This window comes from Arachis hypogaea, chromosome 14 (genome assembly GCF_003086295.3).
Source record: "Arachis hypogaea cultivar Tifrunner chromosome 14, arahy.Tifrunner.gnm2.J5K5, whole genome shotgun sequence".
Lineage (NCBI taxonomy): Eukaryota > Viridiplantae > Streptophyta > Magnoliopsida > Fabales > Fabaceae > Arachis > Arachis hypogaea.
In genome coordinates this window covers 28,031,057-28,169,273 of record NC_092049.1, presented here as the reverse complement: position 1 = coordinate 28,169,273, position 138,217 = coordinate 28,031,057, and the positions used below count along the sequence as shown (strand labels likewise).

The 138,217-nt window shown below is 36.5% G+C and overlaps 2 protein-coding genes and 2 non-coding genes across 5 annotated transcripts; 2 read left to right on the top strand and 2 right to left on the bottom strand.

Annotated features, from left to right (window-relative positions):
• Positions 1-57,666: 57,666 nt before the first annotated feature.
• Positions 57,667-57,769, top strand: LOC112746465 (small nucleolar RNA R71). The gene has a single exon (XR_003174347.1). It is a non-coding gene; the product is annotated as a small nucleolar RNA R71 (small nucleolar RNA).
• A 25,921-nt stretch (positions 57,770-83,690) lies between these two features.
• Positions 83,691-84,439, bottom strand: LOC112741875 (dirigent protein 22). Its single transcript, XM_025791042.3, has one exon. The coding sequence runs from the start codon at positions 84,371-84,373 to the stop codon at positions 83,771-83,773; it is 603 nt and encodes a 200-aa protein (XP_025646827.1). The 5' UTR covers positions 84,374-84,439; the 3' UTR covers positions 83,691-83,770.
• Positions 84,440-102,795: 18,356 nt separating this feature from the next.
• LOC112741874 (pentatricopeptide repeat-containing protein At5g67570, chloroplastic) lies at positions 102,796-109,902 on the bottom strand. Of its 2 annotated transcripts, XM_029292062.2 has the most exons (11): positions 109,185-109,902; positions 107,612-107,986; positions 107,275-107,516; positions 106,986-107,177; positions 106,479-106,560; positions 106,200-106,388; positions 105,995-106,108; positions 104,892-104,985; positions 104,652-104,809; positions 104,117-104,560; positions 102,796-103,870 (listed from the first exon to the last, which is right to left on the bottom strand). In XM_029292062.2, exons 2-11 carry the CDS (start codon positions 107,975-107,977, stop codon positions 103,097-103,099), a joined length of 2,655 nt encoding a protein of 884 aa, XP_029147895.1. In that variant the 5' UTR covers positions 107,978-107,986; positions 109,185-109,902; the 3' UTR covers positions 102,796-103,096. The 2 variants fall into 2 exon arrangements, with proteins under 2 accessions (XP_029147895.1, XP_072070103.1); XM_072214002.1 differs by lacking the exon at positions 109,185-109,902 and having other exon boundaries at positions 107,612-108,123.
• An 18,507-nt stretch (positions 109,903-128,409) lies between these two features.
• LOC112746297 (small nucleolar RNA R71) lies at positions 128,410-128,517 on the top strand. Its single transcript, XR_003174188.1, has one exon. It is a non-coding gene; the product is annotated as a small nucleolar RNA R71 (small nucleolar RNA).
• The last annotated feature ends 9,700 nt before the right edge of the window (positions 128,518-138,217 follow it).

Genomic DNA, 138,217 nt, shown 5'->3' with positions numbered 1-138,217 from the left:
CTTTGAAACCAATTTTGGAAACTTCTTGTCTTTTTATCTCGTGACTAGCCACGAGACTTTTTCTTTTGTCTCGTCCCTAGCCACGAGACTTTTCTTTTTGTCTCGTCTCTTGACACGAGATATTTTTGGTTTTTGCTCCTGTGCAGTAAAAATAGAAATGGAGTAGAGAAGAGAGAAAATTATACCCAAATATATCCTGGTTTAGCTGTTAAGTGCAGTGCAGCCTACATCCAGTCTCCATCACAAATATGATAGAATTTCACTATAATCTTCCTGATTACAATCTGTAAAGTGCTAACCCAACTTACAAGGGGATTCCCACAGAATCATGAAACACAACATAGATGAACAAAGGAACTCCAAGGACATCTACGGCTTTTTCTTTTAATTTTGTACTCTCTGTCTTTTTCCGCTCTATGGCTTTTTCATACAAACCCCACTGTTTTCCTTTTCCAATGAGACTCAAGACATGACAAAATTAAACAAAAAATTACAAAACAGAATACAATGAAGGAGAAGAGAAATCTGTTAGCTCAGGTAGCTCTGAGAACTCTGTGCCTTGCACTCTCACACTTTCTCCTTGCTTCAAACAGTGGCTGTTCTCTCTTTTTATAGAAGAGGGAAGCTTCCACTTTTGAAGCCAAAAACCAAGCTAACTTCTTCTTCTCCAAGAACAAAACCGGTTCAGCCAGAGAGAGAGAAGAGATAATCCATGCAATAACCAACATGCAATTACCTCTAGTCCTTTCTTGGTCATCACTCTTCATCAATCCGAGCTCTCCATCCTTGGCTTGCTCTCCAAGATGGATTTCTGGCCCTTGATGCTTCATGATGATGATGACTTCTTCTGCTCCACTTTTGCTTCCTTCCTCACGCAGCCACCCTAGCTACCTTCTGTGATGAGTGAACTCAAAAGTGGTGACAAGCCATCTCCTCCAAGATCTTCTTTCCTACTGGCCGAATCTCCTTAATCATTTTTGGTATGGAGAGGCTGAGATCTCATCACCATATCTTACCATTCATGGTTGCAGATCTTAGCCACTACATTTTTTATGTTTTCTTGCCATCATTGAGATAGTCTTGTAGCTTGCCTTTTCTTCTTTTTGATAGTTCAAAGTCTCCATGGTTTGCTGTGTAAGGACCAAAGAGAAGGAAAGAGATGAGAGAGAAAGAGATATGAAGAAAAGCAATCAAGTGAGTTTGAGTAAATTAATTAATGTGAGTTGCTTTTACTTCCCTTAGGTGGAGTAGCATGTAGCTTTGCTAATCACCATCAAATCAATTTGTCAATTTCTCTCTCATAGTTCCCATGCAATAAATGATAATTGAATGAATTTGAAATCCATCACATGGTTAGTGTTGAGATCCGTTGGAAGGCATAGGCAAATATCAACATTTACTTTCCTGATGAAATATTTTCGGATCAAGCATTGGAGTATCCAACCAAGATTTTGAGTTGGGCTAGTGATAGTGTGAATTGAATCTAGCCCATTCAAAATATTTCAGCCACACTTCTTTGATTATTTATATCAAAGCTAATGATAAGATCAATTGGGCTTAATTCATCAATTCTGGCCCAACTAACACAACCATTATTTTAGCCATATAAATTCAATTCCAAGGCTGAGTATATGAATTGGGTTGGCTAATATTTTTCGGCCCAACACTAAAATTCTGCATTGCAAAAATATTTAAATCAATATATGAAAATTAAAATTAATAACATTAATAATGTTTGATCATCACTAATTTAGAAATAGAGTTTTCCAAACTCATCAATCTCCCCCTTGATGACAAACATTATTAAAATTAAAATGGAAAGAAATTTAAAAATTAGAGTATAGAGTACTCCCTTTGAAGATTTGTTTTTCTCCCCCTTTCAAATTGTCACAAGGCTCCCCCTTAATATATGCCATTCTAATCAAGGGAAGCACTAACCTGTAACAGTTTTAATCAAGCTTCAAGTAACAATGTTATTTAGCATATTCATTACATGATGCTAAATGCTTGATTTATGAGCAGATTTGAATTGATAATCAAAACTTATTTGTTATCATAAATTGATTTTCTACTCAAACTTTACACACCAAATGAGTACAAAGAAAAATGATGTTCAAAAGATTTTTAAATATTTTCCAGCCAAGATATCAGAGCAATATTATTGTGGTAAGGAAAATATTTTTGAAACACACATGATCACATCAAATATGGCAGCTGTTATATTTTACACAGTTTAAAGGAACTGCCAAAAAAATAAATAAGTTATTAAGTCAGCATGTTTACCAAGATGAATCATAAAATTCTTATTTCAAAAGAGGCATGCATATAACTCAACAACTAGGCATTCATCAAAACAAATGCATTCCTAAACATCATAAACTAAATGCATTTCCAGCAGCAGTAATCACAGTGAAACAAATCAAATATTATCAACATGCATCAAATATTATCAATCATGTATTCTTTTAACAAGGGTGATCATGAATTTTCAAAGAAAAATTTCATCCCTGTTCATCCCCTGTTTTTCATTTCAATTTTTAGCACTTTCTCCCCCTTTTGTCATCAAAGGGGCACCTGTAAGAAGATTTTAACATGGAAACATAATATGAAAAATATAACCCAAAAGTGTCTACAAAGTATCACAGAGTTATTGTTCCAACAGAAACAAGCCAAAACAAAGTACCAAATTGAGCCTAAGTGTGCCAATATCAAACAGTAAACATAAGTTTAATCATCAGAGAGATTAAAGTCAGATCCCTCGGCCCCTGCTTCACTACCCACTTCATCATCTAGGCTTTCTAGCATTAGACCGACCCTTTCTTGGCATTTCTTCCAGACCGACTCATTTTCATATGCAAGTTTGCGTGCAGACTTATGAAATTGAACCATGAGATCGGACATGTTTGAGAATTCTGTGAGAATGTCTCTGAGGGAATCGGTCGCCTTTGAGGATTCTGGCCGGCATTCAAAATCATCATCCGAAGCCATAGATTTCTTTCCCTTTTTAACAGCGCCGCCTCCTTTGATCATAGAGACTTTATTTTCTACATCCTCATTTGTTAAATCTACCTTAAAGTACTCAAAGATGCATGTGAGAAACATTCCATAAGATAAATTAGCCTTTTTTGTACTCTTTACAGACTCCCACATATGTCTAATCATGAGATAACTAAATGAAATAGAAGATGAAGTAACGAGAGCTATGAGACAATCAGATACGGTTACCCTATTATGAGAGCTACTCTGTGGGGGTAAGAATGTGAGTTATGATGCGGTGCAGTAGTGAGTTGGTTGGTCCAAGAGCCTTGTAAGTAGGAACGGTGCCGTCTAGTCCAGACAGATTTTCACAAATTTGATGAAGAACTTGCTTGTATGCGACCCCAACGTGCGCATCCCATTTGTCAGTCATATAAACCCTCGGCACTTCATCAGTGTAACCAAGGGCAGAGCCAATGGTCTCAGCATTCAGAGTAATATGCACACGCTTCACGTAGGAGTGAAGACTACCATCAATCAATCTCAGATTCGCATAAAACTGTCTTACCAACCCTGGGTAAACCATTTTGTGAATGAGGAGCAATGGAGACCATTTGAGATTGTCAAACAGAGGATGTAAATCAATCCCTTTGGAAGCCAGAGAATCAAGATTCACCAAGTATGAGGGACACAGATGCCGCTTTTCCAAAACCTCTTTGTGGAATTCATAGAATGCACATGTAGAAAACCTTGAAGGATCAAAATGTGAATGTGACTTATGAATTTTGTTCTTGAAATCCATTGATCCAAGGTTTGTGGGTTCCCGGGTCTCATGAAGCACGAAACCTTTGGTTTTCTGAGAGCTTTTTCCAGACGCATGAGGGGTGGACTTCTTCGGTGGTGATGGAGGAGGTGATGTATGAGATTCCTCTTCCTCTTCCTCCATGCTTGGTTCCTTGTTCTTGTCATTTTTTCTCCTTTCAGAAGATTTCTGGGCTATAACTTTGCGCCTCATGGATTCGGTTTTCTTGGTGGGAGGTGAAGGAGAAGATGAAGAAGTGGAGTGAATGTGTATGTGTGTATGTGTTTGGGGAGTGGAAGGCTTTTGAGAGAGACGAATTCTTTCACTCTTCCTTGGTGCTGTTTTCTTTTTCATTATGAGAAAGATGAATGGTGATGGAAGTTGGAGAGCAAGAGGTGGCCGAATGGTGAGGTGAGTGGAGGGAGGTTAGAGGGACATTAAATGCTGATTGGAAAGAGATAGTGGAGGGAGTTATTAACCATTAAGGGCGCGATTATTAACCAGGGAAGTTTAAAAAAAAAAAAAAACTGAAAAGGAGTTTCCTTGAATCAAGGGATTAGTTGGAAGGAAAGATTTGATTTGACAACATGCTTCTTTTAATAAGATTTGATAAGACAACCAAGAGATTTTGTGATTTTATTTTTCAAAAAAAATGAGGAACTAACAAAACTGTCATGGTGGGGTCAAAGATATTTGGTAGGGCCCATGAAAATTGAATTCTGCGTTGCCTCCCCCTTGATTACAGCCCTTCCATCATGCTCTCATTTTTATCTCGTCCAAACCTACGAGACAAAACTGAACAGAATCAAATATTCACAAGTTATCAATAGAACTTAAATCAAACATTCCCAAACTTTTTCTCAAGGTGCAGAATCTGTCTTCACAGAGGGGTTTTGTAAAAATATCAGCAATTTGGTCTTCAGATTTTACAAATTGAATATCAATAGTACCCTTTTGCACATGCTCTCTAATAAAATGATATTTTATCTCAATGTGCTTGGTTCTTGAGTGCAGAACAGGATTTTTTAAAATGTTTATAGCACTCATATTATCACAAAATAAGGGTATACTATTGATCTTTAATTTGTAATCTTCCAATTGCGTTTTTAACCAAATTAATTGAGAGCAACATGCAGATGCGGAAATGTATTCTGCTTCAGCCGTGGATAAAGCCACTGTGGCTTGCTTCTTGCTTGACCACATGTTGAGTGAGCTTCCAAGGAAGCAACACATGCCGGATGTACTCCGTCTATCCACTCTATCTCCCGCATAATCTGCATCACAAAACCCTACTGCACAAAAGTCATCAGATTTAGGATACCATAATCCAAAATTTCAAGTTCCCTTAATGTATCTAAGGATGCATTTAACAGCCGTAAGATGGGATTCTTTTGGGTGAGATTGAAACCTTAAGCATACACCCACACTTTGGAAATATCCGGTCTAGAGGAGGTAAGGTACATAAGCGAACCTATCATTCATCTATACCTTGTTTCATCCACATCTTGGCCATCATCATCCTTTTCAAGTTTTGTGTTAGGGTGCATTGGTATACCCATTGGTTTGGAATTTTCTAGGCCAAACTTTTGATAAGTTCTTTCGCATACTTTCCTTGGTGAATAAAAGTACCACTAGGAGTTTGTTTGATTTGGAGGCCAAGGAAGAAAGTTAGCTCTCCCATTAAACTCATCTCAAACTCACTAGTCATAAGTTTTCCAAACTCTTCACACAAGGATACATTGGCCGATCCAAATACAATGTCATCAACATAAACTTGAACAAGAAGTATATCATCATTAGATGCTTTAATAAATAAAGTAGTATCGGTGGTACCCCTTTGAAATTGATTTTCCAACAAGAAAGCACTAAGCCTTTCATACCAAGCTCTTGGAGCTTGTCTAAGACCATAAAGAGCCTTAGATAGTTTGAAGACATGATTTGGAAAATCTTTATGTTCAAAACCGGGGGGTTGAGCCACATACACTTCTCTATCAATAAAGCCATTAAGGAAAGCACATTTAACATCCATTTGAAATATTTTGAAACCTTTATGGGCAGAATAGGCAAAGAGCAACCTAATTGCTTCCATTCTAGCTACTAGAGCAAAAGACTCATCAAAATCTATACCCTCTTCTTGATCGTAACCTTGGGCCACTAATCTAGCCTTGTTACGAATAACTTGTCCATCCTCACCAAGTTTATTTTTAAACATCCACTTAGTACCTGTAACTTTCTTACCATCCAGATGAGGTACTAGTGTCCAAACCTCATTCTTGTCAAATTGAGCAAGCTCTTCTTGCATTGCTTTGACCCAAGATGGATCTTCAAGAGCTTGTTTGACATTGTTGGGCTCCATTTGAGATAAGAGGGCAAAATTGCTTGGTTCGGATTGCCTTTTGGTGGAGGATCTTGTTGTTACTCCTTGAGATGGATCACCAATTATGAAGTCATGAGGATAACCCCTCATAGACTTCCATTCTCTAGGCTTCCTAAGTGGTGTTGAGCTTTGATGAGTTTCTGGTGGTCTCACTGTTTCAGTTTCTCATGTCTGCTCAAGAGATAAAATGGAAATGTCTCCTCCAATTTGACGAGACAAAACTGGACTGACAGATTCTTCATTTTGAGCAGATTTGAGATTTTCTTTACTTGTTCCAGCCTCTTCACCATCTGAATCATTATCTATCACAACACCGGGAATTGAATTAGAATCACAAAAAGTAACATGTATGGATTCCTCTATGGTTTTATGCTCTTTAAGATAAACTCTATAAGCCTTGCTTGTGGTGGAATATCCAACAAACATTCCTTCATAGGATTTTGGATCAAACTTTCCAAAGTTTTCTTTATTGTTAAGTACAAATCATTTGCATCCAAAAACATGAAAGTACTTAATATTTGGAGGGGTTCCTTTCCATAGCTCATAAGGAGTTTTCTTCAATCCTTTTCTAATGATTGTCCTATTCAAAATGTAACAAGCTGTATTCACAGCTTCAGCCCATAAAAATTTAGGAATCTCATTCTCACAAAGCATAATCCTAGTCATCTCTTGAAGGCTTCTATTCCTTCTCTCAACCACCCCATTTTGTTGGGGAGTTCTAGGGCATGAAAAGTTATGAGAAATTCCTAAGTCATCACAGAATTTTTCAAAATCTTGGTTTTTGAATTCTCTTCCGTGATCACTTCTTAAATGGGCAATTTTTAAATCCTTTTCATTTTGAATTTTCTTGCAAAGAGTGGAAAAGGCATGGAAAGCATCATTTTTATGAGCAAGAAAAAGTACCCAACCAAATCTAGAGTAATCATCCACCACCACAAGTCCATAGTGTTTACCTCCTAAGCTTTGAGTTCTTGTTGGTCCAAAAAGATCAATATGTAACATTTTTAATGGCCTTTTGGTTGAGATTCCATCTTTAGGTTTAAAAGAGGATTTTACTTGTTTGCCAATTGGCAAGCATCACAAGTAAGATCCTTATCAAATTTGATATTTAGAATTCCTCTAACCAGATTTTTCTTAACAAGCTTAGAAATTTGGTACATGCTTGCATGACCCAACTTTCTATACCATAGCCATTTTTCAGATTCAAGAGATGTAAAGCATGTCACATTTTGTTCTTTTAGGTCCTCAAGAGTCAATCCATACATATTATTGCATCTTTTAGCTTCAAATAAAACATCCCCAGTTTTCTCACAAACAACTAAACAAACAAACTTCCTAAAAATAACCTCAAAGCCTAAATCACACAATTGACTAACACTAAGTAAATTATGTTTCAAACCATGTACAAGAAGAACATCATTTATACAGGATGAAAAATTTTTACCAACTATCCCAACAGCCACTATTTTTCCTTTTGCATCATCACCAAAAGTGACAAGTCCTCCATCATATTCATCGAGCTTTATGAAGAAGGTTGTCTTTCCGGTCATATGCCTAGAGCATCCGCTATCCATATACCACATATTTTCTTTCCGTTTGGATGCTAGGCACACCTATAAAGCAAGTTTAAGTGACCTTAGGTATCCAAATTTTCTTGGATCCTTTCACGTTAAACCATCTCTTATGTCCTAAGCCATTATAATCAAAAACAACTTTACAAACTTTATCACCAATAATTCTTTCACCAAAAAAATATTGAATAGGAAAGTGTCCATTTCGATTGCATAGTCTACAAAATCTTGAAGTTGCTGTTTTGTTAAAGTAGGTGGGGTCTTGAAATCTTGTATCATTGGAAGATGAAGCAAAGTTTCCAAAATGAGATTTTTCAGCAGATTTATAAAACCCCAGCCCAGCCTTATCATAAAGAGGTTTCTGACTAGCCAAGATTTGATTCAGATTTTCAGAACTTTGAGTGAACTTGGCTAAGTCTTCCTTAAGTCTTTTAACCTCTTTAAGCAACTCTTCATTTCTTTTAAAACAATCTACATATGCAAGAACGGAATGATCACTTTCACAGCTCTTAATTTGGGCTTTTAACTGCTTATTTTCTTCAACAAGATCACAAGCAGTTTCGGCCTCCCTTACTTTTTCCTTAAGAAAACTGTTTTCAGCTTTAAGAATGGTGATTTGTTGTTCAAGTTCTTGATTTTCTAGCAGGAAACATCTTATTTTTTCAGAAAGGTGGTCTATCATAAGATGAAGATCTTCAGTGTTAGGGTTATGAAAGATTACCTTATCTATGTGATCTGCCATGAGATAAGGTTGTGACTTGGTCTCAGATTCCTCATCATCATCATCCGAGTCATTTTTCAAATCTTCCCATGAAGCCATCAGTCCCTTCTTTTTTCCTCTTTTTGGCTTCTCTTCCTTCTTTAACTTGGGACAATCAGATTTTAAATGCCCCATTTTCTTGCAGTTGTAACAAGTTACTTTGCTAAGGTTTTTCTTCATTTTCCTTGAGCTGTTGCCTTTGCCTTTGAGCTTCACCATTTTCCTGAATTTTTTTGCAAACAACACAAATTCATTTTCAGATGAGTTATCAATGGATTCATCATCCAGAGGGTTAGTGACAGAAGAAAAAGCTATTCCTTTCTTTTTTGAATCTTTTTTCAAGTAGGTATTTTCAAAAGCGAGTAAATTTCTTCTCAAATCATCATAAGTCATAGAGTCAAGACCACTACTCTCAGAGATAATTAAAGCTTTAGTTTCCCACTCTTTTGTGAGACATCTCAACACTCTTCTCACTAGCACAGATTCAGGATACTTGATTCTCATAGCATCCAAGCCAACAATAATGGTGTTGAAGCATTCAAACATCTCATCAATGGATTCTCCTTCCTTTATTGCAAACATTTCGTACTCTCTGTTCAACATATCAATCCTGGTCTTTTTCACAATGGTTGTTCCTTCATGAGTGACTAGGAATTTATCCCAGATTTCCTTTGCTATTGTGCAACGTGATACCCGTCGGTACTCGTCAAAGCTGATAGCACATTTGAGCAGATTGATGGCCTTGGCATTAAGCTCCACCTTTTTTCTATCTTCATCCGTCTAACTTGCTTCTGGTTTAAGAGAGACAACTCCTTCGGCACTTGTAACAGTTGGATATTGAGGGCCTTTCAGGATGATCTTCCAAAGTCTGTAATCCACTGCTTGTACAAATATCTTCATCCTCTCCTTCCAATAGGTATAGTTTTTTCCATTGAAAAGAGGAGGTCTGTTGCTTGATTGTCCTTCGGTCAGATTGTAGGACACCACATTTGAGCCACTATTTTCTGCCATGAGGATCTTTACTCCAAGCTGCAAAGCTTGATCTCTTTGAGACCAAGCTCTGATACCAATTGATGGTTATCAGTGGCTAAGAGAAGGGGGGATTGAATCTTAGCCCCATTTTTGCTTGATAATACTTGCTGACCTTTGAAACCAATTTTGGAAACTTCTTGTCTTTTTATCTCGTGACTAGCCACGAGACTTTTCTTTTTGTCTCATCTCTTGACACGAGATATTTTTGGTTTTTGCTCCTGTGCAGTAGAAATAGAAATGGAGTAGAGAAGAGAGAAAATTACACCCAGATATATCCTGGTTCAGCTGCTAAGTGCAGTTCAGCCTACATCCAGTCTCCATCACAAATATGATGGAATTTCACTATAATCTTCCTGATTACAATCTGTAAAGTGCTAACCCAAATTACAAGGGGATTCCCACAGAATCATGAAACACAACATAGATGAACAAAGGAACTCCAAGGACATCTATGGCTTTTTCTTTTAATTTTGCACTCTCTGCCTTTTTCCGCTCTATGGCTTTTTCATACAAACCTCACTGTTTGCCTTTTTCCATGAGACTCAAGACATGACAAAATTAAACAGAAAATTACAAAACAGAATACAATGAAGGAGAAGAGAAATCTGTTAGCTCAGGTAGCTCTGAGAACTCTATGCCTTGCACTCTCACACTTTCTCCTTGCTTCAAACAGTGGCTGTTCTCTCTTTTTATAGAAGAGGGAAGCTTCCACTTTTGAAGCCAAAAACCAAGCCAACTTCTTCTTCTCCAAGAACAAAACCGGTTTGGCCAGAGAGAGAGAAGATATAATCCATGCAATAACCAACATGCAATTACCTCTAGTCCTTTCTTGGTCATCACTCTTCATCAATCCGAGCTCTCCATCCTTGGCTTGCTCTCCAAGATGGATTTCTGGCCCTTGATGCTTCATGATGATGATGACTTCTTTTGCTCCACTTTTGCTTCCTTCCTCACGCAGCCACCCTAGCTACCTTCTGTGATGAGTGAACTCAAAAGTGGTGACAAGCCATCTCCTCCAAGATCTTCTTTCCTACTGGCCGAATCTCCTTAACCATTTTTGGTATGGAGAGGCTGAGATCTCATCACCATATTTTACCATTCATGGTTGCAGATCTTAGCCACTACATTTTTTATGTTTTCTTGCCATCATTGAGATGGTCTTGTAGCTTGCCTTCCCTTCTTTTTGATAGCTCAAAGTCTCCATGGTTTGCTGTGTAAGGACCGAAGAGAAGGAAAGAGATGAGAGAGAAAGAGATATGAAGAAAAGCAATCAAGTGAGTTTGAGTAAATTAATTAATGTGAGTTGCTTTTACTTCCCTTAGGTGGAGTAGCGTGTAGCTTTGCTAATCACCATCAAATCAATTTGTCAATTTCTCTCTCATAGTTCCCATGCAATAAATGATAATTGAATGAATTTAAAATCCATCACATGGTTGTGTTGAGATCCGTTGGAAGGCATAGGCAAATATCAATATTTGCTTTCCTGATGAAATATTTTCGGATCAAGCATTGGAGTATCCAACCAATATTTTGAGTTGGGCTAGTGATAGTGTGAATTGAATCTGGCCCATTCAAAATATTTCAGCCACACTTCTTTGATTATTTATATCAAAGCTAATGATAAGATCAATTGGGCTTAATTCATCAATTCTGGCCCAACTAACACAACCATTATTTTAGCCATATAAATTCAATTCCAAGGCTGAGTATATGAATTGGGCTGGCTAATATTTTTCGGCCCAACACTAAAATTCTACATTGCAAAAATATTTAAATCAATATATGAAAATTATAATTAATCACATTAATAATGTTTAATCATCACTAATTTAGAAATAGAGTTTTCCAAACTCATCAACTATAGCGGCTAAAATGTGGAAAGAATAAAGGTAAGAATTACTACTTTATATTTTCCAAAATCCAAATTATTGGAATTCAAGAAAAAATATATTAAGCTAATAAAATGAAAGAAGAAAATCTTCACACAACTTATGAACTGCATTCTTGTAATACTTACTAAATCCAATGCTATGAGTAGATCAAATGTAATTTAGATTCTACCATTCTAGCATGTATTCTAGCATGTGTAAGAAGATTAACCTGATCAAAATCTTGAAGCTGTTTTACAGCCTTAGCAATTTCTTCCTAGTTTTTCTCGTTTCACTTTTTCTTTCTTTCTTTCTGCCAGTGAACATTTATTAAGAAGAAAAGTGAAATTAGATCCATTTACCAAGAGTAAGAAACCAGAAAGAAGACTCAATATTTTTCAAGATTGTGATTCTACCTTCAAACGAGAAGTCAATTTTTCTGTAAAAAGCTCATAAAGAAATTTGTAACTAATATGCCATTCGCCAAAAGGATTTTTCCATGAAGTATTGATGATCAAAGATGCCCCTATTCAACATTTTTTCATCGAACTCTAACATCAGACAAAAGCTTAATAATTGAACAATTTAAGTTCATTGACTAACAAGAAAAAAGAGAAAGCATGAAAAAAAAGGTTATGCAAAAAAAAAAAAAAATTGCATGCAAGCACACAAAATTATAAAGAGGGAAAATAGAATGGAGAAAGAAAGAACGCAGACAATTTGGAGGAGGGAAACTTAAAGGGCTTCTTGTTATAGCAAAGAATAAAGAATCAAAATAATGCAGCATCTATGATTGAGACTTGAAAGAGTGGAACTAATAATTTTGAGAGAGTAAGAAGGAAAGAATGAATAAAAGAGAGAGGAATGAATACTATTGATATAATCTTCACATAAACTTACACTGATTTATATATACATGACAAGATAGGGTCATACAGTTAATACAAAATGGAATGTACTTAATTTTGTTATTTGTACAACAAACTTGTCGGTTACTTTATTTACTCCTGTACCTTTTCACGACTTCACTCAATGAAGAGTATAACTATAAGAGAATCACCTTACATTTTCTTTTTTATCAAAAGTCAATCAACTAAAAGATTAATGCATTGAAATTGATTGTAGTACCAAAATTTACATTTTTCCTTTTTGAATTCACTTTTTTATATATAAACTAACATTCAGATTTATCAAATCAAGAAAAAATAAATCGAAGTTCATTGTGGTTTAGAGAATTTTAGATGCACATTAATGGTAATGCATTAATGCTCGTTCACCTAGTCATCCTTTAATCTAATTCAAGACTTTATTCAAATCACTTGAATCAAAACTTTAATTGCACATAGGAATCATACAAGAGTCATTCCACTCCCGAATTACTGTTAATAAGAAAGAAAAGAACCGGTGATCACATATCAAATTTAGTAATAGCAGTATGGAAATATCGGTTCTCAACAAATACAATTACAACAGATCCTTGTTCCACTAAGTAAGTTGGCTAATTCAATTTTCAAACAGTCTAAAATATATCAACAAACAAGTAAAATAGAAGAAATAAATTGAAGAAGCATTGGAGGAAAACTTAAAGGACTTCTTGTTATATGCCAAAATCTGTAAACATGCAGATCGAATAATTGAACAAACTTGCACTATCATACGAAACTGTAACAAATAACACCAGAACATACAAGTATACCAGAACATGCACACCAAAATACATTTTAAAACTGGAAAACTAGATCCCACAGATCCAGTAGCTGAAAATTAGATTGCCACCAAAACAACTTTACATTGTTACTAGTATGTAAAATTCATCAAGACAATAGGAAAAAGAAGCAGAGCAATAGTAATGCAAGCTTAGTAGTGGATTATAGCATGGCTCATGAAGTACATAGCACGGAAAGCCAAATTAAGACAAGATTAATCATGTAAAAATATGTTTTTGTCAGATTTAAGCCAAATTAAGCATGTAAAAATATGTCACAAGCTTAAACTCTTTATTGAGACAAATCATCAAACATGTTATTTTCATGCAACATAATCACAGAGAGCGTATAAGAAATCAAGCAAAATAAAAAATAACTAATTAAATTAGCAGTCTATTGCAGGAAATTAGTGTAATATGATGTAGAAAGCATAAAAAGAACCCAAACCTTAATGAGAGATTCAAAGAGAATTCGCAGAGAGAAGTAATGCAAACATGAACTCGAAGAAGAGAAGGAAACCAGTCTTTCATTTAGGGTAACGGTGGCACCGGCGTAGCTCCGATGGCGGTGGCGTTGGTGAAGCCTCTACTGATTTGGGAAAAAACTCAAACCTTAATATGAGATTCGAAGAAAATTCACAGAGAAAAGCAGTGCGAACATGAATCAGAGAAGAGAAGGAGACGAATCTTCTGTTTAGAGTAACGGTGGTACCGATGCCGGTTCCGATGGCGGTGGCGTTGGTGAAGCTCACTGATTTGGGGAAAAAACTGCTCTGCTAAGGTTTCGTTCTTCAGAGAAAAATGAAGAAGAAGGTGAAACATAGTATTAAATAATAGGGGGTAATTTAGTCTTTTTGTTTTATTATTTACATTCCATTCCCATTGGAATGAAACATAACTAGGGGGAGATGGGAATTGAATTAGTGGTAATTCAATTCCAAGGAATAAAAGTTACCTTGGAATATTTTTTTTCAACTTTAAACCACACATAGGAATTTCATATTCCCATCTTAAAATTCCGGGGAATATTCTATAATTCCCCCAACCACACACACCCTATGTGTGTTTGCATTGCATTGCAATCTGTGTTGAAGAATTGATGAGTGAAAAGTGAAGTTTACGGATACCGGCAAGTGTACCGAATTGTTTAAGTAATACCACGGACACAGTGTGGATATTGTTCCTACGAGAATTAATAGATTGAGCACGTAAATATCAAATTAAAATATTAATTAGATCAATAAAATTTGAAGTTGTTGAGTGCTAAAATCTTGAAGACTTGCTGGAAAAGTAAAAGCTTGAGGAAACTTGAAACTAGGGTTTTGAATTGCTTGACGCAGCACGTGTGATTGTTGGAGGAAAATATATATGAGGTAGAAGTAAAAGGTTTTGGGGATGCTTAAGCCTTTAGAATAATTAAACTTTGTTTTCTCTGTTCAAGCAAGCAAGGATCGTTCGCGAAGAATCTTAATTAACCGATTTTCAATTCCTTGACTCCTCGGTTTCTCCTCAATTAATCAAAGAGGTTAAGTGCAAAAACCGATTCAATTCCTCATAAGATTCAAGAGTAATCCTCAGGTCAGATTATATGTCATGTATCCAAGCTAGTCCTGTCTAATTAAATCTTATGCGGAAACAATTTTCGAAAATCGTTTTAATCCAAATTATATGTCACGTATTCAAAACTAGGACAATAAAAAATAATGTGCTGTGTTGCACGCTTTAAAAACGCTATGTCTAGTCCATTTAGAAAGCCATGTGAAAGAGTTTTCAAGCATAATTCGGATATAAGCTTTGTCGAGTCAGTAAACGAATTCAAAATGGGATTAGCACACCTTCCGGCACTACTAATCCTTTAAGGATGAAGAACGAAATACTCAATCATAAACGGATCAATGCAAGCTTTAAAATAGAAAGAAACTTAGATTAATATTTCATAGAAAACAAAAACAGAGCCCCTAACCCTTTGGCAAGGAATTAGTGACTCATGGAGAATGAAAAAATTCAAAGATGAAATGTCTGTCGCAGAAGCCAGGTGCCTTCCTATGTGAATGTAATTCACTTATCATACCTAGATTTTCCTAATTCAAATTCAAATCCTAATCTTATTTTAATCAGAAGGTTAAAATACTAAATTGGTCCCCTACGATTAGGGTAAATCCTATTTTAGTCCCCAATATTTAAAGTGTCCTATTTACATCCAAAATAGTTTTGATTATCCTCAATCAAGTCCTTCCATTAAGTTATAGTGAAATTGGTAACGGCGTGTCAGACGTGGGCGTTTGAAAGGGTAGGGGTTAATAGACGTGTAAGCGTTCCCGCGTTGAGACAAAACACATACTCTAACACCGACTCTTCTTCTTCTTCTTCTTATGAAGCAAAAAACGAAAAAAGACCCACAAACCCTACCTGTCATCATTCAAGGGTTGCCATTCAAATGTAGAGAGGTGGCATTATTGTTCACTAATATTCAAGTTCCACCCTAGCAGTTAGTTTGAAATTCTTCATCTCTTAAAGAAGATCGTGTCAGGTATTCATTTATCGAATCTCCTCTACCCTTTTGGTTTTCATCTTTTGAGGCTATTGTGATAGTTGTCGAACAGGGTTATTTAGCAGAGAACATCACTACGATGTGGTATAAGTCTCCAAAAGAAAAAACAAAGGAAGGATTGAGGATGCTTCACATAGACAAGGATACAATGGAGATAGCCAAAATTGGACTGAGGGACAACATAGTGGAGCTTTTTGTTGTTCACAAAGATGGTACTACTACTAGAAAAGCCTGTACCATTGAAGAAGTTCAAGAGATAGATGGTGGTGAGGTTGGTGCACCCATTGTGAAGATTGTTGAGTCTGGTCCAATTGTGGTGCATAAAGCCCAATCATCTGAACATGCCAAGGTGGGTAAGAAGCCCAAAGTTGTGAGGGAAGCCCAAAGTTTTGGAAGACTTTAAAGAGTGTGGGGACATGTTCTATGTTGGAGGAGGATTGTATATCTGCAGAAAGGTCAAATTCTTCAGGTGATGATGAATCTGAGGATGATGACTATCAGCCAAAGAGTGATGATGCAGATAGTGATAAACAGTGGAGTAAATTCAGCTCTAAAGATAGTGCAATGGAAGTAGCATTTAATGACAGTGATGATAATTGAAATGGTGATGGGGTTTTGTTTGATGTTGATATCACAATTATGAAGGATTCTCAAAAGATGAAAGAGAGTGTTACAGCTAAGAGAGTGGAAGGAGAATTCAGTGCCAGTTATACTAAAGGAAAGGAGAAAATAGTGGCTGGTGGACTAAGGGATGAAGATGATGGATATGACAGTGAGGAATTATGGGATATTCCTGTTGATTCACTCGAAAACTGTCTCTCAACAATTTTCTACCGGCAAGTGCACCGGGTTGTCGTCAAGTAAAAACTCACTGTAGAGTGAGTTCGAATCCCACAGGGATTGGTTGGTTGATCAATGTTAATTGGAGAATTGTTCTAGTTGAGCGAAATCATAATTGACTTGAGATTGCTGAAAGTAAAATTGGCGAGAAACTTAAATTGCAAGAAACTAAATGACAGAAATTAAATTGCGGAAAATTAAATAACAGAAGCTTAAATTCCAAGAAATTAAATGGGAATGGGGATTAAGCATGAAATTAAAGAAGCTGAATATAAAAGACTGGGTAAGATCAGAGTAGGGATTCATTGGATTTTAGGAGATATTGAATTCTCCGGATCAAATCATTTTCACCTCTTCCTCAATCAATGCATTCATTGACATTGCTTGGCAATCTTAGATGATTGGATCCCAATGTCTTGGCTCACCAATCTCTCTAAGCATGAACAATTGTCCAATGTCTTGATTTAATTGCTCATGGGAAGAGTTGAAATTCGGTCACTGATTATACCATACAAATTCATAGATCAAAGTATTGGTAGGATTAAATGTCACAATATCCATCCAACTCCCAATCTAATCCAATGTGAGAAAGCAATTCTAGCATGAATTCTTCATCCCTCTCTCAAGGATCCGAAGAATTCCAATTATGGATAGCTTCTCTGTCAAGACAACTATCCAATTGAATTAAGATCGAAAGTTTTCTAACAAAAATCAAGAGAAAAGAAAGAAGAAGAAGATGAAAACTACTATTGATCCATTGAATTACAATAGAGCTCCCTAACCCAATGAAAAGGGGTTTAGTTGTTCATAGCTCTCAAAATAAAAAATAAAATTGAAAGATACATTAAAAATGGCAGAGTGTTCTCGCTAAAAAAAAGTTGTAAAAAAAGGTCCCTCTAACTTAAATTCTAAGCTATTTATACACTTTCTTCCATTGATCTTCAATCTCTGAATTGGGATTTTGGCCTTGATGGAATTGGGTTGAAGTTGCTCCAATTGGTTTCTCTTGCTGTTGAGAAGAGATCTGTTTGAATTGAGAAAGTTCTGGTGCTCAAGTTGGAGTCAATGTTTGATGGCCAACATTGACTCAAACGCCTTTCTTAAAAACCAGATACACTTGCTGTCATTGGTTTTTGACTCAACGTTGGAGTGCCAACGTTCTTCTACCCACGCATACGCGTGCCTTGCGCGTATGCGCCTTTGGGGTCAGAATGCGCATCCACGCATGCGCGTGCTGCACGCGTGCGCGTGGATGCAAAAATCCCATTTTCCAGTTTTAAAAGCATTTAGAAGACGTTGGCCTTAGCGTTGTACTGGCAACGTTCCCTCCAACGTTGGCCTATCCACGCGGACGCGTGCTGTATGCGTGCACGTGGATTCTCAAAAGTCAAGCCTGCGCGTATGCGCCATAGAGCGTGCGCGTCGTTGTGCATTTTCAAATTCAAAATTTTGAGATCACAATCGCGCACGTTGGCCACCAACGTTGGAGGCAGCGTTTGGGGTCCAACGTTACCCATCCACGCGTACGCATCAACTACGCGTGCGCGTGGATTGCCAGAATTTCCAATCCATGCGTACGCATACAGCACGCGTGTACGTCGCTACAGATTTTCAAAATCTCCAGAAAGCTCATTTATTCACAACGTTGGGGGTAACGTTGGATTGCCAACGTTCCCTCCAATGTGGGCACCAGCAGATTATGCAGAATCTTGCTCTGCTTCCTTCTCAACGTTTGAGGCAATGTTGGTGGTCCAATACATGCATCAAAGCTTTGATAAAATCATGAGAATTCTCATCAACCAATACATGCATCAAAGCTTTGATAAAGTCATGAGAATTCTCATCATTCTTAGCACACAAGTAATTATAGCATAATTCTCATGAAATTGCATCAAATTAACTATGGTTAGATGAATCTAGGCATACATAAATTTCTAACCCAATTTCTTACTTATATCTCAAGAAAGTGCATAAAACCTATTAAAAACAAAGCAAAAGGCTAGTGAAACTAGCCTAAGATGCCCTGACATTACAACACTAAACTTAAATCTTGCTTGTCCCTAAGCAAGCACTAAATTATTGAGAAGAAAGAATGAAACAAAAAGTGATGTTCATATCAGCAAGTCATTATTAGTAGTTCATGGGGTTTTATGCAGAAAATGTTGCAGCTCACTTTTTATTGATCCATAGGAATAGAATGTCTCCTTCAAGCATCAACTAACATACTGCTGTGACCTCTTATTATTCACTCATCCTTGGTAATTTCTTTTCTTTATTTTCTTTTTCTGTAAACTTATTCTTTGATTCTAGCAGCTGAATGTCATGTGTTGTAGCAGCTTCTTAGCTTATTTGTACTCAACACATTTTCACTACAGACACTTGGCTCACAATTCTTCTTACGACATTGGTGCCCAGCACCTCTTTGGGTTACTAAATGCCTTGTAACTAGGTTGCTCTTGATAGTAGACTTTTGGTTCATAATCCCGAGTTAGTTAACCCAAGTTACCAAGTATTAAAGCACTCCATAGAACCTAATCATCCAAGTAGATCCTAGTACAAAGACACCACAGGCATATGTCCTAAGGTCCAAGCTATTGGTGTCTAGCCTTATTGATGAGCGGATAATTTATACGCTTTTTGGCATTGTTTTTAGTATGTTTTTAGTATATTTTAGTTAGTTTCTATTATATTTTTATTAGTTTTTAAATAAAAATCACATTTCTGGACTTTACTATGAGTTTGTGTGTTTTTCTGTGATTTAAGGTATTTTTTGGCTGAAATTAAGGGACCTGAGCAAAAATTTGATTCAGAGGCTGAAAAAGGACTGCAGATGTTATTGGATTCTGACCTCCCTGCACTCGAAGTGGATTTTCTGGAGCTACAGAAGCCCAATTGGCACGCTCTCAATCACGTTGAAAATTAGACATTTTGGGCTTTCCAGCAATATGTAATAGACTATACTTTGTCTTAGATTTGAAGGCCCAAACTGGCGTTCCAATTCAGCAAAAAAATTTTGGCATCAAAACGCCAGAACTGGCATGAAAGCTTGAGTTAAACGCCCAAACTGGCACAAAAGCTAGCGTTTAACTCCAAGAAAAGTCTCTACACGTGAAAGCTTCAACGCTCAGCCCAAGCACACACCAAGTGGGCCCGGAAGAAGATTTCTGCATTAATTACCTATTTCTGTAAACCCTAGGCTACTAGTTTTCTATAAATAGGACCTTTTTCTAGACTTTTACATATACTTTTGATCTGGGAATACTTTCATAGACCTTTTTCATCTTTGGGAGGCTGGCCATTCGGCCATGCCTAGACCCTTTTGTTCTTATGTATTTTCAACGGTGGAGTTTCTACACACCATAGATTAAGGTGTGGAGCTCTGTTGTTCATCATGAATTAATGCAAAGTACTACTGTTTTTCTATTCAATTCACACCTACTTCTTCTCTAAGATATACACTCGTTCTTCAACTTGATGAATTTGATGATCCGTGACACTCATCATCATTCTCACCTATGAACGCGTGCCTGACAACCACTGCCGTTCTACATGCAAACAAGCTTGAATGTGTATCTCTTGGGTTTCTAATCTAAGATTAAAACCTTCGTGGTATAGGCTAGAATTATTGGCGGCCATTCCTGAGATCTGAAAAGCCTAAACCTTGTCTGTGGTATTCCGAGTAGGATCTGGAAAGGGATGACTGTGATGAGTTTCAAACTCGCGAGTGTTGGGCATAGTGACAGACGCAAAAGGATCAATGGATCCTATTCCAACATGATCGAGAACCGACAAATGATTAGCCGTGCGGTGACAGCGCATTTGGACCATTTTCACTGAGAGGACAAGAAGTAGCCATTGACAACAGTGATGCCCAACATAAAGCTTGCCATGGAAAGAAGTATGAATGATTGGATGAAGGCAATAGGAAAGCAGAAGTTTAGGAGGAACAAAGCATCTTCATATGCTTATCTGAAATTCTCACCAATGAATTACGTAAGTATCTCTATCCTATTTTATGTTTTATTCATCTTTTAATTATCAATCCTCCATAACCATTTGAATCCACCTAACTGAGATTTACAAGATGACCATAGCTTGCCTCAAGCCGACAATCTCCGTGGGATCGACCCTTACTCACGTAAGGTTTATTACTTGGACGACCCAGTACACTTGCTGGTTAGTTGTGCGGAGTTGTGATAAAGAGTTGAGATTACAATTGTGCGTACCAAGTTTTTGGCACCATTGATGATCACAATTTCGTGCACCAAGTTTTTGGCGCCGTTGCCAGGGATTGTTCGAGTTTGGACAACTGACGGTTCATCTTGTTGCTTAGATTAGGTAATGTTATTTTATGTTTAAGCTTTTTACTTTTTATTTTCAAAAAAATTTTCAAAAATACAAAAAAAATTTTATTCTGTTCTTCAGAGTTTTTAAGAATGAATTCTAGAGTTTCATGATGATTTGTTGAAGTCTGGCTGGTTGTGAAACCATGTCTAAACTTTTGGACCGAGGTTTCAACTTATCATCACAAGAGCTTATTGATTTCCATCAACTTTGCTATTGAAAGTAATGATCTGCTAAAGCTTGGCTGGCCATTGGCCATGTCTAGTGTTTTGGACCGAAGCTTTCACTGAAAGCTTAGCTGGCTAGTAAGCCATGTCTAATTCCTGGACCGGAGCTTTAGACTAACATTGCATGATTCCTGGAATTCTTATTAAAGAATTTTGAAATCTTTATTTTCTTTTCCAAATAATTTTCAAAAAATTACAAAAAATTTATAAAATCATAAAAATAAAAAATATTTTATGCTTCTTGTTTGAGTCTAGTGTCTAATTTTAAGTTTGGTGTCAATTGCATGCATTGTTGATTTAATCTTAGTTTTCCATGATTAGTTGCATTTTGATTATTTCTCATCATTAAAAAAAATTCAAAAAATTTTCAAAATTATGTCTTCTCAAGTCAATAATACAGAGAATTGAAGATTCAGAACATGCAGCAGAGGAATTACACAGAAAAAGCTGGGCGTTCAAAACGCCCATTGAAGAAGGAAAACTGGCGTTTAAACACCAGCCAGGGTACCTGGCTGGACGTTAAATGCCCAAAAGGGTAGTATTTTGGGCGTTAAACGCCAGAATGGATACCATTCTGGGCGTTTAACGCCAGGATGGCACAAGAGGTAAGATTTTGTTTTTAATTCAAATCTTTTGCAAATTTTCATAATTTTTCAAAATCAAATCTTTTTCAAATCATATCTTTTCAATCATATCTTTTCAAAATCAATCTCTTTCCATTTTATTTCTTTTTCAAAGATCCTTGCTACAATTAATGATCTAATTCAAAATTTTCAAGTTGTTACTTGCCTATTATGAAAGGATCACATTTTAAATTCTAGAATCATATCTTTTAAATTTCTTGTTAGTCAAGTAATCAACTTTAATTTTAAAACTTTCTTTTTTTAAATTTGATTCTCAATCACATCTTCTCAATCATATCTTCTCAATCACAGCTTTTTCAAAATAATTTTCAATCATATCTTTTTGATTTCTAATTTCAAAATCTTTTTCAAAAAATCACTTAACTACTTTCTCAATTCTAATTTTTGAAAATCATCAATCAATTTTTCAAATTTCTTTTAATTATTTCAAAATCTTTTTAATTTATTTTCAAAAATTCTTCTCCTCTTCTCACATCTTTCTATTTAAGGACTAACACTCCTCTACTATCAGCAATTCGGACTCTCTCTCTATAAGTTCAAATTCTCCACTCTCTACCTCCTCCTTCTATTATTTTTTTCCTCTGACATCTCAAGGAATCTCTATACTGTAACATAGAGAATTCCATACTTTCTTGTTCTCTTCTCTTTTATATGAGTAGGAGCAAGGACAAAGGCATTCTTGTTGAGGCTGATCCTGAACCTGAAAAGACATTGAAGAGAAAGCTAAGAGAAGCTAAAGTACAACTCTCTGTAGAGGACCTAACAGAAATTTTCAAACAAGAAGAAGCCATGGCAGCCGAAAATAACAATAATGCTAACAATGTAAGGAAGGTGCTTGGTGACTTTACTGCACCTACTCCTGACTTCTATGGGAGAAGCATCTCTATCCCTGCCATTGGAGCAAACAACTTTGAGCTGAAGCCTCAATTAGTTTCTCTAATGCAACAGAATTGCAAGTTTCATGGACTTCCATTGGAAGATCCTCATCAGTTCTTAGCTGAATTCTTGCAAATCTGTGACACTGTCAAGGCCAATGGGGTTGATCCTGAGGTCTACAGACTTATGCTCTTCCCTTTTGATGTAAGAGACAGAGCTAGAATATGGTTGGATTCACAACCTAAGGAAAGCCTGAACTCTTGGGAAAAGCTAGTCAATGCCTTCTTGGCAAAGTTCTTTCCACCTCAAAAATTGAGTAAGCTTAGAGTGGAAGTCCAAACCTTCAGATAGAAGGAAGGTGAATCCCTCTATGAAGCTTGGGAAAGATACAAGCAATTGATCAGAAGGTGTCCTTCTGACATGCTTTCAGGATGGAGCATCATAGGTATCTTCTATGATGGTCTGTCTGAACTGTCCAAGATGTCATTAGACAGCTCTGCTGAAGGATCTCTTCATCTGAAGAAGACACCTGCAGAAGCTCAGGAACTCATTGAAATGGTTGCAAATAACCAATTCATGTACACTTCTGAAAGGAATCCAGTGAATAATGGGACAAATCAGAAGAAAGGAGTTCTTGAGATTGATACTCTGAATGCCATATTGGCTCAGAATAAAATATTGACTCAGCAAGTCAATATGATTTCTCAGAGTCTGTCTGGAATACAAGCAGCAACAGGCAGTACCAAAGAAGCTTCATCTGAAGAAGAAGCTTATGATCCTGAGAATCCAGCAATGGAAAAGGTGAATTATATGGGAGAACCCTATGGAAACACCTATAATCCTTCATGGAGAAATCATCCAAATCTCTCATGGAAGGACCAACAGAGGCCTCAACAAGGCTTCAACAAAAGTAATGGTGGAAGAAATAGGTTTAGCAATAGCAAGCCTTTTCCATCATCTTCTCAGCAACAGACAGAGAATTCTAAGCAGAGCCAATCTGACTTAGCAACCATAGTCTCTGATCTAATTAAAACTACTCAAAGTTTCATGACTAAAACAAGGTCCTCCATTAGAAATTTAGAGGCACAAGTGGGTCAGCTGAGTAAGAAAATTACTAAACTCCCTCCTAGTACTCTCCCAAGTAATACAGAAGAGAATCCAAAAAGAAAGTGCAAGGCCATCAACATTACCCACTCGCCCGAACTTGGAGAGGAGGAAGAGGCAGTGATTTCCACTAAGGAAGACCTCAATGGACGTCCACTGGCCTCCAAGGAGTTCCCTAATGAGGAACCATGGGAATCTGAGGCTCATACAGAGACCATAGAGGTTCCATTGAATTTACTTCTGCCATTCATGAGCTCTGATGAGTATTCTTCCTCTGAAGAGGATGAAGATGTTACTGAAGAGCAAGTTGCTAAGTACCTTGGAGCAATTATGAAGTTAAATGCCAAGTTATTTGGTAATGAGACTTGGGAGGATGAATCCCCTTGCTCACCAAAGAACTGGATGACTTGACTAGGCAGAGATTACCTCAAAAGAGACAGGATTCTGGAAAGTTCTCAATACATTGTACCATAGGCACCATGACCTTTGAGAAGGCTCTGTGTGACCTAGGGTCAAGCATAAACCTCATGCCTCTCTCTGTAATGGAGAAGCTAGGGATCCTTGAGGTACAAGCTGCAAGAATCTCACTAGAGATGGTAGACAATTCAAGGAAACAGGCTTATGGACTTGTAGAGGATGTCTTGGTAAAGGTTGAAGACCACTACATCCCTGCTGATTTCATAATCCTAGACACAGGAAAGTGTATGGATGAATCCATCATCCTTGGAAGACCCTTTCTAGCCATAGCAAAAGCTGTGATTGATGTTGACAGAGGAGAATTGGTCCTTCAAGTGAATGAGGACTCCCTTGTGTTTAAGGCTCAATGATATCCCTCTGTAGTCATGGAGATGAAGCATGAAAAGCTTCTCTTAATGCAGAGTCAAATAGAGCCCCCACATTCAAACTCTAAGTTTAGTGTTGGGAGGCCATCATCATGCTCTGAGTATTTGTAAGGCTCCAGGAGAGCCCACTGTCAAGCTATTGACATTAAAGACGCGCTTGTTGGGAGGCAACCCAATTTTTATCTATGCTAAATTTCTATTTTCTATTGTTATTTTATATTTTCTGTAGGTTGATGATCATGTGAAGTCACAAAAATAACTGAAAAAGCAAAAACAGAATGAAAAACAGTATTAAAAATAGCACACCTTGGAGGAGAAGCTTACTGGTGTTTAAACACCAGTAAGGGTAGCAGAATGGGCGCTAAACGCCCAGTCTGGCACCATTCTGTGCGTTTAACGCCAGAAAGGGGCACAGAGCTGGCGTTTAACGCCATAAATGGGCACAGAGCTTGTGTTAAACGCCAGAAAAAGGAGAAAAGCTGGCGTTAAACGCCAGAAATGGACAGCAACCTGGCGTTTAACGCCAAAATTGGCACAGGAAGGGTCGTTTACACGTCAATATGGTGCAGGGATGAGAAATCCTTGACACCTCAGGATCTGTGGACCCCACAGGATCCCCACCTACCTCATCTCTCTCTCTCTCTCTTCTTCACACCTTCCCATTACACCCTTCCCCAAATACCCTTCACCAATCACCTCAATACCTCTTCCCCAAAAATCCCTCACCTATCAAATCATACCCTCTTCTCCACAATCTCTTCACCAATCCACATCCATCCATCATAAAACCCCACCTACCTCACCATTCAAATTTAAACCACTTTCTCTCCCAAACCCACCCATATATGGCCAAACCTTACCCCTCTCTCCACTCCTATATAAACCCATCTTCACTCCTTCATTTTCACACATCATACCCACTACTCCTCCCCCTTGACCGAACCACAAAATCCCCTCAATCTCCTCCATTTTCTTCTTCTACTCTTTTCTTTCTTCTTTTGCTCGAGGACGAGCAAACCTTCTTAGTTTGGTGTGGCAAAAGCATTGCTTTTTATTTTTCCATAACCATTTATGGCACCAAAGGCAGGAGAAACCTCTAGAAAGAGGAAAGGGAAGGCAAAAGCTTCCACCTCCGAGTCATGGGAGATGGAGAGATTCATCTCAAGGGTGCATCAAGACCACTTCTATGAAGTTGTGGCTAAGAAGAAGGTGATCCCCGAGGTCCCTTTCAAGCTCAAAAATGGTGAATATCCAGAGATCTGACATGAGATTCGAAGAAGAGGTTGGAAAATTCTCACCAACCCCATTCAACAAGTCGGGATCTTAATGGTTCAAGAGCTCTATGCCAATGCATGGATCACCAAGAACCATGATCAAAGTGTGAACCTGGACCCTAAGAATTGGCTTACAATGGTTCGGGGGAAATACTTAGATTTTAGTCCGGAAAATGTAAGGTTGGCATTCAACTTGCCCATGATGCAAGGAGATGCACACCCTTATACTAGAAGGGTCAACTTTGATCAAAGGTTGGACCAAGTCCTCATAGACATTTGTGAAGAGGGCGCTCAATGGAAGAGAGATTCAAGAGGGAAGCCGGTTCAACTAAGAAGGCATGACCTCAAGCCTGTGGCTAGGGGATGGTTGGAGTTCATCCAATGCTCAATCATTCCCACTAGCAACCGGTCTGAAGTTACTATAGATCGGGCCATCATGATCCTTAGCATCATGATTGGAGAGGAAGTAGAAGTTCATGAGGTTATATCTCTAGAACTCTACAAAGTGGCGGACAAGTCCTCTACTTTGGCAAGGTTAGCCTTCCCTCATCTCATTTGTCACCTCTGCAATTCGGCTGAAATTGACATAGAGGAAGACATCCTCATTGATGAGGACAAGCCCATCACTAAGAAAAGGATGGAGCAAACAAGAGATCCCACTCATGGACAAGAGCATGAGGAAATTCCTCATCATGAAATCCTTGAGATGCCTCAAGGGATGCATTTTCCTCCACAAAACTATTAGGAGCAAATTAATACCTCCCTAGGAGAATTAAGTTCCAATATGGGACAACTAAGGGTGGAGAACCAAGAGCATTCCATCCTCCTCTATGAAATTAGAGAAGACCAAAGAGTCATGAGGGAGGAGCAACAAAGGCAAAGAATAGACATTGAGGAGCTCAAGCACTCCATAAGATCTTTAAGAGGAAGAACAAGCCGCCATCACTAAGGTAGACCCGTTCTTTAATTTCCTTGTTCTTTATTTTCTGTTTTTCGAATTTTTATGCTTGTGTTTTATTACATGATCATTAGTGTCTTAGTGTCTATGCCTTAAAGCTATGAATGTCCTATGAATCCATCATCTTTCTTAAATAAAAAGTGTTTTAATTGCAAAAAGAAAAAGAAGTACATGAATTTCAAATTTTAAAACAAATTAATTATTTTGATGTGGTGGCAATACTTTATGTTTTTCTGAATGAATGCTTGAACAGTGCATATTTTTGAATTTTTTATTTATGAATGTTAAAATTGTTGGCTCTTGAAAGAATAATGGAAAAGGAGAAATGTTATTGATAATCTGAAAAATCATAAAAATGATTCTTGAAGTAAGAAAAAGCAGTGAAAGGCTTGCAGAAAAAATATATGCGAAAAAAAAAGAGAAAAAAAGAAAAAAGAGAAAGAAAAAGCAAGCAGAAAAAGCCAATAGCCTTTTAAACCAAAAGGCAAGGGTAAAATAAAAAAGGATCCAAGGCTTTGAGCATCAGTGGATAGGAGGGCCCATAGGAATAAAATCTTGGCCTAAGCGGCTAAACCAAGCTGTCCCTAACTATGTGCTTGTGGCGTGAAGGTGTCAAGTGAAAACTTGAGACTGAGCGGATAAAGTCGTGGTCCAAAGAAAAAAGAGTGTGCTTAAGAGGTCTGGACACCTCTAATTGGGGACTCTAGAAAAGCTGAGTCACAATCTAAAAAGGTTCACCCAGTTATGTATCTGTGGCATTTATGTATCCGGTGGTAATACTGGAAAACAAAATGCTTAGGGTCATGGCCAAGACTCATAAAGTAACTGTGTTCAAGAATCAACATACTGAACTAGGAGAATCAATAACACTATCTAAATTCTGAGTTCCTATAGATGCCAATCATTCTGAACTTCAAGGGATAAAGTGAGATGCCAAAACTGTTCAGAAGCAAAAAGCTAATAGCCCCGTTCATCTAATTAAGACTGATCTTCATAGATGTTTTTGGAATTCATTGTATATTCTCTTCTTTTTATCCTATTTGATTTTTATTTGCTTAGGGACAAGCAACAATTTAAGTTTGGTGTTGTGATGAACGGATAATTTATACGCTTTTTGGCATTGTTTTTAGTATGTTTTTAGTATATTTTAGTTAGTTTCTATTATATTTTTATTAGTTTTTAAAAAAAAAATCACATTTCTGGACTTTACTATGAGTTTTTGTGTTTTTATGTGATTTCAGGTATTTTCTGGCTGAAATTGAGGGACCTGAGCAAAAATCTGATTCAGAGGCTGAAAAATGACTGCAGATGCTGTTGGATTCTGACCTCCCTGCACTCGAAGTGGATTTTCTGGAGCTACAAAAGCCCAATTGGCGCGCTCTCAATTGCGTTGGAAATTAGACATCCTGGAATTTCCAGCAATATATAATAGTCCATACTTTGCCTGAGATTTGATGGCCCAAACTGGCGTTCCAAGTCAGCATAAAAATTCTGGCGTCAAAACGCCAGAACTGGCATGAAAGCTGGAGTTAAACGCCCAAACTGGCACAAAAGCTAGCGTTTAACTCCAAGAAAAGTATATACACGTGAAAGCTTCAACGCTCAGCCCAAGCACATACCAAGTGGTCCCGGAAGAAGATTTCTGCATTAATTACCTATTTCTGTAAACCCTAGGCTACTAGTTTTCTATAAATAGGACATTTTGCTAGACTTTTACATATACTTTTGATGTGGGAATACTTTCATAGAACTTTTTCATCTTTGGGAGGCTGGCCATTTGGCCATGCCTAGACCCTTTTGTTCTTATATATTTTCAATGGTGGAGCTTCTACACACCATAGATTAAGGTCTGGAGCTCTGTTGTTCATCATGAATTAATGCAAAGTACTACTGTTTTTCTATTCAATTCACGCCTACTTCTTCTCTAAGATATACACTCGTTCTTCAACTTGATGAATGTGATGATCTGTGACACTCATCATCATTCTCACCTATGAACGCGTGCCTGACAACCACTGCCATTCTACATGCAAACAAGCTTGAATGTGTATCTCTTGGGTTTCTAATCTAAGATTAAAACCTTCGTGGTATAGGCTAGAATTATTGGCGGCCATTCCTGAGATCCAGAAAGTCTAAACCTTGTCTGTGGTATTCCGAGTAGGATCTGGGAAGGGATGACTGTGACGAACTTCAAACTCGCGAGTGTTAGGCGTAGTGACAGACGCAAAAGGATCAATGGATCCTATTCCAACATGATCGAGAACCGACAGATGATTAGCCGTGCGGTGACAGCGCATTTGGACCATTTTCACTGAGAGGATGGGAAGTAGCCATTGACAATGGTGATGCCCAACATAAAGCTTGCCATGGAAAGAAGTATGAATGATTGGATGAAGGTAATAGGAAAGCAGAAGTTTAGGAGGAACAAAGCATCTTCATACGCTTATCTGAAATTCTCACCAATGAATTACATAAGTATCTATATCCTATTTTATGTTTTATTCATCTTTTAATTATCAATCCTCCATAACCATTTAAATTCGCCTGACTGAGATTTACAAGATGACCATAGCTTTCTTCAAGCCGACAATCTCCATGGGATCGACCCTTACTCACGTAAGGTTTATTACTTGGACGACCTAGTACACTTGCTGGTTAGTTGTACGGAGTTGTGATAAAGAGTTGAGATTACAATTGTGCGTACCAAGTTTTTGGCGCCATTGATGATCACAATTTCGTGCACCACTTATTCTTTGCTTTTCTCTGTTTTTGTTGCCACTTTTGGCTTTTCTTTTTCTTTCTTTCTATTTTTGTTGCCTCTTTTGGCTTTTCTTTTTCTTTCTTTCTATTTGTTTTTCTTTCATCCAAGGACTTTTGTTTGCTAAGATTCATAGACAGCATCCTAGTTTTCACTAAAAGGGGAACAATCTATCCTTTTATTTATTATAAGTGAGCTACTACACAATCAGACATATATACCACCCCTTACTGTTATTTCAGTTCCTTGCCAAACAGGAACTATTCCACTTCTGTTCAAATATTTTTTTTATTCAAATTAAAAAGACTCAGGGGACAAAACAAGCATTTAAACTGGTGAAAGTGAAAACACACACATCTAGACTAGCACACTTATTGCAAAGTTAAACACCACAGAATGCAAAACGACTAAAACTAAAAGTTACTATAAACTAAAATAGACATGTTCTTTCTTTATTGAATAGAATAACCAAGGAGCAAGTCCACCTTTCATTTTTTATCTTATTTGTCTTTCTTCTTCTTCTCGCTTGCTCGCTTACTAGTTTCTCCCTTGCTTTTTCCCTTTAACTTTGTCCAGAATCCAGCTTTCTTCATTGTCTCTTCCACTCTGTCTTCAAGGCGTATTGCTTTGTCTACTTCTATGTCATTTCTTTCCTTGAAGTATTGATCATAAATTGGAAATGGTGGGTTCAGACTATGTAGATGTTCCGCAATGTAGTTGAGCTTGATCTGAGAATTTATGTTGTAATCGGCTTGAACTTCATATCTTGCATCCTGAAGAGTCGTGAATTCCTTGAAAGCTCTCATATTATCAACTTGAAGTTGGGCCAGATGGTTGAAAGATTCTTGAAATTGTGAAGTTTGTTCTCTTTGCATAACTAGAGATCTTGACTCAAAATCTCTCTGCTGACTCATTATTCTCAACTGAAGCTCCTCTTGTCTCTCTTGAGCTCGCATGTATTGTGAATGAACTTTTTCTTGTTTCTCTTGAACTTTCATGTACTATTCGGATAGCCTTTCAATTGTTTCTTGAATCCGGCACATGTCCATGTTGGTTTGTGATTGGAATTGTTGCTCTTCTTCTTGTTCTTCTTCCTCCCGTGGTTCCTCTCTCCTTCGCCTCCTTTGTGGTATTCGACTTTGTTGTGCCTCTGTGACATTCATCATCCTTTCAAGGGTTATAAGCATGCTGGGATGCAGCCATGTTGGCTTTGCATCCTGCAATGGCACTCTGGCCTTCATGCATAACCGCATAATGGTGCTTGGATAATAGAGCCAAGCTTCAGCAGAATTTTTCTCTGCAACCTTTTGAATATCATTTGCAATGATTGGTGCGTGGCAAAAATTAGACCAATTAAGAGATTGTGATATAAGAACAGCGTTGCGAGTATAGCTCTTAACCAGCAAAAATCCGCCGCATCAATTTAGAAAGGTTGTCACAAAAGTTTAGAATAAAAATACTAGGAGTATGAGTCCCAGGTCGTCTCCCAACGAGTTGTTAGAAAGGGTGCTAATTTATTAATCAGGAGTTTCCGAGAATTTTGAGAGTTGAATAACAGAAAATAAACAATTGTAATTAAGTGCAATGAAAATTAAAAGGAATTTATATTATTCAGAATAAAAAGCCTTGACTGGGGGTATGATTAATTGGAAGTTTTGTCCTTGTTGGAATTCTCTCAAGTGTAGTATAAAGAGGTTATTATTTTCACTTAGTTAACCCTTACCAAATAAAGAAAAGTCAAGTGATTGAGCTAACTCTTATTCGCAAATCCTAGTCCTCTCCCTTGGGAAGGTCTAGCATTAGTAAATACAGAACTAGCCAACAACTTCCAATTTAACTAATTACTTGAGCATTCCAACTCAAGTGTCTCCTTTTAATCAACCCCCATGTCAAGTAGGGAATCTACTCTATTGACATGGATACCATCTTCGTTATTGGGAGTTTGGAATAGAAAAGTGACATAATAATTTAAATAAAATAGAGATTCAAAATTGATTAAAAGTAAAAATAATCCTTTGCATTAACAATCCATGAAAATAATCCAATTACCACTCTAAACAAGAATTAAGAATATGGAATAAATAAATAAACAAAAGAGTAAGAAAACAAACTTAGAATAGTATCTTCAACGGAGGTGATGACTCTTCAATATCCAAAAGCAAAAGCATAAAACTAATAAACTATGAATGTGAACAAAACCTAGAGGAAGAGTAGTTCTCTCTAGATTTAGATCTAAAAATCTAAAAACTATCCTAATGAGAATGTATGTTGAGTCTCTGCATGCTCCCTGGCTTTAGTCTGTGTTTCTGGGCTGAAAACTGGGTCAGAACTTGGCCCGAAATCGCCCCCAGCATTTTCTGTTATTTCTGCAGATCGCGCTTGTCATGCGTACGCGTCGGTCACGCGTGCGCGTCATTTGGCGAATTTCCTTGTCACGCGTACGCGTCGTCCACGTGTGCGCGTCTTTTGTGTAGACTCTAATCCATGCGAACACGTCAGGCACGCGCACGCATCGCTGCAATTTTCTTCATATTGCGCGCACGCGATAGCCATGCGTGCGCGTCGATGCTCGCTAGTCATCTCCTTAGTTTCTTGTGTTCCTTCCATTTTTGCAAGCTTCCTCTCCATTCTCTAAGCCATTCCTGCCCTATAAAGCTTGAAACACTTAACACACGGATTACGGCATCGAATGGTATAAAGAAGAATTAAAATATACACATTAAGATCTCTAGGAAGCAAGTTTTCAACCATAGAATAAATCTAGGAAGGGATTGTAAAATCATGCAAATCATATGAATAAGTGAGTGAAAACTTGATGAAACCACTCAATTAAACACAAGATAAATCATAAAATAGTAGTTTATCAACGTCCCCATACTTAAACATTAGCATGTCCTCATGCTTAGCTCAAGGAGATAAAATAAATGAGTAGGGAAAAGTAAGACTCATGCAATGCAATGCAACCTATGTATATGAATGCGACTATATGCTAAAATGATTTTGCCTACTTGGTTAAAAGTAAATAAGTTCTTCAAGACAAAAATAACTCGAATTCCACTAATTCAAACTATACAGTAAAAACAAGTAAACTTGTAAGAAGACAGTTCATGAAAACAGGGAACATAGAATCAAGTATTGAACCCTCACTGATAGTTTATGTGCACTCTAATCACTCAAGTGTATAGGGTAATCACTCTACTCTTCTCTAGTCATGCTTTCTAAACTTTGTTCTTCACCTAACCAATCAACAAGTATTTAATGTACCAATGCAAACATCATGAGGTCTTTCTAAGGTTGTAATGGGCTAAGGTAAAGGTGAGGGTATATATATATATGGCTAAGTGAGCTATAAATTGAATCCTTGATTAACCTAAGCTCTTACCTATACATATACTCTTTATACTGTTAAATTCATGCCTAGCTACCCAATTTTCCCACTTTTGTATTACATACTCATGCATCAAATCATTTTTAATTTTATCCTATGTGCATTGATCTTTTTACTAAACTCATTATTGAGGTAATTTTGTCCCTTTATTTATTTAATTACTTAAAGGATATTATTATTATTATTATTTTTTCTTTTTTTTTTAAAGTAAAAGATAACATAATATTATCAATGCACATGGATTTATAATTTTTTTTTGGTCTCACATGAGTAGGTACCCAAATTCTCTATATTTTATTAATTGTAAAAACATAATACATTCCCTTGTTAACCCATGTTCCCACAGTTTTCCCACACTTAATTGACACACAATCTCTATCTTAAGCTAACCAAAGATTCTAATTAGGGTAATTACTTATTTTTTTGCTTAAGGCTAGTGATGTGGTAAAATATAGAATAATTGGGATAGAAAGGCTCAAAGTGGCTAACAAAGGTGAATGAAAGGGTAGGTTATTTGGGATAAGTGAGTTAATAAAATAATGGCCTCAATCATATGCATGCATATAACACATTAAACATTGGACATATAGGATGGAACAAAATATAGATTACAATCATAGAGAAGAAAACACACAAGAATAATTTTTTTTATGGTTAAATAGTGTAACCATGTAATTAAGCTCAAGTCTCACTGGGTTGTGTGTAGCTTTAAACTATGTTCCAATTTACAGTCTTCAAACAGGTTTAACACAAAAAGGTTCAGATTTAAATTAGTGAAAATTTTTTCAAAAATAGGGTCTTAAAAAGAAACTTATTATTTTTCAACCAATTAGAACATGCATACAATTACCTATTACTATGCAATTTATCATATTCTAAACAAAAGAAAAATAAATAGTTTATTGGTGCTAAGAAAGAGAAATTACCTCCGAAAGTCAGGTACTGACCGACCTCCCCACACTTAAAGCTTTGCACCGTCCTCGGTGCCATCAGTCAGGAACAAAGGGGGGCTGGTAGCAGCATCTCCACAATCGGGATCGTCATGGCTCCCTGTGCTGGTAAATGAAGTGGAGTCCGGGGTCTCTGGGTCTTCTTCAGGTGGGTGGTTACCAACAAACAGCTCCTTGAGGTATGTAAATCGGCACTTGTTACGGCGCTTTCTTCGCTTTCCTTGCCGGTCAAGCCGGTCCAACCTCTCAAGTATCTGATGTAGCAGTTGGTTTGTTGAAGTTGCTTGGGATGTGGAAGGAGAAGGAATATCTTCGGCCGGTTCTGCAGGCCGGCTAGTAGTGGTTGCTGGAGGTCTGATATACTTCCCGTTAGGGACGTACTGATCATCTCGTGGAATCATGGCCTTGGTGTCCCCAGCTCTGTAGGAGACTCTGGCTACTGAGACTAGATCTGAAACCAAGGCGGGGAAAGGTAGGTTGCCCACAATCTGTACATGTCTCATGGCATGCCGAATGTGTCTTGGTAGATTGAGATGCTGGTCTGTAAGGATACACCAGAGTAGAACAGCCATGTCTGCAGTGAAGGAGGACTCGTGAGTGCTCAAAAAGACGTAATGGGATATAATCTGTGCCCATACTCGAGCCTCCAAGGTGAGTGCTGAAGCCAATATGCTCTTAGGTCGAGATCGATGGTATCCATAGATCCATCTGCTGCCAGGTTGTGCTATAATTCTGAGAACGGCGTCCCAGTCAAATTGGTATGTGATGAGCGGATAATTTATACGCTTTTTGGCATTGTTTTTAGTATGTTTTTAGTATATTTTAGTTAGTTTTTATTATGTTTTTATTAGTTTTTAAATAAAAGTCATATTTATGGACTTTACTATGAGTTTGTGTGTTTTTCTGTGATTTCAGGTATTTTCTGGCTAAAATTGAGGGACCTGAGCAAAATCTGATTCAGAGGCTGAAAAAGGACTGCAGATGCTGTTGGATTCTGACCTCCCTGCACTCGAAGTAGATTTTCTGGAGCTACAGAAGCCCAATTGGTGCGCTCTCAATTGCGTTGGAAATTAGACATCCTGGGCTTTCCAGTAATATATAATAGTCTATATTTTGCCCAAGATTTGATGGCCCAAACAGGCATTCCAAGTCAGCTCAAGAATTCTAGCGTTTAACGCCAGAACTGGCACAAAAGCTGGAGTTAAACGCCCAAACTGGCACAAAAGCTGGCGTTTAACTCTAAGAAAAGTCTCTACATATGAAAGTTTCAATGCTCAGCCCAAGCACACACCAAGTGGGCCCGGAAGAAGATTTCTGCATTAATTACCTATTTCTGTAACCCTAGGCTACTAGTTTTCTATAAATAGGACTTTTTGCTATTGTATTTTAAATCTTTTGATCATCTTGGAATCATGTTTTGATGATTGAACCCTCTTTGGGAGGCTGGCCATTCGGCCATGCCTAGACCTTTTGTTCTTATGTATTTTCAACGGTGGAGTTTCTACACACGATAGATTACGGTGTGGAGCTCTGTGGTTCTTCATGAATTAATGCAAAGTACTGCTGTTTTTCTATTCAATTTACGCCTACTTCTTCTCTAAGATATTCATTCGCACCCAAGAACATGATAAATGTGATGATTATGTGACACTCATCACCATTCTCACCTATGAACGCGTGACTGACAACCACTTCCGTTTTACATGCAAACAAGCTTGAATGTGTATCTCTTGGGTTTCTAATCTAAGATTAGAACCTTCGTGGTATAGGCTAGAATTATTGGTGGCCATTCCTGAGATCTGGAACGTCTAAACCTTGTCTGTGGTATTCTGAGTAGGATCTGGGAAGGGATGACTGTGACGAGCTTCAAACTCGCGATTGTTGGGCGTGTGACAGACGCAAAAGGATCAATGGATCCTATTCCAAAATGATCGCGAACTGACAAATGATTAGCCGTGCGGTGACAGTGTGCTAGAACATTTTCACTGAGAGGACAGAAAGTAGCCATTGACAATGGTGATGCCCAACATAAAGCTTGCCATAGAAGGGAGTATGAATAATTGGAAGAAGGCAATAGGAAAGCAGAGGTTCAAGAGGAACAAAGCATCTTCATACACTTATCTGAAATTCCTACCAATGAATTACATAAGTATCTCTATCTTTATCTTATTTTATGTTTTATTCATCTTTTAATTATCAATCCTCCATAACCATTTGAATCTGTCTGACTGAGATTTACAAGATGACCATAGCTTGCTTCAAGCCGACAATCTCCGTGGGATCGACCCTTACTCACGTAAGGTTTATTACTTGGACGACCCAGTGCACTTGCTGGTTAGTTGTGCAGAATTGTGACAAAGGGTGATTCACATTTGAGAGCTCCAAGTCCTTTGGCGCCATTGTTGATGATCACAATTTTGTGCACCAGTATGTCTGGCGTTTGAATGAGGCTTCTTGGAATGCGTCCAATCCTTCTGGAGTAGGGGGGAGATCTAAAGCTTTTTGAATGGCCTCTTCAGTTATGGGAACTTGCTTCTGACAGACATAGACAGACTGCATGGCTGGCATGTGAAAATTGGAGTAGAATTCAACTACCCATGAAAGGTTAACCTGCCGTGGCTGTCTCTGTAGGAATCCCCATTGTCTTCGCTCAATGTGGGGCTCAACAAATTCAACAATGTGGGTCGGAAGGATGAAAAGGTACTTATTATTATAGTTTCGCTCAGCCAGGATGGGGAACATCTGCTCACAGTAGCAGTTAGTGAACCGCGCAGTGTCCTTTACTGGAAAGGCTTTCTCTTTTTCATCGACCTTGATGATCCTCTTGATTCTCTTTGTTGAGGGCTTTACTGCTGTTGAAGATGACTCTGCAGCTAGTGCTCTTTTTGTTTCTTTCCTTGCTGGTGGCCATCCTGAAAAGGGAGAAGAAAGTAACTTTTAAAGCTAAGGATTATAGCAAGGAAGAGAATAGCACAAGTGATAATCAATGCCAAGGTAAAGAAGGATGACTCTTATCACATGGTCGCAACTCTATGTGATCAGTTCATTAATGGAAATATAGCAAGAGCATATTCAGGCAAGATGCAAGATGTTTATTGGCATGCCGGCAAAGGCATGAGTAGCATAGATGAAGCATTAATTGCCCAATTTGATTATCAACTCTTTCAAACTAACAACCTGTTTGTATTGACAATTATATTCAATGAATTATATATAAAAAGGTATTTTGTGAAAAGCAGGCATTAGAGTAAAAGAATAGAATATTTTAAAAATGCATAATGCCATACGGGCTTTTTCACAAACACTTAGCATGCATGGTAAATATGTTGTTGAAAGTATTAAATTTGAACATGCAAACAACCCTTAAGAAGTAATATTAATTGTCACACAGGTCCTTAATAATCCACAAGCAATTATAGAAGAAAATAATCACCCAATTAAATTTCTAACACCAATTAAAAGAATGTAAAAAAGAAAAAGAAAGAAAAAGAAAACATAGCTAATGAAGGTAAAAAGAAAAAGAAGAAGAAAACATAAATAAAAATAATGATGGAAAAGTAAAAAGGGAAGAAGAAAAGAAAAGAACCTTGATAATGGATGTGAAAAAGAAGGGGGGGGGGAAAGGTAAAAAATAAGAAGGAATAAAGAAGAAAGAAGGAAGAAGAAAGAAATAAGAAGGGAGAAGAAAAAAATAGGATTGGGGAAGAAAAGGTAAGAATTCTGGCGTAGGTATAGTTAAACTGTGCGTCGCATGTGACGCGGACGCGTGGGGCACGCGTTTGCGTGGTTTGTGATATTTTCAGGTGACGCGTACGCGTGGGTGACGCACACGCGTTACCTGTTTTGTGCAATTGGCACGAGTGCAGCCTCACGCACGCATAACTCTCTGTTTTCATACGCACATTGCCAAAATTTTGGGTGACGCGTACGCGTGAGGGAGGCGCATGCGTGGGTGACGCGTACGCGTAATGGGGTTTGTGCTTCCAGCACCATTCCAGTCCCACTCCATCATAACTCTCTGCCATATACCTCTTTACGTCGATTTTTTTTTGCAGGGTCATGCGTGCGCGTGGGTGACGCGCACGCATGGGTGGCTGATTTTTCAAATGATGCGGACGCGTCAAGGATGCGTTTGGGTGGGCATGTTTGTGCCTAAGGCACGCCTCCAGCCACGCTCCCACGTGACTCTCTGCTTTTTCTCTTCCTTGTTTCGAATGCATATATGACGCGGACGCGTCAGCGACTTTTGCGCGTCGCGTGCATTTTTTTATATATGCAGAATGCAAATGCAAATGCAGACTATATGCAGAGATTATGAGAAGAGTCACTAAGAAAAATAAAGTAAAATAAAATAAAACAAAACTAATACTGAAACGGAACGATCATACCATGGTGGGTTGTCTCCCACCTAGCACTTTGCTTTTGCGTCCTTATGTTGGACGGTCTTCAGGCTCATTCTGCTTCTGTTGGTGGGTCTTCCAAGAAGAAAACCTCTAGCTCTTTGTGATCCTTCATCTTCTCACCATGATAAAGCTTTAGGCGATGTCCATTGACCTTGATGAATTTTTAACTAGAAGGATGACGCAGGTGAAAAACTCTGTATGGCTCTGCCTTTTCTACTCTGTAGGGACCTTCCCATCTTGATCTCAGTTTACCTGGAATGAGCCTCAGTCTGGAGTTATAAAGAATAACTAACTCCCCTGGTCTGAATTCTTTCTTTTTTATGTGCTTGTCATGGACAGCCTTCATTTTCTCTTTGTATCGCCTGGAGTTGTCTTATGCTTCTAGGCGAAGATTCTCCAATTCTGCTAGTTGCAGCTTCCTTTCAACACCAGCTTCTTCAAAATTCATGTTGCACTCCCTCACAGCCCAGAAAGCCTTGTGTTCCACCTCTACTGGAAGGTGGCAAGACTTTCCGTACACTAAGCGGAAGGGGCTCATTCCAATGGGTGTCTTGTATGCTGTTCTATATGCCCAGAGTGCATCTTGTAGCCTGGCACTCCAGTCCTTCCTATGAGGCTTTACTATCTTCTCTATAATGTATTTAATCTCCCTGTTAGACACTTCTGCTTATCCATTGGTCTGGAGATGATAAGCTGTTGCTACTTTGTGAACAATCTCATGCTTCTTTAATAATCCTGTTAGTTTCCTGTTACAAAAGTGAGTGCCTTGATCACTCACGATTGCTCGTGGTGATCCAAAGTGACAAATAATATAGTTTCTAACAAAGGAAACAACAATGTTAGCATCATCAGTATGGGTAGGAATTGCTTCCACCCATTTAGAGATATAATCCACAGCTAACAGTATATAAAGGTAACCACTAGAGTTTGGAAATGGACCCATGAAGTCAATGCCCCAAAAATAAAAAATTTCACAGAAAAGCATAATCTATTAAGGTATCTCATCCCTCTTGGATATATTACCAAACCTTTGGCATGGGGAACAAGATTTACAAAAAGCAGAAGCATCTTTAAAAAGAGTAGGCCACCAGAATCCACAGTCTAAAATTTTTTTAGCTGTTCTTTGAGGGCCAAAATGTCATCCACTCTCAGAAGAGTGGCAGACCTCTAAAATGGACTGGAATTCTGATTGGGACACACACCTTCTAATTACCTGGTCAGCACCACACCTCCACAAATATGGGTCATCCCATATATAATATTTAGACTTGCTTTTCAACTTGTCCCTTTGATGCTTAGTAAAATTGGGAGGAAAAGTATGGCTAACTAGATAATTAGCTACAAGTACATACCAAGGAACTACTTCAGATACTGCTTGCAAACTATCAAATGAGAAAGTATCATTTATAGGAGTGGAGTCATCCTTAATGTGCTCAAGGCAACTCAAGTGGTCTGCCACTAAATTTTGGTTACCACTCCTATCCTTAATTTCTAAGTCAAATTCTTGCAGCAGCAGTATCCAACGTATCAACCTTGGTTTGGACTCTTTTTTAGATAATAAATATTTTAGAGCTGCATGGTCTGAGTACATTACTACCTTAGTACCAAGTAAATAGGCTCGGAATTTATCCATAGCAAAAACAATAGCCAGAAGCTCTTTTTCAGTAGTAGTGTAATTAGACTGAGCAGCGTCTAAGGTCTTAGACGCATAAGCAATTACGAAAGGATCCTTACCTTCGCGCTGAGCCAGTGCCGCTCCTACTGCATGGTTGGAGGCATCACACATAATCTCAAATGGCTGGCTCCAGTCTGGTCCTCTCACAATTGGAGCTTAAGTCAGGGCGATCTTCAGCTTATCAAATGCTTGCATGCAATCCTCACTGAACTCAAACTCAATATCCTTCTGTAGTAGTCTGGATAAAGGTAATGCTACCTTACTGAAGTCCTTAATGAATCTCCTGTAGAAACCTGCATGGCCTAGGAACGAACGGACTTTCCTCACGGAGGAGGGGTAAGGTAAACTAGAAATGACATCTACCTTTACTGGATCTACAGAAATACCAGTATTAGACACAACATGTCCTAGTACAATACCTTGTTTTATCATAAAGTGACATTTTTTAAAATTCAATACAAGGTTTGAACTAACACACCTGTCTAATACTCTAGCTAAACTATCCAAGAAAAGGTTAAAGGAATCACCATATACGCTAAAATCATCCATAAATACTTCCATACAGTTCTCAATAAGATCTGAAAAGATACTCATCATGCATCTTTGAAAAGTAGCCGGTGCATTACATAAGCCAAAAGGCATTCTTTTATATGCATACGTTCCAAAGGGACATGCAAAAGTAGTCTTCTCCTGATCTTCAGAAGCTATATGAATTTGAAAATAGCCTGTATAACCATCTAGAAAACAGTAATGGAATTTACCTGACAGGCGATCAAGCATCTGATCAATAAATGGCAAGGGGTAGTGCCCCTTGCGAGTAGCTTGGTTGAGACGCCTATAGTCAATGCAAACCCTCCATGAATTCTGCACTCTAGTTGTCAGGAGCTCTCCATGCTCATTCTTTACTGTTGTGACTCCAGACTTCTTGGGCACCACTTGTACTGGACTGACCCATTCACTGTCTGAGATGGGGTAAATGATATCTGCTTCAAGTAGCCTGGTCACTTCTTTCTTGACAACTTCTAAGATGGTGGGATTCAAACTTCTCTGAGGTTAACGGACAGGCTTTACTCCTTCTTCTAAGAATATCCTGTGCTCACAAACTTGAGGGCTGATGCCTACTATATCCGCCAAGCTCCACCCAATTGCTTTCTTGTGTTTTCTCAGCACACTAAGCAGTTGCTCTTCTTGTTGGGAAGTGAGTTCGCTTGCAATGATAACTGGGAACTTCTGATTATCCTCAAGGTAAGCATACTTGAGGTGTGGAGGAAGGGGCTTCAATTCTAATTTCTGCTCATGGCTAGGCTCTGGATCATCCAGGGTTAGTGATAATGGCAAGGTGTCTTCATTATGTTCAGAGGGTGTCCCCACACTTGGGCCTTGCTCCATGTGTTTCTCTTCTACTTCTTCTTGGTGAACTTTAGCTACAGTTTCATCAATGATGTCACACTGGAAGATAGAATGATCTTCTGGAGGGTGCTTCATAGCTTCATTCAAACTGAAACTCACTGCTCTATCATCTATCTCAAAGGAGTAAGTTCCTGAAAATACATCCAGCTTGAACTTTGAAGTCTTCAGGAATGATCTTCCAAGCAGGATTGATGATGGTCTTCCTGAGTCATTACGAGGCATTTCTAGGATATAGAAGTCAATGGGAAATGTGAGCCCCTTAATGCTCACTAATACATCTTCAGCAATTCCAACTACTATAATAATGCTTTTATCTGCTAACACAAAACGAGCTGCCGACCTTTTTAAGGGAGGGAGCCTCAAAGCATCATATATAGACAATGGCATTATACTAATACACGCTCCTAAATCACACATGCAATCAGAAAATATTACACCTCCAATGGTACAGTTAACCATGCATGGACCTGGATCACTACATTTTTCAGGTATACCTCCCATTAAAGCATATATAGAACTACCTAAAAGAATAGTTTCTAATTCATTAATTTTGTCTTTATGTATGCATAAATTTTTCAGAAACTTTGCATATTTAGGTACTTGCTGAATAACATCAAAAAGGGGAACAGTTACCTCAACCTTTTTGAAAATTTCTACTATTTTGGGATCAAGTTCCATCTGCTTCCTGGTCTTCCTTGCAAGGTGTAGAAATGGGATAGGAATGGCGCCACTTGCAGCTTCTGCATCCTTTGGTGCTCCATTCCCTTGTTGAGCTACTTCTTCTTCAACCTTGTCTTGTACTTCATCTTTCTCTTCAGCATCTTCCACTTCTACTGAGTCTTCAACTGGGGTGTGTACTTGTGGACTAGGCTCCTCCTGATTCCTCTCTGGCAGTGTGGTTCTGGACCTCAAAGTGATGGCATTGATGCCACCTTTGAGATTAGGTAAGGATTGAGAAGGAATTCCACCAGAGCTTGAAGGTTGGTTGGTGGAAGCAGGTAATGAATCTATCTGGGAGACGAGAGCTTGTAAAGTGGCATTCAGACCATTTAGAGTAGAGTTCAATGTAGTCTGCATGTCTTGTTGTCCTTGTGCAAGAGAACGAAGCATCTCGTCATTTGATGAGGAAGTAGGATAAGTGATCTGAGGGGCCTGCTGTTGGTTGTGCTGGGATCCTTGTGACTATCTCAGGTGAGGTGCTCTGTAGGGCTGGTTCTGATTCTGCTGTCTGTTATTGTTATTCCACCTCTGGTTTTCCTGGTTGTCTCTGCCTCCTCTGTTATAGTTGTCTCTCTAGCCATGGTTGGAATTATCTTTCCAACCTTGGTTGGAGTTGTCCTGCCATCCTTAGTTATAGTTCCCACCTTGGTTGTAGTTGCCGCCTTGTTGATTGTATCCTTGATTCGGGCGGTCATAGAAATTATGAGTAGCTGCCACAGTGTTGTCTTCTTGTTGGAGCTACGGGCATTCATCAGTATAATGACTATAATCAGCACAGATTCCACATACTCTTTGGAAAACTAACTGTTGGCTTTGTTGTGGTGGGAAAGGCTGAGTTTGTTGTTGATTCAACTGTATCTGCTTCAGTAGGATGGTCATTTCATATATACTCTGTGTAAGAGTAGTAGTCTCACTATTAGAGGAGACCTCTGCAATAGCCTTTGAGTGGCTGCTCCTGTGCCTGTGATTCCTAGTAGACTCAACTAAGTCGCTGATCAGTTGCCATGCTTCATCTGCAGTCTTGTACTTCTTCAGAGAACCATTACTAGCACCATCTAATGTAGTTTTATCCCTACGCTTCATGCCTTGAGTGAAGTAACTGATTAACACTAGTTTGTCAATCATGTGATGGGAGCATGCGTCTAGAAGGTTCTTAAAGCGCTCTCAGTACTCATAGAGAGTTTCTGATTCACCTTGAACAATACAAGAGGTTTTTTTCCTCAATCTATCTGTGACTTCAGCTGGAAAGTATTTTTCCAGGAATTCTCTCATGAGCGTATCCCAATTGGTAACAGTTGCTTCAGGTTGGGAGTAATACCACTCCCTCGCCTTTCCCTCAAGAGAAAATGGGAAGGAAGTTAACAGAATAGAAGTTTCATTTGCACCATGACGCCTAACAGTAGAACAGGCAGTCTGAAAATCTCTTAGGTGCTTGATAGGCTCCTGAGCAGGTAAGCCATGAAACTTGGGCATCAAGTTGATTAGTGCAGTCTTCAGTTCAAAATCTGCAGCCAGAGTTGGATGATGCACTTGGTATGGCTGCAATGTAAAATCTGGGGCTCCAACTTCCTGGAGAGTAATCCTCCTAGGTGCTGCCATTCTATCTGCACATGAATCAACTGAATCAGTAGTAAAGGAGATTTTTTCGCTCTCAGATGGCAGTTCAAATTCGCCCTCAGATGAGACTGGTGAATCAATAACAATCACTTCACCACCCTCAGAGGGTAACCTACGCCGAGCTCGCCTAATACGTGAAATAGTTCTTTCAATTTCAGGATCAAATGCGGCTAAGTTCGGATCAGGCAATGAACGCATCATTCAATGAGAGAAATATATAGCTCATGGTAACAAAATAAAATAAAATATGCAAATAAAATATGCAAATAAAAATAAAAATATGTACACTAATTAATAATTTAGCACACAATTGTAACTCCCCGGCAACGGCGCTAAAAATTGGTGCGTGGCAGAAATTAGACCAATTAAGAGATTCTGATATAAGAACAGCGTTGCGAGTATAGCTCTTAACCAGCAGAAATCTGCCGCATCAATTTAGAAAGGTTGTCACAAAAGTTTAGAATAAAAATACTGGGAGTATGAGTTCCAGGTCGTCTCCCAACGAGTTGCTAGAAAGGGTGCTAATTTACTAATCAGGAGTTTTCGAGAATTTTGAGAGTTGAATAACAGAAAATAAACAATTGTAATTAAGTGCAATGAAAATTAAAAGGAATTTATATTATTTAGAATAAAAAGCCTTGATCTGGGGTATGATTAATTGGAAGTTCTGTCCTTGTTGGAATTCTCTCAAGTGTAGTATAAAGAGGTTATTATATTCACTTAGTTAACCCTTACTAAATAAAGGAAAGTCAAGTGATTGAGCTAACTCTTATTCGCAAATCCTAGTCCTCTCCCTTGGGAAGGTCTAGCATTAGTAAATACAGAACTAGCCAACAACTTCTAATTTAACTAATTACTTGAGCATTCCAACTCAAGTGTCTCCTCTTAATCAACCCCCATGTCAAGTAGGGAATCTACTCTATTGAAATGGATACCATCTTCGTTATTGGGAGTTTGGAATAGAAAAGAGACATAATAATTTAAATAAAATAGATATTCAAAATTGATTAAAAGTAAAAGTAATCCTTTGCATTAACAATCCATGAAAATAATCCAATTACCACTCTAAACAAGAATTAAGAATATGGAATAAATAAATAAAAGAGTAAGAAAATAAACTTAGAATAGTATCTTCAACGGAGGTGATGACTCTTCAATATCCAAAAGCAAAAGCATAAAACTAATAAACTATGAATGTGAAAAAAACCTAGAGGAAGAGTAGTTCTCTCTAGATTTAGATCTAAAAATCGAAAAACTATCCTAATGAGAATGTGTGTTGAGTCTCTGCATGTTTCCTGGCTTTAGTCTGTATTTCTTGGGCCAAAAACTGGGTCAGAACTTGGTCCGAAATTGACCCTAGCATTTTCTGTTATTTCTGCAGATCGCGCTTGTCACGCGTATGCGTCGGTCATGCATGCGCGTCATTTGGCGAATTTCCTTGTCACGCGTACGCGTCGTCCACGCGTGCGTGTCTTTTGTGCAGACTCTAATCCACGCGTACTGACAAACCCCATTTGTAGGGTTTATCTTGTATTGATTTTTGGGGATTTTATCAACTTTTACCCACATTTATTCAATGAAATAGCATGGTTTTATAACTTCTCCCTTAATTGTGCTTAAGAGTGAAAACATGCTTTTTAGGACTTAAAATAGCTAAATTTAATTCACCTTGATTCTATTAGATGCCTCGATATGTTTGTTAAGTGATTTAAGGTTTAGGAGGCAAAGATTGGATCAAGGGAATGAAGAAAGAAAGCATGAAAAGTTGGAGAACTCATGAAGAAATGAAAGAACCGGAAAGCTGTCAAGCCGACCTCTTTGCACTTAAACGACCATAACTTGAGCTACAGAGGTCCAATTGATGCGGTTCTAGTTGGATTGGAAAGCTAACATCCGGGGCTTCGAAATGATATAAGATTTGCCATAGTTGCATTGCGCATATGGGCGCGCACGCGCACGGTACGCGGACGCGCCGTTGGTGGCACATGACTCACTTAATGCAACACGTGGCCAGCGATTTTAGAAGCTTTGTGGGCCCAATCCAACTCATTTCTGATGCTATTTAAGCCAAGGATTGAAGAGGAATCAATATACCTTACTCATTAGTCATAGTTTAGTTTTAGAAGTAGTTAGAGTTAGAGAGAGAAGCTCTCCCTTCTCTCTAGAATTAGGATTAGGAATTAGGGTTAGATTAGGATCTCATAGTTCTAGGTTTAATTCAAGTCTCCTTCTACTTCTACCTTCAATTGATGATTGCTACACTTTGGTTCTTCTCTCTATCCCTATTCTCTTGTTGTAATTTCTCTTATTTTGTTTCTAGGTTTTGTAATCATGATACTCTTGTTCTCTTTATTTTCTTTCAATAATGCAATTTGAGGTAATTCATGATAATTGTGATTTCCTTGATTGTTGTTGTTAATTCTTTACATTCAATTGTAGTTAGAATTCATTCTTGTTGTGATTGACTATACTTTTCTTTTGTGCCTTCCAAGTGTTTGATTAAATGCTTGGAAGAATTTTAGACTAGGATTTTATGTTCTTGGCTTGAGAAGGTAACTTAGGGTTTATTGAGTCACTAGTGTCCAATTGATTGATAGTTGATAGCCATTAACTCTAGCCTTCATTAATCCAATTAGTGGAAAGCTAGGACTTATGGACTAGGATTGATATAACTCACTTGACTTTCCTTTGTTAATCAATTTAAGGATGACTAAGTGGGATTAATCCTTGCAACTACCATACTTGTGGCTAGTAATAATGATGAAGACCCTTGACAACCAAACCTTGCCAAGACCATTTTGTGAATAAAGTTTTCCTACCATTTACTATTCACATTCCTCATCCAAAACCCCAAAATAAACAAGTCCGTAACCAATAACAAGAACACTACCCTGCAAGTCCTTTGAGAGACGACCCGAGGTTTAAATACTTCGGTTTATAGATTTTAGGGGTTTGTACTTGTGACAAACAAATTTTTGCATGAAAGGATTATTGTTGGTTTAGAGACTATACTTCAACGAGATTTCATTTGTGAAATTCTAAACCGTCAAAAATCCATTCGTCAAAATGGCGCCGTTGCCGGGGATTTGCAATGGTGTTTTGTTATTGGTTATTGTATATATGTGAATATTGTGAATAGGTTTATCTTTTGTTGTTTCTTAATTTTTGTTAGTTTTATTTTGTTCTCTCATTATGAATTCTCACCACTTTGGCTTTGAGTTTGGTTCTAAGTGTGTTGTAGGAAATGTGGACTTTAATGGCAACATGTACCATGGATGGAACCAACAAAGATGGGAAGAGCCTCAAGGAATTGATCACTCCTATTGGCAACAACCTCCGGATACTTATAGGTATAATTTCCATCCTAATGCATGCCAACTTAGCGGCTATGATGATTCTTTTTGTGACACTCAACAACCACCATCATATGCCTATGAATCTCATCCTCAACATGAACCTCAACCATTCTCACAAGCCTTTCATCACCAAGCACCACCCTATGATCCATATCCATCATATAACCAATCATCCATACCATATTTTTATGGCCATAATGAGCAAGAACCTCTACAATCACCACAACCATATCAAGATTACTCCCAAGAACCACCTCAATACTCATCATCTCCATACCTTTACCAAGAAGAACCACCTTCCTACCATGAACCCTCCCTCCAAAATAATGAACCTTCCTATTCACCCCAAGCCCCAATAGACGATCCTCTCACTTTGTTACTCCAAGGACAAGAAGCCATGAAGCGGGATACACTTGAGTTTGTGACCAATTTGACCAAGGTGGTGCACACTTTAGCCCACCAATGCTTGAATACTCAAGGTACTTCCGTGACCACATGTGAAAAGTCAAAAGAAGAGCAAAGTATGAAGAGGAAATTGGAAAATTCGGTGGAGAAAGAGGAGTCAAATTTTGTGTTGGAACAATTGGAGGAGCCTATGATCATTGAAGAAAAGGAAGAGGTGGTTGAAGATTTAGGAGATGTTGAAAGTCCAAGGGAATGTAGCATCATGGAGCACTCTTCCAAAGAGCTTGATATTGATGTTGAGGAGGGTGCGCAACCTCCAAGGCATATCATCGTTGGAGACTTGGAAGAGGCTTATCAAGAGATGGATTCAATCATGGATGAATTTCTCTCTACAATGGAATCCCCTCCCATTGGACATGGAGTTGAAAGTATAAGAGAGTGTGCACAACCTCCCATACCCTTGGTGAGCAATGAGAAAGAGAGCTATCACGAGGAAAATGTTGGCATGGTGTATATCGAAATTGAAGAATATGAAGAGGTTGACCAAGAAATGGATTTATTCATCAATGAATTTCTATCCAAAATTGAACCACCTCCTATTAGGCAAGAAATCAAAGTTCTTGAAGACAACACCAAGCTATGTGATAAAAGGGGAAAGGTTGAAATCAAGGAAGCTCGCAAAGAGGTGGAAATACACAAAGAAGAGCACAAGGAAGTAGACCTTGCATTGTCTAAGTGTGGGGAGGTCTCCCTTCCCGAGTCACCATCCAACACAACATTCAAGTGGGTAAAATTCTTATCCATAAGCTTTACTTTCTCGCTTGAATATGGTTTGATTGAAACGGATGGACAACTTAGAGCTCTTTGTGGAATTAAAAGCAAGAATGAGTTGTGTAGTGGTCGCGAGTTAGGAATTAGGCTCATTAAGGTCAAAGCTTCAAGGTATAGGAACGATGATTGGAAGAATACCACTTTGCATGGGTCTCGACGGAAGGCTAGGTGTGCTAAAGAGAATTCTATATGTCAACCACCCGGAAGGAAAAAGTATGAGGATCAAATTGAAGACGGGTGCGAAGATAAGATATGGGACCCCGGCTTGCTAGATGAAGACCAACTATGGGGACTCATATCTTGGGTTGAACTTTGCCCAAGCTTGGTGAAGACGGTTGGATATTCTGTCAACCAATTGAGAGGCAAAGATCCTTGGAGATTCAAGGATGAGTACAAACATAAGCCACCATGACAATGAGCCCCTCAAAATGTCCAACTTAAGGACTTAAACTAAAAGTGCTAGGTGGGAGACACCCCACCATGGTAACCTCTTTCCATTCTCTTTTGGTTTTGTATAATAAGTGATTTGAGTTGCCATTGTAGGTAGATTTTCATTTCATATTGATTTGTTTGTAAAGATTGGTTGTTAGTATGTTATACTCATTAGTAGTAGATGAATAAATCCTAAAATCAAATTGCATTTTTGTGAATTGTTTGATATTTGATTGAATAAAGAAGAGTTTTGGACATTATAGGGAGCTATAAAAAAAAAAAAAAAAAACGGCCATCGGCGCGCTAGCACGCTGTGCGCGCGCGCGCACATTGCACTTCCGCAACTTCTGGTACAAAAACCAGAGAGTTGTGCGCGCGTTGTGCCAGCATTGTGCTTGGAGCACAAGCTCATCCACGCGTAAGCGCGCTGTGCGCGCGCGCGCGGATCGTCCCTGCTGCATCCACGCGTGAGCGCGCTGTGCGCGCGCGCGCGGATTTGCACCCTGCTTTTCTCCTTCCTCCTTTCTCCTTCTTTCCTCTTCTCTTCTTCTTTCTTTCTCATTTTTTTCTTTCTTCTTCCTCTCTTGGAGATTTTTTTTTTCTTTTCTCTTTTAATATAAAAAAAAATAAGAAAAAAAAATTTTAATAAAAAAAAAATATATATATATAATAATAAATAAATAAATAATTAAACAAAATACTAGAAATATAAAAAATATAAAAAAAACATAAAAAAAAATTTTTTTTCTCTTCTTCCATTTTCTTTTGTCTATTACATTTGCATACTTTTATTCTTTGCATTTTAATTCTATTTGTTCTCATTTTATTTTCTAAATTTCTCATTTTAATAATGGTATTGAATTCTCTCACTCAATTGTTGAGAATTTCTTGCATTTGTTTTGGTGCTCCATGACTTGTTACATTAATTGTAATATTTGTCAACACACAAGATTAGTGCTTTAGTCCTTCCTAATTCATTACCCTTTGTTTTTTTTCTTGTACCGCTTCATCATTGAGTTAGGATAGAATCAATTGCTTTCATGCGTATCACTAATCTTGTTTGTACCAATTCTTATTTGATCTTGATGCTCAATATACTCTCCGTGCTTTAACTTTACTCTTGCATCAAGTATCAGTTGATATGCCTTTTGCTTATATTGATTTCTCACTCACATGTTGTAGCTACCATGTAGTAGAGAATCATACTCTTATTTGGCATTAGCCCCCGCCTACGTTCTATTTACTTTGATATCTTTGTTGTAGGCTTAATTTTCTTTCTTTTTCTCTCCTTTTAGGCTGGCCACCAAGAAAGGAGGAAACGGAAAAGCTTTTAAATGGGGCAACGAACAAGTCCTCCGCACAACCTTTCGAAGAAGCTCATCAATTGTAGCAACCCATCCACCTCGCTCTTCTTTGCATGCACCGAGGACGGTGCAATCTTCAAGTGTGGGGAGGTCGTCTGACCGATCTCCATGGGTAAAAATTTCCTTTTCAACACCAAATTTTTTATTTTCTTTAATTAGATTAGCTATTGCATTGCATGATAGGTTGCATGTTAGTTAGAATTTGTACATATTTTTACCACTTCTTTGTTATTAGGACTACTTGGTTAGGGTGATGATTTTCTTTCCAAGAAACCGTTTTAGGGCAACCTACCAATTTGAAAACTTTTTGTTGAACTTGCTTGAAAGAATTTATTTTGGAACATGGTTTTTGAGCTAAGAACATAAGCAAGTGAGATTTGTGCCTAATTGCGTGGTTACATCTTATAACCACTTATTTTTCCTTCTTGTGTGCATTATTCTCTTCCTATGATTGTGATCTTTGATTTGTTTGATTCTTTATGTCCATTATTTGGTGTATTCATGCATTTATATGATTGAGGCCATCATTTCATTAGCTCACTCACCCAAATGGCCTTACCTTCTATCTTCCTTTGTTAGCCAAATTTGAGCCTACGATTAACCCACTTTGTTCTTAATTTAGCACATTACAAGCCTTAAAACGGAAAACAATAAAAGTCCTTATTTGGATCTTTGATTAGCTTAGGCTAGTGTGTGTGAGTATCATTCAAGTGTGGAAACCTTGGGACATTGGGTGAATAAAAGGGTAGTTTTGTATTATTAATGTAAATATTGGGAATTGGGTACATACTCATGCGTTAATTAAATGTAAGACCTTATTCATTGATATTCTTGAAAAAAATGAGAAAAATAAAAGAAAAAAAAAAGAAAAAAATAAATGTGAAAAAAAAAAGAGAAAAAGAAAAGAAAAGAAAAAAATAAAAAAAAAAGAAAAAGAAGAAAAAGAAAGAAATAAAAAGGGGACAAAATGCCCCAAAGTAAAGTCCAATAAAGATCAATGCATAAGTATTGTGAAATGAAAAGGGATGCATGAGTATGTGAAAAAGTGAGGAAGGGGTAGTTAGATTAGTACTTAATTGTATAGGTCATTATATAGGTTAGGTGGGAAAGCTTAAGTTAATCAAAGATTCAAATCCTTAAGTCCACTAGCCATATATGATCCTACCTTGACCCTAGCCCCATTACAACCTAAAGAAAAGACCTCATGATACATGTATGCATGCATTGAATAATTGTTGATTGTTAGAAGAAAAACAAATCTTGGAAAGCATGATTAGGGGAGAATTGAGAGAATCAACCCCAAACACCGAGCGACTAGAGTGCAAACACTTCCGGTGAGGGTTCGATGCTCAATTCCTTGATTCCCGGCTTTCATGAGTGTTCTTCTCGCAAGTCTACTTGAACTTCATTTTGATATTCGAATTGGTAGGATTCATGAATCGTTATATGATCTTGGCCCTACTTGTGCACGTATGACTTGGAGGATTGATTTATTTTTAACCAAGTAAGTAAAACCATTTTGCATTTAGTTGCATATAGTTTAGGTTGCATGTAGTTCATTTACATGGAATAAATGTTGATACCCTTTGTTTCTCTCTTGGCTTAAGCATGAGGACATGCTTGGATTAAGTGTGGGGAGGTTGACAAACCCCATTTGTAGGGTTTATCTTGTATTGATTTTTGGGGATTTTATCAACTTTTACCCACATTTATTCAATGAAATAGCATGGTTTTATAACTTCTCCCTTAATTGTGCTTAAGAGTGAAAACATGCTTTTTAGGACTTAAAATAGCTAAATTTAATTCACCTTGATTCTATTAGATGCCTCGATATGTTTGTTAAGTGATTTAAGGTTTAGGAGGCAAAGATTGGATCAAGGGAATGAAGAAAGAAAGCATGAAAAGTTGGAGAACTCATGAAGAAATGAAAGAACCGGAAAGCTGTCAAGCCGACCTCTTTGCACTTAAACGACCATAACTTGAGCTACAGAGGTCCAATTGATGCGGTTCTAGTTGGGTTGGAAAGCTAACATCCGGGGCTTCGAAATGATATAAGATTTGCCATAGTTGCATTGCGCATATGGGCGCGCACGCGCACGGTACGCGGACGCGCCGTTGGTGGCACATGACTCACTTAATGCAACACGTGGCCAACGATTTTAGAAGCTTTGTGGGCCCAATCCAACTTATTTCTGATGCTATTTAAGCCAAGGATTGAAGAGGAATCAATATACTTTACTCATTAGTCATAGTTTAGTTTTAGAAGTAGTTAGAGTTAGAGAGAGAAGCTCTCCCTTCTCTCTAGAATTAGGATTAGGAATTAGGGTTAGATTAGGATCTCATAGTTCTAGGTTTAATTCAAGTCTCCTTCTACTTCTACCTTCAATTGATGATTGCTACACTTTGGTTCTTCTCTCTATCCCTATTCTCTTGTTGTAATTTCTCTTATTTTGTTTCTAGGTTTTGTAATCATGATACTCTTGTTCTCTTTATTTTCTTTCAATAATGCAATTTAAGGTAATTCATGATAATTATGATTTCCTTGATTGTTGTTGTTAATTCTTTACATTCAATTGTAGTTAGAATTCATTCTTGTTGTGATTGACTATACTTTTCTTTTGTGCCTTCCAAGTGTTTGATTAAATGCTTGGAAGAATTTTAGACTAGGATTTTATGTTCTTGGCTTGAGAAGGTAACTTAGGGTTTATTGAGTCACTAGTGTCCAATTGATTGATAGTTGATAGCCATTAACTCTAGCCTTCATTAATCCAATTAGTGGAAAGCTAGGACTTATGGACTAGGATTGATATAACTCACTTGACTTTCCTTTGTTAATCAATTTAAGGATGACTAAGTGGGATTAATCCTTGCAACTACCATACTTGTGGCTAGTAATAATGATGAAGACCCTTGACAACCAAACCTTGCCAAGACCATTTTGTGAATAAAGTTTTCCTACCATTTACTATTCACATTCCTCATCCAAAACCCCAAAATAAACAAGTCCATAACCAATAACAAGAACACTACCCTGCAAGTCCTTTGAGAGACGACCCGAGGTTTAAATACTTCGGTTTATAGATTTTAGGGGTTTGTACTTGTGACAAACAAATTTTTGCATGAAAGGATTATTGTTGGTTTAGAGACTATACTTCAACGAGATTTCATTTGTGAAATTCTAAACCGTCAAAAATCCATTCGTCACGTACGCATCAGGAACGCGCACGCGTCGCTGCAATTTTCTTCATATCGCGCGCACGCGTGAGCTAGCGTGCGCGTCAATGCTCGCTGGTCATCTCCTTAGTTTCTTGTGTTCCTTCCATTTTTGCAAGCTTCCTCTCCACTCTCTAAGTCATTCCTGCCCTATAAAGCCTGAAACACTTAACACACGGATCACGGCATTGAATGGTATAAAGGAGAATTAAAATATACAAATTAAGATCTGTAGGAAGCAAGTTTCCAACCATAGAATAAAACTAGGAAGGGATTGTAAAATCATGCAAATCATATGAATAAGTGAGTGAAGACTTGATGAAACCACTCAATTAAACATAAGATAAATCATAAAATAATGGTTTATCAATGATCTCGTGAACTTTTATCTCTCCTCCCACCATTATACAATGTAGCATGACAGCCCTTTTCTTTTTAACTTCCGAGGTGTTCACTGTGCCTAGAATTGATCTCTTTATAAGCTCATACCAACCTTTTGCTTCAAGGATGATATCTCCCCTTTTTAAGAACTTGTGCCCTCCTTGATTGTTTCTCTCCCAGTCAGTATTCACCACACAGATATCACTAGAGATTTCATCATAATCTGAGTTCCCATTCACTCTTTCTTGGTACCCCAGCTCATCAAAATGTGATACCCTTAGTCCTAAGACCTTCATAATGGTCTTTGGACTAAAGTCTACTTCCACACCCCGTACATAACTCTTGTACGTTGGGGCTTCGGTCATATCTAGCCTTGCAGTGTTAGCATAAAACTCTCTTATGATGTTCGCATTAATCCTGGTGATCGGTGAGGTCAGCTCTTCCCATTTCCTCTTTCTGATCTTGGCTCTTATTTCTGGGCATCCATCCTCAGGTAGCTGGAAAGGGATTTCTGGATATATCTTTTTGTCATTCATCCACCCAAGTTGCATTTGGTTGAACCATGATCTGAACTTCCATCGATCATAGTCGTTTTTACTGTCCTCAGTAATAGGTTCCTTTCCTCTCCTTCTTTTGAAACTTAAAGAAGATGCCATACCTTCCTTGATGATTACCCGAATAGAGGTTGAAGGTTTATGAAAAGGGGTGACTAGTGTGATGCACTCTTGATGAAAAGGTGGTTTGAAGGCTAGGTAATGTTGTGGAAACAAGTGAACAAGAATGATTTATTGCACGTAAACATGGTTGTTGGGCTTTGGCTTTAGAGAACACAAGAGCTGAATTTTTTTAGAGTACAAGAAGTATGAACATTTTAGTTCATGTGCACGGTCCAAGTAAAGCCATTTATAGTAAGCTTTAATGAAGAATGGATGGTTAGGATTCTTTGGGAAAGGTTATGAATGAACAGTGTGCATGCAAGATTGAATGAAGACAAAAGTTACCTCTCCATTGAGCATATCCTTCGGGTCTTCTAGGTACCTCTTCTCAAGATGTGCAGATTTTTATTCCCAAGAAGCACCCTTCCAAACCATGTGACTTACTTTTCGTCCTCATGCTATCTTTATCATCCATTGCCTTGTCTCTTTCATTAAATAGTTCTTCTGCACACCTAACCATCATAACACGACAAAAGAAGTGAATACTAACAAGTGGCGGCAAGAGAACAATTAATATTTAAAGCTAAAAAATTTGACTAGCATTCCTTATGATTGTTCATCCAACGGTGACTCCTTTTGTGCTCTTATATAGTTTTGGAGGACACCAAACTTAGTGTTTGCCTATATGGTTCAAAGTGTTACTTCCTCCAAGTAATGTCATTGAGTCCTTAACGGGATTAGTGTCACCTTTGGTTAAACCATCATGAGAAACATTTTATTTTTCTATCTTTAAACATGAACTAAAAATTGTAACATGGTTGCACTTTCATTAATTTTAAGACTCAAAAGAACTTTGACTCTCATGACTTGTTCTTACAATATATCCAACACCAAACTTAATGTTTGGCTATATACTCCAAGAAACACATGTCAAAATGGCAATATGATCATCATTCTTGAAAGGTAACTTAGTGTGCCTGTAGGCACACCAAACTTAAAATTGGATCATATGCTTCACAATGTCATGGATAGTTGTCAAATTTGTCCATGAGAGCTTGAATTTATGTTAGAGCAACAGTTATTATTCATACTGAAGCATTAAAAAAAGGAAATTAAATCATGGGCTGCCTCCCATGGAGCGCTTCTTTAGTGTCATTAGCTTGACGGTTGGTTTACTATTAGGGTGGATTGTAGTGCATCAAATCTTCTCCCCTCACAGTGAACCTCTCTCCACTTGAATCGTTGATGATTTCTACATGTTCCAAGGAAAGTACCTTTTTGACTGTGAACACTTGAGGTAACTGATATGGAAGTGTTGGAGGCTGTGTTGAGATTGGTGGATGGTGGACGGATATCACCTTGTTTCCAGGAAAAAAACCTTCTGTAGGAATTTTTTTATTTCTCCATCCTCTTGGCAATTTCTTCACAACTCTTTTCTCTTCTTCCAGTAGTCCTCCCGTGTCTCTTGTGTTAGGAAGTTTCTTCTTAGCTGCTTTTCCTAACTCTTGTGGGTTCAGTTCTTTCTTGAGTTCTCTTGGTTGTTGTGTCTCTTGACTTTCTTGCTTGTTCACCAAGGATTGTTTTAGGGGTTCTGCTTCTGATTCACTGTTGCTTTCCTCTATGCACATGTTGATGTGATCATCCTTCGGTTCTTTAGGTTCTGGCTCAGATTCAGATGTAGGTTTGAACACATGGAAGGTGAGATATTCATCATGTATTCTCAGGATTAACTCTCCTTGTTCCATATCTATGAGTGATCTAGCAGTGGCTAGAAATGGTCTTCCCAGAAGAATGGGGTGGATGTAACTTTCTTCCATGTCTAGAACAACAAAGTCAGTATGAAGGAAGTAGTTTCCCACTTTGACCAATACATTCTCGACTACTCCTTCGGCCTGCTTTTGAGTTTTATCGGCCAATTGGATGATTACATCCATGGATCTGAGCTCATTGATTTATAACTTCTTCATGAGAGACAGAGGCATCACATTTATGCTAGCTCCTAGATCACAAAATCTTCTGTCAATTTTTGTTTCTCCTATGGTGCAGGGAATATAAAAGCTCCCCGGATCTTTTTTCTTCAGGAGTACGTCCTTCTTGATGAGGGCACTATATTCCTTGTTCATTATCACAGTTTGTCCCCCTTTTAAAGTTTCTTTCTTAGTTAGCAGCTCTTTCATGCACTTGATGTATGTGGGCATCTGTTAGAGAGTTTTGATGAAGGGGGTGTTGACACTGAGGGATACAAACATGTCTAGGAATCTTGAATATGACCTTTCTTTCTCACCTCCCCTGAGTCTCTGGGGAAATGGTGCCCTTGGCACATAAGGTTTCGGCATTTCCTTCTTTGTTGACTCTTTTCCCCGTACGGATCCAGTTCCTTGTTCCTTTTTCTCCAAGTTGCCCTGGAAACTTCCTTGGCTGTGCTCTATTGGTTTACTGGTATCTTCTTCCAGGATTTCTTTATTTGTAAGAGTAATTGCCTTATACTCTTCCCATCTCACCTTCTTCATTTCCCCTCTTGAATTTTTTCAGTGTCACTTGGAAAACTATCAGTGGACTTCAGAATCTACTGTGAAAGATGTCCTACTTGAGATTCGAGATTCTTAATAACCTCTCCTTGGCTTTTTATACTCCCTCTCACTTCTTCCTTGAATTTTTTCATGTCTTCAGACTCCTTGCAAAAGTTTGCAAGCATAGCTTCCATTTTGGACATTCTGTCATCATTATGTGGTGATGGTTGGTTGAAATTAGGGTGTTGGGAATGGTTATTGTGGTTTTGGTATGGTGGCTGTGAATAAGTGCTTTGTGTGGTCTGGTATGGTCTTTGGTTGGAGTTTTGGTGAGTGGAGTTGTTATACTGGTTTGGATTATGGGGTCTGTGGTTTTGGCCTTGGTTTTGTTGGTTCTTCCACCCAAAGTTTAGGTGGTTCCTCCAACCAGAGTTATAAGTTTTAGAATATGGATCATGAGCTTGCCTAGATGAATTTCCAAGGTAATTAGCTTCCTCCCAGTTAACTCCTTCTTCTGTTTCCAACTCTCTTTGAGGTGATGGTTGAGTGTGGATGGCTGCAGCCTGATTCTTCTCCATCTGCTTGGTCAATTCAGCCAGTTGCTTGGTGATTATCTTATTCTGGACTAGGATTGCATCCATATGGTTTAATTCTAGGACTCCTCTGTTGTTGCTTCTGTCTGAGGCATAAAAATACTCATTGTCAGCCATTGTCTCTATAACATCAATGGCTTCTTCAATGGTTTTCTTCTTGTTAAGGGAACCTCCAAATGAGTGGTCTACAGCTTTCTTTGATTCACAATTCAGCCCTTCATAAAAGATATAAAGTTGCACTCACTCATTAAACATATCAGGAGGCATTTCCTTGTCAAATCCTTGAACCTCTCCTATGCTTCATAAATAGTCTCACCATCCTGCTGTCTGAATGTCTCTACTTTAGTTCTCAGTCTGTTTACTTTTTGTGGAGGGTAGAACCTTGTTAAGAATCTATTCACTACATCCTCCCAAGTTGTCAAGCTTTTCTTGGGAAATGATTCTAACCATTTTGATGCTTTGTCCCTCAAAGAAAATGGAAACAGTAGCAATCTATAGGTGTCAGGATGTACACCATTAGATTTAACTGTGTCACATATCTTTTGAAATTTAGTGAGATGCTCATTAGTGTCCTCTTGGGCACTTCCTCCAAAAGAACAGTTGTTTTGCACAAGAGTTATGAGCTGAGGCTTTAATTCGAAATTATTAGCATGGATAGTTGGCTTTTGAATGCTGCTACCATAGTTTCCTGGGTTTGGATTGATATAGGAGCCCAGAACTCTCCTCTCTTGTCCAATAGGGTTGGCTGCACCTCTTCTGGCATGATTGTTCACCTCTCCTTCATGATGGTTTTCCATATCATCCTTCATGGTTATATCCAAGTCTTCCTCCTCTTCTTCTGTACCAACAGCCCTCTTTCCTCTTGCTTCCCTTCTTAATTTTAGGAAGGTTCTTTTCGGTTCACTGTCAAAGGAGGTTAAAACCTCTCTTCTACCTGTAATATAATGAACAAGTACAAGAAATGGCAAATGCAAAGTCCACTAAAACATGGTATAGTTAGCTTGGTTAGAGAAATTTATCAAATACTTAGTGGATTAGCTTGCTGGAAAGTAAAGAAGTAAAGAAAAATTAAAGAGAAACAACTAAAATTGCAGAAAAATGAAAATGAACAGCTGAAATTAAAATTTCAATTAATCAAAAGAAAAGAAAAGTTCTCAATCTAGTCATCTTCTAATTTAGTAATTGTCAATACAAAATCAATCCCCGGCAACGGCGCCATAAACTTGATTCACTCGAAAACTGTCTCTCAACAATTTTCTACCGACAAGTGCACCGGGCTGTCATCAAGTAAAAACTCACTGTAGTGTGAGGTCGAATCCCACAGAGATTGGTTGGTTGATCAATGTTAATTGGAGAATTGTTCTAGTTGAGCGAAATCAGAATTGACTTGAGATTGCCGAAAGTAAAATTGGCGGGCAACTTAAATTGCAAGAAACTAAATGACAGAAATTAAATTGCGGAAAATTAAATGACAGAAGCTTAAATTGCAAGAAATTAAATGGTAATGGGGATTAAGCATGAAATTAAAGAAGTTGAATATAAAAGAATGGGTAAGATCAGAGTAGGGGATTCATTGGGTTTTAGGAGATATTGAATTCTCCGGATCAAATCATTTTCACCTCTTCCTCAATCAATGCATTCATTGACATTGCTTGGCAATCTTAGATGATTGGATCCCAATGTCTTGGCTCACCAATCTCTCTAAGCATGAACAATTGCCTAATGTCTTGATTTAATTGCTCATGGGAAGAGTTGAAGTTCGGTCACTGATTATACCACACAAATTCATAGATCAAAGTATTGGTAGGATTAAATATCACAATATCCATCCAACCCCAATCTAATACAATGTGAGAAAGCAATTCTAGCATGAATTCTTCATCCCTCTCTCAAGAATCCAAAGAATTCCAATTATGGATAGCTTCTCTGTCAAGACAACTATCCAATTGAATTAAGATCGAAAGCTTTCTAACAAAAATCAAGAGAAAAGAAAGAAGAAGATGATGAAAACTACTATTGATCTATTGAATTACAATAGAGCTCCCTAACCCAATGAAAAGGGGTTTAGTTGTTCATAGCTCTCAAAATGGAAAATGGAAAATGGAATTGAAAGATACATTAAAAATGGCAGAGTGTTCTCGCTAAAAAAAAGTTGTAAAAAAAGGTCCCTCTAACTTAAATTCTAAGCTATTTATACAATTTCTTCCATTGATCTTCAATCTCTGAATTGGGCTTTTGGCTTTGATGGAATTGGGTTGAAGTTGCTCTAATTGGTTTTCCTTGCTGTTGAGAAGAGATCTGTTTGAATTGCGAAGTTCTGGTGCTCAAGTTGGAGTCAACGTTTGATGGCCAACGTTGACTCAAACGCCTTTCTTAAAAATCAGATACACTTGCTGTCATTGGCGTTTGACTCAACGTTGGAGTACCAACGTTCTTCTACCCACACGTACGCGTGCCTTGCGCATATGCGCCTTTGGGGTCAGAATGTGCATCCACGCGTGTGCGTGGATGCAAAAATCCCATTTTCCAGTTTTAAAAGCATTTAGAAGACGTTGCCCTTAGCGTTGGACTAGCAACATTCCCTCTAACATTGGCCTATCCACGCGTGCGTGTGCTGTATGCGTGCACGTGAATTCTCAAAAGTCAAGCCTGCGTATATGCGCCATAGACGCGTGCGCGTCGTTGTGCGTTTTCAAATTCAGAATTTTGAGATCACAATCACGCACGTTGGCCACCAACGTTGGAGGCAGCGTTTGGGGTCCAACATTACCCATCCATGCGTACGCGTCAACTACGCGTGCGCGTGGATTGCCATAATTTCCAATCCATGCGTACGCGTACAGCACGCGTGCGCATCACTGTAGATTTTTCAAAATCTCCTGAAAGCTCATTTATTCACAACGTTGGGGGTAACATTGGATTGCCAATATTCTCTCCAATGTGGACACCAGCAGATTATGCAGAATCTTATTCTGCTTCCTTCTCAACGTTTGAGGCAACGTTGGTGGTCCAACTTGGCCACCAACGTTGCTACTCCTTCATCTTCTCCATGCTCCTTCTTCAACTTCCTTCTATGCTTTTCTTCAGCTATCATCAACCAATACATGCATCAAAGCTTTGTTAAAGTCATGAGAATTCTCATCATTCTTAGCACACAAGTAATTATAGTATAATTCTCATAAAATTGTATCAAATTAACCATGGTTAGATGAATCTAGGCATACATAAATTTCTAACCTAATTTCTTACTTATATCTCAAGAAAGTGCATAAAACCTATTAAAAATAAAGCAATAGGCTAGTGAAACTAGCCTAAGATGCCCTGGCAACACCTGTAAGTGATGATGAAGGGGTTCCTTTGTTGAGGAAGTACCTTTTGCACAAAAATTTGAAGAATATGAAGGAGTATAAATGGGAGGTTAGCACAATGTATGTAAATAGGAATGCTTTTAAGGAATGTGTAACTAGCTATATTGCGCACAATGATAGAGGATTATGGTTCTCAAAATGTGATAGCCGTAGGTATAAGGCAGTATGCCAAGAAGGATACAGGTGGTTTGCATACTGCCATAAGATGAAGAGGGAGGATACATGGCAGTTGACCACCTGTTATAAAAAATACACATGTAGCAAAGCCATTAAAATTGGAATCATGAGTTCTCAATGACTTAGCAAGGCATTTATGAAGATTTGTAAGAATCCAAAGATCAAGTTGAGAACTTTGATGAAGAAAGCTCATAGTAAGTGGAATGTTGACCTCACAAAGTCCGAAGCTGCCAGAGTGAAGCAGTTAGCATTGGATGAAATTAATGGTACTTATGGAGAGCAATATAAGAAGATACATGACTATACTGCTGAGTTACTGAGGTTAAATCTGGGTACCACTGTTCGTATACAAGTTTAGAGACCTCATGAGTTTCAATTAGAGACACCAATCCCTAGTAAGGACATGAGACCAACCTTTGAGAGGATCTATATCTGCTTAGATGCTTGCAAAAGGAGATTGATGGTGTGTAGACCCATGATTTGCCTTGATGGATGTTTCAACAAGACTCCATATGGAGTTAACTTCTAACAGCTGGATGGGACCCCAATGATCAGATTTTGCCAATTGTATATGCTATTGTTGAAGCAGAGACAAAAGACTCATGGACATGAGTTTTTGTTGAATTTCTATGATGATTTGGGTGTTGATAAAATCAGAAGGTGTACATTCATGAGCAATCAACAAAAGGTAATCCTCATTTAATTTGATTACTTGGTTCTTGTTTATGTCATAGGATATTTACTTCAAATTGTGATGTTATTGACTTGTTCTATTTTTAAATTTTGTGTCCAAGGATTGATTTCTATCTTTGATGAGTTGCCGCCTGGCATAGATCATAGGTTTTGTGTCAGAAACTTATATAGTAATTTTAGGAAAAGGTACCCAGATGTTCAGCTAAAAATGATGATGTGAAAGGCTACAAAGGCAATATATGTCCAGGAGTGGGAGAGAAGAATGAAAGAGATTCATATGGTTGATCAAAGAGCTTATAAGCATTCCATGGAGATTCCTGCTAAGTTTTGGAGCAAGTCCAGGTTTAGTTATTTACCTAGATGTGATGCACTTGTAAACAACATGTGTGAATATTTTAACTCTATTTGTTATAATAGAGGCTAGAGAAAAACCCATAGTGTCTATATTAGAAGATATTAGAGTTTATCTTATGAATAGATGGGCTGATAATAGACAAAGTATACTGACATATGGTGGAGATATTTTGCCAAAAATAAATAAAAAATTTGAAAGAAAGTTTGATAAGGGTGGGGAGTGGATGGCCATCTATGCGGGTAGACACAAGTATGAACTGCCCAGTAGCCAAGGTAATAGGGACAAATTTGTTGTGGACTTAAAGAACCATGAGTATTCCTCTAGAAATTTTTATCTAACAAGTTATCCTTGTGAGCATGCCATGAGTTGCATTAGAAAAATATGTTTAGATGTTAAGAACTATGTGAAGAATTACTATAAAAAAGAGACCTATATGGACTGCTATCAACATGTAATCTACCTTGTTAATGGACCAAATCTAGTGAACAGACTCAGAATGATGATGTGCTGCCATCAGTCTTTAGGAAACCAATAGAACACCCTAAATTAAGTAGGAACAAGGCTGGTGATGAGCCACAGAACACTGGACCACTGTTAAAATTATCCAGGGAAAGACAACAACAAAAATGCTCCTACTGTTTTGCACTTGGTCAAAACAAAAGAACCTATCCTAGAAAATGTAAGGTGGAGGCCTCAGCAAAAAGGTAAAAATTGCATGGACGTCATTTAATTGTAAGGATTGGAATTAATTGTATGGACTGAAACAAATTGAAACTAATTTAAACTATGTATTGGAATAATATCAATTTCTTGATATCTCTGTTTTTTATGTTATTGGTTGTAGCATAATGCAGCTCAATCATCCAAGAAGAGTGCTGGCACAACTAGGACTAGAAACTCCATCAAAATAGCAGCAAATGCAACAGCAAAAGCAGTAACAAAAACTCAACTAAAGAGGAAGAGCAATGCACAAGATGTAGGGACCCAACAGTCACAGACCTCCTCAAAGAGAGCTAAATGCACCAGTAGCAACAGTCAATCCCAGCCATCCATAATAACAATTAATAGTCCATTAAGAAGGATCTTGAAGTACATGGCGAAAACACCACCTAGGGCCTGGAAAGCATTGGGATGAATTTATAGTACTATGATTAACGTATGTTTTGCAATGAAAGAGGCAACGACCAAGAGCTTTTGGACCTGTAATACTTTAGAGAAGCTGCTTTAAGACTTCTATTTTAATGGTTATCTTTTGTGTTGTTATTTTTCTAGTTATGTCAAGCTACTTTAAGACTTCTTTTGATATTGTAATTCTTTAAAGAAGCTACTTTAAGACTTCTCCCATATCAATGGTTAAAAGTTATTTTCAAGAGTATAATTATGTGAATTGCTTCTTTAAGCCTTCTACTTATTAATTGTCAAACTGATTTAAAATGTTACACTGCTAAAAAATGTATGTCAATTTTCAAAAACTCATTTTTTTATTTTACTCAATAATTGACAATGTTTACAACACATACCTTTATACATTCGTATCAAAATAGGGACAAATTTAGCAAAATGGATAAACATAACTATTATCACCTTAAATAACAACTCTAAATCTTGCAGCAATTCAAATGTATGTCAAACTCATATGTCTTGCATAATTAAATCAATCATATAGCAACAACCCAGTTGTTATCCATCCAAGAACTCTAACAGCAAGTGCCAATGCAAATTTTCTTTCAACTTTCTGTAGGTTTTCCTTCAATACACTTGCTTTCTTCCTCAGTCTTTGAATTTTTGGGTCTTGCCCTTCAGCCTCTGCCCAAGAAAAATACTCGCATTCTTCTCCGATCTATTCTCAGAAAACCAAAAAGAGGATACCAAATAGTTAAAAAGCTCCATACACTAGCAACCAGCGATGAATCGAAAGAAGAGACTACAAAGAGGACACTTACCTGATATTTGATGCATCTCCAGAATCTTCTTCCTGAGTTCTCCGCTGTAGAGGATATCTACAACACTGGTCTCTCCCCACAAAACACGTCCTCCTTCTCCCACAAATCTTGCTGCTGCTATGCAAACCTTGAGAAGACGATGAATAACAATATTGAGGGTTTAGGGTTTACTTATTGACCCTAATTTCTTTTTTTATCTTGCTTTCAATGGTTAAATCGAGCGTGTGTACCAGGTTGACCATGTCAGACACGCCGTTACCAATTTCACTATGACTTAACGGCAGGACTTGATTGAGGCTAATCAAAACTATTTTGGATGTTAATAAGATAGTTTAAATTTTTGGGATTAAAATAGGATTCACCCCCAAACATATGGAACTAATTTAGTATTTTATCCTAATCAGAATAATTAAGATAGTCTATAACTAATTTAAATCTTAAATTGCAAACAGAATCAAAAGGAATTCAAAACTAATTAATTACAGAATCTTCTTTAATCTTCAATTCAAAATCAAATCTTTAAGGTTGGGCTTGTGATGAATCAACACTGGACAAGGTAATCATGGGCTAGTGTACCACGCCCAATCTTCCTTATGGCACGCCTGAAGTGGACAATACTCATGGTTCTGAAAATCAGACCGGACCGGCCGATCTGATCGGTTTAACCACAAATCGGTGACTTTTACGGTTTGGTTCCACATCAAAAACCGTCAGAATCAAAACCATTCTCAAACCGCTAAACCGACCGAGAACTGATCGGTCGGACCAAACCGGGACCTGGCCGGTTTTGAAAAACGGCGTCGTTTTCCATTCTGATAGAAAATGAAATGGCCAGGTCTCCTGAGCATCAACCCCTCGAGCCATTCTTCAATCTTTCTCCCCAAAACACAACCCTAGGTTATAAGTCCCCCATCGCCACAGGGCTCAGCGCCGCCGTTCATTGCTCTCAAGCACCACCGTGTTTTCGTCCGATCGTCCGCGCTTCTCACTCATTCAAAAATCGGTGAGTCTTCCTCGAGCTCGCCGTCATTTGCTGCTTCGCTGGTCTTCGTTTGCTCGAACCCTAGCCTCCATCACTCTCCTCTTCAAGCTGTGTCACCGCCACCGTCGAATCTGGTCCAACCGCCGTCCCTACTATTTCAGCATCGTCGCAGCTCGTCTCTGCTGTCGCGTCGCATATGCTCCACTCTCCTCTGCCGTCGCGTCGCGCTGCGAAGGGGAAAGAAGGGGTGGAGGTCGCGGGAGGAGGCACGCGAAGGGTTAAGCCTTTGCTGCTTCTGCCGTGTTTGAGCTCGAAGACGGCCGCCAGTGCTACTACCTCTGTTGCTGCCTCTATCGTGCCTTACCATCATGTTACCACTGATTTCATCTGCCCTCATTCTTGTTCTACTTTAAAATCATGCTAAATTTGTGAGTATCCGTCCTTTTTGAATATGTTTATGAATAATAAGATTAGACATTAATTTTTTTGAATTCTTATTATGGTTTTGGTCTGTATTTGATATTGTTCAAATTTCATGATTTTGTTACTGGCTCCTGAAAGTTGGGTTTCTTTTTCTAATATGCTTAACTTTAGGAAGATTTGGAAAAGTTTATTACTCTGTATTAAGAATGTGTTAAAACTTTGTTAAAATTTGGCTAAAAATTTTGTTATAAGATAGATAGATAGATAGATAGATAGATAGATAGATGCCACACTGAATCTTGAACTGTGAAGGATACCCCATGTTCTAACTTCTAATGCTACTTTACTTCATATCAAGTTATTAAGAGAATGTCTCTGATGTCCAGTTGTTTATAGGGAGTGAAAATGGCATGTTACCTCAAAGAAGAATGCTGGCAGCCCCAAGAATGGCAAGCAAAGGAGCTTGATGAGGCTTGTCACCCTTCATTGGCCCTTTTCATGGATGAGATCAAGATTGGATGAAATCAATAACAACAACATCAACAGCAAGAGTTCTTTGCCTTCTGATTCAATGATGGCTTGGTATCTTCCCATTGAGATTGGAAATTTCTGGTTACATTATTGGTTGTTGCTGATTTGTCATGCTATGATGCTGAGCTTAGCTATGAGTAGATGATCGAATATTTGTTATTGATTTAGTTAATTCAGTGATTTTTTTTTTGTGACTATTTTAATAAGTTCAATAGTGACATATAATGACTAATGAATGATAAATTGTTAATAATTATGAAATCAAAGGTTATATTAGATTTTGGTTGATGTAATACTTTATATTTGGAAAACATTAAAATTTATATTAGACTATAATTATATTTTAAGATGTTTATTTATAATTTATTTATTATTCTATTTTAAAACAGTTTTTCCGGTTGAACCACCAGTTGGACCGGTTAGACCAGTAAACCAGTGAACTAGTGACTACAGCGGTTTGATGACCGGTCCGATTCTCAAAACCTTGACAATACTCCCAGGAATTGAATTGGGCTAGGGCATGGCACACCCAAGTCTTAGTGTGGCACGCTCTCTTCTTGAATAGTTCTAGGGAATGGAAGTGACTAGGGCATGGCATGCCTGCTCTTTGGCGTGGCACGCCCTCCTTGTTGCATTGCTCCCAAGAACTTAATTTTAGTGAGGCATGACATGCTCACTCCCCCTCGTGACACGCCCTTGTTGGAGCTTACAGGGCATGACACACCTGAAACTTGGCATGGCACGCCCTTGTTGCTTGTGTTGGGGCGTGGCATGCCCTTGAGTTTATGGCACGCCAACTCTTTCTTCTCCAGGGCATGGCATGCATGAGACACGCCTTGGCTCCTCCTTGTGTGGGCATGGCACACCCCTGCCTTGGCGTGGCACGCAAGGCTTAATAATGTTAAGGCGCAACACGCCCTTCTCTTCTCCTCCAGGGTGTGGCATACCCTACTTCTTGAATTGGTGCATGGCTTGCATGGCTTCACCCTCATGTCATTGGCTTTCCATTCTTCATGCTAAACTTGCTCTTTGATCAACCTTCAATTGCTACTTGATTTACCTCTTTTTTTTATATCATAATTCCTTGAATACTCTTAGCAAACTGATATAAAATTTACAATTTTTCGTATAACTACCGGCAAGTGCACTGATTTGTACCAAGTAATAAACTCACGATGAGTGAGTATTGATCCCATGAGGATTAACGGATTAAGCAAGTAATAGTTAATTGATTAATCTAGTTAGACTGTCATAATTTGGTGATGATCAAATAAAAAATTTAAATGACGTGAAATTAAAAGAAAGCAATAAAGTGACTAGAAGGTAAAGAACATAAAAGTAAGGTACTGAAAATTTAAATTACAAAAAAAGTAAAGTACAGGAAAGTAAAGTGCAAGAAAGTAAATAACAAGAATTAAGAATGGAAAGAACGTTGGGATCAAGAGATGTTGCATTCTCAGGATCAATAATTTTCATCTCCTCTTCAATCATGTAATCATTGATCTCTTGACAAATTATAAGTAATCAAACCCCAATCTCTTGGTGATTTGATTTCTCTTAACTTGATCAATTGCCAATCTCTTGATCTAATTGCTCATGAGAAGAGATGAAGATTGGTCTATGATTTAGAGCCGCACAATTTCATGAATCAAGTTATGGGTTGATTAGATGTCATGAATCAATCCCAAACCCAAATTCATGTATCTTCAAGCATTAATTCCATGATCCTTTCTCAAGATCACATGGAATTCAAGTTGGATTCAACTCCTTGAGATGAAGAACGAAGATTCTTTCTAAAGAAATAATAAAAGAAGAATTGAAGATGAAGAAGAAATCAAATTAATCCATTAAATTGTAACAAAGTTCTTTTTCCCAATTGAAGAGAGTTAGAAATTCATAACTAAAAAGAAAATTACAAAATGTATAAGAAAAAAGATGGAAGAGATGAAGAGAATGAGAGTGAGAAGAGAGGGTCTGAAGACTCTCCTCCCGGGCGCTGTGTGTGTGGAATCACTTGTTTATAAGCAATTACAAATACAAAATGAAATTCAAATTACAAGTAAATGCAAATTCAAAAACTAACTAATACTAAAGACCTTCTTTGCTTCAATTTTTATGAGCCTTGTCGATTGTTGTGATGGATGTGGACTTCATTAAGTGGGTCATGTCTCAAGCATTAGGAATTGCCTTGGATGTTGGCCTTGATATGAGCAACGTCTTTGAACAAGTGAAAGACGTCCCTGGAAAGAGCACAACCCACTCTTAAGTGAGCAACGTCTCTGATTGAGAGGCGCCATAAAGAACGCTGTGCTCACAAGCCTTCCTTGAACATGATGGAGTGAGGGACGTGTGAGGTATTGGAGACGTCTTCGAAGACATCTTGGAGAGGGGGCATGAGGAGTCCAGCACGTGAAGGGCGTCCGTGGGTTGAAGACGCCTTCGACAACGTCTTGGGGGCCTGAAGACGTCCCTGGGAGCAACATTCCCTTGTGCATGCATGCTGGGCGTCTTAGCTTGTGAGGACGCCTTCGAAGACGTTAACGTCAATGCATGCTTCAATTGTTACCATTGAATGGCGCCTGCTTCATTTGGTTTCATTTGGCATTTAGTAACAGAATTTGAATCCTCTAAATTTTGAATTTTCATTTTAGAGGATAAAGTATGATTTTTCACTCTTGAATGATTTTTCACTCATATTTTCTTGGTCCCACCTATAAAATAAATTATAAGAGATCACACTTTATCTTCTAAAGTAAAATTCAAAATTTAGAGGATCCAAATCTATGTTTCCATAGCTTTATTGAATTAACGATTTGCTTGCTTCATCATATGCTTCCATAGCTTCATTGAATTAACGCCTTATTGCATTCATGCTTCATTTAATGCCATGCTTTATATCATGCTTCATTTAATTCACGCTAGTAACAATTACTAACGCTATTATGCATGCATGCTTTATATGCTTCATTTAGTAACGTTAATAATGCCTTGGTACTTGCATGCTTTCTTCCTTGATTACGCATGCACGTGTGCTTGCTTTATGGGCCACGCTTAAGGGTCACGCTTTTAAAAGCGTGGCCTAAGACTCAAAGCATGTTCAAAGCTATTCAAACTGTATCAAAAAAAAATTTTTGTTTTTTTTTTTTTTGAGTTTATTTGTTTTGTATTTTTTATTTTTTTTCTATTATTTTTTATAAAATTAATTAAATCAAAGGATGAAAGTAATATCCAACTTGAGCACCAAAACACTCCATAATTAAGCATTATAAATTAATTTTTATATGAAAAAGTCTAGCAAAACACAACATGATGGGCATGCATTACAAACACCTTAGTAGCACAAGATACTTGAAAGTAACAAAATTAGAAGATAAAACTATAATTAAACCTAAGAAAATAATGACTTAAAATAAGAAAAATAACTAATGATGTGAACGCATCAAGAGTAATGATACACTTTGCCAGTGGCAAAGCCACATAACAAGAAAGGGGGCAACGGCTCCTTAATTTTATTTTTTTTATATATAAATTATATGTAAATTTTAGTTTAGTTCCCCTTAAAATTTTATTTTAGTCTTATTTTATTGTGTAAATATTTTTAGTCTCTTCTAATATTTCATCTAGTTTCGCTCTGCACTTTGCCTTATTTTATTTTTTATGGATGAGTTTTGCTAAATTTTGAGTTGTATCATCCTTGACGTTTTCAATATCCTTTGAGTTTGCTTCAAAGATATGATTGTGATGATTGTAGGAGAATTTATTTATGCATGTAATTTGGGATTCTTTGATGGGACTACAATTATATGATGTAACTCCTGTACTCCAGTCTTCACATAAACATTGTTGGAGAGAACGCTAGTTGGAATAACCTAGAAACAAAGATGCAAGAACCTAGTTTATTGTGATGATGGCTCTAATAAGTTGTTTTAGTTGTTGTTTATGTAATTTGATAGGCTGACTTTTTGGATTTGTTTTAATGATTTTTTTTAATTTGTTTCTTCCTCATGGCCATTGCTATGACGTTAAGTAAGTGTCTTAATAAGTATTAAAAAAAAACCTTATCTGACCTAAAGTGAGCTAAATAATTAATAACTATAGTAAGAAAAACGTTGGGCAATATTTTTTTTATCAATATTAGATAATATTTTTTGTTAATATTTTATTTTTATACTGATAGGAGTTAGGATTAATGTTTATGGTTTAAAATTTAATATTTAAGATAAAATGTTAGATAAATTTTGACAAAATATAATAAATTTTATTAGTCATGTAACATTATTTTTGTAATAATAGTAGCATAAGGACAATCGGAATTATAACCATACCTATAGTTATATGACGTAAATAAATTGGTGGATTCTAATATAAAGATGCCTTAGTACTGTGGTTATTAAACAAGTGTTGTTGTTTAAAATTAAAGTTACACATTATATTTTCATAATATTTTTTAAAATATTAGAACTATCAGAGCCACTTTAATATAATCATACTAGAATGTTAAAATTCAAATTAACAAAAATTGACGGTTTTATAGTGGTTGTTTACCTCTTGCGGTCTTGTTGACGTATCCATGAGCAAGAGACACGGTTTCTTCTACATAATTGGGTGAATTCTACTCTACTCTTTTTAAAATAGAGGATAAATTATATCTTGTGACATATACAGTAATTATTCATAAATTATTTTTCTACCTGAGTTTTAAGATTCACGTTATCTTCTCTTTTCTTTTCAATTGACGTGATGTTTCTCTTGAAACTTGATAGTAGTGTTATTTTTATAATCCACACCAAATATACCTCTTCTTCAATTTTAAAACCATAATTCCTCTCAAATCCAATCACCATTTCCAATTAATTGGGTTAGGATTTTAAACTTGTTCATATGCTTTCAATCTCTCATTTCAACGAGCACATCTATTAATTTTTCAGCTCTCTCCTTTCTAAGATTTTCTTCTTAGTATTTTTCTTAAAATTCAGTCGGATCAACAATGATACTCCTCTTCAGATAACCAACCCTCATAACCTTATATAACTATATAACAAAAACAAACCAAAATATTAGTTAGTCATAAAAATAATGCGTCAATAATTACCATCATAGGATTTTTATTATCTGAATAATGATTGAAAAATAATTTAAGAGCAATTAAAGATAAAAAAATATACCTTGGTGTCTCCTTTCACGCACCAATTACCATCATTTTTAACTAATATATCAAAAATTTCTATCAGTTTTTTAGCTCTCTCGTTTTTAGAATTTTCTAGCGATCGTATTAGAGATAGCAATTAGATTTGACGATCTCATTCGAATTTTGGAACTCTGGTTGAAAGATAATTTATCAATAATCATTGTATATGCCACAAGAGGTAATTTACTCTTTATTTTAGAGAAGGCACGTTAGAGTTCACCTTTAATATATATTATATTCTAGTAGTTAATTTTTGTAATTAATTTTTGTATACCCCTAATTTTGAAAAAAAAAAAACCGAAAAAAGATAAACAATAAAAGCGAGCGAGTTTCTGGTGTAAATTGTATAAAATCTCCATACTTGTGAATGATAGGTGTGTGATTTAGTTATGAGATGCATGCAAAGCAACAAATTCTAACAGTTCTAATTCTTGCAGTTAGAAGGCTGACAGCAGCAGTTCTTTTCAAAATAAATTTGTGTCCTCTGTAGTTAGATTGTTAATTATATTATTCCAAGATCAGTCTTCGACCTGTTAAGCCCATTAGCCCAAAAAGTCTAAAAACATTCTTCTATTAAGCATATTTAATTAACAATATAATTCTCTTTAGATGGCATTGCCTATTCTAAAAAGTACTACTGGTGTTAAGCTTCTGGCTACAAGAACTGAGCTGCCTGATTTTGTTCTCATCCATGTGTTGCACAACACGATCACATACCTAAAATCCACAGGCGTGGATGTCTCCTCCAAACCATCCCAAATAATTCTCCAAGCAATAAAGCAATAGTAAATTTATATTTTACTATAATTTTTGGATTGAAAAGAGTAAAATTTATTAATTTAACTTATATTTAGTGCTTGTTTGGGTGTCATTATTTTGATAAAAAAAGATTTTTATTTTTTATTTTTTAGCGTGTTTGACAAATTTCTAGTAGTAAAAGTAAAAGTACTAGAAAAATAAAAAAATATCTTTTTTGAGAAGTTGTAATTTACATCTTTTTTTTAAAAGATATTTTTCTCTTAAAAAAAAGATGTTTTTCATGTAATAAATAAACAAAAAAGTATTTTTATATTATTATACCCAAACATAATTGATAGATAAAAAGATATTTTTGCATGAGCTACCCAAACATAAAATTAGTTTTACTTTTCCATAAGATCTTTTAAAAAAAGATAACTCGAAAAAAGATCTTTTCTTAGAAGCTCACCCAAACAAGCTCTTAATCCTTCAAATTATATGCTTTTATGAAATTTCTCTTATTTGAGCTTAATTGATTAAATATGTTTTTTATGTTTTAAAAATTATCGAATTAATTCTATTTTTATTTCATTCGATACCTTGATATATTTATTCAAGTTGTTTAAGGTTTAAGAGATAAGGATGACTTAAAAAGATAAATGAAAAGTATGTAGAAGTGGAAATTTCACGAAAAATAAAGGAAAAAGAAATTATATGCTGTGCGCACGCACAAGTCTAATCACGTGATTCATTTAAAAAGGCACGTGACTTGCGATTTAGAGGGCCATTTTTGGCTCATTTCAAATCCATTGGAAGCCAATACGAAGAAAGATTCAGAGGGGATAAAAAATACACTCTCACACACTCATATTTTTTTTTAGATTTTGAGACCTTGAATTTTAGAGAGAGAAGCTCCAACTTCTCTCTAGAATTCAAGAATTTCATATTAATTTTTTTTTTAATTTTAAGTTTAAATTTTGTTAATTATAGTTTTTAGTTTATAACTTCTTGTTTTGCTATCCTACTTTGCTTAGAATCTTTTATTAGTTTTTTAGATTGTTATTTTATTTCATGAATATGTTGAATTCTCATTTTCTTTTAATAAAATTGATGTTTTATACTTTATTGTTGCTTACTTGAGTTGATGTTATTGCATTATTGAATTGAGTAGTTGTAGTTTTTACTATTTCTTGTAATTTAGAAAATTTTATGTATATGCCTACCAAATGTTCGATAAAATGTCTTATTTAACTTAATTATAGAGTAAATTTGTATTCTTGCCTTGAGTTTGAGAAATTGGATGACTTTAAGTTATTGATGTCCAACTTGATTGATAATTTAGAGATATTAATTAATCTTATGTCTACTAATGCTAATTCTTTGCTAATTTAATTAATAAGTTAGTTAGAACTTGTGGATTAGGATTAATTAAACCTAATTGACTTTTCTCAACTTCTAGAGGTTGACGAATTGAATTTGCTCTTTGTAATTATTATGTTGTAGTTAGTGACAAGAATAGTGATCATTGACCCTCATCCTTGGCTAAGATCTTTTTAATACTTGAATTTACTTTCTTCTTCTAGTCAATTACCTTAATTGCTCTTAGTTTAATTTCTCTTGTCATATTAATTGCTCTTTAATTTCTAATCAATTTATATTTTTGTTTATTACGATCAAACTCCCGATCTCTCATAGCCAACAATTGAGAATTTATTGTGATTCTTATGGAAAACGACCTGAGATTAAACTCTCGATTATTATTTTCATTGTGACATTTTAAACTAAATTTTGAAGATTACTGAATTCTGGTTTAGAGTTACAACAAACTTGAACTTTAAACTTGTGAAATTTTCAAACTGATTTTTGTAAGAATCGAAAATAATTAATCGATTAATTAACATAAAATAATAATAAATTGATTGCTCGAAAATAGCTCGAAAATATAGAAGTATTAATTTTAAAATTTGGAAGTGAGATTTGAATTCATTAGATTTTTTCGAGTAGGAATATGTAATTTTCTGCAAAAAATGCATAAAAATGCGTACCGAGAAATTAGCCGACAGTACTGGCTTAAGTCTGTCCGGTACTGCATGAGAGTAATAAAAACTGTAGAAAAACTTAGAAAAATAATTAAAGTTAAAAACCAGGCGCTAATTCTAAAGGTTTGGTCCAAAATTTGGCCAAACGGACTAAAAACGCTAATGGATTAGACTTGGCTCAAATTACGCCCAAGTCCAACATATAAATACACACTTAAGTGACTAATTCAACCACTTTCAAAACAACACCGCAGCAGCAACGTGAATGAGAGAAAAAGAGGCGAGGGTTTCAAAATACTATTCACATCTATCTTCATTTGATCATATGTTGAGCTGTGGTGCTCCGATTTGCGTGTCGTTTGCGGCTACGCGAAACTCTTGCCGAGCCTATTACTTCTAGTTAGGTATTGTGGTAAGCTTTTTGAAAATCTCTGTCCAGTTATCAGTCCTTAAGAATTTCAAAAATTTTGCTATAGTTATTGAGTAATTTTTGTGATTTTGGGTATTTAGGTACACTCTAACACTTGATTTCTATTGAATTTTATCCTAATCAACGTTGGATAAGGTGAGCTTGTTCTTAATCCTTGTGAAATTGTATATTTAGGAACCCTAGGTATTAATTTTTATAAATTAATTGTGTATAGCTTGATAATTGTGATATTGGGAGTAAGTAGAGTTGAGTTGGTGGCTTGATTGAGCTTGGTTGTGATCAATTATTAATTTTTGTGCATATTAGAAATCGGCCAAGGTATGATTTCAGTTTTCTCTATGTAATATATAATGTTTATGGACAATTAGGCTAGTGGACCATAGGATAGGATTGAATTGATTATATAGTTGCTTGAATTGTGATTGTGTTATATGCATGTTGATGGAAGTTGAATAAATGGTATGGTTAAGATATGATTGTGGTGGAATGTTAATATGATGATGATAAATGATAGATGATGATTGTATGTGTGGAATATTATTGATGAATAAGGTTGTTGAGATTTGATTGAGAAATTGGTAAATTGAATGATAAATTAGGTGTGGAAATACTAGAGAAAATAGAATAGTGAGTGATGAAATATATGGATGTGATTGTGGGTATTGAATGGTGAGTTTTGACATGATTTAGAGTGTATATGAATTGGTTTGGTTTTGAAAACTAGAGAATTTGTAAAACCTTATTTTTTTTCTAAACTTTGGCAGATCATAACTTGAGCCTCACACTTTGAAAGTTGAGTGATATTTATTTTAAATTAAATATGATTTTAAAAGCTTTAAAATGATATAAAGTTTGAGAAAAATGAATTTTTGTAGAGGAAGTTATGAACGTTTGAAGTTCGGTGCAAAAATCTGAAAATTCTGCAACTTTAAAATTTTCTAAGCTTGCCAAGGGCCGCGTACGCAATACAGTGCACGCGATGCGGGCTTCATCACTGCCTGGGAGTCTCGCGTACGCGAGCATTGCATGCGTACGTGAAAGTCCAAAATTTACCCTTTGCGTACGTGAACTTTTACACGCGACGCGAGCATACAATTCTATTTTGGAACACTCGTGTACGCGAACGGGTGCCACGTACGCGGACACCTAAAATTTCAAGGCATGCGTACATAGACAGGGGGATTGTGTACGCGAGACCCCTGTTTTGTTAAAAAATTATTTTTCGTCACTTTTTAAGGATTTTCTACCTTCCAAACTTCTTTAATTACTGTTTCTAACTATTAATTGATACTTAAGACTAATGAAAAAGAGTTAGAAGGCTTAAATTAGATAAAGTTAGTTGAATCTTAGAAGATAGAGACTTTGGCGTACTATAGAATTGTGGATGAATTAGTTTGAGTGAGTTGGTGGGGAGTCCTTTGATATTGAATGGAGGACACATGATGTGATGATGACCTTATTTTGAGATTGAGAACATTGAGGCATGAATGCCAAGCATGATGAGATTTAGAATGAGCTGAGAGATTTTACTATGAATTATTAAACTATTTTTGAATAATATTAATAAAACGTAGGCTAAAGGACAGTAGTTCATCCCACTTATGCTGATTTGTAGGCATAGGACGTGGGGTTCATCCCGCTTACGCTGAGGTGTGAGGGCTGTGGTAGAAGTCCCGCTCACATACTTTCGGTTATAAGAGTGGTCGAGCACTATATCTTTGGGAAAGTGGCCGAGCACTATATCCCTGATGGGGAGGGTACCCCTTTTATAAAACGTGACCGAAAGCGATATTCCCATGGAAATGTGTCGGTTTGGCAGTTGAACCGACAAGGTGATATCATAGCTAATAGGACAGGCATTCATCGTGTGAATTTTCTATATGTTTGCTTGCTTTGCCTACTTGCATTGTTTTGCCTAATTGTATAACATGTTTATATACTTCCTGAATTTCTTGCTATATATGTCATATTACCTGTGAATTACTTGTTTGTATCTATTGTGTTTGTCACTGAGGTTGAAAAGGTTCGGTAGGTGGTGGCGATAGGATCGCGTGGAGGTAAGGTTGGTGAAAGCTGTGGGACAACGATGTTAATTTAGTTAGAAATTCCTTAAATTAGATTACGCCTGTTTCATTATGGTTTTGAATTATAGTTTTAAATTTAGCACTGTTTTAAGTTTGAATCCTAAGTTTGATGTGAAGTTCTAGGATTTCCTTTAGCGTTCCGGAATTTTATAACTTACATCACTGGCCACTGTTACCATACTGAGAACCTCCAGTTCTCATACCATATTCTGTTATTATTTTTCAGATGTAGGTCGTGACCCACCTCGATGAGTTGCGAGATGGTGATGGAGCGGAGGATCTTTTGCTTTATTTTGCATTTTGGGTTACCTTGTTATAGACTCTCTCTCTCATTTTTGTATCTTTATTGTCTTAGACTTTGAGAGATAAGTTATATATTGCTGTTTAACTTTTCAAAAATTCTGTATTGTCTGTATATGACTAGTCGGCCCAAATTCTGCGAGCTCTAGCTAGTGTTATTTTGACTATCATACTTATATATCTATCTTGATTATTATTGTATTATGTTGTATCCTGTGCCTTTTTATTTTAGTTATCATGTGAACACTTGGCGTTTTTCTCTTTCTATTTTGAGCTGTAATTCTTCGTCGGACTTCTCGTGTTATTATTATTCTATATATATATATTATCGTATAAGCCTTAAAATTATGTTATCCTTTGTTTTACGGCATGAGATAAGACTTAAGGTAATTAGGGTATTATAGTTTTTAACGCTCGTCAAGCAACAAGCATGCAAGAATGTTGCTTTCCAAGCAACTGAAATCGTTGAATAAATAACTCAACTTTTGAAACATCTTATTTTTATTCCAACATTTTATTTTTGCCTATTTAATTCTTCTAGTTGAAATAAAAAAATTTATTCCAAAAATTTTATTTTTGTATTATTATCTTCTTTTTCTGAATTACTATTGTCACTTTCACACTTAAATCGCTATAATCATCACCATGACCATTACAATCATAATTTTTGGCATTATCTAAAAGGAAATCATAATGGAAAAGAGAATAATTTTAGACAAAAAAAATTAATATTGACCGAAAAATTAAAATAGAACAAAATAAATTGTTTGGAATAAAACTAGAATATTTCAAATGTTATGAATAAAATTAGAACTTAACTCAAACATTAAAAACTAAATTAATACTTTATCCATTTTTTTTAGAAGAAAAGAAATCCATCCAAAATCCAAAATTAAGTCCTTTAGCAACTCATGCATTATATCAATTATTTTCTTTCTTTGCTTGCAAAATTTTTACACATTTCTATATTTTTTAATTTGTCAACAAATTATTTGTCCAATGATCAAACTCTAAATCTTTAAATTATAAAAATTTAAGTTGATAGATAATGTTATTTATAAAGAGTGAAATTTTGATAAAAAATAAAAATTATTTCTCTTAATAAAGAATAAGCCTAACAAAAAAAAATTATCATGTGCATGACACATATTCGTTATAATTTTAGTAAACTGTAAAATACTTCACTTTCATCTAATTTTACTTTTCACAAAAAAAAAGTCCAATATCAAATATGTTATTTGAAAGAAATGAGGCTGCGGTAGTTAAATTCCAGGAATAAGTGCCAATATAAATCGAGTGAAGTGTGTTTTATATTTATTTCACATTAAAAAAATAATTAAAAATCTTAAAATTTTTTCCTACTCAAAAATGAAAAACAACTGATAATTTTTAAATTTTTTTTCCTCATTCTCATGATATATTATATAAATATTTTATACTCAAATTTTAATAATAAGCAATATTTTTTTCTTAATCTCCACATTTTCTATGGAGTTTATGGTTGAACAGGAATAAGAGCGTAAGTTTAGATCCTGAAAAAATTTTGTCCTAGACTATGTGTATGGAAAAAAAATTCTCAAGATTGAATCTCCATCCATCACACTCTCTTTAATTGAGTTTCGTGACTTTTTTTTTATTGTTTTCTTCAATTTTTTTTTTGAGATTTTGTTAAGTGATATTAGCGACACGATTAGGTGCTCCATAGATAAATGGAATTTTAAAACTCCATAAATATAAAAAAAAAAGTAAAGTTTGCATTTAAAATTTTAAATGCTCTTAAATACGAAGAGAGAGAGAAAAAATTATTAATTTTTGTTTGGATTAAATTTTTTTATTTTATTATTTTCATTTTGGATTATTTTATTTTGAAATTGATATTGAACTATTGCAATAAAAAAATAAAAGGTAAAAAGACTAATAAAATAAGAATATCTTTTTACAATTAATTTTAAAAGACTAAATATAATTTAAAATTAAAATTATTTAATTTTAATTAAAAATATGATTTAATTTTAAAAAGTAACCTATAATATTAGTTAATTTTTAAAATACAAAAATATTCTTTTGAAATTAAAGTTGTTTGATTATTTTAAATATTAAAAATTTATATTTGAATTTAGAATGATAAAATTATTACTTTTGAAGAGTAATTTTAAAATATATATTTAAAGATTAATTAAAAACACTCGTCTTTCTTTTTTTGTTTTATTTTTTCAATTATTTGAACTAAAACATAAAAATTGAATTTTTATTTTTATTTGTTTTAATTTTTTATATTTTATTTAAATCTAAATTTAAATATTTTTTTATTAATATTTATGTTTTAAAATTAATAAAAAATATATAAATAATTAACTTAAAAGTAAGAAATGTCAATAATCTGTATTAATAATAAATTAAATTAGACTTATTCAATTTACTACTAGTACAGTATATGCATAATAAATCAAATAAAATTACACAAATATCCTAAATTGAATTGGATTATATGCATGTCTCGTTTATAAATTTATATAAATCGAATTTAATTGATTCGATTTACGCTATTTACATGTAAATCTAATCAATTAGATTCGATTTACATAGAGTTGTAAACGAGACATACATATAACCTAATTTATTTTAGGCTATGTTAATACCTGGATATTATCGTATTAATTATAAATATCAACTCTCAACTAATATTTACATGTTTGCCTCATTATTTATTTAGAATAGTAAGAGCTCTTTTAGAATTAGGTTATTTAAATCAACTAGCTATAGAAAACAAAATTTTAATTTTAATTTAAAATACTTAAATATTGTATTAGTTACTTTTAAAAGGACAAAAATACATCCTATTAAGACTAGTGACGAATTTATAAGTTTAAAGAACCAATTCAATAACAAATTATATAATGACTGGCTGTAATGTTTAATGTTTAAAAATGGCGGATTAAACCCTAAACATAATAGCTCCTTCAAGTTCATATCAAGTTTCATCTCGAACTATATATTGACTAAAGATAATTAAGTTTATTACCAGATCTAACATAAATTATTATATCTTTACTAATTTTATCACTATATCATACTATTAGTGTTTTATTATGAACTATAGCTCAGATGATCGATTCTCATAATTGCTTTGAGTAAGCGCTCAATTAAGTATTAGTCTATCATAATGTATATTATTGGCATCTATAATAGAAAAACCAAGTGTGCTATGTTAAAAATGTATTTTAACCTATTATACTATCGATTTTGTAATCGATTAGATATTTTCTAAGTAAAAATGGGTGATATTTAAACAAAATATTAGTGATTAATTTAACAATCAAGACGAAAAAATAAGCTTTGGAATAATTAGAAAAGTTTTATTAGCTAAACAAGTTACTAATGACAAATTTGGAGATTGATTGAGCAACCAACATAAAAGTTAGGGTAAAAACTTTTGTTCGCTAAACGAACACTAATCAATTAGTTGTTAATAATTAAGTTAGCTACCGATTTAACAACCGAAGAAAAATATTAGGTTACGAGACAGTGAGTCGCTAAATTAATTGACAATGATGAAATTATAAATTGGTTTAATAACCAACATTAAAAATAAGTTATCTATAGCTAATTATTAAATTAACGACTAATTTAAAAATACCATTCTCATACTCATACTCACATTCATCCATTATCTTATCCTCTCCCATGAATAAAAATTACAAAAAAAATAATCTGAACATACAAAATACCGTAATAAAAATTAAGATCTAAGTATTAAGTACTATAAGATAAAATATCTTCGGATAAAGCTCTAAAAATTAAATTTATAAATAAAGACATTAAACAACACTAAAATATATTTTTTAAAGTTTGTTATTCTATTATTTCACATAAATAAAGCTTGTTATTCTATTATCTCTCATTTTTCTTTAATGATGAAAAATTAAAATTAAGCTACAATTCATGCTGACTTATAATTATCTATATTTTTTTTTTACTTGAATTCGATATTATTTTTAATTATTTAGAATTATTCTACGATTATGTTCTGAAATTTTTGTTGAGACACTTAAAAGATTATAGTCGTTACAGTCTCATTTTAAAACAAAATAATGCAAGAATGTTTATTAAAAATAGACGAATACATTTTTTTAATTTAAAATTAACGATTTTAAATAGTTAATTTTTTAAAACCGAATAAACATAATTAGTCATATAAGTATAATAATACGATTACATTTATTTTTATTAAATTAAATTTAATTATATCTATTTATAATTTTAAATTAATTAAAAATTTTATAATTTGAAATAAAAAATTTTAAATTAATTTTTATATGAATAAAATTAAATTAATTAAAAAAATAAAAATATATTAATACAATTTAAATCATACTGTAATAAGAATAAATTTGCTGTGATGGACGAATTTTGTATGTACTGTAAAAATTTACATATCTGTTAAACAAAATTTATGAAATTGTAAAAAAAAAAAGTAACTTTTAAAAAATAAAAAAAATTGTTATGAAAAATAATAATTTTTTATTGTTATTTCAGTAAAAAATCTAACACTAATAAGACACTAAAATTTAAAAAAAAAACGTTGCTTAATAAATAGTAAATAAATAAAAATGAGAAAGAGAGAAAAAGAGAAAGTGAAGAGGCAGGTTTTACTGTTTTAGTATTAGAAAAGAAGAGAGAGAGATCAGGCTAAAAGTAAAGAGCTTTTAATTTGGTATTAAATTTAGCATAAAGGAGTATTATCCCCTTTAACTATACATTAGGAAATCCCCTTTCTTTCATCATGAGTTATCTGTGCTTAAAACTTCTATTGTAATGAGTTTGTTCTGTAATAAAAAATTTCTTACCTGGAGAAAATTTATTTTAATTTATTTTTTTCTTAATCTACAGTATTACTATTGGTATTTGATTATTAACAATGGAAGCAAGAATGATAAACTAAAGTTGATTATGAATGATATTTGAAACTTTGAGAGTAGGGTTGGCAATATCACTCGAACTCGCGGGTACCCACTCTGCCCTTACTGTCTTGGTGCGAGGCGGGTTTTTAGCGGGGCAGGTTCTTGGGAAGGGCGGGGCGAGGTCGGGTTTAGGTAATACTCACCCCTATCCGCCCCACTATATATATAATATATATAATTTTAATATATAATATGTATAATATATGTAAAATAATTAGTAAATGATTAATAATATTGTATCATATTTAAATTTTTATTTTAATTTATATTATGTATGTGATAATGATTATATAAATTTTAAAATTTAATTTTATTTATTTGATTTTAATAATTATAGGAGCGGATAGGGGCAGAACGGGTACCCGCAAAAATGGATTAGAGTTCAACATTTTACTATCTGCAGATAGAAACGGAATGGATTCTATGCGGGTCCCGCCCCGTTGCCATCCCTACTTGAGAGCTGAACTTAGAGTTAAACCCCAAAATGGTCCCTGAGATTGGCGTCGTGCACTAAAATCGTCCTTGAGATCCCAATTGCACCAATTACGTCCCTGAGATTGAGAAAAGTGCACCATATTAGTCCCTGACCCATTTCTCCTTAACGAAGTGATGACATGGTTGGATGACGTGGATGGTAAGTAACACGTGTCACTCCATGATTTGACCACGTGTAATAATATGATGATGTGGTGACCAGTGACACGTGGCATGCTGACGTGGATAGTTATGCCACGTGTCACAATGTTATTTGGCCACGTGTCCATTTGTGCCACGTGTCACGACAGTATTCGTCCACGTGTCATCCATTATGTCATCGTTGTAAATGCACCGAATTAGTCCCTCACTTTGCATTAAGTGACTCATTTTAGTCCCTGAAATTGAATGTCGTGCACCAAACTAGTCCCTTCACTAATATTTTTTTATTTTTTTTCTATAAATTCAAAATTCTTAATATTTTTGAATACATTAATTTCAATTCTATTTTTTCACATGTTATTCAAATAAAAGTGCTTTTATAAAATATTTTTTCTCTTGCGAATATCCTAATCGTCGACTTGGAGTTGACGTGAAGGTATTTCAAGCACCTTCACTACTATCTCCGACCTCTTTCAGTACTTTTATAAAATATTTTTTTCTCTTGTAGATACCTCTAACCGACGTCTTGGAGTTGACGTGAAGGAATTTCAAGTTTCCCTCATTACCATCTCCGACCTCTTTTATTTATACTGCAAAGGTCGGAGATGATAGTGAGAGTGCTTGAAATACCTTCAATCTAGCTCATTTACACATAACGAAAATGTGTACTTCATAAGAATAAAATATATATATATATATATATATATATATATATATATATATTTTTTTTTTTTAATTATTGATTTCTTGTTAAAAGCACATGTTTTTTTTATGAAAACAAAAAGTATCCAATCAATCATATAATTATTTTTTTATAATAACATACTTATATATTACAAAAATTACCAATGTTCAATTATTAAAAAAATTATATAATTAAAACTAAAATCTTACAAATTTTTATGAAAGCACTTGTATTTAAATGATATATGAAAAAATAGAATTGAAATTAGTGCATCTAAGATATTGAAAATTTTAAATTTAAAAAAAATGAGAAAAAATTGGTGAAGGGACTAATTTGGTGCACGACATTCAATTTCAGGGACTAAAATGAGTCACTTAATGCAAAGTGAGGGACTAATTTGGTGCATTTACAACGATGACATAATGGATGACACGTGGACGAATACTGTCGCGACACGTGGCACAAACAGACACGTGGCCAAATAACATTGTGACACGTGACACAACTATCCACGTCAGCATGCCACGTGTCACTGGTCACCACATCATCATATCATTACACGTGGCCAAATCATGGAGTGACACGTGTCACTTACCATCCACGTCATCCAGCCATGTCATCACGTCGTTAAGGAAAAATGGGTCAGGAACTAATATGATGTACTTTTCTCAATCTTAGGGACATAATTGGTGCAATTGGGATTTCAGAGACAATTTTAGTGCACGACGCCAATCTTAGGGACCATTTTGGGGCTTAACTCGCTGAACTTATGAATTACAAATCTGATAACAATACATTTCAAATTGAATAAAACACCATAACAGTTAATAATGAAAGACATAAACATCATACTCAACAACGGCTACCATTTCATCAATAGAATGAGTCTTGGCCTGAGCGTACCCACGGCAGAACCGGAACACCCCACTGCCGCCGACTATTGGCATCTCCCTGACGGCGCTCTCCACTGTGTTCCGGCCAAGCACGCTGAGACTACTCCCATTGTACTCCCCTTCGGTAAATGCAAAACTCATTACCATGAGAAGCCCCAGCTCGCTCTGCGAAGCCGAACCGTACATTCCCTGAGCTCTTCCCACGATCTTGGAGCTTCGATCTGCCGTCTCCGTTAAGGGATCGTCCATCATAACCACCGAACCGAACCCCGTCGGCGATGTTTCGCTGGACGGAGCCGCTGCTACTCTCACGGCAGTTTGGTTGGTGCCGCTGACGATGTCGTGGAAGAAGAAGTGCAGGTGGGTGAGCTTCTCATCTTGCTGGCTGATTCCGAGCTCTGTGGAGAACAGTAGTTCATGGGAAAAAGAGTCGTGTTTTGCGCTTGTCGTGACGGCGACGGCAACGGTGAGGAACATGATGATGAAGACGAGGGAAGAAAAAGAAGGGAGGATTTTTGGGAAGGTATTGACCATGATGATGAGCTGTAAGTTTGTTAACTTTTTTTTTTTTTTTCGTTCTATAATTTGTGTGTATAGGAATCAACTTTTTCATTCAGAATGCTCGTATTTGTATATACAAAGAGAAGGGAAGAAGTAAAGTAATGAATCCCTCATTTTTTCCCCCTTCAAAGAAAAGATGCTACGATGACAACGACCTCACAATTTGGCAAGTTATATGGTACAAAATATAAATACTATTGAAAAACTATTAACTAGAGTTGATTTTTAACCGGGTTAACCAATATAAATGTTCCCCAATAATTTTTTTTTTTTTTTTTTTTTTTACCAAAGATAGGAGACTCGAACCCGTAACCTCTTAATTGAGTATGGAGAGTCTATGCCATTTGAGCTATTATTTAAATGTTGATAAAAATACACTCGAATTTTACTATCGATAAAAATATTTTTAAATAATTTAAAAATATAACAAAAATATCCAACAGTAAATATATATTTTAAAAAAATACTTTAGAAATTGAATTTTGATACAATTTTTTACAAGCATGATTATAAAAATAAGATATTATTATAATTAAAATTTGGTAATTTTTCATTAAGTATCTATGTTTTTTATAATTTTTTTTGTTAACAAACAATAATACTTTTAAAAAAATCACAATACAATATATACTTAACAAAAAATCATCAAATTTTAAAAATAATAATATCTCATTTTTGTAATCATGCTTGCAAAAAAATCGCATCAAAATTTAATCTCTAATGTATTTTTTGATAAATACATATTTAATGTTAGTTTTTTTGTAAAATTATCTAACATTAAATATGTATTTCTTAAAAAATACATTAGAGATTGAATTTTGATACAATTTTTTACAAGCATCATTTAAAAAATGAGATGTTACTATCTTTAAAATTTTGTGATTTTTGGTTAAGTATATATTTTTTTATAATTTTTTTATTAATAACTAATAATACTTTTAAAAAATTACAAAAATATTTATACTTAAAAAAATCACCAAATTTTAATAATAATAATATCTCATTTTTTTTAATTATGTTTACAAAAAACCACATCAAAATTCAATCTTTCAAGCATTTTTGAAAATATATATTTATTGGACATTTTATCGCATTTATAAATTATTTAAATGTATTTTTGTCGATAGTAAAATTTGGGTGCATTTTTGTCGGCGTCTGAATAATTGAGGGACGTTTTTGGTGGTTAGCCCTTTTTAATGATATGGTATCGATGTTATTATATTAATAAAATTTGAAATGGTTCGGTTGCTCGTAAGGATATAAGATCAGTTGGGTGCTGGGTTCAGAGCAAATACGGATGAGAGGAAAGTTTTCGGACCTAAACGCAAACTTTGCGAGAAAAGGAGATACCGGTGGGTCGGCAGGTGGGGCCACCTCAAAGACACACCGATACTAAAGTAAGTGTCCGTACGACGAGGCGGCTAATTAGGGTAAAGATGAAGTAATTTGGGGGAGGGGAAGGTCCTTCCCCATTTATACTTTGTACTCGGGTGAGCCCTCTTGGTTGGGCCTGTCAGCCTAGAAACTTCTGCCAGCTGTCCAGATCTTCCCCAGGGGTAGAGTAATAGGCCGGTCACTTTTGCGCGTACAGATCGGTAACCTATAAGGTGGACCTCTGGCCCATGTTGGGTTGGGTCAGAACAGTGCCCCCAACGTGGCAAGTTGTGAGGATCGCGGTTGGCGCATTCACGTTATTCGGGTCTTCTTGCATGATAGTCCTCCTCTGCTCGTGATTCCGTTGATGGGATCCGCGCCTTTGGTGCGCGTGACTTGCCCCCATCCATTGTCTGGGGCGTCACTTCGATTTTTGTGCTAAGAACATTAAATTCTCTTTATGACTGATTTGAAAGCGGAGGAAAAGGTCCATTTTGCCCTTGCCTTTTCACGCTCCCCCATTGACGGTTACCATCTCCGCATTCATAACTCTTTCACATCTCCTTTACTTCTCATTCTCCTCTTTTATTTTCCCCCACGACTGCTATTTCGCAACCAACACTTTACCTCCTACTTGCTGTGTATTTCACTGCATTTGCCTCCAATTCATTAATTTCTTCTGCTTCACTTACTGGTAAGTGAATCCTTCGTGCTTATTTCGTTCATTTTAATGCTTCTTTTTTGTTGCTATTTGTTGTGTTTGCTTTTGCTGCTATTTGTTGCGCTTGATTGCTGTTTACTTGAATTGAACTCGCCATTGCTAGCTAGTTTTTAGGGGGTACCATAGGTATTTGCTTCTTGGATTTAGGCCTAAAATTGTGTAAAATAGCATACGGTAGTGTTATAACAAAATGTAGAAAAAATGTAGTTCAGTTTTGACTTCTCTGAGTTTTTGACTTCCTATTTTGACTTAAGTAGTGCCCCCATTGTAGGTATGGTGTAGCAGCCTCTGGTGCAAAATCTTGTAAATCATTATGTCTGGGTTACTTCTGATGTAACGAGCACGTCCTCCAAGAAAACTCTGAAGGAGCTACAAGAATTCCAAAATTCAGGGCCACTATGCGGGGTGTGGTCCAAAGGAGGCATACTACGACTTGTTCGTTCTGGGAGCGCATTTGCTAACTAAATTTGTCGTCTTCCTGGGTTCCCGACTAGATGTAGGTGTATAAGCCCATGTTCACCATGTTGGGCCTTCGTCTCCCTTTCTCTCCTTTCATCATGGCCCTTTTGAATCGGTGTGATGTTGCCTCGTCACAACTTCACCCCAACAGCTGGGCCACTATCTGTTGTTTTGAGATGGTATGTGAATACCTAGAGCTCCCGGCCTCCATCAATGTCTTCCTTTACTTCTTCCTGCTCACCAACCCCTCCCAAGAAGGAAAGTATAAGAAAGGATACCTTTCCTTCGGGGGCTATACAGAACCGACAAATCATCGGTCTTTTAAGAGAACTGTTTCATGGTTTCAAAGAGACCTTCTTCAAAGTGAGGCCGACTAGGGGCTACCACCCCTTTTGGCTCACCCTTGAAGGAGAAAGGTGGATACCGATCTATTAGAGTTTCAGTGCTGGCGCCAACTACTTAATAAAGATTACCTATGATGCACTAGGTCGAAAGAACTAATAGATCGCTAACGTTTAAATGGTTATTTTTTGTTCTAAAAATCTTATTCCTCATCTATTAATGGGCAACCGAGAATCCGGTCGCGAATGTGTGGGTAAGATTCTCTTCCTGTCGATTTCCCATTCTTCCGACTTGCTCATTATTGTTTTGCTTCTAATTTCATATACTTTTTGTCTTCTAACTTCTTAACTTTTTTATTTTACCTTTTGCTTCTCCTGTAGTTGGGATGGCTATAGGGCACATAACTCTGTCCCGCTTGATGACTCATCTCTTTCCAGGAGATGATAGTGGCAATGATAGCTCGACGACCCCCACCGACGAGCCTGAAGCCCCTGTAACCGACAAGGGCGAAGATTAATCACGTCCTCCACCTGAGGAACCTATCTGGAACGTCGCTACCGACGAAGATGATCGGGGTAAGGGGATAATGATCGAACCTGAAGCCGAGTTGATCGTTATTTCCAGCCCTAAGAAGAGAAAGATAAACTCCGGCTCACAGAAAGTTCCCTCCATGGTGGAGAAGAACTTTGACGCAGGGATCTGCATCGACTCCCAACTCCTCCCTAGTATTGAGGAGTTCTTCCAGAAAGAAGACCTGGTCGCTTGGGTGAGGTGAACGTACCTGAGAGAGCAAGAACGTAGTAACAAGAAATTGCAAGGAAAACTAAATCAAGACAAGATCAAAATCTAAATCCATGAGGTAATTAAGCTAAATCTATCCTAATTCTAGAGAAAAGAGAGAGCTTTTCTCTCAAGAAAATAACCTAAAATATGTTGCTAAACTAAACCTATTTGCTCTCCCTTTGTTCTCTCTTGAATTTGGCCTCAAATACTTCAAAAATGAGTTAGATTTGGGCTTGAGGAGGTGTAGAAATCGCACGCCACGTTTTCTTTAAGTGAGTCACGTGCTTCGTGTCACGCATACGCGTGAGGTATGCGTATGCGTGACCTGACAAAATCTCCCACTCACGCGTACACGCAAGGCATGCGTACGCGTAACCGTGAATTACTCCAAATCCTCATTTCTTCATGAATTCTCCACTTTTCATGCTTTTTCTTCACTTATTCAATCCAATCTTTGCCTTCTAAACCTAAAATCACTAAAAAATACATCAAGGCATCGAATGGAATTAAAGTGAATTAAATTTAGCAAATTAAGGGCCTAAAAAGAATATTTTCACTCTTAAGCACAAATTAGGAAAAACTCACAAAGCTATGCTATTTTTGTGAATAAATGTAGGAAAAGTTGATAAAATCCACTCATTTCAATACAAGATAAACCATAAAATTGTGGTTTATCAATCTCCCCATACTTAAACAATAGCATGTCCTCATGCTAAACTCAAGAAAGACAAGAAAAGGGTGTTAACATTTATTCAAAGTAAACTACATATATACAATTTATCTAGATACATGCAACTATTTGGTCAAAATATATAATTTTCAAGAATACATATATGAACATAAGGGTTAAAGCAATCACAACCAAATCAAATCCAACAATTGATTAGAGTTCTAGAAAAGAATTTATAAACTTGCAAGGTAAGAAGTAATCATAGGTGAAAACATAGAATTGAGCAATCGAACCCCTCACCGGATGCGTATATGCTCCAATCGCTCAAGTGTTTAGGGTTGATTTACTCAATTCTCCTCCAATCATGCTTTCTAAAATTTGTTTTTCATCTAACAATCAATAATTATTCAATATATGCATACAAATATCATGAGGACTTTTTTTGTCTTTTTGTCTTTTTTTTTTCTTCTTCTTCTTTATATATATATATATATACAAAAGAGACTAATGCATATGGTTTAAGCAATTAATGCATGAATATATACCCAATTCTCAAGATCTTCAACAAAAAATATAAAAATACACTTTTATCTCAACCAATGTTCCCAACTTTTCCACACTCGAATTACACATACTCTCACTAGCCTAAGCTAATCAAAGATCCAAATGAAGGATATTTATTATTTTTTACTTAGGAATAGTGATGTGCTAAAATTAAGAATAAAAGATAATTAAATAGGCTCAAAATTAGTTAACAAAGGTGGATAAAAGGGTAAGACCATTTGGGTAAGTGAGATCAAATGAAATAACAGCCTCAATCATATAAATGCATATATACATCAAATAATGGACATAAAGAATCAAACAAATCAAATATTACAATCATAGAAATAGAATAATACACACAAGAATGAAAATAGTGGTTAATATGATGTAACCACATAATTAGGCTCAAAGCTCACATGGTTGTGTGTTCTTAGCTCAAAAACGTGTTCCACAATTAATTCAAGCAAGTTTCAATGAAAAGTATTTTAACTCAAATCAATTTTGGAATGCCCTATAGATGAACTCCTTGGAAAATTTTATTATTTTGACTAAGTTTATTATATATGTATATATGAAAAGAAATGCAACTAACTAAGAAAAATGCAATTGAAGCTCTAAAATATATACAAGCTAAGAAAAAATGCAACTAAGAATTCCAAAAGACCTAGTAATAGAATAAATTAAAATGCGAAAGTATTTGGGATTAAAAATTTTTCACCCAAGATTCGCCACTCGGTCGGACGACTGACCCCCCACACTTAAAAGTTTGTACGGTCCTCCGTGCATATTTTTTCTTCTACATTCGTTTTTGCTTATGGTGGATCATCCTGAAAGATAGAAAACAGGATAATAAGATAAGTAAATGCAAAGCCAAGGAAGTATAGATTATTGGAATGAGGAAAGAATCACTAAAATGAAGTGAGTAAATAAGTTTGTGACATTAAGAAAAATAGTATGTGACGCGTGGTTTAGAATTCACACACTAGTATTGAAATCTATATCACAATTACACAAAAGAAGTATACACTTCACTCATTCTAGTGTGCTTGAGATACTTTAAATAAAACTTATAGGTTAAGATAAACAAACAAGTAGTAAAGAAGCATAAAAGCATTCAAGCAATAATCAAGTGATTGTGAAATGGATAATGAATGGGCATTGGTTGATGTGCAAGAGAATTCAATGAACGAAAGAAAATATAAAAGTTACACATCAATCAATGACACATTTTGTGCTTTTGTTCGTATCCCCTAATTGACATAAAGCGGGAGACATGAGTTCTATGCAACTTAGAAAAATAGAGATATAAAGTGATATCAATCACATAGCAAACATAGTCCACAAAGCTTAAAAATTTCAAAAAGATATCACTGGATGAGCTTACAATCCAATTTCATAAATGAAGCGTTATGCCAAAATGAATGGTTTCAAGTATGTGTAGACCACATAGTTAAACAATTAAGGGTCAACATGTCATTAAGGCTTAAGCATAACCTGGTAATAAAAACAATGATCAATATGAATGCATATGATCAAGAAACACAATGCATTAAGATAAAAGCATATCATCAACCATCAAGAAATTTCCTAGTCACGGTTAAAGGACGTAAATATCATGGTGGCCAAACACATGTAATTCAAAAGATTTAAAATGTTTTGAAGGCAATTCACAAGCACTTGGTACTTACAAATGTTAAGCATGAAAATTTCAATACCAAGCAACAAATTATAACCTCAATTTCAATCTAATAGTGAGTATTAACAAGAATGATGCTAAAATAGCATCAAGTCAGTAATCAGCAGCAATATCTCAGTAGAATCAGCAAATTAAATCAATAATCTAACACTTATCACCAAAATATAACATATCCTAGCCAACTAATCTACTAAGACAGAGAATTAACTAACTAACTAACTAACTAACTAACAAATGGAGATGATGGTGGATGGTGAATATTGGTGGTGGTTGAAGGAGGGAAAGAAGAGAAGAGAAGAGAAAAGAAGAAAAGAAGAAAGGAAATAGAGAGAAGAGAAGAGAAGAAAAGTATGTAAGATAGGGGAGTCATGCGTACGTGGAAGGTCACGTATACGCGTGACATGGGAAAATGGGATGTTGCGCGTACGCAGAAGTCACGCGTACGCGCGACTTGGAATTGTCCAAACGTACGGTATTCACACGACACTGGCACAACAAGGCAAATGTTCTGTCCAGGGGTGACGCGCATACGCGTGGAGCAAGCTTACGCGTGACTTTCCTTTTGTTTGTTTGTTTGTTTTTTTGTTTGTTGTGCATTCATTATGCAGAGGCACAAAACTCGCACAAACCCCATTTGGTTCAGGAAGGCGGTCACGCATACGCTTAGGGCAAGCATACGCGTAAGGCAGCCATACACGCGGCATGGTGCTCTACTTTTAATGATTTTTCAAATTTTTACACCAAATCAAGCATTCCAAACATCCAAAAAGTTACTTAAAGACTACCAAACCTTATTGATCATATTAAACTATCAAACAAACCTAACGAAACTAAAAAAAAGTGAAAATTAAGCTTAGGTACCAATATATACAAAAGAGAAAGTGGAAAGAATTTACCATGGTGGGGTGTCTCCCACCTAACACTTTTAGTTATAGTCCTTAAGTTTGACTTTTTGGGAAGCTCTTTGTCATGTTGGCTTATGCTTATACTCATCTTTGAACTTCCAACAATGCTTGAATCTCCAAAATGCTCCATGATTACTAATTGATTGTACCAAGCATTGATAAAGTTCCAAACAAGCTAAGGGCTCCCAAAGTAGATCTTCCTTTTGTAATCCGAGGTCACAAATCTTATTTTCACACCCGTCTTCAAGTTGATCATCGAAATTCCAATCGGATGTCAAGCAATCTGAATTCTCATTCAAGCTCACAAACATCTCCCTAGACCCAAGCAAGTGAGCTATACAACGTTTGAATTTCAACTTTGAGCTTTCAACCATAATGAACTTTGAATTGTGTTTTCAACCACTAACCATCTCTCTTTTTCTCTTAGAGCTACAAAGAGCTTTAAGTTGACCATCCGTCTCAAGTAAACCATATTCAAGCGTAATAAGAAAGCTAAGAGATATAAATTTTACCCACTTGAATGGAAGAATAGATGGTAATGGCTTAGGGGTAGATGTCTCCAGTAAATAGGGCACAGTTCTTCCGTTTTCAGAAAATCTTTTTCATTCAATTAAAATCATATTTCTCTCAAAATCGTCTTCCGCTTTAAACTCTTTATTGCAACTAATTATTTTTTCTTCAAAAACTAAACTCAATTAATTTCAATAAAAATTCATATATTTATAAATAAATAATTTTGTTCTTTAAATCTTTCTCAAAAGCCAAGTCTCTGCTCCTTTTTACTCGAAAACTCTGTTCAAAATACTCATTTAGTTATAATTAATTCCAAATCAAAATTCGACTGTCAGAACTCAGTTGCATACTATCATATAACTCAGTTTTCAGCCAATTATTCAACAACAACATCTCAGTGCCTTATTTCTCAATATGGCTGAAACACAACAACAAATCCAGCAGCAATTCAGCTAAAATTTCAACAGCCAACAATCACATATTTGAGCAATAGACATCAATAGACAACAATCCAACCATAAATATCAATTATTTCATAATTTTAGCCGATTAAAGAGTCAAACTCTGCCTCTGTGAAGCGTAGAACACACACAAGATACTGGAGGAGGTTTCTGATCGGTCAAACGGAGTGAAAACATCGAAAACTCAGTGGGTTCCTTCCCTCTTTGGGTTCGGCCAAACTGGTTCCTGGCAGAAGCAGCTCCACTTCACGATTCTACCAAACAAAACACACATCACCGCATAGAGGATGAAGATACGGTCACTTTTATTAGATCAGAATTTTTGTGGGGATCACGGATCTTAAGAAATCAAGCTCGGAAAGATGAAAAATCAACAAAAATTATCCATGCATGTCACAGCTGAACTAGAGGAGAGAGAGAAGATTTGTGCTTATATATAATGTGTAATTAGTGACTAATGTCACTTAATTAGATGGGAAAGGCATGTGTCACGACACGTGGCGTATTAAGCGCTGCGTGTTGCGTTTTTGAGCTACTGAGTCAGCGAGGTTAAATTTTTAAATATCTTAGAAGATAATTAAGATAATTAGATATGGTAAAAACTCAAATAATTATCTCAAGTAGTGGTATTTAATTAGAATAAAGATTGGATAAATTACTAATATAAATGACATTAGTAAAGCCTAGCTTTTTTCAATCTTCTAGGTCCAATATCAAGTGATTGTCTTTCATCAAATAAAATTAAATAATAACATAATATTAATATTACATTATTATCCATTTTATTTAAAAATCAGAAAAAAAAATTTTTTATAAGCGCAGACTGATAGAAAGAATTATTGTCGGTCTAGAATTTTTCTCAATAGAAATAAGAACTTTGTTGTAAGCATAGCTCCAAACCAACAAATAACTCTCACATCAAATTTTAAAAGTTTTTGGTTGTTACAAAGTACAAACCCCAATAAAAATTAACCGAAGTATTTAAACCTCGGGTCGTCTCACAAGGAATTGCAATGAAGTGATCAATTATTGGCTATGAAGAACAAGGGGGTTTGATTTTCAATTGACAAGAAAATATAATGACAATAAAGTAAATGACAAGAACTAATAAAGGAAAGGAAAGAACTCTTGGCTAAGCATAAGAATTGAGATCACCATCCTTGTCTACAAACTAAATATTGACAATTACGAGGAACCGAGCTCATTAAGTCTACTTTTATGCTTGAATTATATCGAATGGCTTGATCAACATCAATCCATAAGTCCTAACCTAGCTACTAATTGACTTAGTAGTAGACTAGTGTCAATGGTTATCAAATTGACCACAAAGAGTTCTCAAATCTCCAAATCAATGAGACCCAATGACTCAAGGTCACTCAATTCCCTTAGCCTAGGCCAAGAGTAAAGAAAACTACTAAAAAAAACTAGTGAAAATATTTTATCAAACACCTAGTGTGCAAGAAAAGTAAACATCACAAATTGCAAGAATTAATGAAGCTATAACTAACAAAAATAAGGAATCAACAATAACAAGTGAAGTAAACATCAAAAGACATAGAAACATAAAACTGCACTAAAAGAAAATTCAAATCAACAAGAGTTCATGAAACATAAAAGCAACAAAATAAAGAAAATGACAAGTAAAACTAGAAGAGTAGAGATTTAACAACAAGAAATTAAAAGAGAAAACTAAATCAAAACAAGAATTGAAAGTTGGATCTAAGAAAATTAAACCTAAACTTCCCTAAATTCTAGAGAGAAGGGAGAGCTTCTCTCTCTAGAATTCTCACCTACACTATGATGAAAACTAAACTATGACTACTTGCTTTCTTCCCCCCTTCAATCCTTGGGTTCAATAGCATCAGAAATGAGTTGGATTGGGCCCAAAATGCCTCAGAAATCGCTGGCCACGAGTTGCTCAAAATGGCCCACGCTGATCCTGCGACGCGCACGCATGGGCGACGCTTCGCCTAACTGTCTGGTAACTATGGCAAATTTTATATAATTTTGAAGCCCCAGATGTTAGCTTTCCAACGCAACTGGAACCGTCTCATTTGGACTTCTGTAGCTCAAGTTATGATCGTTTTAGTACGAAGAGGTCAGAATTGACAGCTTAGCAATTCCTTCATTTCTTCATGAGTTCTCCATTTTTACATGCTTTTCTTCATTCCTTCAATCCAATCTTTGTCTTCTAATCCTGAAATTATTTAACAAATATATCAAGGCATCGAATAGAATTAAAGTTAATTAAATTTAGCTATTTTAAGACCTAAAAATATGTTTTTACACTTAAGCACAAATTAAGGGAGAATTACAAAACTATGCTATTTTATTGAATAAATATGAGAAAAGTTGATAAAATTTCCTAAATTAAACACAAGATAAACCACAAAATTGGGGTTTATCACGCACACACTATCTAAGTAGCTAGACTGTAATAAGGTGGTTAAACCAAAGTGATTTAGGTTTTGTTACGCATTTAAATGTTTTTGTCAATCAAATTTAATTAAGTTGGTTCAAACTCAACAAAAATTATTTACACACGTACGTGTGAATCATACTTTTTTTACGTGAAAAATAACACTGAAATTATTTAATCGTGACATTGAATTTTTTTAAATTTTGACACTACAGTTTGTTTTTTTATTTCTTTTTTTTCTTTGTGCAAAATTTATGTGTTTTTATTTATAAAATACGTTTTTTCTTTTAAAAATTTTAATGTTTATTGTAAAAAAAGATAAACCAATAAAAAAATAAAACTTTGCATAATTCTTTTATTTTATTTTTTTTATTTAATTTTTTCTCTTTTTTTGTTTTTATTCTTTTGAGAGGGTGAAATAAAAAGAAGGATGAGGAGGAAGAGTTTAAGAAAAATATAAAACAGAAAATAGCATCAAAATTTTTTAACAGCGACACAAAAATTTCTTACTTTTGACACGAAATCTCTTAATTGTGACACAGAAATTTCTTAATCGAAATTTCTAAGGACTTGATACAGTAATTTTTTAACAAGAACTTATTTGACTGCTTCTTCTTATTCTTCTTCTTTCTTCTTTTTCTTTGTTGTTTTTATTTGTTCGTTTTTGTTATTTTTTTTTGTTTTTCCTCTTCTTATTTTTATTCTTGTTTGAGAAAGAGATAAATAAAAAAATAAAATAAAGAAAAAGAAGAGAAAGAGAAAATAGGAAGATAAATTGACGTAGAAAAAGAAGAAGATGCATGATGTGTACGTAAAATTCAGTTATTTGAGTTTTTGTTTATACTAAAATAAAATTGGTGTGTAGATCTAAGATGTGTAAATACAATTTGATTTAACTTGAAAAAAAAAACTTGAATGTGCCTAACTTTTTTGAGTAATCTAAAGTTTAAACCTTTTTTTTTATCTTTTTGAACCTTTAAGACAACCAAAGAAAGGTAGGAATTTTTCTGTTTCGTCTTATACCACGTAGAAGAAAAGAACCAAAGAACCAATTATTTAGGAGTAAATAGTCAAATTGGTCCCCGAAAGATAGCCCGATCTTCAAACGAGTCCCCGTAAGAAAAAGATAATAAAATTTGTTCCCGAAAAATTTAAAATTGGTAACGTTAGTCCTTCCGTCAACGTTTCGTCAATTCCGTCAGTGATGCCGTTAACTGTTGCTTATGTGGCTGTCAGTGTGGCATATGAGCATGCTAGCTTGGCGCAGAGTGGCTGGTGACAAGATATATTTCCATATGTATGTCAAATTAGTCCTAGGTCTGTAAACCCTAATCCCCTCTTCGTTTTAAATTGCCATTGTTGCTGCAGCTTGAGATTGATTCTGCAGAGGCCGAAAATTCATGACCGATTGCACGATGGGTAGCGTAGGTGGGGGTCGCAGTCGACAAGTGTCGCAATCACACGGAAGTCATGCCTCGAGCTCTTCGCTGCGGTGGCGGAGGAAGAACTCTGACCTAGTTTGCTTTTGTGAGCTGAAGACAGTGATCAAGAAGCCTGGGACAAGAGAAAATCCTGATAGATTGTTCTATGCTTGTCCAAGATACCGGGTGAGTTATCAATGTAGTCTTCTTGAAACTTCAAATGATTTGAGTTGGATTTTGACATTTTGGTACCCTGATGTTGTGCAGAAGGGCAGCCACTGCAATTACTTTAGGTGGGCTGAGGACGACGAGTATGAAGGATTAGAGCACTTAGGAGAAGTTAAAACTGATGCACAAATGGAGAGTGATGCTGCTTTGTTGAACCATAACATATCTTGGAGAATGATGACCTTAGAAGCTGAAGTAAAAGCACTTAGGATGCAACTATATTTTGGATTAATAGTTGTGATTGTGATTTTTATGATTATGTGTATGTTCTTTAGTGGGAAGTGAAGCAGTTACTGTGAAAAGGTGAAAAGGATGATGCTGTGAACCTTGACAGTTTTCTGTTGTTGTGAAAACCTTGCATGTTCATGTTTCTTTACTAGTAAAAAGGTTATTTACATGCAACATTGTTGTTGATCATAACATAATGTAAGCAAATCAGAATAAGCAGAATTAAAATTAAGTGAAGTAGGAATAGCATAACATCATAACATAACCAATGGTGAACTAGTTTCCATTGTCACAGATTCAAATAAGAACATTATTTTAACATGATAATAATCCAAAAGGTAGTAGCTGACAGTTGAAAGCAGTATACCATAAAGGGCTATACAAAAAACAGGGCTATTGAAGATACCACAACTACCACATTGTTTATAAATGGTAAAATTTAGCCCTGACAAAATAACAGATACTAATTGTCCTATATTTTATGTCTTCAAGTCTTGAAGTCATTCCATGTCTTTTTTTTTCTGGGAGGTTTGAAACCCGGAGTTGGAACAAATGTCATGAAGCTGGCAAGTTTCTTGGCTGTTGCGGAGCTGCTACCCTTGATGGTTTCAGCAGATACAGCAATTGCTCCTGGAGAGGCATTTCCCTTTGCCCTGGCCCTGGTGACATGGAGTTTTGGAGGCCTTCCTCTTTTTCTAGTCTGAATCAAACAGTTATCATCATTGTCTGAAATAAAAAATAGCTACAAGTAACCAATGCTCAAATTAAAAGTCATGGGCAAGATTACCTGAGTGACATTGGTTGAGGTTTGGGATTGTTGTGTCAGTGGAAGCTGAGCATGCTGAGTAACAGGAATTTCAGTCTGTTCATCTGGAGCAGCTACTGCTACTGCAGGTGGTGTTTGTATGGGCTGAGTGTGATCTTCCTTTTCTGCTTCGGGACCAGGTGCATGTTGTAGTTGTTGAACAGCTGCAAGCTGCGATTGCATCATCCTTGCTTTCTCTTGAGCATCGTCTTGCTTTTTCTTGCTGGAAGTTCTCTTGGTGTGGCCCACCTCTCTACAGTACATGCACCGAATTGGAGCATACTTCCTTTTCATTTTTGTTTTCGTGCCAGTGGGTCCTTCATCCTTGTCCTTCTTTCTATTTGTTGTTGGTCTGCCTGGTTTAGGTTTGATAGGAGGTGGAACAGGTGCAGGAGAACCAGTTTTCTCCCATAGATCTTATCCCTTGACAGGATTAACATTGAATTGGTATGTTCTTCTGTAAGCATCCATGCTCAACCATTCGTGGCAATACTCCTCAGGCCTCTTATCATTTTTTTCTTGAATGGCTGATATTGCGTGCATACAAGGCATTCCTATATATTTCAGAAAAAAAAATTCATTCAGTTAAGTATGAAGCATGGTATACATATGAAAAATGAAATCAGTTATGAATTCAACCAGTCAACTGCCAAAACCTGCAGGAGCAAGTATGCTTCCCCAAATCTACCACCATATTAGTAGGCTATCCTTGAACTTCGTAGACTTCCTCTTTCGCATCACCCGACCAGTAGGGAGCCCAGTTTCTGGATAACTTAATAAGAGATTCTAGCATACTTTGCTGAACTGGAGCAAGTTTTCCTTGATAACTCAGAAGCTTCAGTCTATTATCAGACATGCTTTTCATAACCATTCTTTGTACCTCCTCTGCCAGACTCAGAATAGGCTTACCTCTGTCATGCTTCATCTTTGCATTGAAGGATTCACAAGCGTTGTTGCAAATGTTGTCGACCTTTGGCCCTTCACTGAAATGGGCTTTGGTCCAAGCTTCCTTCGGCCACTTGGCTAAGTATTCCCAAGATTTTTGATTAATCCTTTTGACTCTATTCATATTCCTCTCGAACTCAACCGGGGTCCTCGATCTTGCACACTCCCAGACCAAGTCCTTAAGTTCGACGCTGCCCCAGTGTTTGGAGAAGTTCCTCCACAAATGCCACACACAAAATCTGTGTGGAACTGCTGGGACGAGTTCTTTGACTGCTGGTATTAACCCCTGCACAAACAGTCAAGCCCGACAACATTTACAGTCATTACAGTCCTCAAAGAAGCATCATTAAATCAAAAAAGTCCTTAAAAATCAAATCGTGATTCAAATTAGTCCTCACCTTTTGCATGTCTGATATGAAATACAAGTTCTTTGCCTCATATTCTCTCAGGTCTGATAGGAGCAGCTCCAAGAACCATTTTCAGTTATTTCAACATCAACAATTGCGTATGCAATCACAAAAATGTGATTGTTTGCATCCTGTCCGCATGTAGTGAGAAGCTGTCCTCCATGTAATGTTTTCAGGAATGCCCCATCTAGACCTATCAATGGCCTACAGCCTGCTTTGAAACCCTTCTTACAAGCATCTAGACAGACATAAAATCTCTCGAACTGAGGCGGATTATCAGTTATGGGAATCACACCCACCTGAACTGTCGAACCTGGGTTGGCAGTGAGCAATTCATGTGCATAATCCCATATCAACCCGTATTGAGCAATCTCATCCCCTTCAACTATCTTCCTAGATGCCTTAAGAGCTCGGGTAATGCATGAACTATTCAGCTTCACGTTGCACTTCCTAACAAACCACTCATATACCTCCCTATGCTTCATCTTAGGGTGCTTCCTAAGTTTTGGGTATAACTTATTCACAGTCCATTCCAATGTAGTAGCTCTGTTTTTTCATTTTCTTGCGCAAGTGTGATTGTCAACTAGTATTTTTATCTGCCAGGAACCATCACTGGGGTTGTGTCTACAATATACTACCCATGGACAGTCTTCACACTTACAAACTGCCCTGACTCTAACCTTGTCATTCTTACAGAACCTAATATTCCTATCCCATTGTATAGTGTAATCTCTAGTGGCAGCCATAAAATGTTGCTTGGATTTGAAAACCATACTTACCTCAAACTTCAGATCACCAAATTTGGTCTTGTCATTATAATGTGGATACACAGCTGGCCCTTCATCTTCAGAGTCTAACTCATGGGCAGAATCTTCTGACTTCCATTCATCTCCATCTGATGATTCTTCCCAATCAAATTCGTCATCTGACTCTGAAATTACATGAAAATACCGTAAGATTTGTGTAGAAAAAATAAATTAGTTGAATCAGATCTATTAAACAAGTAAATTCAATAACAGATATACAATTAATTATATAATACCTTCATCAGAGCATTCATCAGATTCGATGTCCTCATAGCTGGAGTCATCAGTGTCAATAGCTTTGTCCCTTGTTCTGTCAGCAGCAGGCCTATGCTTCTCTCTGTGATCTACTTTCTTGGCCCAAGAAGACTCTACTCCATCAACTCCACTATCACTGTCACTACTGTATATGGGATCTCCTGCAACTTTTGGAGGCTTGTACAAACTGTCTTCAGCACTATCATATGAATCATGAGATTGACTATCATCTGCAAATGGAGTTGCCTTAACCTGCCTTCCAGATCTTGTACTGGTTGTGGCTTTCACCTTCTTGCTGATCTTGTCGGCTGCTGTAGCCTTGCCACTCCCTTTAGCAGCCTGGGGTTTAGTCCAAGGTTTGGGCTGCTGGACGGGCTTTTGCATGGGCTTGGTTTTGGGCTTTGGAGTGGGTGTACATGTGGGTTGGGGGTTGGGCTGAGGAGTAGGCTTAGGTGTGGGCTCAGGAGTGGGCTGAGGTGCGGGCTGAGGTGTGGGATGAGGAGTGGGCTCAGGTGTGGCTTTAGGTGTGGGCTTATGTGTGGGCTGAGGAGTGGGCTTATGTGTGGGTTGAGGAGTAGCCTTAGGTGTGGGCTGAGGACTAGCCTTAGGAGTGGGCTGAGTTTTGGCTCTTTTTGGCTTAGGTGATTTTTTTGTTGTCTTACAGTAATCTTGGGACATTGCATCATTGTGGTCCTTGTTCAGTTTCTCTGCTTCTTCAGGGATGGTTGGCAAACAAAGTACTTCATCATCATCCTTACTCATGCAGTCAACCACGTGTGGCTTAGACACTACATGCTCAAAATAGATGTTGATGAGGTGATGATTCCTCCTGCAATCCTTAACCAATTCCAACAGATCAGTGTCATTTTCTAGCTTCCTCAACCCATTATCCAGCAGCGTTCCAGGAACTTTCCACAAGCAATTGTTCATCTCAGCATATCCCAGCTCCTTGTAGTATCCCTTCACAAAGAAAACGTCTAGAGTGTCTAAATCTACACCCATTAATACTTCAGTATTATCTGGTTCATAACACAGATAGCCTGATTCATCTGTTTGGAACTTCCCACCATGGTGAAATACAAAGGTCGTTGGGGGACCTTCCATCTGAAACCAAAACAGCAACACACACAACTGATGCAAATTTATTTCATGGAGAGGCAATGCATATTCAACATCAACTCCCAAAATGAATCTAACACACACACATGCAGCTACACAGAGCACAAACAACGTTCTCAAGAATCCAAAAACAGGGTCATATCATGGATAATCACCAAAGCCCTAAGCCTGAACACATTCTCCTAAACCCTAACATTGTAAACAATAACAATGGATTTCCAACGATAATACAACTACATTGATCAGGAGATAAAACCACAATCACTCTCACAAAATAAGAAAAGAAAGCTAACCTACCTCTCACGCAAGGCGATGGAGTGCCCTTTTCGGTTGACCAACGTGGTCGCAAACCGGTCACCAACAACTCCAGCACACTGTCGTCGTTGGTCAAGCCTGGTCGTCGCCGTTCAATGCTTCGTCTTCCTGGAGGAAACAACTAAGACGAAGGGATTGCAGGAGTTTTTTCGTTTGAAGATCGGGGTATCTTTCGGGGACCAATTTGACTATTTACTCAATTATTTAGCCTCCAAGGTGTAGAAAACTATATTCAGTCTTTATCATTGATCTTGATAAAATTTTTACTACGAACATAGTTTTTTGGATCCCAAACCATGAACTAAAATTCTGAGTTCACTTTCAGAAACTATAGGAATTTTCTCCCTAGTTTTCCAAACTAGAACTGTAAAATTCTTTCGCCTAAAACTATAGAATTCTTTACCGATAGAGTTTCATTTGTAATCATGAACTTTTTTTTTAAAGAGATTAAGATTCTTAAATTTCACATATCTCTTTATTTTTTCTTTTAAAAGTTTGAAAACAACTTTATAGTTATCTATTTTTCGTTTCATATATAAATATTCAAACTAAGTCGTTAAAAAACAAAAGACTGATACTCTTAATAAGAATTTTCACCAACTTTAGGAGGAGGCTTTGGTAGGACAACTTTAGAAGTCTTGCAAAGTCTTGTTTTCATTTGTTGTTGTTCGATTGCCTTCTCTTTACGACTTTACCAAGAAACAAATTTAAATTTCACAATCGGAACTTGAAAAATGAACTAAATTATCAATAAATTGAAACTCATGTTGAGGGACATACCTGAGAAGAAAGAAATCTAATGCAGTAAGAGAGAACATGCACCTTGGCATTCAAATTTAATTTCATTCTTAACCATTATCTTAAAAAGTTTAGGGCACCTAATAATTCCACAACAATTGCTATGTTGATATGTATGTCCCAATATCGAAATTTAAGAAAATAAATAGAGCACAACAGAGTAGAACAAGAACATTAAGTGGCCCTGAACACTTATTTGGTATCAATAGTTATGAAATAAAAATTGAGTTTCAGCAATTAAGTATGAACTACAAACAAAATGAAGTAAACTTGACAACATCTGTGAACAAGTTCGTGATATAGAGAATAGCCTATGATGTTTAAAGAAGATGAATAATGTTTATTCCTTAAACTATACTTTAATATACATCCCTTCCAATTACAACAGTGGTGCTTAAATAAAGCTGGTCAAATTCAAAATCTCCCTGCCCCTTCTGCTATAAAAGATTACCAACTTTTCCTCACTAGCTACAACCAAGTTCAGTGTGTAAAATGTATCTTATCTTCCTTCCTCATTTTCTTCCATGCTTCCAATATTTCATATGCTGAGGGCTTGCCAGGTACTCCCTCACCATCATCATCATCATCTTTATAGTTTCCATCTTCCCCGAGCACCTCATTTGAATTATCGGAAGACTTTTCGGGTGCGAGATTATCGGCAAATTCCAGCCTATTAGCACCATAATTTATTCTATCTTCCATCTTAAATTTTTGAGGCCTGAAAAAGTCATTTTCTCCTATATCATCTTGATCATAATTGAAGATAAATGCCTCTGATTCACTGGAGTCATTTACGAGCTCAGCACTTTCCATCCTCATTCTCCCTGAAATATTTGGCTCATCTTCTCTTCTTTCATCTGAATCAATTTCGTCATTCTGAAAATTTCCCGTACTTCCAATCCCAGAAGGGATGACTCTAGAGATTGTTTTTGACGCACCTAATCCGCAGAGAACATGCAACGATCTTGATAAATTTGAGACTGTTGCTTCTGACACGACATCACAGTTACCAAGAGAATCCAATAGCCGCTGTAGATTTTCATGGTTAATCCGGTCTTTATTTTCCTTAAACATGTCTGTCCACTGCTTTTCAGTCACTCGGAATGGTGCATATGCCATGGTGTTAACTAAGATAACAGCTCGCTCATAATTGTGTTGAGATATAGCTTGAATCACCAATTCAAAAAAGAACATACGGTGAGGAATTTCACCAGCTTCCAGAATCATGTCGAATTCATGCTCGAGTAAATGACACTGCAATGAAACCAAAATGTTAAAAGTTACCAGCACAACAATAAGTACTATTTGTGGTTCCATTTCTGACTGAATCACTGATATATGGCACCAGTAATATGAAAAAAAATGCAGAGAATCTAAATAATCATGATAATAGTGCCACAAAGAAGTTAAAAGATTTGCGTTTGAGCTGAATTTGGCAGGAACATATGAAAGTATGGCAGAAATATAAAACAAACAAGTACAAAATAAACTAGTTTGTACCTTGCCAGCTCTTGATGCTTTTACAAGTACTGTCGCAGATTTATTTTGATCCAATTTACAACAAAAAAGAATCATCTCTTTGTAGACATGCTCGAAGTATTCCCACTGATGAGCACTGGCAGATGCTTCCAACATAGCACTATATGTGTACACGTCCGGGATAATCGAGCTACCATCACCAACAACTTCTTGAGGGGCAAAGGTATCTAATCTAAGGGCCCTAACTTCCTCAAATAACTCTTTAGCTTTCAAATACATATCATTCTGGCCATAAACTTTGAGCATCGTATTCACAGCCCCTATGTTAGGAGTACAAATGCCTTTCATGTGTTCAAAAATATGTATGCAATCGTTAAGATGCCCACCATCCATTGAAGACATTATCATGCCGGTGAAGGTAACTTCCAACGGCCGAGCATGAGAAAGTCTTCTAATCTTCTCGACCTGCAGCCATATTTCAACAAGTTGTATTCTTATACTGGTTTACAAGTAGCTTCAAGTATGTCTAACCATACCGATGCAGAAGTAAAGTTACCTCTACAATAGCATCTTGCCACCTTCCATAATTGCAGAGGCAACACGCGAGTTCATAATACACGCTGGCAGCTCCCATAACTCCTCTACTTTCCATTTCCCTGACAGTTTCAATAGCTTCGTCAACTTTACCTTCCTTCCACAAACATCTTACCAATACTAAGAAAGTTAAAATAAATATGTCAGGGCAACCAGCTGTCAAATATTGGTAGTAAACAATCAGAAGGAAACAAAAATCTACCTTTATAAGTTAAAGCTTTTGGAACTTCCCCACTTCTCGTCATCTTTCCGAACAGCTCATGGACAAGGTCATAATTGCCTGATTCCAGCATTACCTTATCACATGGATTGCTTGTAAGACTTGAATGCAAACATGCTTTAGGGTAATAATATCTAAAGGTAAATAACCGTAGGACTATCAACCAGTTTTCCCATTCTATCATGAAAACTCGGAAAAAGAATATAACTTAGAATTAGCTACTTAATTTGTGAATGAACTGATAACTAGAGCCATCATACAAACATGGGTACCTTCGTCTCTACATAGTTTAACCACATCACCTAAATGACAACCTTAAAGAAACATGTTTCCAAAAGACACCAGGTAGTATACATAAAAAGCTTCCTATCTTCCATTTTTCATTTTTCATTTTTCAACTTCCTAGGGAAACTGAGTTAACATATGAGCTCAGTTGTTAATGATCTAACATGCAGAAGATGCTAGCATGTGAATATCCACAAAGAAATTGTTAGTTACCGATCCTAATACAAAGCCATTACACCATGAAAGCCATCCAGTTGGGTTTGGAGAAGGTAGTGCAAAAACTACCGAAGCCTTGTGAATGGAGCTGTTTCCAATATTTGATCCCATTATCTACAAGTCACAAGTGTACAACACTATTTCACCATAGTTTTCTCTCTTATGGAGCCATTACACCTTACAGGAAAACTAAAAATAGAAAGGAGAAGTAAAATATGTAAAGGTTGTTCGAGAGACCTCAAAGGCCCCACCTGAAAACTTAGTTGACAACCTGTACAATTCCCCCTCTTTACTTATTCCACTCAGTTCCAGTTTTTCCCTACTTTCCCACCTCCTTGCCACCCAGGCAAGATAGTTATATCTCAAGTCTCTCTTTTTCCTCTAACTCATATTTCTCGCATGGTTGTGTAAGATGTGCCTAATATAACACAATAACTACCAAGTTAGAATATCAGTTTTCAATTCCATATGCATGTTCAACAATAAACAAAAACATAGTGATGTTATATTGCATCTCCCTATTCCCGGGTTACAGTAGACAAAATAGAAAAATTAGATCGGCAATGTTGATATCCTGTACTTACCTCCATTGCAAGTCCATAAGTTGCTCCATTAGGTTTCAGACCACTTCTCTTCAGTTGCTTGAAAACCCAGGACACAGCTTTCCACTGTTTCGTTGGAACACAAGCATTAAGTACCTATTGAATGGAAGAAACTCAACAGTTTAATAAATCGGCAAACTAGCATTTAGTACAATGTTTTATGAAAGATATTTAATTACTTTCTTACAGCATTATAAATAACCAAATCAGGTTCAAGAGTTGGATCCCAGTCCTTGTGACGCATGAATTTAAATATTTTGGGTTTCTGCCTCATGCATTCAACAATAGTCAGCAATTCTTTAAGAAGACCAGCTTGACCAAGTGTAACAGCAACACTGTGATATGCAGCCATATCAGGATATGCATGGATATTTCTCTGAATAAATTGAAAGCAAAATCAATCCAACTGTAAAACAATATATGTTAGAAAAGAAACCCTCCAGGTGAAAAACAAACTGACTCTTACACGCATCAAATTAAAAATCTGAAGAGCTTCCTTTGGTCTTCTTGCCTTCCCAAGAACAGAAAGAAGTTTTGTGTACACAAACCTACAAAATTATCAATAGTTTCTTAACAATAGAAAACATACAATGCCAAGCACTAAGCATATTGATACACAACTAACACATGGGTCAAAATTACGAAATAACTCTGCACACTGTGATTTAATAGAACAGGATAAATACGTTTTCTATGAGTCCTTCCTTTATCAAGATTATTTATAGACAAATGCCAACAAACACATTCAAGTCCCAAGGCACTATGCCACTATGTTACACTTGCACCATCCAATAGGGTGGCTCAAAGTGCAAGGCTTCAAGCTGGTCGCGCCAAGGAAGGATAAATGAGCACAATTTCAAAGCCACGAATGAAATTACGCAGAATTTCTCTAATGGTCTTAGAGAATCTCGCCAAGCAAGACAGATTCCACATGTGAAAGATATAAAAGTGATGCTTTATACTAACAAATCACCTGCTTTGATATTTCCTGTGATCTTTATAATTATACACCCATTGGACAGCAGAAAGTGCTTGCTTCCAACAACCTTTGGCACCAAGCAACTCAACAATCCTCATCAACTGACCCTCGGTAAATGGTAATCCTGAAAGCTTCATTAATCTTGAAAACTTCCAATCCTTCACAGTAATCTCCCTATCACATAACCTACAAAAAGAAATAACTTTGAAAAACAAAATCAAAACTTCACACACAATCCAAAGAATAGAGAAATTAACTAGAAATATGAAAATCAAACACAAACCTATCAACAAGAAACCTTATGACATCAGCCTCACTACGACTCCTTGTCTTCTTTCCCTTATGCCAGCCTTCATTATCCGCATTGAACCAAAGCTCGTTCATTTCGATATCATCATCGAAAACCCACTTCAGTTCATCCACCTTTCTTGCCTCAAACATGTCCTTCAGCTCCTTCAACCTCTCCCTCTTCAGCTTCCCTCCTTCACATTCCTCGTTTGCCCTCACTCGCTCCCAAAACTCAACCTTTTTTTATAACGATAACAAGGTGAAGAAATAACTAACTGCACCAATAATTAACTAACTATCAAAACTTACTACAAGAAATTAGTTAAAGTTACCTTTTGAGTCCCCTCCCAAGGCTTCCCCACCATCAAGAACCTGTGATCATTTTCACTTTCCTTGGGTTTTAGAGCTTCAACCACTTTGTTGAACTCCTTGTACTCATGCTTAAGAACTTGGAATTGCTGTTCCTCCAACATGGCTTGCTTCTGTGACTCCGTGAGTGGAGGGGGCTCATTGGATTTCTGGGCTTGGCGGTTGAGCTTCCGGTTGTGTTTCTGAATCTGTTTCTTGCGGAGGTTGTGGACGATTTTGGGTGTGGGGTTGACACCCTTTCGGATGAGGGTGCGTTTGATGGCTTCCTTGTCGGGTTCGAATTGAGCGTGAGAAGGGAAGATGGTGGTGTATCTCTGAAGTGCTTCCATGGTGTATCTCTGGCAAGGAGGTAAGCAAGGCGAGAATATGAGAGATGAGAGCCCAAAAAGAAGAAGAACCGATGAAGGATTGCAGCCATAGTTATCAGAACCGAACTGCTAATTGACCCGGTTTCAACCAGTGGGTTACTCATTCCCCCAGTTGACCCAGTCATAATTAAATAAAAATGTAAAATTATAAAAATAAAATTAAAATCAAAAGTTAAAACTTAAATACATATCTTCACAAACATATTAATAACGATCAAGTATCAATTTTTAGACATAACGAATGATGTAAAAAGAGATAATAAACTAGTCAGTAGTACAAAATGCTTTCTTAATTTAAATGAACATGGGAGAGAGCAACAAATAACACAATCAGTAAATCAAACTCAAAAGGTGATCTCAAAGTTGGCATCTATATTTTCATAGGACAAATTTGAAGCTTGACCAACATTTCCTTCATTTTGATTTGCACCTATATCTACATTTGTATATTTTTCACAAATCAATACCAAGAAGAATTCATAATAGCAACTGAGTTGTGATGAAGACATTTTTAAAATTCTAGCATAAAAAAAAAGAGCATGGGAACAACAATTTTATTCTGAGTTGCAGAGAGCATGAACCTCAGTTTTCACAACAAATTCAACTATGATCATTTTCAGCAACAAAATATTTAGCTCAAAAGATGATTTACAGATTTACAGCAACAAAAAATTTAGCTAAGTGATTATTTCAGCAAGACAACAACAGATTCAAGCTTCAGTGATGATAATCAGTAACAAATTCAACTCAGTAATGATTTTAAGCTACAAAAATGAGTTCAGTGATATTTTAAGCAACAAATTCAACTTTTAGCAACAAAAAATCAAGGTGCAGTGATGAATTACATCATCAAAAAATTTAGCTAGGTAATTTTTCAACAAGACAGCAACAGATTCAAGGAACAAAAAAATTAGCTCAGTGATATTTTCAGCCACAAATTAAACTTTCAGCAACAAAATCAAGGTTTACATCAACAAAAAATTTTTAGCTGGGTGATTTTTTCAACAAGACAGCATCATATTTAAGGTTCAGTGATGATAATCAGTAAACAATTCAACTCTGATATTTTCAGCAACAAATTCAACTTTAAGCAACAAAATCAAGGTGCAGAGATGAATTACAGCAACAAAATTGAGCAAGAAAGAACAGGGAATTTGTTAGAACTCACCAAATCGGGGACCAGCTGCTGACGGCGAGGCTCGAAGCAAGAAGACGACGACGACTAGCCCGGGGGCGTGCTGCTTCTGCCGCCGGCGACGACAATCGTAGGGAAGGCGCGACTGAGTGCGAGACGGTGACGAAGCAAAGAGCTACAACGACGACCAGCCCCGGCACCTGATGCTTCTGCCGCCGGCGACGACGAGCGCAGGAAAGGCGCGCGCTGACTGCAAGACGGTGACGAGACAGAGAGCAACGACGAGCTTGAGTGAGAGACGGGAGGCAGTGAGAGAGACCGGAGACGAGAGAGCTTGAGTGCGAGGGCGACGGTAAGAGAGATAAGAGAGCTTCAGCTTAGTGAGAGTGACGAGACTAAGACACTGAGGCGTGCCCGGGTGGGTGCGAGAGGAAGAGGAAGGAGACGTTCACTCAGCAGATTTGGATTTTCGCTTTCCTTTACTAGGAAACGACGTCGTTTCCTTTTCTGAAAACAAATTAAGCACCCGGTCCGGCCGGTCCGGGTTATGGAAACCAACCGTGTCACCAGTTTTGCTTAAACACGAACGGCCCAAATCAATTTTTTGTGGGTCTGATGCTTAAGCAGTTTAAAAGGTGGCTCGACCCGGCCAAAGAACTAAATTTTCAGTTGAACTGACCAAGGCAAGTGGAATCTAATAACTATGATTACAGCCGGTGCTCTAATTCCCCTAATCCACATTTTCAATTTCTAGTTCAACTGCATCGAACCGGTTATATATAGTTACTAGCAGAAGATCCGTGCGTTGTACGGGTTGAAAATTTTTGCTTTTTGTTTTGAAATTTTTTTTTCAGTCTTTTTGGATTATTATTTTTTATATTAATAAAAATATTTTTGTTGTTTTATTTTTAATTAAATATAACAGATTTATTTACTCTATCACTACTTAAAATATATAAGTATTTTTTCTTAACCTTTCATAGTTTGTAAGTTGTCATTTTTTAATACTATCAAAAAGAGAGGATCAAATACACAAAAAGATAAAAAATTTAAGAATTTGAAAAACATACTATATTGACCTTTGATTTTGTTTAAATGCTGATTGAATAAAAAGAAAAAGAGAAAAAAATTGATTTTTGAAATTTCTCATCAAACTTGTTAATTTTTAAGATAAAAGAAAGAAAAATAACTATAAGTGTAAAACTTCGTTTGCCCAACTTCTAAATCTCTCGACCACTACCTATACGCTATAGAGAACATTGATTTTTGGTTTATCTTTAATTTTTTCTCTTTTGCTTTCTCTTCTATTCTTGATTGGAATATGTGCAACGCACGGACGGAAAACAAATGTTGCTAAAATTAACCATCATGAGTTTCTCTCCAAATACCCTTGTTGACGGATTCAGAAAATTTTGGTAGTAGGAGCAAAATTTATATAACATAATAATAATTTTTATAATAAAAATAGTATGTGTACATAAAAAAATTAAATATTAAATTATCTATTAACCGCTATATATCTGTGTATAAATAAATATATTGTTTAACTTATTTTTAATGTGTATTTTATATTTCAATATATATTTTATACAAATAGTTATTTTTATGTACATATAGCATGATTATTGTTATAATTATATTTTGTTATTATAAAATATGATTAGCCTTCAAAATATCTAATATATAAATTGAAATACTAAAATAGTAATTTAAATAATATTATATAATTTAAAATTCTAGGTTTTATATTTTTTAAAATTAAGTAATTTTTCTTTTAATACTACCATCAAAATTTCTCTCTTTATATATATTACTAAACAATTATTTAAAAATTTACTTCTCAACACAATTAGAAGCCAACTCTTATTGATATTTATAGTTAAAAAAGTTCTTTCAATTAATACAGTTGCTACGCAAAAAATTAAAGCTAATTTTAGAAAATGATAAATAATATTTTGAGTTGATTTTTAAGAAAGAACACTAATTTTGTTTAAGTATGAGAATTGATTATTCTAACGAATATCTAATAAAAAAATTTTAAATTGACAATTAAGTACCAATAATTGAGTAAAAAATTATTGTGGGGTCAAATTTAATAATCTAATGAGAAAAAATAAATATTATTATCATATACTACTTAAAAAAATTTTAAATTATAGTGGGGGCACTTGCCCCACAACATTACACTTGGATCCGTCCCTGCCTTGTAAGCCCTAACGCATCTTCTAGCTTATGCGTTTCTTATTTTCGGTGACTCACCGCCAAGGTTAAATTTTTTCGAATCCGTCGAAGACCATAACTTGTCCCCTCCCCGGCGACCCGGCTCTGAAACCGTCTCCAAAAATCCTTGTAAGGCCTACTGCTTCTTCTTTTAGCTCATGCGTTTGTATTTTTTTGAATTTCACTTCCAATTTTGCGTTATTTGTTCTGTTACTCGGTTTGTGTAATCATTATTCGTGGAAGAAGATTGTTTCAATTTCAAATGCAGTAGTTGATCATAGTTATTTATGGTGGTGTTAATTAGATTGATGGCCAGTGATGCATGCTCCTCGAACATGAGACGAAGCAGAGGTAGAGACGGCAGACAACACGAACTCAAAGTTGGATATGCAACCTTATGTTCGCTGCAACCTGGGGATGTAAAAGATGGTGTGGCCCCAAAATGGTTCTGCAGAAAATATGCCATCCGTTACATGTCGAAGAGAAATACCGACCCGAATAGGCTATTTTTTGGATGCCCATTTGTTAAAGGTAAGCACGCAATTCTTCATGTATGCGTACTAAGTTTATGCTAAAATTGGGTTAAATTTTAAATTTTTGGAATGGAGGTTTAGACTCTAGATTTTGGTGATTTTTCCTTACTCAAGTTGTTGTGGATGTGATTTTGAATTGTTGTGAATGACTTCACAATTAGATATGAAAATGATTTGATTTCGTAAGCGGTCAGCTGCTTAATTGGGTTGAATTTGTATATGATTTGATATTGTAGCCGGTTAATTTTGAAGAATGATTGAGAATTGGAAGAAAGTTGATTTTCTTTGTCTAGAACTATCTCCAAACAAACAATCATCATTTATCTTTTGTAACTCTGGAGCAATTTAATAACGATGCCATGCTATTGTCTTTGACAAACAAAACAAAGAAGGAAATTATTTTTAAGTTTCTGAACCTATTAGAAGTGATTGTGGTTCTGATTTTGATCTAATCATTAGACTTTGTTGATGAAGCCTCCTTCTCTCTTGTCGCTGCTTCTCTATTCTTCTTCCTCAACTCTGCTTTTCTACTCTTTTTGTTCAGCAGCTTCTCTAGGTTTACTATTCTTTCCTCTACATAAGCAATCAAGTTATCCAGTCTCGAATGTTCTTCAACATCATTCGGCTTGCCGTCACCCAATCCCCTTGTTAGCTCCACCGCTCTGACCCTTACAATGTGGTTATCAACCCAGACAAAGAATTTACAATGTGGTTGTGTCTCCTAAATCGAATAGAACATAATGAATGTATGGTGGTACAAAACACTCCAATTCAATCTAATTCACATATATCACTATAATTAATCTCTAAATTCTAAATCTAAAAAAATCCAGCCGTGAGTCACCGAAAATAAGAAACGCATTAGCTAGAAGAAGCGGTAGGACTTACAAGGGTATTTGGAGAGAGTTTTGTATGTGGGTCACTGAAAAAATCAAACGCATGACGTACAGGAAGAAGCAACAAACGCATGAGGTAGAAAAAGAAGCGGTGGGCCTTCAAAAGGTATTTAGAGAGGGGTTTGCTTCCACGGATTGACCCTTGACATTTTAAGTTTCACACATTGAACCCATTCATATTGGAGTACATATACGTTAGGTAGTATAATATAAATAACATAGAATACAATGCAGTGTGAAAACATCAAATGGATTAATGAATTTTTCAAGATGATTCTTGATCAATGGCTGTGATAGTGCCACCTAAGCAAGGGTAAATCACCCACAAAATTGCCATGGGTTTGGAAGAAATCACCAATTTATAGGTTTTCTCACTTTTTACAACAAAAGTATTTTATTATTCCAAAGGCATAAAATTATATATTTAAAAATCGAGAAATAGAAAGCACAAAATTAAGAAACATGGCATGATGAGAAATCGCTGTTTTTGACATAAAAATTCTGCACAGTATAAGCAGTTAATTATCCATATTTAAGCTATAGAGACTAGTTGAAAATTTGTGCACAATAAAAGAACTAACTATAGAGATTTCCAACGTAATCAATGCTAAATTAAACTAAAAAATGCATATAGCACCATACTTGGATCTGTGGTGGAGATAGTAGCCACTCCATTGAAGTCACAGGAATCAAGAGTCTTTCCCTTCTTATGATAGTAACTATCAAAAGCGTAAGTTGAATGTGCAATCACATTGTCTGGTTCATCGCATCGTTGTCCCTGCCGCATAGTAGAGTATTCCACTTTGCCCAGTCCACACGCCCAATCTAGTGCAGCATGCAACATCTTCGGATCAGCACCCTCCTTTACAATGCAGAAAGATTGGTTGCTGATATCATTTGCTAAGAGTGTATCTGATCCAGTCAAGTGTAAAATGTAATTAGGTGCACCATTTGCATCCAAGAGTCCCCAATTCAGAAAAATAAGTTTCAAGATAAAAAAAATATGCCATTCATAATAAAAAGATTAAAAACTAATATAGTATCAACAGTCAAAATAAAATAAATATCAACAGTCCAAACCACCCTTGAGATCCTATCAAATCACCGCACTTGCTGAAAGCACAAATGCTTTCTTTCTTCTTCCTGCAATTACCTTTTCTCCCACTTTTTCCGAATCAGATCAACATCCCAACTATACTTCCATGTGAAACAAAAGAGTATATACAATCAAGCTAAGGCAACAAAGCATAAGAGATAAATAGAAATTAAAACCAAAACTGTAAGTATTCTTGGCTGTCTAGAAAATTTATATTAGAGATATCGCAGGAGTCCCCATTAAAGTTAATAGACATAATATAAAGAGCAATTTACGAAAATAAAATATTTGGCTTCCAAAATTATGGAAATACAACTTTTGCAGTTTAGATACGAAAATGCAACTTTCTACAAATCTACGTAAACCGTAGAAGAGGTCCCACGAATGTGAAATACACGTAAACCGTTGGAGGGCTTCCACGATTTACGTTGATGAAGCATTTGGAAAGAAACCGTGGTAGGAGTTCCACGGTTTCTGTGAGGATGCAAAACATGCAAAACACGCACCGAGTTCTACTATATATACTAACCTAGAGTGTCATTTTTATATACCAAGTAAATATTTAAACTATTAGTCTCTAAAATTTGAGTTAGGTAATTTAGTATTTTTAAATATTTATGTTTAGGATAAAATAAATTTTTATGATACTTACATAAAATTTTAAAGTTAAAAAATAAAAGAGTTTATTTATTATATTTATGTTTATTATGAATTTTTTATTTTAAAATTATTTTATTTTAAAATATTATATAAAATTTTAAAGAATTTAAAAAAATAAATTATTCTTCGTTATAAACACATTTATTATAATTTTTTTAAGTTTTAAAAGTTGTTTTATAAAACATAATTGTGGTATGTGCTTATTAAAAGTCATTTTTAATTTAATTTTACCAAATGTAAGTACTGCAGCAAGACAGCTTTCATAAACTACTTTCAAAAAGTAAAAGTTTTACCAAACCAAGCCTAAATGGTTATTGACATAGCCAGACCTTCGAAATGCTTGTCCCTAGTGATGTTGTAAGCTTGCAACTTCTCTTGAGGCTTATTTTTTTTTCTTTTATTTTGAATTTATCCTTCTTAAGTCACCAAAAAAATTATTAACAAATATATGGAATTATATATTATATCATCTAAATAATAAGGTTTAAAATTTTAAAAATTTAAATTATATTTATTTAAATTTTAAATATTTTGGGGGTAAAATATGTTATTATTAATAAAAATTTGAGAGTATTATTTTTTTTTTTGGTGACTTAAAAGAAAATAAACAAAAACTAAGAAAGAAAAAAAAAGACAAGAAACTGCTTAAGAAAGGCAGTCCCGCTGAATACTACTCTCAAACTCCTTCCAAGGCAATGGAAGCTCCACTTGGGGAGAAATAGTCCTCATTGCAGTCTTTGCCATGATGTCTGCTACTGTATTTGTATCTCTCAAGATCAACCGAAGATCAGCACGCCATTTCCAAGACATGATATCTCGGATTTTTAACACCAAAGGATCAGTAAACCCAGAGTAATCTTGTAAATTATTGACAATAGTAAAAGCCTCCACACAGTCTGTCTCACATATAATGTCTCTTTGTCCCGAGTCCCATGCTAAAAGAAAGCCTCTCCAAATAGCAAACAACTCTCCTTGCAAAATGCTACGACTCTCAATTGTTCCCAGACAGCCTCGTTGCCACCTTCCCTTCCAATCTCTGCTAACACAAGCAAAACCAACTCGAGCACCACTGCCAGGATAGCTAGCATCACAATTAATCTTAAAGGTACCCACTGAGGGGGGAATCCAAGAGCCACTAATGGTTGAGGGGATAGATAGTCGTTGCAACTCAAAAATATTTTGGAGCTCCTTTTCTAAGGACAAAGCCATACCAATCACCTTGTCTGTGGTCCAATGCTCGTGAGGATGAAAGATCTCGTTGTTTCTCGAACACCAAATCCACCAGAGACCAGAAAAGAATCTAAAGGGGCGCTGTTTGCTATTATGTAAGAACCAACTCATCAAATCCACTGGTTGATCGGAGATCCCTAAAGCTTGCCAAACAAGTTGGGCTTTTGGATAATCCCGAATACAATGTAAAACCGACTCCTGACTTGAGAAACATCGTGGACAGCTATCCGTGTGCGAAATGCCCCTTCTAAAATGAAATGCAGCAGTAGGAAGAGCCTCCCGAAGACATAGCCAGGCCAAAAATTTGTGCTTTTCCGGAACATGTTGACGCCAAAGCCAAAGCCAATTACCCCTATCCTCCCAACTAAACATCTTCTTACTGAGCCATAAATAACCACTATGAGCATCATAAACCTTTGAGGCCGCACCAGTCCAACACCAACCGACCTCTGAACCAGCTTGAACATCTGGGTTGTAAGAATTAATGTTGCTCTGCAGAGACTGATTCAGAGGAGAATAGATATTCTCAAGGTTCCACTGTCCAGATGACCAAAGGTCCAAGATCCTGAGATTCGAATCAGAAATGTGAACATAATCCATCTCCTGACACAGTCGCCCCTCTCTTCTCCATTTAGAAAACCAAAAGTTCTGTTCCAAATCCCCAATGCACCAACTAAAACCTTCCTTTAGGATATCCCAAGCTCGACATATACTCTTCCAAACATAAGATCCATTTCCTCGAGACCGACTAAAACAATCATCCTTAGAAGAATGGTTTTTCTCCGTCAACAGTTGAACCTATAGCTTGTTGGGATGGTGAAAAAGTTGCCAAACTAGTTTTCCAAGAAGAGCAATATTGGCACAAAAAGGATCTCTAATTCCCAGACCTCCAAACTTCTTAGGAGTGACCAACAATTTCCAGTTAACTAGATTCAGGCCTCTACCATCAGCTTGACCCTTCCATAGAAAGTTTCGCATCATGGATTCTATCTTATTAGTTACCCCTTTAGGGAAGAGAGATACTTGCATGCGATAAGTAGGAATCGCAGTCACTACCGAGTTGAGCAAACAGAGTCTGCCTGCTTTATTAAGCAATCTTCCTTTCCAGCTGGCTAGCCTTCCCCGAATCTTGTCCAAAACATCGTTGAAAGTTGCGCGTGTCACCCGAGAGTGATTAAGGTTCACCCCTAAATACTTGCCCAAGTTCTGAACGAATCTGATGGAGGAGACCCCAGTGAAAATCTCTTTTCTTGTCGCTGAAACATTCCTGGAGCATAGCGCTTTAGATTTTTCCACATTAACCTTCATCCCAGAGGCTCTGCAGAAATTTTCCAAAGCTACCATTACAGTTTGAACTTGCTGTTTTTCAGCTTTACAGAAAAGAAGCAAATCATCGGCAAACATCAAATGAGAAATTCTTGGACCCCCTCTGGAAACCGCAACTGGCTTCCACAAGCCCTTATCAACTTGCTGATTAATAGAACAGGACAATCTCTCCATACACAACACAAACAGATACGGTGATATAGGATCTCCTTGCCTAAGACCCCTGCTCAGAGTAAAGCTATTTAATCTATCCCCATTCCAGAGGATAGACAGTGAGGAAGCAGTGACACAACGCATAATCAGATTGACTGTCGGAGGAGGAAAGCCAAAACTCACCAGGGTTTGTTTCAGAAATCCCCAATCCACTCTATCGTACGCTTTCTCCAAATCAATCTTAAAGACCAGGGTGCCTTTCTTTGACTTTGTCTTCTTCATGAAATGGAGAACCTCTTGTGCTACAATGATGTTGTCAGGGGTTCCTCTCCCCGGGATAAACCCTCCTTGAAGGGGCCCAATAATCTCTTTGAGATGGGGACGAAGTCTATTGACCAGGACCTTCGTTATAACTTTGTAAACCACATTACAGAGACTAATTGGTCGAAAATCCTTCATGGAAACCGGGTTTTCTACCTTCGGAATAAGAACCACAAGAGTTTCCATCATCCTTGGATCCATATCCAAACCAGAGAACGCATGACGAACCATAGTCCAAACATCAAAACCAACAATCTTCCAGTATTCTTTAAAGAAGAAAGCCTGAAACCCATCAGGGCCCGGCGCCTTAAAAGAATGCATACTGAAAACAGCCGACTTAACTTCTTCCAGAGTAACTGGCGCTGTGAGGCTACAACATGCTTCATCATTCAGGGAAGGCAGTGGCACATCACCAAGACAACCTAAGTCTACATCCTCCGACTGGCAGAATAGGCGTTTATAGAAGGATTCAGCTTCCTTTCTAAGGACATCCGGGTCCGTTTCCCACACCCCATCTTGAAGAAAGAGACCATGAATCTTATTATGCTTTCTCCGCACAAGAGTCTGGATATGAAAGAACTTGGTATTTCTATCCCCAAATTTTACCCACTGCTCTCTGGATTTTTGAAACCATAGAAGTTCCTCCTGCACAAGCGTGTTATTAAATTCCTCAATCAGCTGTTTTTCTTTTTGCCGCATAGACAAATCTTCCATTACTTCAAGTCGCTTCTGAAGGAAATTAATCTGTCTCTCCAATTTGCATTTCCTAACGAAAATATTGCCGAACACTTTAGAATTAAACTCCAAAGAGTTCTTCTGCACTTCTGAAAGCTTGTCGTGCATCTCTCTGTAGCCAGCCTGCCATGACTGGTTCACATTATTTCTGTACCCCGGATGAGTTGCCCAAGCTACAATAAACCGAAAAGGTCTATTCTTTTTCGGTTGGGGACGACCTGTACAGCGTACTAGGATAGGACAATGATCAGATTGAAGCCTATTTAAAATTTCTGCGTAAGCCTCTGGAAAGAGAGATAGCCAGCCACTATTGATACAAACCCGGTCAAGTTTTTTCGCCACCTCAACACCATTTTTAACCCTTCTGTACCAAGAAAATTGTCTTCCAATAGTCTTCAAGTCAAACAGATTACTATCCCCTAGAGAGGCAGCAAGCCGATCTGCATGATGACTCGAGAAGAGGCAACCCTTAGATTCATGAGAGAATAGTACTTCATTAAAATCACCAAGAACAATCCATGGCCCGCAGAAAGACGAAGACTGAGTAACAAGATAATCCCATAGCAAAACTCTGGTATTAAATTGTGGACTACCATAGATACCACTGCACCTCCAAATCACATTATTTACCTGAACCTCAACTGTAACACACTGATCGAAAGCATCAACCCATTTGCAGTGAACACCCTGTATTGCAGAAAGGAACCAAATACCCCCCTTATGTCCTGACGCCTCCACTATACCAATAGGGTGATAACCAAGTCTTTCCCAGAACATTTTCAAGTGTTGAAAAGGACAGTGAGTTTCAACCACAATAAAAATTACAGGTTTAAATTTCCTAACCAGCTCTTTACAATTCACCCGGGCTAACTTATTAGAAGCACCCCTAATATTCCAAGCTATTATATTTAAACTATCCATAATATAAAATATAAAAATATAAAACAAGGAAATCAAAGTGCTTCACCAACCTCAAACCGAGGCTTGCCTAACGGAAGTGACTCCCGTGACCTTCAGGTTTGCCGGATCTCCCTAGAATATCTCCTTAATCCCGCCTACCGACGCAGTAACAGCCGGCAATGCGCCTTCCTTCTCCAATGGAATCGCCACGGTAACACCCTCCTTCACGGTTGCAGGAAGACATGACGATGCTTCCACCACCGTGCCTCCATTCTTTTCAACTGGCGAGCTCTGTAGGGACCCCGGCCTTGGTCGTTTCCGGAGAGAGGACCCGCAAGGCACTGGGGTGTGTCGGGTTGAGGAGATCGACGTCTCACCAACACGGGAAGCGCTGTGTCCGACCTTGACTCGTGACCCGACCCTAGCACGATAGGAGCTTGATCCATTCGTGTGAGAGAAGTGAATGGTGGGCCTGATTACTCTACCCGAATCGATTCTGGATTGAATGCTTCTTTGGACCTTGTTAGATTGCTTCTGACCCAGCTTGGTTTTACCTTTCCTCACAACTTGCTCCCAGCCTGGTTCATCATGCATGCAAGCCTCCTCAACATTATTTCCTTCCAAATTATTAGCCTCCAAATCTTCTTGCAAATTCGATGCAGGATTCTCGCCAGTAACGCCACCTACCACATTAGGTTCTACTTCATTTGAATTGTGACTTTTGGTCTCAGGATGTGGCACTGCCTTTGTACCGTCCCGTGGCTTGGTGGCATCGAAATCAACACTCTTTCCTTCCCTAGAGTCTCTACCCAAGCACTGTGCCATATCGTGACCATAACGTGCACAAGAGTTACAAATTAAATTTAAACTTTCATACTCCACTACATGAGTTACGCCTTCCACAATGATATGCTTGATCACTGGCAGTCCTAAATTTATTTGAACACATACTCGGGCATATCGTCCTCTCTCAGCCAATTTAGTGGCTAAGTCCACTTTGATGGGAACTCCTATTGCAGAAGCAATACGCATCATGGCCTGTTCCTGATAGCACCATATTGGGAGCCCCGAAATCCGAACCCATACAAGCGTAGACCCAAAGGATTGCTCACATGGCCAAAAATTTATATCCCACGGTTTTACAGCAACATAGTGCCCCTCAATCAACCACGGACCACCAAGCATGACCTTCTCACGATCTTCACATGCATCAAATTTTACCATGAAGTACCCAAACCCCACATCAAGCAGATCAAAGCCACCTTTGATGCGCCAAACCATCCGAAGCTTGTGTGAAAGAGCTGTGTAACTATAATTTTTATCAAGAACCTTAATCACTAAAGCTTCTCGATAAGGCTCTGCCAAACAAAGCTTGGCTTCTTCAGTTACACATGGAGGTTGGGAATCGCCCTGCTTGCCTACCACCGTGGCTATACTATCCCCAGATAGAGATCCTGCAAGTGCAAACGCCTTCGATTTTTCTGGACCAATGACTTTATTTCTAAAGGAGATCTTTGTAGGATTTGAAAAACCCCCTCGTGAAAAACCCTCCTTGACACCGGATGCACCCCCACCCACACTCTCCCTCTTATCTCTTCCGACGGCATGGCCGCCATGCTCACTGTGTGAGAGTATTATTTAAATAAATATATATAAATATACGTATTAAAAATTTAAAATATTATTTGAATATATGTACTAAAAATTTGAACGAGTTACTTAAATTAAAAAAATTAAATTTAAATAAAATATAATTCTACTTAACTCAAATTATATTAAATTAAATCAAAATAGTTTGAAAAATAAATTTAAATTAGCACTATACAAATCAATCATTTGCATAAAATTGAATTAGATTGAAAAGTATAAATCAAATCAATATTATCCAAATCGTTTAAAATTATATCATTTTTACAATTTGAATAAATTTAAAATATACTACAAAATATAGTCTTATTTCGTTGACAATACAAATGATAGATGTAAATATATCCCACTCACTCTAGGTTGGTATATATAGTGAAACTCGTGTATAAACCGTTGGACCCCTTCCACGGTTTATGCATGTTTTGCATCCTCACAGAAATCGTGGAACCCTACCACGGTTTCTTCCCAAATGCTTCATCAACATAAACCGTAGAACCCCTCCAGCAGTTTACGTGTATTTCAAATCCGTGGGACCCCTTCCACGATTTACATAAATTTGTAAAAAATTACATTTTCGTATCCAAACTGCAGAAGTTATATTTCCGTAGTTTTGAAAGCCAAATATTTTATTTTCGTAAATGCACGTTTGTTAAAATTTACATAAAGGAACTTCCGCAGCAATACATAAATATAGATAGAAAAAGAGGATGGATTACATATGCAGGAACATACATGATCATGTCAAGCATAGAATGATAGAATTGAATAACTTAAACAAACTAATAAACAATGTAAATAATAAACATAAAGAGAAAAATTGTCTCATTTCACTCATTCTAAAATATGCATTATCTCAAAAAAAAAAAAAACAAATTAAATATAATTTATATAAATATAAACAAGAAGAAAAGTTATTTAACTTAATTTTCTTGCAGACGTTCTGACCTCATTTCTATTTCCCTAAAACTGCGATGCAATCTCATATCAGAATCCAACTGGATACTCAATTAATCTCTTATATATTTTCATATACCAACAGATCACAGTATACATAATAGCAATTAACATTTATTTGAAATAAAATCAAAGAAATCCTAAAAAACACAACGACGAAGCATCCAATATCTAACCTGTTCTGGTGAGCGAATTAAAGGACTTCTGCTGTGTTCGGCCCACTTTTACAGCCCCTCATCTGAGGTCTACCATTTCGATCGCGAACTCGCCATAATGGTTTCCGCCGTGGCCTCCGCAATGCCTTCGGACACTATTCTGAGGGGTCATTTGCGGCAGAAAATAGCGATGAAACTCGGTAACATTTTCCTTTAGAGCTTCTGTCACCAGCCCCCCACTTTGACTGGACCAGATCCCGATTCCGCTCGGCATATACCGGCATTTTGAGTAATTGAAGAAATCGTTTCTTCCTCTTCATAGATGCTGTCGGTGTCACTGCAGCCATTTACAGCATCCTTCCATTGAGATCAATAATATTCCTAGAGAGAGATATCGCAGAGCAGCATTGAGAGAATAACCAGATCTGAAGAGAAACCAAACTGAAAGGAGGAAAACGGGGTTGAAGGGCTAGGGTTCCAGAGTGAGAAAAACATCGAAAGAGAAGGAGAGAGTGTGTGTCTCAAGAAAAAGCAAGGGATGGTAGAATGTAAAAAAAGATCGAGAAACAGAGAACTGGGTTTGAGAGTGAGAGCAACACCGTGAGAGAGAAAGCGAGAAAATGAAAGAGAAAGAGAGTGTCACACAGAGGAGAGGGAATGATCGAGGTCACAACACCGAGAGAAATGATCCAGGCCAGAAGGAGAGAATAGCCAATCGAGGAGAGAACGAAGGGAATGAGGCGATTAGGGTTTTCGAGAGAGATAGAGAGAGGAGAGACAGCGTCAAATGAAAGATAGAGAATGGAAAAAGAAGATGAGGGCGAGAATGAAGCGCGTTTAGGTTACTCTTTTTTCATTTTTTTTATTGCAAATTACCGTGAGAGTGGCGTGTGGCTTAATGAGCCACGGTTATTATACTAGTGGTATGCGAAATTGTTACTCTGAGGTTGTAAAATTTGTTGTTCGTTCTCTCCCTGGTAATGGCGCCAACAAACTTGTGCACGATACCATGGTCCAAACATAACTTCACAACTTCGCACAACTAACCAGCAAGTGCACTGGGTCGTCCAAGTAATAAACCTTACGTGAGTAAGGGTCGATCCCACGGAGATTGTTGGTATGAAGCAAGCTTTGGTCATCTTGTAAATCTCAGTCAGGCGGATATCAAATGGTTATAGTATTTTCGAATAATAATAATAAATAAACAGAAAATAAAGATAAAAATACTTATGTATATCATTGGTGAGAATTTCGGATAAGCGTATAGAGATGCTTTCGTTCCTCTGAATATTTTCTTTCCCGCTGTCTTCATCCAATCAGTCTTACTCCTTTCCATGGCAAGCTTTCTGTAAGGGCATCACTATTGTCAATGGCTACATCCCATCCTCTCTGTGAAAATGGTCCAAATGCTCTATCACGGCATGGCTAATCATCTGGAGGTTCTCGATCATACTGGAATAGGATTTACTATCCTTTTGCATCTGTCACTACGCCCAGCACTCGCGAGTTTGAAGTTCGTCACAGCCATCCCTTCCCAGATCCTACTCGGAATACCACAGACAAGGTTTAGACTTTCCGGATCACAGGATGGCCATCCATGGGTTCTAACTTATACCACGAAGATACTAATAACTCGGACTCGGTCCCCTGTATTAGATATCTAAGAGATATTCATTCTAGCTTGTTTGCATGTAGAACGGAAGTGTTTGTCAGGCACGCGTTCATAAGTGAGAATGATGATGAGCATCACATAATCATCACATTCATCATGTTCTTGGGAACGAATGGATATCTTAGAAGCGGAATAAGTTGAATTGAATAGAAAAACAGTAGTACTTTGCATTAAATCATGAGGAACAGCAGAGCTTCACACCTTAATCTATGGAGTGCCGAAACTCTACCGTTGAAAAATACATAAGTGAAAGGTTCAGGCATGGCCGAATGGCCAGCCCCCAAACGTGATCAATGATCTATATCCGAATACAATAGTAAAAAGTCCTATTTATACTAAACTAGTTACTAGGGTTTACAGAAGTAAGTAATTGATGCATAAATCCACTTCCGGGGCCCACTTGGTGTGTGCTTGGGCTGAGCTTGAAGTTTACACGTGGAGAGGTAATTCTTGGAGTTGAACGCCAGTTTGTAACGTGTTTCTGGCGTTCAACTCTGGCTTGTGACGTGTTTCTGGCGTTTAACTCCAGACTGCAGCGTAGAACTGGCATTCAACGCCATTTTGCGTCATCTAAACTCGGCCAAAGTATGGACTATTATATATTTCTGGAAAGCCCTGGATGTCTACTTTCCAACGCAATTGAAAGTGCACCATTTTGAATTTTGTATCTCCAGAAAATCCACTTTGAGTGCAGGGAGGTCAGAATCCAACAGCATCAGCAGTCCTTCTTCAACCTCTGAATCTGATTTTTGCTCAAGTCCCTCAATTTCAGCCAGAAAATACCTGAAATCACAGAAAAACACACAAACTCATAGTAAAGTCCAGAAATCTGAATTTAACATAAAAACTAATAAAAACATCCCTAAAAGTAACTAGATCCTACTAAAAACATACTAAAAACAATGCCAAAAAGCGTATAAATTATCCGCTCATCACAACACCAAACTTAAATTGTTGCTTGTCCCCAAGCAACTGAAAATCAAATAGGATAAAAAGAAGAGAATATACTATAAATTCCAAACTATCAATGAAACATAGCTCCAATCAGATGAGCGGGACTTGTAGCTTTTTGCCTCTTGAATAGTTTTGGCATCTCACTTTATCCGTTGAGGTTCAGAATGATTGGCATCTATAGGAACTCAGAGTTCAGATAGTGTTATTGATTCTCCTAGTTCAGTATGTTAATTCTTGAACACAGCTACTTTATGAGTCTTGGCCGTGGCCCTAAGCACTTTGTTTTCTAGTATTACCACCGGATATATAAATGCCACAGACACATAACTGGGTGAACCTTTTCAGATTGTGACTCAGCTTGGCTAAAGTCCCCAATTAGAGGTGTCCAGGGTTCTTAAGCACACTCTTCTTTTGCTTTGAACCTTGACTTTAACCGCTCAGTCTCAAGTTTTCACTTGACACCTTCACGCCACAAGCACATGGTTAGGGACAGCTTGGTTTAGCCGCTTAGGCCAGGATTTTATTCCTTTAGGCCCTCCTATCCACTGATGCTCAAAGCCTTGGGATCCTTTTTATTACCCTTGCCTTTTGGTTTTAAGGGCTATTGGCTTTTTGCTCTTGCCTTTTGGTTTTAAGAGCTTTTGGCTTTTTCTGCTTGCTTTTTCTTTTTCTATTTTTTTCGCCATTTTTTTCTTTTTTTTTTCTGCAAGCTTTGTATTCACTGCTTTTTCTTGCTTCAAGAATCATTTTTATGATTTTTCAGATTATCAAATAACATGTCTCCTTGTCATCATTCTTTCAAGAGCCAACATATTTAACATTCTTAAACAACAACTTCAAAAGACATATGCACTGTTCAAGCATTCATTCAGAAAACAAAAAGTATTATCACCACATCAATATAATTAAACTAAGTTCAAGGATAAATTTGAAACTCATGTACTTCTTGTTCTTTTGAATTAAAAATATTTTTTATTTAAGAGAGGTGATGGATTCATATTCACTACTTTAAGGCATAGACACTTTAATACTAATGATCATGTAATGAAGACACAAACATGGATAAACATTTAACACAGAAAATGAAATCAGAAAATTTAAGAACAAGGAATGAGTCCACCTTAGTGATGATGGCGCTTCCTTCTTGAGGAACCAATGATGTCCTTGAGCTCTTCTATGTCTCTTCCTTGTCTTTGTTGCTCCCAATAGTTCTGTGGAGGAAAGTACATCCCTTGAGGTATCTCAGGGATCTCTTGATTTGCAGTCAAATGTTCTACCACTGAGCTATAGACCCTTGAGATGAATCTCTCCATCTCCTATGACTTGGAGTTGGAAGCTTTTGTCTTCTCTTTTCTCTTTCTAGAGATTTCTCTGGCTTTAGGTGCCATCAATGGTTATGGAAAAACAAAAAAAAAGCTATGCTTTTACCACACCAAACTTAGAATATTACTCGCCCTCGAGCAAAAGAAGAAAGAATAGTAGAAGAAGAAGAAGATATGGAGGTGAGTTGATGGTTTGAATTTGAGTGGGTGGGTGTAGGTGGGTTGTATGATGGTTTTAGGGGAGTAATGGATGTGAGTGGTGAAAGGTTCTTGGGAAAAGGTGATATAGGATTATGAGGAGGTAAGGTGAGTGGAGGTATGTGGGGATCCTGTGGGGTCCACAGATCCTGAGGTATCAAGGATTTGCATCCCTGCACCAATTAGGCATGTAAAACACCTTTGCATGCAATTCTAGCGTTTAAACGCCGAACTGATGCTAGTTCTGGGCATTCAACGCCCAGATGTAGCATGTTTCTGGTGTTGAACACCAGCTCCATGCTTGTTTCTGGCGTTCAGCGCCAGCTCCATGCTTTGTTCTGGCGTTGAACGCCAGCCAGATGCTCCTTATTGGTGTTTAAACGCCAGTAAGTCCTTCCTCCAGGGTGTGATTTTTCTTCTGCTATTTTTGATTCTGTTTTTAATTTTTTGATTTATTTTGTGACTTCACATGATCATGAACCTAATAAAACATGAAATAACAATAAAAATAAAATTAGATAAATAAAAATTGGGTTGCCTCCCAACAAGCGCTTCTTTAATGTCAATAGCTTGACAGTGGGCTCTCATGGAGCCACACAGGTGATCAGGTCAATTTTATAGACTCCCAACACCAAACTTAGAGTTTGGATATGGGAGTTCAACACCAAACTTAGAGTTTGGCTGAGGCCTCCCAACACCAAACTTAGAGTTTGACTGTGGGGGCTTTAGTTGACTTTGTACTGAGAGAAGCTTACTGTGCCTCTTTTCCATGTTTACAGAAGGATGACCTTGAGTTTTAAATACAAGGGAGTCCTCATTCAATTGAAGGACTAGTTCACCTCTGTCAACATCAATCACAGCTTTTGCTGTGGCTAGGAAGGGTCTTCCAAGGATGATGGATTCATCATCATCCTTCCCAGTATCCAGGATTATGAAATCAGCAGGGATGTAAAGGCCTTCAACCTTTACTAACACGTCCTCTACTTGTCCATAAGCCTCTTTTCTTGAGTTGTCTGCCATCTCTAATGAGATTTTAGCAGCTTGCACCTCAAAGATCCCCAGTTTCTCCATTACAGAGAGTGGCATGAGGTTTATTCCTGACCCAGGGTCACATAGAGCCTTCTCAAAGGTCATGGTGCCTATGGTACAAGGTATTAGGAACTTTCCAGGATTCTGTTTCTTCTGAGGCAGTCTCAATTGATCCAATGCATTTAGTTCATTGGTGAACAGGGGAGGTTCATCTCCCCAAGTCTCATTACCAAATAGATTGCCATTCAGCTTCATGATTGCACCAAGGAACTTGGCGACTTGCTCTTCAGTGACATCCTCATTCTCTTCTGAAGAGGAATACTCATCAGAGCTCATGAAGGGCGTAAGGAGGTTTAATGGAATCTCTATGGTCTCTAGATGAGCCTCAGAGTCCTTTGGTTCCTCAGAGGGAAACTCCTTATTGATCTCTGGACGTCCCAGGAGGTCTTCCTCCTTGGGATTCACGTCCTCCTCCTCTCTTGTGGGTTCGGCCATGATAGTTATATCAATAGCCTTGCACTCTCCTTTTGGATTTTCTTCTGTATTGCTTGGGAGAGCACTAGGAGGGGTTTCAGTGATCTTCTTACTCAGCTGGCCCACTTGTGCCTCCAAATTTCTAATGGAGGACCTTGTTTCATTCATGAAACTCAGAGTGGCCTTAGATAGATCAGAGACTAAGTTTGCTAAATTAGAGGTACTTTGTTCAGAGTTCTCTGTCTGTTGCTGAGTGGATGATGGAAAAGGCTTGCTATTGCTAAACCTGTTTCTTCCACCATTATTAAAGCCTTGTTGAGGCTTTTGTTGATCCTTCCATGAGAGATTTGGGTGATTTCTCCATGAGGGATTATAGGTGTTTCCATAGGGTTCACCCATGTAATTTACCTCTGCTATTGCAGGGTTCTCAGGATCATAAGTCTCTTCTTCAGCAGATGCCTCTTGAGTACTGTTGGATGCAGCTTGCATTCCATTCAGACTCTGAGAAATCATATTGATTTGCTGAGTCAATATTTTATTCTGAGCCAATTTGGCATTCAGAGTATCAATTTCAAGAACTCCTTTCTTCTGAGGCATCCCATTACTCACAGGATTCCTCTCAGAAGTGTACATGAACTGGTTATTAGCAACTATGTCAATGAGTTCTTGAGCTTCTGCAGGCGTTTTCTTTAGGTAAATGGATCCACCTGCAAAAGTATCTAATGACATCTTAGCTAATTCAAACAGACCATCATAGAATATATCCAGGATGGTCCATTCTGAAAGCATGTCAGAAGGACACTTTTTGGTCAGTTCCTTGTATCTCTCCCAAGCTTCATAGAGGGATTCACCTTCTTTCTGTCTGAAGGTTTGAACATCCACTCTAAGCTTACTCAGCTTTTGAGGAGGAAAGAACTTGGCTAAGAAAGCCTTGACCAGCTTATCCCAAGAGTTCAGGCTATCCTTAGGTTGAGAGTCCAACCATACTCTAGCTTTGTCTCTTACAGCAAAAGGAAAAAGCATGAGCCTGTAGACTTCAGGATCTACTCCATTAGTCTTAACAGTATCACATATCTGCAAGAATTCAGTTAAGAACTGAAAAGGATCTTCAGATGGAAGTCCATGAAACTTGCAGTTTTGTTGCATCAGAGAAACTAATTGAGGTTTCAGCTCAAAATTGTTTGCTCCAATGGTAGGGATGGAGATGCTTCTTCCATGTAAATTGGAATTAGGTGCAGTAAAGTCACCAAGCATCCTCCTTGCATTATTATTATTTTCGGCTGCCATCTCCTCTTCTTGTTCGAAAATTCCTGTAAGGTTGTCTCTGGATTGTTGTATTTTAGCTTCTCTTAGTTTCCTTTTCAGAGTCCTTTCAGGTTCAGGGTCTGCTTCAACAAGAATGTTCTTGTCCTTGCTCCTGCTCATATGAAAGAGAAGGGAACAGAAAAATAATAATAGGGATCCTTTTTACCACAGTATAGAGGTTCCCTTGTTGTTAGTAGAAGAAGAAAAGGAATAAGAGTGAAGAAGAATGGATAATCCAAACACAAGGGTGAGGATAGGAGCAGTGATTTAGGATGAAGAGAAGTGTTAGTAAATGAATAAATAATTAGGAGATGGGAGAGAGAGAATTTCGAAAAATAAATTTTGAAAAAGAGTTAATGATTTTCGAAAATTAAGATAAAATTAAAATTAAAAATTGAAACAATTAGTTAATTAAAAATAATTTTTGAAAAAGAGGGAAGAGATTTTCGAAAATTAGAGAGAGAGAGTTAGTTAGGTAGTTTTGAAAAAGATAAGAAACAAACAAAAAGTCAATTAGTTAGTTGAAAAAGATTTGAAAATCAATTTTGAAAAGATAAGAAGATAAGAAGTTAGAAAAGATATTTGAAAATCAAATTTTTGAAAAAGATAAGATTTAAAAAAAAAAGATATGATAGAAAGATATGATTAGAATTAGTTTTGAAAAAGATTTGATTTTTAAAATCACAATTAATGACTTGGTTCACAAGAAATCACAAGATATGATTCTATAACTTAAAGTTTGAATCTTTCTTAACAAGCAAGTAACAAACTTAAAATTTTTTGAATCAAAACATTAATTATTGATGATATTTTTGAAAATATGATAAAATTAAGAAAAAGATTTTGAAAAATATTTTTGAAATTTTCGAAAATAAAAAATGGAAAAGATATGATTTTTGAAAAAGATTTTGAAAAAGATAAGATTTTTAAATTGAAAATTTGATTTGACTCATAAGAAACAATTGAATTTTAAAATTTTTTGAAAAAGTCAATCCTAATTTTCGAAATTTATGAGGGAAAAAAGGAAAGATATTTTTTTATTTTTGAATTTTTAATAATGAGAGAGAAAAACATGAAAAATGATGCAATGCATGAAAATTTTGGATCTAAACATGTGATGCATGCAAGAACACTATAAATGTCAAGATGAACACCAAGAACACTATGAATGTCAAGATGAACATCAAGAACTTATTTTTGAAAAATTTTCAAGAAAAGAAAATATGCAAGACACCAAACTTGGAAATTTTTAATATTTAGACACTAAGAATTCAAGAATGCATATGAAAAACACCATACAACACAAAACAATATAATATGAAGATCAATCAAGAAGGGTTATCAAGAACAACTTGAAGATCATGATGAATGCAATGCATGAATGCAATTTTCGAAAAATGCAAGATGAATATGCAATTGACACCAAACTTAAAATTTGACTCAAGACTCAAACAATAAACACAAAGTATTTTTTATTTTTATAATTTTATGATTTTTTTGTATTTTCTTTTAATTTTTTTTTTCGAAAAACATATGGAAAAAGAAAATAAGAAATCCAAAATCTTTAAGAAGAATTCCAGGAATCTTTCAATATTAGCCCAAAGCTCCAATCAAAGGGTTGGACATGGCTTAATAGCCAGTCAGCTTTAGGATGGAATTACATGCATTGTGGTGATTAGTTGAAGACCAATCCCAAAGTAGTTTGGATATGGCTTTATAGCCAGATAGGATTCAACATGTTACCATGAAACTCTAGAATTCATTCTTGAAAGTTTTGAAGCCATAGAATAATTAAAATTTTTTTTTCGAAAAAATTTTTTTTTGAAAAACTAAAATAAAGAAACATTTTTGAAAGAATTTTGAAAACTTTTTTGAAAAGAAAATAAAAAGAGAATTACCTAATCTAGCAACAAGATGAACCGTCAGTTGTCCAAACTCGAACAATCCCCGGCAGCGGCGCCAAAAACTTGGTATGCGAAATTGTTACTCTGAGGTTGTAAAATTTGTTGTTCGTTCTCTCCCTGGTAATGGCGCCAACAAACTGGTGCACGATACCATGGTCCAAACATAACTTCATAACTTCGCACAACTAACCAGCAAGTGCATTGGGTCGTCCAAGTAATAAAACCTTATGTGAGCAAGGGTCGATCCCACAGAGATTGTTGGTATGAAGCAAGCTATTGTCATCTTGTAAATCTCAGTCAGGCGGATATCAAATGGTTATAGTATTTTCGAATAATAATAATAAATAAACAGAAAATAAAGATAAAAATACTTATGTATATCATTGGTGAGAATTTCGGATAAGCGTATAGAGATGCTTTCGTTCCTCTGAATCTCTGCTTTCCCGCTGTCTTCATCCAATCAGTCTTACTCCTTTCCATGGCAAGCTTTCTGTAAGGGCATCACCGTTGTTAATGGCTACATCCCATCCTCTCTGTTAAAATGGTCCAAATGCTCTGTCACGGCATGGCTAATCATCTGGAGGTTCTCGATCATACTGGAATAGGATTTACTATCCTTTTGCGTCTGTCACTATGCCCAGCACTCGCGAGTTTGAAGTTCGTCACAGCCATCCCTTCCCAGATCCTACTCGGAATACCATAGACAAGGTTTATACTTTTCGGATCTCAGGAATGGCCATCCATGGGTTCTAACTTATAACACAAAGATACTAATAACTCGGACTCGGTCCCCTGTATTAGATATCTAAGAGATATTCATTCTAGCTTCTTTGCATGTAGAACAGAAGTGTTTGTCAGGCACGTGTTCATAAGTGAGAATGATGATGAGCGTCACATAATCATCACATTCATCATGTTCTTGAGAACGAATGGATATCTTAGAAGCGGAATAAGTTGAATTGAATAGAAAAACAGTAGTACTTTGCATTAAATCATGAGGAACAGCAGAGCTTCACACCTTAATCTATGGAGTGCCGAAACTCTACCGTTGAAAAATACATAAGTGAAAGGTTCAGGCATGGCCGAATGGCCAGGCCCCAAACGTGATCAATGATCTATATCCGAATACAATAGTAAAAAGTCCTATTTATACTAAACTAGTTACTAGGGTTTACAGAAGTAAGTAATTGATGCATAAATCCACTTCCGGGGCCCACTTGGTGTGTGCTTGGGCTGAGCTTGAAGTTTACACGTGGAGAGGTCATTCTTGGAGTTGAACGCCAGTTTGTAACGTGTTTCTGGCGTTCAACTCTGGCTTGTGACGTGTTTCTGGCGTTTAACTCCAGACTGCAGCATAGAACTGGCGTTCAACGCTTTTTTGCGTCATCTAAACTCGGCCAAAGTATGGACTATTATATATTTCTGGAAAGCCCTGGATGTCTACTTTCCAACGTAATTAGAAGCGCGCCATTTTGAGTTCTGTAGCTCCAGAAAATCCACTTTGAGTGCAGGGAGGTCAGAATCCAACAGCATCAGCAATCCTTCTTCAACCTCTGAATCTGATTTTTGCTCAAGTCCCTCAATTTCAGCCAGAAAATACCTGAAATCACAGAAAAACACACAAACTCATAGTAAAGTCCCGAAATGTGAATTTAACATAAAAACTAATAAAAACATCCCTAAAAGTAACTAGATCCTACTAAAAACATACTAAAAACAATGCCAAAAAGCGTATAAATTATCTGCTCATCAACTAGTAATAGATTAGTTATATATTTGGTCTTAGTTCGGTTCAATGATTTAATTTGATCCGAACGAACCATAAATACTTCTATTTTATAGAGTATTTACCTATTAAATAAAGCTCTACATCCAAACAAAATACTTAATCAAGTCTAACCAAGTTGTTATAACAACTTTTCAAATCACGCGCTCATTCTCCTTCTCCTCCTCCTCGTCTTTCTTCTTCTTCTTTTTTGTTTTTATCATCACCAATAATATCAACATTTTGCGAACATCTTTATTAGTTCTGATTTACTATAGTAAGAAGGTGATACACAATCACACTTACATTAAAAGCAGTCATGATGCGAATTGTTCTAGTGAAAGTCAGAACTTATTTAGAAAATTGTGTACACACTTCTATAACATGGCTCAGAAATTTATGACTTGTGATGAAGAAGCAGCCATATTGCACTCAGCTCTTGAAGACGCAAGAACCAATCATAATGATTATCGTGCTAATAAGCGGTCCACAAGTGTTGTTGTTACTCCGAATAGTATGTCCACATAGAGCGAGTGTGCAGTTGTGTAGACAACATTCAAGGCCCTTCAAAGATGTCAACATAAGGAATTACATTTTGAGCAAACTAAGTTCTACTAACGATAATGCGGATGTTAAGGAGATGTTAAAGTATTTCATGCGAATGAAAGAGATCAATCCATACTTCTTTTATGCAATAGATATTGATGAGGGTTACAAGTTCAGGAGTGCACTGTGGGTAGATGAAAGGTACAAGGCATCGTATGAATATTATGGAGATGTGGTGTCGTTCGACACCACATACAAACAAAAATACGTATATATGTTTATTGATGAGGTTAGATACTGGTTTAGAAATTAACAAGTTATAAAACTCGAATTCGTCAATAGTATAGTCCTAAATCGGCAACTAATCCTATCAAAATTTAGTAAAGTTTGTCACAATACGAATCAAATAACTGGAAGTTTTAAATCTCGGGTTGTTCTTCCACGGAATTGCAATCGGATATGCGTATCATTGGCTATGAGAAAAAGAGAATTTGATAACAATGAACAGAAATTTAAATGGTAAGAAATTAAAAGAGCAAGCAAGAGATTAAACTAAGAACAATTAAAGTAATTAAGACAAGGGTTGAGAATCAAGGATAACTATCCTTGTCACTGACCATGAACATGGCAATTATGAAGAGTTAATCCCACTTCGTCATCCCCTAAACATCGGAAAAAAATCAAGTAAGCATAATTGATCTCAATCCACAAATCCTAACTAACTTACTAATTTAATTTGGTAAAAGATTAGCGTTAGTGGAAACTAAATCAACTAACAACCCTAAATATAGGACATCAATGACTCAAGGTCACTTAAGTCCTCAATCCCAAGCCAAAAATGCAAAATTCTACTCTAAAACTAAGAAAGGTATTTTGTCAAACACTTAGAATACATAAAAGAAAAACATCATAAATTACAAGAATAATAAAATCTATAACTACTAAAACAAGAAAGCAATAACAACAATTCAAATAGGCAAAAATAAACATGAAAAATATCAATTGCATTAAAAAAAATTGGAAATTTAAGAAGTGAGTTCATAAACAAAGATTAACAAAAATTGAGAAGCTAACAAGTAAAACCAAGAGAATTAAGACAATAGAATAAGAAAATATAAAGAAAACTAAAATAAAACAAAATTTAAATCTATTTAAGGAGAAATTAAACTAAGAAACCCTAAATTCTAGAGAGAAACCCTAAATTTAAATCCAAAACTGTGACCATAGATCTATGGTCACCCTTTTCACTAGCTATGGTCACGGTTTTTTACCGTGACCATAGGCCTTTTTTTTTGTAGTGTTCTCTCTAGAATTCTACCTAAAACATCACACTAAACTATTCCTACACTACTTGGTTGATCCCTCTTGAATTCTTGCTTCAAATGCTTTAGAAAAGAGTTGGATTGGGCACAAAATGTGCTTGAAATTGCAAGTTACGTGTTAACTTAAGTGAGTCACGTTCTACAAGTCATGCGTATGCACAAGTCATGCGTAGGCACAACCTAGAAAATGTCCAATCTTTATTTCTTCATGAATTCTCCACTTTTGCATGATTTTCCTTCATCCTTCCAAGCCATCATTTCCTTCTAACCCTTGAATCACTTCAACAAACATATCAAGGTATCAAATGGGATAAAAGTAAATTAAATTTGGCAATTTAAAGCATAAAAAATATATTTTTAACAATAAATTATAATTATGAAAAAATTCACAAAAACATGCAATTTCAAGGAATAAATACAAGATAAATTGCTAAAAATTCACTCTTTTCAAGCAAAAAACAATAGTAAAATATGGATTTATCATTTATCTCGATATGAAGAATGGCATGCTGGCGTGAGTGGCATTATATGGAATGCTCGTTCTGTAGCCTCATTAGAGTGTGATTAGTCCAAATTGTAACACCTAACTATCAAAATATCACGCTTTTTGCTGTGCCATTCTGATAGCTCAGGTATTACGACGACTCTTAAAATATTTAATACTAAAATATGAGCCTCTTTAAAACTTAAACCGTATTTTTCAAAACTTACATCCATACTTACATTACAAAATTACAATACTCAGAAAAGTATATATATATATATATATATATATTAGTTTACAATCATTACATAATCAAATTCATATCCCTCTTATAAAAACTTGTAAAGGTATAGTCAAGGGAAAAAGTAACTAATACAACACAAAACATCGTTTAAACAGAAACGAAATAAATAAGCTTTTCCAAACTTCGTCGTCCATAACCTGAAAAGAAAAGACATGTAGAGGAGTGAGAACATCGTCCTCGCTGGTTCTCACTATGGGGTTAGAGAAATTACTATAATAGGATACGTGAAATAAAACTGTTTTTAAAGTACAATGATTAATAGCCGCCTTATGTATCTTTTCAAAACCAGAGATTTATAACCAAAAATCCGAAATCCTTTTTAAATGAAAAAATTGTTAACTCTTCAAAAATTCAAAATCTTTTAAAAATTTTTTCCTACACAGCATGAATGACCAAGCTGTTCCAAGCATAGGTTCATTAACTCTATGCAAAACCAGTTCAGTTTTTCAGGCATTACTAAACCAAAAACACAAACCATTCACGGCCTTCAGCTCATTATATAATTAATCACAGCCATAGGCCCAAACAATTCAATCAACAGTCAATCCACCACAATCCAACCAATTTTCAGTCACAAACACAAGTAAGAAGGTTCAAACACAATCAAGGAGTTACATCAAGTATAGCAATTAGCAATTAAACATAATTATTCACATAGGCAAACCAATTACAATGTGCACACCCAAACAATGTCACATATATACATATGATGAGTGCCTGCCCTATGGCTGATGAGTCTCATCTGTCAATTATCAAGCCAATCCGACAAGTCCGGTTGCTAAACCCTGGACTATCTCCCGTTGCGCATCCCCGAAAGTCTATGCATAGCTTTTTCTCATATATAAAATTTTCTCAATGGGGGTATCCTTCCCGGGAATTTATATGTGCTCGGTCACCATTACGATGTAGGGTCAACAGAATATCGAGTCTCAACCTGGAACATGTGGTGGCAAGCCACGATACTTTACTCAAGGAAACTCGTATATCAGATAAAAGAAATGCAAAAGCCACATATTCATTCATAATCATTCATTCATCATTATTCATGCACTTCATTAACAATCCATATCAAGTCAAATCATAATTCATGCTATATATCACTTTTTTCTCAAATCACTTTACTTTAAAACCAGAAATCAAATTCATCTTTGTCTCAAAATTCAAAATCCTCAAATCTCAGTATTTTAAGCTCATAATCCACTTTTTTTCTAAAAATTAATTCTCTTTGAAAAGACTCAAATCCTTCACTTTTAAATCATCTGTTTAACTATTCTAAATCAGAGTTTATCAAATAACAACCTTGGCAAGGACTCAAGACTCTAGGGAAGAATAACCTACCTCATTTCTTAAATTCTTTAGAAATCCCCAAATTCATAGTTACTTAAATTGAAATCAATTAAAATGGAGATTTAAAACCAAAACCAAAGCATATAAGCCAAAAGTTCCAAACCAATTTTAAAACCAAAATTATTTAAGCTCAAAAACCAATTTTATTTCATTCTTAAATCGGAAACCTTCTCAAAGGCTCGGAATTATTTAATCTTGCTAAGTCAAAATTTAAGGAGTACTTCAAAGGCAATACGAATTTAATTAATCAAAGTTCTATTTCTTTTAAAATTCGCTAAAACTCCTCTAAAGGTACTTCTTTAACCAAACTTCAAAACATAGTTCCTTTTAACCCTAAAATTTGGACTTTGCCACCCTTTTCGGGTTCCAACCAAACCATTCCGTAACCCCTTCCAAGGGTTCAAAACCAAATTAGTTTAAAATTAGACTAATGCTGAAAATTCATATCATTCCCATATTTCAAGAAAACAGATTCAAACTCAATTCATTTTCAATGAACCAAACTCATTTCCAAAACTTTAAAGAAATAATTCAGCAACCATCCATTTAACAAAATCAAATCACAATCCAATCAAACAACAATCACAGTCATCCCAAAATAGCCCAACAATACATAAGACTTATACAATCACTAAAAGTACATTTATCACATTAATATCCATTTATAACAATTCGAAACTTTAAAATTGAGTTTTTTGGAAAAGTCCCTACCTCGATAAGTCGAAACCATAACCCAACGCATCACAGAAAAATCTTTTCTCTAGGCCCGCGATTAGCGGAAGCCGCAATCTCTGCTCAACCCATTCTCGCAGCAACCACAGCAACATTTTTGCAACATAAAACATTCTGAACTCAAACCTACGATACCAAACCTCAGAGTTTATAACCAAACATAACAGAAAATTAACGCAAGGGTTTTTTGAAACATAATTAGTTACTGAAATAGCAAATTGAAGCAGCCGAAACTCTGAGCATGACATTCAAGCACCGATACTCAACCTTATGACAGACAATATCGCAACACCTCAGCATAAGATAACAGAACAGCGACAAAAAGGCTTTTTGAAATGAAACACTTACCAAGACAGAGGATTCAGTGGCGGTCTTCAGCGGCAAAGGCAAGGCACGGTGACACCGAGCTCCTCCTCCTTCCACGCGACCAAGGCGGCGGCTGTAGCAACATACAGTGACTATAGTATTCGCAAAATTAAAAAAAAGAGAGAATCTATTAACAAGACCCTTACCGGCAGTGGATCCCGATGACGCAGCGGCATTCTCCGACGGCAGGAGCTTAGCGGCACACCTCCAACAGCGGCGACGAGGCTCGTGACCGTGGTTGTGCGCAGCGGTAGAGGCAGCTCCGCGACGGCTCTTCTCTTCCGACCCGGCTCTTTCCTTCTCATGACAACACCGGCAACCTTGGTGGCGTACAGACCGACGGCGACTCCCCATGGACGGCTACTGGGTGGCGCGGTTCCTTCCACCATCGCGGTCTTCTCTCTCGCCTCAGATCTGATCCGCGACGGCGATGGCTTCATGGACATCAGCGGCGGCCTTTGATAAAGAAATAAAAGGATAAACAAGAAGATAAGAATTCAAACTGAATAAAAAAGA

Bases quoted from the DNA above. Each gene is read 5' to 3' on its own strand.
- LOC112741875 (XM_025791042.3), bottom strand. From the start codon at position 84,373: ATGGTCAATACCTTCCCAAAAATCCTCCCTTCTTTTTCTTCCCTCGTC.
- LOC112741874 (XM_029292062.2), bottom strand. From the start codon at position 107,977: ATGGAAGCACTTCAGAGATACACCACCATCTTCCCTTCTCACGCTCAA. The intron at 106,109-106,199 runs GTAAGAAAGTAA...TCCATTCAATAG, and splicing joins ATTTGGTTATTTATAATGCT to GTACTTAATGCTTGTGTTCC. The intron at 104,986-105,994 runs GTAAGTACAGGA...CCATGTGATAAG, and splicing joins CTTATGGACTTGCAATGGAG to GTAATGCTGGAATCAGGCAA.